The sequence below is a fragment of the Leptidea sinapis genome, chromosome 1 (assembly GCF_905404315.1).
Source record: "Leptidea sinapis chromosome 1, ilLepSina1.1, whole genome shotgun sequence".
Taxonomy (NCBI): Eukaryota; Metazoa; Arthropoda; class Insecta; order Lepidoptera; family Pieridae; genus Leptidea; species Leptidea sinapis.
This window is the reverse complement of record NC_066265.1, coordinates 21,589,959-21,734,137: the sequence shown is the minus strand read 5'-3', so window position 1 is coordinate 21,734,137 and position 144,179 is coordinate 21,589,959. Positions and strand designations below refer to the sequence as shown.

Here is a 144,179-nt window from a genome sequence, read left to right as displayed (position 1 = left end):
GGTTCCAGAGACAGCTGTCTTTTGCCAAGTATCCACCTCCAGTTATCTCTATATTTCTTCTCATGAACAATCTTTTTTTCTTTATGTAGCAGCCGCTTTCCATGCACTTATCAAAGCAGTGTCAGCCAGGTCCTAATAATAGCCTGGATGGCGTTATGAAACGATAAGAGTTGTAAAAGATTGACGCGGGCAGTGAAGCCCGAGTATATTTCGCAATCTGCAGCTTTATAACATATAAATCTTGTCAAATCTCTCTAGACTACGTTTTCAAGAAACTTTATTCCACGGTATCTAAATAGATTCATAATTCCCTTCTGTAGAACTGCTTCTTAAGTAGAAATTGTTACAGCATGTCATGACAGATTTACCTTTCAAGGTTTTTAAAAGAAGACTGCATCATAAATAAATAAAATAAATGATAATAATATATTATGTTAAATTTTAAATTATGTATTAAATTCTTTACATCTTATATTATAATATTTTTAAATTTTATTTTTAGCCGACTTCAAAAAAGGAGGAGGTTCTCAATTCGTCGGTGTTTTTTTTCATGTTTGTTACCTCAAAACTGTCGACTGGGTGAACCGATTTTGTTATTTTTTTTATTTGAAAGCTGGTGCTTCCCGTGTGGTCCCATTGTAATTTGGCCCAGATCTGACAGTGGCATTCACCAGAAAACCATAAAAGTGTTAAATTTGCTATACATACGTATAGCAAAGTAAATGATAAATTTACGAATAACTCAATACCACGCCAACCGATTTCGATGATTTTAGGATGATTTGAGGATAAACTTCAAAGATAGTTTGGTGAGAGTTTGGTTAGGTTCTGATTACGGAATCCATGGCAAAGTAACGGAACTCTTCAATTAAGCGCTTACGTTCATTGCTGCATTGAAAAATTTAGTATATCTACACATATTTAGACAAATTCTTAGTTAGTGTACTTCAAATTCATAACAAAAAAACAACTGACTTCAAAAACACAATTTCAAAACAATACTTATATAATATAATATGCACTAAAAAGTATTAAAATAATTGCGTATTTTTATACAATCTAATTAATAAATCTAATTCTAGTTAAGATTATTGTAATTTTTGGGTCGGCAACCTATCTAAAATAGGCTTGTAACTACATACATAGTTATAGATGAGATGTGCTTGAGTCATGAGGAGGCGAGAGCGGGTCGCGGCGGAAGGACACCGATTCCAAAAATAACAGTAATCGTAACTAGAATTAGATTTATTAATTAGATTGCATAAAAATACGCAATTATTATTAATATTAATAATAGCATTCTGAAATCTGACATGTTTCAGTACAGTGTGTTGGAACGTTGAGCAATATTCAATGTAACTCTACGAAATTAAAATCATAATAATAAAATTAATCAGCGAAATTTTACAAAAAAAAAAAGGAAGTAACGATCACGTAGACAACTCTATAACATAATATTTTGCATGTCAATTAACAAAACATATTGGAATATTAATAATATTATGTTAAAATCTTAAGTACAATGTTTCTTGCAAATAAAATAATTTAATTTCAATGACATTTACAAACTAACATAATGGAATGATCTTCCTTGTTATTGATTGTTAAACATTTCGCATCTACGCTATTCTAAAGGCCAACAACGCTCCTGTGAATCCTCTGGTGTTGCAGTAGAATACAAGATGTGGTGATTACTTAACTTCAGGTGACCTGTCTGCTCGTTTGTCTTCCTCTACCATAAAAAAAGACTGTAGGATTAAACGCAATCTCTGATCGACTTGAGTGTTGGCATATCGTTTCTCAGCATCTTTAAATGGAATTAACAAATATTTTTATATGAAATCTCTCGGTTTCGTTATTTTTTAGGTGTTAGCGATTTGGTGTCAAGACTTGGCAGTAGTGCCCAATTGGAGGAGTTGAATCTGTCGTGGTGCAGCTTGACAATTAGCACACCTTTGAGGAGGCTGCTTTCAGTACCAACACTGACCATGCTTGATCTGAGCAATAACAGGTATGTTGAGGCTGATGGCTCATAACCCATAGACACTTGATGACGAGGAGACTTTCAGATGCCACATTATCTAAGGGGTATATTACATCGGGACACCACGGTGGCGCAACCAGACGCCGCTACCAACAAAATGTATCCCTACAGCTCTATAGAGTTACTCACCTGGTGTCCGTTTGGTTGCAGAATCATTTTGGTGGCGCAACCCACCACTTTTACTTGTTTCTCTAAAACTTTCTTTTCCTACTTACAAATAGCAGTAGTGCTATCTCTTCGAGGTCTATTTTGATACTGTCTTAGTGTGATGTATTGGCTCTGGTGTCTAGTTTGGTAGCTTACGGACACCACCGCGTCGGTGGCGCGACTGGTTGCGCCGCTAAGTTGTCCCGGCGAACTATAGTTCTTAAGTAAATTGACAGTAGGCAGCAGCTGTAATTTACCATATGTTAGATTATTACCTGATGAAATGCGCTATGTTGTGACCAATGAGCATTCAGTACCTCGCGCCCGCTCTCCTCAGCTGATTGATGAATAGTTTGCATTACGATTATACACATTAAAAGGTCCATGGGGCTAAGTTACCACATATTCCAACTAGATGGCGCTAAATAATTATTTATCTGTTGATTTTAATCGGGACCCACATTATGTCAGACTCTGAAATCCATTACTGTCTACAAATCTCCCCTATTAATTGAAAGCTCAATAGATTTTCCAACGAAACGGGCGGGCCAACGTGGCTGATTCACCCGTTTATACAGAACTAACATGGAATTGTTTTAAATTGGGTTTAATTTTTTTTCTTCATTTCTTGATTAAAGACAACATTTTGAGCGGCCGCGGCATCGTAACTGCGCTCGTCACTTTGAGACGTGAGATGTTAATGTCAGTAGTTCAGTAGTTTCATTGGATAGGACGTTGCACGTCAGATCTTCACGGCAGAACAAGCCGGTGCTGTGGTATCCAGAACTACTGCTAGAACAACATCATTGCAAAGAAGTCTCGCGCTGGTGATCAATGACGTTCGATACACATATATTTCGAAGTCTGATAGCGGAACGGCAAAAGTGTGCTTAAAGACAATGAAAGTCTGAATCAAACCTGAAGTGAACAAATGACTTACATTGCTTCTTATTGACCGAGAATATTTCAATCAAGTGGAGTAAATGCGGTAATGTTCAGATACTGCAGTCGAATCTTATTATGGTGTAATAAGTGGCATGTTCCATATTTGTCTATATGTATAGAGCGTCATTTGTCATTGGATAAAATAGTTAATTAAATTAATGACCACAGTTCACACACAGTCAATTTGTTCACAGGCTTGTGCTGCAGTCAGCAATCTCGATAGCGGCAGGTCTTAACCGGGCGAAACAGCTGAACACCTTGAATATATCTTCGAATCCGATCCCACCTGAAGGCGCCATGAGACTTCTGAATACGTTGAAACGGAGGGATGTAAAACTAAAGAATCTGATGATGGAGAATATCGTAGTGAATAAGAATTTTGTTAAGGTATTACATTATTTGAACACGAGTCATATTTGTATTGTATGCAGCACCTTACAAACTAATATGTCATGTATATTACAACCATTGTAGAATACTCTATATTTTGATTGTAAAGAGTGGCCGTTGGGTTTCTTGTATGTTCTTCTCACGAGCTCTACTATTCCCGAACATATGGTAGATTCAGTAATTTAAAAGAAATATTTATAGTGACGATTCAAAAGCGCTTAGTTTAAGCCCAATTGAAAAAAGTTTATTTGACTTTGACTTTAGTCTCAACACTAATTAATATTCAAAGTGTCACGTATATATATTTTGTTTTAGTGGCTTATCTATACTAATATTATAAAGCTGCAGTGTTTGTTTGTTTGTTTGTTTGTTTGTTTGTTTGTTTGTTTGTTTGTTTGTTTGAACGCGCTAATCTCTGGTACTACTGGTCCGATTTGAATGATTCTTTCAGTGTTGGGTAGTCCATTTATCGAGGAAGGCTATAGGCTATGTTTTTTTTTCAAAATTAGGGATCCGTAATAAAATTGCTATTTTGTAACACAAGGTGTAAAATCGAAAACCTATTTTTGCGTGCGCTGCAAAAACTATTGACAATAGAACAAAATGATGTACAATATATATATAGGCAATATTTTATTACTTATAAAGCTATCGCGTGAATTATACTTTATATGGCAAAACAGCGTTTGCCGGGTCAGCTAGTTAAATATAATCCTACGAATTAGTTATATAAAAAAAACATAGAAGTAAGCGTTATTTTTTTTAATCGTATTGATATATAAAATGATGTAAATCTTTAGTGTAAATTATCATTAATAGCATTCTGAATAAATGATAAAGATGTTTAATTATGGTTCACAGCATTGTGACGAGATGTTGAAGTTAAGTTATCGTAAGGATACCATCATAAAATATGGCGAGGTGTTACGTAACTACACGTTACAAGTTACCGACATGAAGTACATCATTATGAAGAGGCTTGACTATCTCACCTCGAGGCAAAGCAGAAAGCATACAGTGGATATAGCGTGAGTATATATTTAGTTCTACGAAACAGGAGGACAGTCGAGCTTACAAACAGGTAACGTAAGGCTCACACTCTGTTTCACACCAGACATATGACAAGAGCATTGCTGACCTTATAACGGAGGCGAGGATTGACCCGGAGCCACCGTGGGAGTGGACGCTTTCGTAAATATCTTATAACAATTTGAAACAAGCATTCAGAACAATTCGTTATTTTTTAATATGACAACCCTGACTTCTGGGATTAATAACACACATTAAATCTAATAAAAAATTATCAACGATGCGGGACTCAAACCCGCGACCTCTCGCATTCCGTGCGAGCGCTCTTCCACTGAGCCAACCGTTCGAGTGACGTTAAGTTCATAAATATATTATGTATATGTTCAACTCTCAGGTTGTGGCTTCATCTGCAGGATCTACTTTACAGTTGATAACCTGCTCAACCCTAATATATTTTGTATATTAGGAAATTGACTTGAGATGCCGGTCGTGCTAATCTAAACAAGCATTCAGGAGTTACAAAATATTTTGATAGTAAAGAGTTACGACATATGATATAAAAAAGTAGTATATTAAGGAAAAAGAAATAATGATTCTTACGTAGTTTTCTTATTTGGAAACAAGTACAGAATAGATGTAGTGAGATAAGGACACAAGAATGTCTTCTTAAACAGTTTCACTGTACCTCTAATATTGAAATTACTAGCAAACAACCAGCAAACAATATTGAAGAACTTAATATTATACAAAATATCAAATAAATATGTTTATGATAAGATTTGTTTAATTCTGAATTTGTAAGTTTTGGAGGAACATGGCAACATCATATTTACATCATTAAATCTTGAGTTTTGGAGAGCGGCGCTGTATTCTGTACAGTGGCCTACGAAAACTAGTGTATTTGTGATAATGTTTGAGGTATGAAATAACTCTATGAAGCGTGTAGCACGGGCTGGTATATAAAAATCTAATAATTTAAGTAGTTCCGAGGATATAATTTCACTCAAACATATTTTTCTCAGCTGATGTGATTATTGACACTATTGCCAGAAACATTCTAGGTATATACAAATACTTTTATAAGGTTACTTAAATAAAAATACGTATTCATTTTGATGTCAACCTTTTTCGTTGTGGCATTTCATAATACATGTTAGTGGACCTCGACTCTTATTATCGTATGGTAGCGCTGGAACCCACAAGAACCCACAATACTTTAGTAGAACAGCTTCAAACTCAGGTCTGTTCCTGCAGTTGAGCTTGAAACTGTCACAGATTCAGTTGGATTTATACTTGGAATGGATAACATTTACTATAACTTAAATCAGTGTTTCTAAATTACACTTTAGGAATTTAGTCTTGGAGTGATCAGTAAATATATCATCAGGCGACCAGACGTGGGAAAGGCTTCCACGCTCATGTTGTTTACATATATTGTGTACGCACGAACCATTCTACTTGTAGATAACACTTGTTTATCTTTTTTACAAGAATAAAATAGGTTGTATATAAGACAAGAGGAAATACATCTGCTAAACTTATATATACTTAGGTAGTAATAATGTAATCTGAAAATATTACTTAATTTTAATTTTATTTAAATATTTTACTTGTAATAAACGATGTATCTGTATAAGTAATTCTAAAGATTAGCCGAAACAATCAAATAAACATAAAATTATAACAGCATAAATTAAATTTGTTGCCAAAATTTATGAACGATGCGGGACTCGAACCCGCGACTCGGGTTTCATCCCAGCGTTCTTCCGACTGAGCCAGCCGCTCGACTGACAACTGTTCGTAAAAGTACAAATTTTGTTTACAAATTAATTTAATTAATCCGAAAGTAAGGAATGTCACTTTTAAAACAATAAATTGTTTTTCTAGCATAATATATATCACAGTATCTATTTAATTGATTCATGTTGACAATGGTACATATACCCCATATTTGTACTACAATCAGACACATCATTTTATATACACGTTTTATTAATGGCGTCAAAATAGCCGACGCTGATGAATGATGAGAATGATAAATTTGTCAACAGGCTGTATTTCTTGGAGCTGCAAAAGAGTTCAGAATTTATACAACCCAGACAGTTTATGAAAGACATGAGGATCGCTGGTATCCTGATAGAAGAGGAGCTTGCAAATGGAATGGCTGACTTATTTCCAGGACCTCTGCTGGATAAGGGTGGAAAAACTATTGACATTATTAGTTAGTATATTATGGTATTCAGGCGCATCTTACTAGATTGACCCCACCACTAAGTTAGAACTTATTATATCAAATGTCACAAAGAGTATCATCATTGCTGAATTAGTTTAGTTTAGATTTTACAACTTGGTCCCAGAAAATATCTTAACAAAACAAAATTTTTAAGAATTGTTGAAAAACTTTTATCTTATTTACTATAACATAAATTGCTCTCTTAATACCACACCTTGGATCTTTAATTTTTCTTTGTAATTTACGAACGAAAATATAGGACTTATTAAATTTCTCCATTATACATTTTTTGATTTTGGTTATTATCGAATTTGGTGTATCTGGTAGGTAACAAGGACCGTCTTCTGACGATGTGAGTTTTAAACGCCAAATAGTAACAATAGCCAGTCTATTCTTACAACAAAGTATCACATTAGTATTAAATTCACCAAGTGGTAAATAATTATCTGAAAAGTAGAAATGGTCATTAAATATGTACAGGACTTGAAAACTTTTTCATTATACATACCTTTATTATTAAACACAAAAAGTACAAAGTAAATTCAATCTAGTTTTGGAATTTGGTAGTTTAAAAAGTACCTAATGTTTTATTTTGGGATACAGTATCCACGGACCCTTAACCACGGTCCGGTAACCAGAAACGGTTACATAGATCCATTAATGAAAAGTATTTTAATTTCATCTTAAGGTGTTATTGACAAAAAAATACACAAAGTTTTATTCAAACATCAGGTGTCATAAAATGCTTTTAATCAAATATTAATCTGACATCATAATTATATTTTTTTAATTTTATAAATATTTTCCCATATAGTCTTGACGTCATTTGGTCATCGTAAACAAATTAACTGTTATAATAAGGTAAAGTTAAAGGATAAAAGCAACTTCAGTTTGTAAGTAGACGTTTATTATTTAAAAGTAAGGTTAAAATATAATGTTATGAAATTGATAATAAAATTTATTTATTAATTCTCGAACTGTAACTAACTTTGTCCGTTTGCTTATTGCCTAAGTAATCTGAATTATATATCAATATTTCATTCTCATAGTGAGGTACACTACAACAACAAGTCTGAAATTCAGTAAGTTTGAGATAAATATGAGAACGTGTTCTATAAACGATGACCACAGAGAAACAAGTCTAAGAATAAGTGAATGCAGTTTCGTTGTTACTTCCAATATAATATTATCTTCATAAATCTAGTATATTTTCATTACATACAGTGACAACTCAATTGTTTTTAACCGACTTCAAAAAAGGAGGAGTTTCTCAATTCGTCGGTATGTTTTTTATGTTTGTTACCTCAAAACTTTCGACGGGGTGAACCGATTTTGATAATTTTTCTTTTTTTTATTTGAAAGCTGGTGCTTCCCGTGTGGTCCCATCGTAATTTGGTCCAGATCTGAAAATGGCATCCATGAGAAAACCATAAAAGTCTTAAATGTGCTATACGTATATCGACGACAAATTGACTAATAACTCAATATTGCGCCAACCAATTTCGATGATTCTTTTTTTATTGGAAAATATATACTTCAAAGGTAGTTTGGTGAGAGTTTGGTTGGATTCTAATTATGGAATCCATGATAATGTAACGGAACTCTTCAATTCTTAGGAGCAAATTGACGATACTCGGCTGATACTTTTTTTTGCTATTAGGATATTTAAGTCGTCTACCGTAACGTAGTTATGGTCAAGTAATTGTCGTAGTCGAATATAAAGATCGACGATATCAATATAACTCCTTAATGACTTACAGTAAGGGTGCGATCTGTGGCAGAATTTCTGTCTGGATTCAAATTGCAAAGCGCAAAATTTAGTATATCTACACATATTTAGTTGGTGTACTTCAAATTCACTATAAATCAAATAATAAAAAAAAACAACCGACTTCAAAAACACTATTCCAAAACAATAGATATGCACTAAAAAGTATAAAAATAATTGCGTATTTTTATACAATCTAATTAATTAATCTAAATCTAGTTATGATTATTGTAATTTTTGGAGTCGGTGTCATCCAAGATAGGTTTGTAACTACATACATAGTGAGATAGGTGCGATGTGCTTGAGTCGTGACGAGGCGAGAGCGGGTCGCGCCGGAAGGACACCGAATACAAAAATAACAATAATCGTTACTAGAATTAGATTTATAAATTAGATTGTATAAAAATACGCAATTATTTTTATACTTTTTAGTGCATATTATATCTATTGTTTTGGAATAGTGTATTTGTAGTCGGTTGTTTTTTTATTTAAATTTTTTTTATTTGAATTTTGTTTGAGAATCTTTTTCTGAATTGTTACTCTTTGAAACTGAAGTATCAATATACTTATAGAAAATTGGGGGATATTTTCTTCTTGCATCCGCACTCCTTAAGATGTTGATTGAACCTTCGATGTCACCCAGAGGATGATGATCTCGGGAAGAGTTATCCCAAGGTTGGGCTTCTGTCACTTGTCTGAATGGAGCCACCTCTGCCAAGTAATTATCATGTGGCGCCTTGGTGTTTTGCCTTCTTACTGATGGGTACTATCCAGACTATTAGTTCAGGTCCAATAGCTATCATCTCCAAGCCCCTTCTGCAAGTCAGCCTGGTTGGCTATCCGAAAGGATCCGCATGGTATGATCTATTTAGCTTTTGTGTCAAAGAAGCAGTGAACGCTGTTATGATGCCCACGTATTTCGTCTTGGAAGACAGTATTATGAGCTCCTAGTAATGTGGCTATGTTTATGTTTGGATCTTTCGAGAATGCTCAGTATCGTGTAATAGATCTTTTCTCTGTTCATTAAAAGGGACTTATACCTCATTATATAAAATTTAGTCGATCATACGTACATACACTTCAGCTCTAGTTTAAGTGTATATGATATTATATTACATTATTTTACTTCAGAAATAGTGGATATGATCACGAGGTTGTGGCCGTGGAAGAAGCTCCCACCGACACCACCTGAAGTTATACCCGAGCCAGACATAACAGCAAAACAAAAAGAAAAACCAAAAAAGGGAAAATAATAAGTAGCATAGGTACCTAAATTATTATGAATAGCAAACTTTTATATTAATATTTGAATAACATTACTCTTAGTGTTATCGAACTCTTGAGTAATCACTATCATTGAATAAGATCATTCAGACATCTGCGGCCTCTCATAATATTGAGAAAAAATTGTTGACGCTATATACTCGTATACATAAATGTAGTACCTATATAGTATAATGACTCTATTAACTACAGCATACAAATACTGTCTAATATTTTATATAGAGTTTATACTTTGAAATGTAATTATTTGTATAATTGGCGTTTTTCTGGTGAGAATGTGTAAGCGTTTCGGTTTGAAGGGCTCACAAAGTTTATGAGATTAGAGGGCTGATGAGACTTTTAACATCTTCTGTCTCATGATGACGAGCGCAATTACAATTCCACTCACTCAATTCACTCGAGAATCTTAAGCGGCATTACATTGTAATGGAGGAGGTGTACTCCTCGTGCCTTTTCGCATGTATACAGTCTCGGCCCGGTCGCCGTGCTGTGTTAAGTAGAAATGTATGAGGAACATGAGCTTTCACATGTCACTGCCATTGTGCCGTGACCCGTGATTATCCGCTATAAGCACGAGTTTGACGGCAACCGTCCCTGTACTAATGTATTGAGTTGTATAGCCTCATTCACATGAACACGGGCGCAGAACGGCAGCGGCGGGCGCGGGGTAGTATTCGACCGCTTGATTATACTAGTTAAAGTGTGGCGCTATGGAACAAGACAATCACGGCCTATAAATAATTGACAAAACAAGCGAAAACACCGAAAGAACAATGAAAGGTGTGAAAGAGCATGGCATGGACCCGTCCCACACTACAGTAATAGAACAGTACTTTAACTTGCCACCGACTGCCAACCTACTGTCCGAGTTATATAAGCTGCGTGGCGCCGGCAATCTCTTTATATGTACCAACCCTAGCGCTCCGCTCAGGTATTTTCAAAGAAATCGCTGAGGGTTCTGTTACGCAACTGTTGTATTACTTGTCATGTGGCCGTACCATTTAGAGGGCAACCGTATGCATGGGAAAAGGAACTTACCATCAGATGGGCGGTAGGCTCTAGTGTCTTCACTTTTTCCCATAAAAATTCAAAGCCCCTTCAGCGAATTCTAACGATATGTCGATAAATAAGTTGCGATCAAAATAGTTAATTTATTTTTGTGTTACTCCATTGAGAATTACGATTTTTTATTACCAACACGATGCAGGTAGTTGTTGTTTAGCTTTGAAATACCATTTTATTGATTAGTTTATTTGATAGATTACAATTATAAAACATTGATAACTTTATTACTTTAGGAGATACTGTGTTATATTTTTAAAGGTATTGTGTATATATTTTATTGAAATAAAAATTTAATAAAATATATTAATTGTAATAAAATTTATGATTGTGTACTTATTTAGAAAATAATTCTTACCAATAAGTCTAAATGTAGAATGTCACTAAGTGGACGACTGGCGTGCAAGGCAGACGTGATGCAAAACTTAGCTTAAACTAAATTATTACAGTTAATTGATTTTGATCTTTGTTTTGAGTGCAATAGTTGAGTGCAATAATCTAGTTTTGCGGAAGTGGATTGATATCACCATCTTATTCTGTATGAAAAAAGTGAGTAAATATAAACCGGTTCTAATAAACATCTGGCAATCAGAAAACATCATGAATGTAACACGCTCACCTACTGGAAGTGGCTTGATTCATGGGCGAAGTGGTTCGCAACCAAACTTAACTAATGAGACTCCTCGTTTTGAATCTCACTCTAACTTTCGAATTAAGCGTTAGCATTCCGACGATGAGATTAAAATAACTGTCAGATATACAACAGCAAATGACGCAAATGATTGCTTTACTTACAACACAAAATGAAAATTTCTCAATTATAAGGCAAGACATTTTAGGCATCCAAAATACTACTACCGAAATTAAGTCTGATATGCAGTTAACTAAAGACTAACTAGAAGGAATAGTAATGGATTAAAAGCAAAATGAAATAGAATACAAAAAAAAATCAAATTTGGTACAGAGTTCTGCAAAAAAGATAGTGTACCTGGAGAACGATCTTAAAAACCTAAAAAAGCAAATAAATCCAACTTCATCAACAATTGGTAATTATAATCAATCATATAATTCTATTTTAACGGAGTTTAATGAGCAAAATTTGAGACGAAAGAATATATTAATAGCTTGTATTTCAGAATTTGTTTCTATAGATCGAGATGAAAGACACACATTCGACAAAAATGAAGTTATGAGTACCATTAAAACAATAACAGCAGACTGTCCTAGCCCTATTAATATTTTCCGTGTTGGGAAATACAAACCAGACAAAATACGCCCTAACAAAGTATGTTTTATAACAGAGGAAATCGCTAAATGCCTACTCTAACGTAAGACTAACATAAAAACTATTAAAATAAAAATATTCTCGGATCAGACACCACACCAGCAGGCTCAATTTCAAAATCTGAAACTTTAGCGCCGTATTGAGAAAGGCGAAGAAAAGTTGCGCATTAGATATATCAAGAATGTACCCAAAATCATTACTATCCATTCAAAAACTCCATGAAATAGACTACAAACTAGAAGAAAATAACTCCACATATCAAGCTTTAACCAATCTCAATGAAATTACCTCAACCAAAAAATCACTAAAATCCTTCTATGCAAATCGTGATTATCGTGAAACTAGGTAAACTTGATGAACTACAATGCGTTATTCACTCTTTAGCAGCAATCATACATGTAATAGTATTGTCTGAAACGTGGATAAAAACCGAAGAAGAAGCTAAACGAATTCAATTACCTGGTTACACTCACTATTATCAGTACAGACAGAATGCTTATGGTGGTGGTGTTAAATTTTTTAAATAATAACTTAAAGCATCATGTTGTCGAAGAGCTGTACCAAGACGACAACCATTACTTATGGATACACTTGCAAACATTTTCTGTAGATATTAGCGCTGTATACAAACCCGGTAGAACTAATGTTAATCATTTTCTAGATAATATGTAATGTTTTTAAAGTGATAACCCTGACTTCTAGGATTAAAACACAAAAAAAATTTTGAAAAACAAAATTTTATGAACGATGCGGGATTCGAACACACGACCTCCGGCGTTCCGTGCCGGTGCTCAAACCAACTGAGCTAACCGTTCGAGTACCGCCTCGTTACGAAATTCTGTTTGCTTTGTTCAACTCTCAGGTTGTGGCTTCATCTACAGGATCTACTTTACAGTTGATAACCTGCTCAACAGCAATATTTGCATATTAGGAAATTGACTTGAGATGTCGCTCTTGTAAAATTATCATTATGTTATGTTTGTAAAGTGATAATCCTCACTTCTAGGATTATATTTTTAAAATTAAAAAAAAATTAAAATGAAATTTGAAAAACAAAATTTTATGAACGATGCGGGATGTGCTGACCGTTCAAGTACCGCCTCGTTTCAAAATTCTGTTTGCTTTGTTCAACTCTCAGGTTGTGGCTTCATCTACAGGATCTACTTTACAGTTGATAACCTGCCATTTTCTAGATGCTTTTTCTTCTCAGCTGAATCTAAGAAAAAGAGCTATAGTATTTGGTGATTTTGACTTATTAAACCCAGACTAGTCAGTTGAAGCTTATGAAGATTCCCTACAAGAAAATGGTATAAAAATAGCAAAGTTATCAACAAAATTGAATCTATCAACGTCTCTATCAACTTGAATGAAAATGGGTTTAAAAAGTGAGGACATATCGACCAGAAGCGAAAGAAATATACACTGTGAAGTGGTAGATTATAAAAAGCTCTATGAGGCAGTTAGCAATACAATAATATTCATCAATAACCATGATTACAACATTTTAGACGATAAAATATGGACATTAATTAAACAAAACAAAACAAAACGCACTAAAATTATTAATCCATCGAAGCAAGACTGGATAAATAAAAGTATATTAGATAAGTATATTAATCGTAAAAACACACTGTCGGTTAAAACTTAGCAGAAGATGTCCCTATAAAGTACCATAACAATAAGACCTACACAAATGCTTGTATGGACAAAAATATTACGTACCCAGGTCTCAGTACTATTGAATCAGCAACAGTAGATGAAGTAATTACTCTAATAAAAAACTTAGACTCTAATACAAGTGCAGGTTTCGATACTATAAATACTAAGTCAATTAAATGCATCTTTTATTTATATGCTTAGTTATTTACATAGTTTTAATTTACTACTTATTTAAAGTAAAATAAAATCATTTTTAAAGCGGTGTTTCAAAATTCATAAACTTTAATTTGTACCTAAACACCCAAGCGCTGGCTGCTCCTTCACTACTTCAGCGGAGCATGTCCAACGTGGAAATGCTGGCAGTATTCTTATTTGTGTTTCTATATTAAGTACTTCAATAATTTTATTAACTTTCATCAGTACTCCATATTAAATCAAATTATTCAGAGTATCATACTAATCTAAAACATTCGCTTGGTGATCACCGCTACTCGATCTACGCTGGTCTCTTGTAACAGCAGAGGGATCAGAGAAGCGTTGCCCACCTGTGAGATATATCTTCATAATATTATAATGTTTCTAAGTTGGTTGGATTTCACTAAAGACTAGCGTAAATAGTAGCGTAATGCGTTACAAATTCAGCCTCACATGGAAGACTGTTTTCACCCCAGTAGCGCGCTCCTCATTTGACCCCATACAATTAATAGCGACTAGGATCATCAACGATCAAGTCATCTCCAACTGGCTAATTCTTTGGCGTTGCGTAGAGATGTGGGTTTTCTCTGCATCTTCTACCGCATTCATCAGGGGGGAGTGCTCAGAGGAACTGTTCTGGTTGATAACAGCGGCCGAACCACCGGATATTACATCAAAATCCTAAATACCACCCGCATCTAATCCTCTGGCATTCCATGTATGGAAAACTATTTACACGTCTTTGCATATTATATTTAATTTTTGATCAAAAAAAAAATACTATGATTAAAGATTAAAAAGAAATTGAATTTATCAATTAGAATAATTCAAAAATACATAAACACGTCCATTGGTTTAATTATTATGGAACAGCCGAAAACGTAATAATATTGATTGGTAAAGTGCTCACAATACTGACACAATTATCGTTTTATCCTGTTACATCAATCAACGAATTCCATTGATTGATTGCAACTGCCTTTGAATCATACGATACGATCATAAGTCTTACTAAAACCGTAATAACTTAGTTAAATTTCTATCTAAAGTTCCGCAGTCCCATGGTTGAAACGAATCATAGACTAGAAGCCTATTCTATCGATACAAATCCAGGAAGTGGACCAAGACGTAAAACTCTGTATAACTCTAACAACCCTCCTATATTCGTTAGTCGGGCTACTAAAAGTAATTATCCTGGAAGGCGGCAAAAACTGCTTAATCTACAGCCAGCCGCTTCTATTAACAGCCTGACTTCAACTTATGCTTCCAAGGAAATTAAATCACTTTTTCTGACAGTTTCTTCAGTTCTACAGTTTCTTTATTTTGTATTGATTGTAGGACTTCGAATCTAAGTCTGAGATTGATAAAGCGTACTTAAACTTGTCTCACGTAAAACTTTGTTGAGTGTGAGTGATAGAACGTGACTTATGTATTGGGCTGTCTTAGCTCAAGCTCAACATAATTTCAGCTGTCAAATAACTATTAAAACGAATTCAAAGATAGTTCAAATAGAGTAATAAATTGCATTTCTTTATAATCATTTTTTTTTGTGAATTGGCGGCAAATCTAACACTCTTGTTACACGTGAAAAAAAACCAAACGCGAGAAAATTTTCGGTCAATGATTTATTATGACTTTCGTTGTGGGCTTACTCAACAACAAAGCTATTATCATAGCTGCGATCAGCATAACTTAATGAAGCCCCATCTCGTGCCACTATTTACAATTGGTTTAACGAGTTTAAGCGTGGACGTAGCAATCTCAATGATGATCCGCGTGAGAGACGTCCTTTAACTGCGACTACTGAAGATAACATCAGTGCTGTGCGACGCATGATAGAGGAAGATAAGAGAGTGACCTATTAGCAGATACGGGCAAGCCTAGGCATTGGTATGAGTCAAGTTCAAAAAATATTAGACAATAAGTATTGGGAACTTTCTACATTAAGCCATTTTTCATTTTCTAAACATTTTCAGTGTTACCTAGGTATGAGGTAATAGTGATTCGACTTATATATAGGTACATATAGTATGGTGAAGCGTTTCAGTACACAGTTCCCTTACAAGAGACGATTGAGTGCAGGGCCACGGCGTAACTGTATTTTCGTAATACTTTGATTGACTTATAGGGAGCCTAATATTTTTCTTTTAATTTTGCTCAGGACAACTCTTAAAATTAGATGTATATTACGTTGTAGAAGAATACGCAACTATTTTTCTACTTTTTAGTGCATATAATAAAGCTATGGAATAGTTTTTTTGAAGTCGGTTGTTCTCGCCACTTGCCTCGTCACGTCGCACGTGCCACACAATCGCATGTATCATCTACTATGTAGTTACAAACGTACTTTGGCTGAACCGGACGAAATTGAAATGGGATCACACGGGAAGCACCAGCACAAAAATAGTGCTTAGTGCTTGAAGACAGGAAGAGGCACTGGTAATCCTATATTATGTGACCTTCTAATACCATTTATTACAAAGTCACAAACCTATTAAATTTACGCCAAACCGGAATCATATTGTGCTAAGAAACCTACTAGTAACTGGCGTCACTCTATTTAAACCACCTGTTTTATTATTATTGCAGCTGGCTAGTACTATGTTCTCATGAATTTAAAATATTACGTAAGCAATCCCAAAATTGTAGAAAATGAAACCGTGTCTTTTATTCGATTTGTTTCAAGCGGTTTTTGTTTAAGCAATTTCCCAGTCTTTCTCTAGAAGACAGTACGCTCGTAGAGTTAGATGTCGTACACTTCAGAAGCCGCATGTTAGGGCTGTCATTACTAAGGAAAGAAAAACTAAACAGAAATGATTTTTGCAATTCAGTCGTTGTTCGGAGTGGGTATATTCCCGGCGATCACTCCGTGAGTACCGGCAGAACAGTTTGGCTTTATACTCATGAGTTAATAAATCGAAATAATTTTCGTTCTATCTGGTTATTAATTAATTATTTTCAAATAGATAAGTAAGTCAAAAGTCTACCTCTGGTCCTCTTATCTATGGATTACTTTGATGAAGTTGAAATTAAGTTTGATAGACTTGTTGACCTAAAATACCAAATCTGTAAAAGTAAAGATCTTCATGTTATCGATTAAAATTATCACAAATAAAAAAATCACAGCACTTAAATATTTAAGTACTTGATAATATATTGGATATGCCTTATATCATCTGTCGGAAGACATCCACTGCTAGACAAAGGCCTCCCCCAACATTCTCCACGAGGATCTCGGTCCTGAGCTGCCCTCACGTATTCCTGCAAAAAAGTGGGCTAAATTGGCGAGTTTGTACTTTATTGAATGCTGCGGAAATTAAAAATACATAAAATATATATTAATTGAAACAAATAATAATAAAACATGCGTGACAGCCCTAAGTCGATGCAGTACGTTGGGCAGAGTCACTCCACTCGTTTCTCAGTCCGTTGCACATAACAACCTCGCGGCCATCTAGAAACGGCATTAAACTTTTTACGTTCCATATAAACAGTTTTCACTATATTTCCTTAGCGCCCGTAAGGTAGCGTTCAAGATAGCCTGATATTCTACGGCGATATACAGGCTGCTATAAAAGTGTTTATTTTTTATGTTAGTAATTGAAATAAAAGCATGTTATAAAAACGTACAAAACATATGTTTTTACTGGCTTGTTTGTTTAAGTTTGAGTCTTTTATGCCAGCTATGAACGGGTGAGAATTGGCCTCGCTTGACTGTGCTCGAAGTTCAAATTGAATACAACTTGTAGGAAGAATTATAAGATAACTCTAAAACATAGAAACAATGGCATTCACTGACTAAATTCAATCGCCTGATTGTAGAGTAACCGCCAAGGTCGGTTTTTCCAATTTAATTTCATACATATAGATGTACATATAGATGTGGCTTTCTACTATCTCAAGAGTACCTATGATAAGTTTTCAATGATAATAATAAGACGCCGCTTCAATGTAATATATTCTATGTATGTTCTATATAATACCTGAGACTTGAAGGTCTGTTTGACTCTCTCTCGCCTAATTTCTGAGGCACACTCTTGCAGGTGCAAGCTCGTTACATAGATAAGACCATGTTTTATTTATGTAACGCCCTGCATCCTTCTTCGTCCAGTACCGTTTCCATGACCGGCCACACCATGAAATTTATTTTCTTCTTAATTTGATATGAATGTTATGCTTGACTTGCCTCTTTTTTGCCTCTCTTTGCCTGCTGGTTTTTCTTCTTTGATATTTTTGAAGTTATACTTTTGGCGCGTTAGGGAAAATTATCAGAGTGGATTTTCACGATTCACGATTCACGCGCACACCGTCACGGAAATTCGACACCCTGACGTTAACTGTTCAACTAGACCATTTCTATCATAATTCAGTCATATAAGATGGTCTATAATCTTTCCTCTGCGTATTCTACTAAGTTCATCATTTTGATTCTCCATTTATTCCTTGGAATACTTATTCGTTTGTCATCGTCTCAATCCGACCTATTTATTTGACAGCTACCGTCAAATTTTTGCTTTGCATTAAACGCACAATCGGAATTATCACCATCTGGATAGTATGATGTTCCACAGACCCTACAGTTCTTCAGGAACTGCTTCCGCGTATAATGAAACTGTAAAGTATGGTGTGGGATTAAGCTGCACTCGTTAAAGGGATAGTAATGCTCAAAGAACAGGTATCTCTTTAAACTGTTCTGTGTTAATACTCCTGAGATTTTTTGTTTGCTGTGTTAGTGCTAGGAGGTGGTGATCACTTAGATTCCGGAGAACCGTACGCTCTATGGACCAAAGTAGAATGGACAATTACTATCAAGTTATTTCGGCTAACACTTTACTTTTTTCCAATTTAGCACTTCATTGGTCGGTAAAAAAGATGTGCTTTGTATACTAAAAATTCCACTGAATTATATTTATTTCAGATATAAAACTCTTATCCGAGTTAATGTTTCTCTCGTATCCAATAGAAGTGTGTGATAGATATATACGGAGAGTGGCGTACTGAACTCCATTTTCATAATTCGAGTATGAAATTGAATAAAGTTTATATGGGATATTATGTTGTAAATTTGAACGTGGTGTGAACGCGGTCACTGCGAGGTGGATGTGAAGACTAACATGGACACGTCCCTACTTTAATTGAATATTAGTGAGCCTCTTTAGGTGGCTGTTGTTTATTGTCATGGTATGGCCATTAATGGTAGATGACACCCCAGGCTTATTATCTTCAAACACTGGAATACGCATCAGGGATTCAAATTCATCGTTACTCGATAGGCAACATACTCACTCTTATAAATAAACGTAGACTAGAGCAAGAGTTAGTTTACTCCAAGTATTAAGTGAAGTTATTAAGTCAGTAATCACCAAATTCAATATTAATAAACATGGAGTAAGAAATAATTATGCTGCATAGACTAGGGATGGAATATATATAAGTTTTTTATGGCGTAACAAGACAAAAGAGATTGATCGATCTGGACCAAATGCTGCCCAGGCATGCGACTACTTTTATTTTTTTTATTACACTAAGAGATATCAAAAAAATAACATCCACATGTTAATTTAGTACCTACCTTATTCTCTTACTCCCTAGTCCAGAACCGAACTCGCTAGTCTTGCTAGGAGCATTTTTTTAAATTGGCGGCTTTGTTGAACGCTGTCTCGATTGTCAATTCCAAGATAAAGATTAGATATTATAAGATGAAGACCGTGATGTGATTGACGATTGATTATTAAAATGTTGACATACAGGATCATTTATTATGTTGTAAACCTATATTGTAACGAACTAATAATTGATTGATTGAATGACTACAATATCCGTAACTAAATATTGTTATAATAATATAAGCCATTGCTTACAATATATTGTCTTTTATTCTAAAATTTTCTTCTATTTAGATTCTCTTTTGGTTAGAGTTATATTATTATTAGTCTAAGGAACATTATGCACTATGATTCAATGTCAATAACTTTTATCATTTTATGTTTTTGTATAAAATGTTAACGATTTTATTGGGTGATAGATTTATAGTAGCAAAGATAGTTTGAAAGAAACTTATTTCTGTCATTGTCGAATAACATCTAAGTTCTGACTTGGGCAGAAATTTATTTATTTTTTAATTTGACTGATTATTTCTATTAAGAAGCGCTGTACACTCGCATCCATATGCGACTGTGTCCATGACCACAATCAGGTAATCCGCCTGCAGTCCAATTTAACACAAATATTTGCTTCTGGATGTTTGTAATGTCAGTTTGACAGAATAATGAAAGTTTTGACTGTAGCTTCTAACTGTAGCTTGTAGCATACGTAATAAAGCCTTTCACTTCGCCCTCATGGGTTTATTATATTATATTATGTGCATGAGCGCATGTGATATCCCTACCTACATTTATCTACGCGATTTCACAATAATACGTCTATGACGTCAACACTTGTATTAACTATTGTACCACACTGAGGATTACGGTTAAGTTTGTATAGTATTACAATAAGTCTACAGTACGAAGTCATATCCACATAAGTCTTTCATTTATTGAACAAGATCAGCTTGCTTCCACCCCCAAATGGCTAACAGATATTATTTATGCCCCCGAGGCGCCCTAACGTGACATATTTTAAAGCGGCCGATTTAATAAGTCGCCCTGGACCTCATGACATATACAAATAGATAACAGAGAAATTCATAGTTATATACAGATGTGTTTAATTAAATGATTCGAATTGATTTTTTTATAGTTGATAATGTGTTCTTAACTTAGAAGTCCATGGGTAAGTCGGAGCAGGTGTGGAATACTGGAGGTCAATATACAATAATAAAATTATAAAATAAAATTATATAGATTTATAATTAATACGATCATAAGGCATCCTTCGTGGATCGTTTTTAACATAAAATACCTCACACACTCTAAATAACTTGAGCTGCCTGCCAGTGACGGTCCCAACAAATAGACTAAAAATATATTTTTTTATCACGAAAACAAAACAGTATATTATTATGTAACGAATATAACTATATTAATTGTATAATTTTTATTCATTTATTATGACATAACAAACATAGATGCAAATTAAATTTGTATCCAAAATTTATGAACTATGCGGGACTCGAACCCGCGTCTCTCGGGTTCCGTCCAAGCGCTCTTACCACTGAGTCCCAAAATGTGAGCGATATCTGTTTAAAAATAGGAAATTATTTAAACATACATATTAAACTTATAATAGACAAGACGCCGCTATTCATAACGTTATCAATAATATTCACATTATGAATAATGTTAGCCAAAGTAGGCCTTAATAATCAAGCAATTTTTATTCCCCGTGTGTAAGAACAATTTGTAGCAGATGTTAAATGTCAGTCGGTGAGGTTAATCGGGGTAAGTAATATGGAAGACACATTGTGAAGGAAGGACATGTTTCTAGATTAAAATAACGCTATTTTATATTTTGATAAGCTCGTTCACGACGTGAGTTAGAGGTTGGGTGTCCTCTGTTCGAGAGAGACGTTATTAAACGGCCCTTTTGAAATAACTCAACTTGTGATCGTATTTTAAGCTTTTCAAAGGATACATTACATGCACTTTCTATGGATCATCAGACATGTTTGTCTGTCCTTATTAGAACTAACACAATCTTTGTGATGATAAGATAATAAATACCGCGATAGTCTTCATTATTGGGATTTAATCAATAAGTTACGATAGCCCCGCGGTTAGTGTCTCGCCCTGAGCTAGAGGTACCAGGTTTTAATCGGTAGGTGCAAATATTTATATAATGAGATATAGATGTTTGTTTCCTAGTCTTGTATGTTTATAATATGTACGAGTGGTCGCCGAGAGGTCGACATTCGACCATAATTCATTTAATATTTAAGTTTGAACTTAATAAGGGTTTATTTGTCAAAGACTATAATGTATGTGTGTGTATGTTACGTGTAATTCAAGAAGTAGTGTGTGTAGTATTTATTTTAATTTATTGTATTTATAAGTCATATTATCAGAAAAAATAGCTTTATACACTTCTTCCCATATAAACCTTTAAAAAAGGGGTATAAAGTTTTCGCAAAAGGTTTTTGGAAATATATGGAATTAAATATATATTTATGTATGTCTAAGTATGTACTTATATAGTAATAAATATGTCGTCTTGCACGTATGCTACAGGCTAGTTTGGGGCCAGATAATTTGTGTAAATGTGTGTCAATATTAAAAAAATACGATACGGCGATATCATAATTATAATAAAGCTTTATTTATTCAGAAACAAGTGCTCACCCGGCTAACGTTGTTTTGGCAAATAAATTAAATAACCCGAACCCACCCATTGTATGAATTGTCATATATAATATCATTGATTGAATTATTGGTATTGCGAACATATTTGAATAAGTGATAAGTATTCACCAACATATCATATACTAAAACCTTCTCCGACACACGCTGCATCTTATGGTATAAGTATTATTCCGATTGTTTTCGCAGTAATACTTAACTGAACAGACCGGCTTGCCCTTTATTACTATAGATAATGGAAGGTTGCTTCTAGTTCTAATTGTTTTATCAAATTTAGGTTTTTATCATAAAAGAAAAAAATGTTTGATGTTAGTATGATTATGTAGTTGCTTATAATTCTACTTGCTCAAGCTATGGATCTCGTTACAGTAAGGGATTCCTCCAGTTTCTTCCATTTTGTTCTGCTGTTATTCATCCAGTCTGTTCCTGCTCTATTCTATCTCTATTATGTCACCAGAATACCGTTTACCTTCGTACGTTATGTTTCTCTTTCCAACTCTTCTTTTGACCGGTATAAGTCCATTCAAATTCGAATACTTTTATTCAAGATAGGATATAATATCAAAGACAACTAAATCAGCGGGCTTCTTTATTTTTTTATAAAAATATGGTTACAATTTAATATCGTACAATATTTAATGTTATTTTAATAGCCTGATGTCGGTCGCTCCATTTCCAATCTGTGGTATCATTAAGAATGTCATTAATGTTACACGTTTTTCAACAATTCTTTAGAATTTTGTGGTACATTTTTTTTTGAAAATTCTTTGGGATCTTATCGTATAACACGATAGACTTACTAACTCGACTTAGCCAAGTAATAAGTTTATGTTTGCCCCTAGTGATAACATTATGATTTTGACAGTTTCTAGCAAATCCATTATTATGCTAATGTACACACATAACGGTATCAAAAATATAATATTGAGAGGCAACAGAATGCTGTTCATTTCGTAAAATTTTGCTCTGAATAATTATTTAGGACCCAAATTATAAATAGTGCGAATGCCCTCTTCTGCAGCACAAAGATGGTATTAATATTGCACATTGCAGCATTGCCCCATAGCAGTTTATCATAATACGTAATACTATGATAATAACTAAAGTAAGTAGTCGCGCCTTCTGTTTCAATATCAGTTAATTGTTTTATCTTTTTAACCGCGTATGCTGCACATCTAACTACTAACTAACTAACCTTCAATATGGGGGCCCCATTGTAATAAGGAATCCAGATTCCATCTGGTGGAACGATATAGTTAAGAAACAGTAACTAGTTTTTATAAATCAATCATCCGATTACAGTCACTTTGCACGCGCGTCAGTTTGGTTTGGTTCCTTTTGAAAGACTCACACTCTCAATCGCTACTTTGTTTTGGGATTGGAGAAACATATCCATGTTTCATTACTACTATGTCTCACATCAAACTTAATACCCTTTTGACGAGTCTGGTAAGTATTCATTCACTTTTTGAGCCTGTGTAAATTGCATTGAGAGCACAGCTTTATCAAACACAAATGTTTGTGTATAAATGATTGTACATCACTCTACAATGACACTCTTGCTAGAGTTCTTGAATATCTCAGTGGGTGACATTCCTGTATATGATCATACGGCGCAAAACATTTCGTCTCAAAGTTCGCCCCTGAAGCTGACACAACTTGTCTAAATTCTAAGAAAGCAACTATAATTACTCGTAATGCATGATGCTTCAATGCTTAAAGCAGTTTGCAGCCGAGAGAGCTGTCAAATTACACTTAAACCATATCATACTACGAAAACTTTCACGAGTTACAACTATGTTGATCTACACATGCAATCTGTAAAATGACCCCGCAACTTTAACACAAATAACAGATAAAATATACTGTACAGCCAAAGAGTTGTATTTTCAAATGTTGTAATTACTTTCACAGACGAATAAAAAAAGAAGGACTCCGCGCCATGATATTAAGAAGTGAAGCAACATTACGCTAGTCTGTGTGCAGTTACGGAGGATACCAGATAACACAAATTTTTTCCCGTTATTAGTCATAGTATTATATAGCCACGTTACTTGTAACTCCGATTTTTTAATATCTGATAGTTAGATTGTTTTCTTAAATAAAAATAAATATCGTCATATTATAAGTAAATAAATAAATTACATAAACAGTTACACATTGAAAGTAAGGATCGCGAGTTTGATTCCTGTGCCCGTGTCTTGTTTGCAGTATCTTTGTTTTAACTGATATAAAAATGACGTACTTACGTTTCTTATTTTTAAGAATACCTACACAAAATTCATTCTTAAATTGTTTTTTTTGTCACTAAGGTGGTATCAAATAAGTAGATTTTTAGAGAACAAACAATACCTATGTTCTTTATAGTGATTTGGTTGCTAAGTAATTACACATCATATAGTAAAACTTAGATAGAGGGTAAAGGGTCTTAAGTTCAGTTCTCGATACAGCGTCATCTTATTTTATCGTAAAGACTAAAATAAATAACTGGGCAAATTAGACTTGACATCTTATTTCCCAAGGTGACGAGCGCAGTTGTAGTGCCGCTCAGAATTTTTGGGTATTTCAAGAATCAAGGCAGGGCGTATCAATTATCATCAGCTGAACGTCCTGCTCGTCTCGACCCTTATTTACATAAAAAAATGAATTATCTACTTAGAACACCATTTAAATATGGATTACCCAATTTTTCGGGTAATGTCCCTGTTTATTTTCGGTCACACTGGATGTTACTATCACGCGTTGTGGAGGTTTTGTGTTCCAAACATCGAATTAATTTGTATTATGAATAGTAAAAAAAGGGTGATTACTACTATTCTACCTGTGAAATGTAATTCCTTGACACTTTTTATGTTCCGTAGTATTGTTTTTACACGTTTCCACAACGCGCGACGGCATTTTAAAAATAATTTATTGAGACGCAAACTGTTCTGTCACAGACGATGACAATTCTCTTAATGGCCGCCTGTCGGCTTGTATTAGTGTGTGTGCGTGGGGCTATGTATTTACACGTTAATCGGCTTGTTTTGCTGCTACACTGTTATGTAAGGTGACACGGAGTCCTTATTTTTTTACTAGTCCGTGATTACTTCGTGTAGTTTATATAAGTGGCCAGTTCGAGAAACATACAGCGCGCCCTTTGTATTAACGCGCCCTCAACTCAAATGTTGTATAAAACAATGTAATATTGTTCCAATATTACACCAACACATCAACCCTCACTTGATCAAGTGTGTTTCATGTTCGTTCCTCGATAACTTTTTAATTTTAACTTTGCTCCGCCATTATTGCACTTTCGTTGCAGTTTTAAAAGATGGTACAACAATGTTATTAGAAACTTAGTTGTTTATAGGTACGCCTTTTCAACCGACTTTAAAAATGGAGGATGTTTTCAGTTTAAAAGAGTCTGATTATTTTTCCTATTTGTATTTTATTGCCTCTTTCTATATAAATATCGCTGTGCCCGTGACTAAAGACCTTGAAGCGCACGGCAATGTGTTACAAAATTCAAAAGAATCGTTAAAAAATGTTTATGTGTTAAAGACTGACTTTCTAAATGATACCACAGATTGGGAATCTTCCTCGGGATATTAAATAATAACTTTTATTGAACACCTTATTGTTGTATGTAAGAAACCCGCTGAGTTGCGCCTATTACTCTCAAGTCTGAGGCATACTTCTTGGAATGGGTGGTAGTGTTTGTCTTTGAATAAGTGATTTGACAAACACATTATATTTAAATTTGTAAATTAATATGTAACTAGCCTAAAGTAAAAGATGGAACAAATTACTCCACCTGATATGACCTACTAAGAAGCGTCTTATATGATTGATTATGAGTTATCTCCTACGGCGTAGGAGGCGTAGGCTGAGAAACTAATTTAACTCTACGGCTCTGAGACTACGCCGGATAGTCTCATCTATAATCCCTGCGCGCTACGGATGGGATAGGCCGCCATATTTGTGACGTCACTTTGACGTCAGGCCAGGCACACACTACAAAAATCTCCAATCAATAGTCACGTTTGCAAAAAAATGACAATCTATATCTCCTTGTTCCAATTCGTACAACTTAAAATTAAGATTATTTACCAATATGAATTTAAATTAGAGTTTTAAACTCAATTACAGATTAAGCTTATAGTGAAAATTAAAGTTACTTAGTGTATTAATTAATTGTTCGACTTATAGTATGTTACTCTTTTTTTTTTGTTTTGTGGGCCTAAATAATAAATTAATACAAAGTGAAAATGAGTATGGATTCATTAGATGTCTTTCTATTCATATATTGCTTGATGGATACGATGAAAAGATTTCATTTAAAATGAATAAAATACTTTTTAATAACATATATTGTAAAATAAAAGCCGACAAAATTTCAAAAATTTAAAAAAATGTTGTAAGTACACCTGCACATAGATTGTACAAAGTGTTCAAAACAGAAGTCGCAGTGAAATTACTTTACGCTCCTATGTTCCACACGGAGAATTAACTGAGGCTAACTCAAATAAAACTAATCACACTACACCCACGGATAGCTGATGTAATTTCTCGCACGAAAGCAATTAAAACACTTCAACTTTTTCAATTTCACAACTCCGTATATCCCTACAAGTAATTTACACTTCATTCTACATGCATCTTCTTCATTTCACATTCTGAAGATATTGTCACGGTATAAGAAACACATTCAACCGAATTATTAATAATTCATAAAGCTCTGTCAATTTTGGTTATTAAATTTACTATTGCTTTGGATAAATTGAGCTTTTATATTAGCTTGTTATGTAATAACTTAAGACAGAAGGAACCTCAAGTATGTACTAAATAAATTGACAGACTTTATATGGATGTCATAACTTTTACGGTACAGTAACTAAGTTGCGAGACTTGCTTTTTTTGCAAGTTATGTTTTTGAAAGCATCTCGTTTGTTTTTTATAGATAGTCAAACTTTATTATTATCCGGTACCTTCAGTAGTAAATACAAGAAGTATCTTGGATACCAACAAGATGATTGACCTCTTTCTCTTTTCCAGTACTACTTATTGAGCCTCACCTACATTATTTCTCCAAGCCTATCCTTGTATTTATGGGATTAGATGTTACAATATTTGACAAATCCGGAAGGTAAATACTTCTTAGTCAATTATATTCACAAATTGAGAATTCCTGCGCCTTTCAAAGTCGAGATTAGTTAGATGTGACTCTCGAAAGTGTCACGTAACCTTACAAGTTGCACCACAAACACCAACTGCATAAACAAGTATGGGATTACAAAGTTATTTATGCAGTTGGTTTATCTAGACTAGACCAAAATTGCTAAATATTTTAGTTTTTCCATGACTTATACACTTAACATAATTCTATTCTAAATTTGAAGTTTTTATGTCTAATTCTTAAGCTACTGGTCAAATTGACTGAAATTTTAAATATACCGGTTCAATATAATGTTTTTTTGCTTACTGAAAAGGCTTCAGTCTCCTAATTTTACCCACAACGAAGGCATTCATTTCTCATAATTGATTCCTTTAGAATTCTTTTTGATGTCATTTCTAATACACTAGACACTACTACGAAGATGTATGTGGCTTGAAAATGGCCTGAACTGCTTCGAGAAAAGGATTGTACGGCCGTGCCGCTTGTGTTTGCTCGACTTGGCAGGGGCACTGCCGTGGCCTCAGATTGTAATCTTAACAGTTTATATAAATCCAAATTATTAGGGTTCAAAATCATAAGCCTACATATAAGATAAGAGATAAGAATATTATTAACGGAGATACATCAAGATTCAAAAGATATGTGACACACTTGATATTAGCTCCTTAGTATTTTGATTATTAAAGCATTAACAAATATAATTTATCACTCCTTATCGGCCTGTCAAATCGTCTATACGCCAGTTAGGGTAGTAAAAGAAAATAAAAAATAAATTCTTTATCTGATAAATTACAGACAGGACAATGCTCTGCGTCCATACATTATTCGTACTGGAACCCAGAGATGCTCTGGTGTTTAATAATTGTTTGTCATCATAAGCTACTTCCTATGTGATATTATTTTTGAAGCGTACTAGCTTCTGAAGAAATATATTTAAAACAATCTTTATCACTCCAGATATAATGGTTCTTCATGCCTTTTGCAATTTCCAGTAGGTTTACTTACTTACTTAACTAATTAGTTCAAAAGCCCAAGTGTATCTAAGTTTAACGCTTAGATTATTTATACGTCTAGATAGACTGTGACAGGTGTGAAAACTTCTAAAAAAATTGAAGCTGAAAGTTTACATCTATTTTCAGCAAAGCCTGCACACTAACACAAAAGTTTTCACACAAATCGCGAATGTAAGACGTGGCTTGTCACGCACACTAAACTAATAAACCTGGCCTGTTTTCATCGGTTGTCTAGCAGCAAGAGGTGACGTATAAATTATCTAAGGTTTTACGCATATATCATCACCATCATCATCATCATGCGCTGCCCTCATCCAACGTATTCCGGCGATCTTGACCAGATTGTCAGTCCATCATATTATCTGATATTATAAAATAATTAATATACTTATCGGCATTGTTTTTGAATGACATAAAATGTTTATGTATTATGTTAAAAATGAAATGTGTGTATGTAGGTATATAATGGCTTAATTAAAAGTTATATTTAAAGATGTCGTTAAGTCAGTACACATGTGTCTGGCTATCTTTTGAGGGTTATAAAGTTCCCAAAAAATCTATCTAATTATTATGATAGCCTTGTATTTAGTTAAGGAACGCCTCTCGTATCCTATTTGCGAGATTTTATCTTAAATACTTTATAACTTAAAACATCGAACGACTTGTTCAAGTCAATAAACATCACTAAAATATTTAGTTTTTTTTTTAATTTTTCCAAAAGTCCGATCCGAATTTATAGATAATCCAAATTGGTTTTAGTTAATTATAATATTATTTTTGACTTCAAAACCATTTATTTAAACACAAATGTATCGCTCTGTTAATATATTATTGATGGAAGTGATGGTTATGGTCTAGCAAGGATTATTAAGTTGACTTCTGCCCGTATTATTTATTGATCCAAACCAAACATACTGATAGGGTGTAAAGAAAATGATAAAATAATATATTAATGACCAAGGTCTAACTGAACAGGTTGTTATGCGGTTCTATGTCCCGGCCCCGCCAAGGTCTGTTTTGCAGCCACAACATTAAGTTTTATCTTCTTGTACGAAGTATTATTGTTAATTTGGATTTCAATGAGCGATGTAAGGCATTTTCTGTTGATAACTTTGCTATTTCTGTCTTACAAATACATAAAATACTAAATACATATCGTAATAATCTAACCATATTTATGACCAACGCACTAAAATTATATAAAATAATTTAATAAAATGATACACATTAGAATATCCCTCAGAAAGACGAATTGAGCAACAAGTAAAGCGGGTATATTGTATGGGACAGTCCTGGATTGCAAGGGATTTCCCGGGATCCGTCCCCTTATGACTAGATCGGATGGGGTTTGCTCAAATAAGGCTCATGTATCCTTCAACATAATCCCTATGTAGGGATATAAGTTATGTTCTGTATAAATTGCGTTTCAGAGTATTTATTTAGCATGATGAATGTGGACGCTATTGAAACTTGTTATTGTGAATGATAAACGGTTCAATACTTACAAGATAATGTTTTAATGTATATATTATGCTGATATTCTTGTAGCTAGATAATTTTACATAAAAATGTATGAAAATGTAACTAGTCTTGGTATAAATATTGGTACAATTTAAAATCATAAACTACATAAATAATGACGTTCTATTCATATTATATGACATATTATCATTCGCAGTCTTAAAATAGAACGGCCAAAAGTGTGCTTAAGGACAATGTAACCACACTTTTCTCATCAGTCGTTTGTTAACTGCGTGTCAATCACCATGTTTTTTTTAATGAAAATAAGGGACGAGACAAGCAATTACTGTTGGTGGTAATTGATACGCCCTGCCCATTACAATGCAGTGCGGTCAGGATTCTTGAAAAACGCAAAAATTCTGAGCGCCAATACAATTGCGCTCGCCACCTTGAGACATAAGATGTAAAGTCTCATTTGCCCAGTAATTTCATTAGCTACGGCGCCCTTCAGACCGAAACACAGTAGTGCTTACACATTACTGCTTCACGGCAGAAATAGGCACCGTTGTGGTACCCATAAACTGGCCGGCATCCTGTGCAACGGAGCCTCCCACTGGTCTAACTAACTAAGGCTAACTGAGTCTTAAAAAAGTGCTCCAATAATACGTTAAAGATGCAAAAAAAAGATGGTGTGACTTATCACCGGTAAGTTTATTTTATTTATGTGAGATAGGTTGGCAAAAAGCGTAAATAATTTAGTAAGACGAATATTTTTTCATTAAATATGGTATAATTATTAACAAGTATTCACATTCCTTTCTCTCCTGCTTGTCAGAAAAAGACAGATGAAAAGGCGCAAGAAGCATACACTCAGAAATGAAAACTAGGGAGTCGCTCTTTTTTTAAATGCCCAGTGAACAATGATTAGCAATATTTGTGTACGGAAAGTCATTGCCGATAGAGTCGCTTTTTTTAAAGGCACTTTGAACAATATTGTATTTTGTTCACAGAAAGTCATTGCCAGTGAATATGAATGGCTTACAAGTGAACAAACTTGTGCTATTTATACGGTATTACATACGTATCGTAATCTAGTGATAATTGATACTTATTTACACCGCAAATCTGTAAAAGCTAATCTTTTTCAGCTTTTTCGTACACGAGATTGTGAAAGAGAATTGGCGCCAGCAAGCGAGAAATGTGAAGAATTTTACAAACCAAATAAGTCAAGTGGCAATTGTTCGAATCATTTCCTCGAGGTTGATTTGTATATCTCCACTAAAAGATTTAAGCGCTTAAAAATTTATGCTCATAAAGTATAATACAACTTTTTTGTCAATTAATTCAATCAAAAAAAGTCCAATTAGCCATATTTATATTTATATTTATATTTGACAAAAGCTGTTACACCAACATTTTGCTCTTGATCTTATAATGCCAAAAAGATACCCCGGAAGAAATGTCTATCTCAAAGACAAAATTTAACAAATTAAATATTTCAGGGAACTTAACATTTTAATAACCAGTTTCCCGAATAAATTTATGTAAATAGAAATATTATATTATGTAAGTATTTGTCTCTCTCATTATAGGCTCTCACCTTAACTTATTAGATCAAAATACATTTAGATCGTTAAGGAGTAACAAATATACAAACTAACCAATAAATAAACATACAAACTTCATAGATTGTTTAACTCTTCATTTCTTTAATATTATTATGTTTAATTGTTCAACTTTGTTATTCTTTTCTCACTATTGTAAATGTTGTTTACACCTGTAAAGACATGTCATTTTGTACTGTTTAATGATGTGTTGTTGGTGTAACTATCTAAATAAATAAATAAACTTTCACCTTTATAATATGAGTGTGATTCAAAAATCATAATAATCAAAATTAAAAAGGTAAAAAACCTCCGACTGAACAGATCTTGATCAGGGACAGACTGACAAATGTAAAACTTATAGCAACCCTCTTTTTCGTCTGGGCTTAAAAAAATACTAAACTGCTAGTCCTCTGATGTCACTGTCCGAATTGGTTTCTAAATTCAAAATACGCAGCTTAAGGACGCGTTTACGAATCCGACAAAAATAAGATATTTTTCGGTAGAGTTTGTGATGAAATTAAACTAAGTATAACAAAACTAAAAATTGCTACTAATAGATTACTTCTATATCTCTAATTAGCGGGAAATGTTTGCTTTGAAATTTTGATATTTTATGTCGTAAAAACGATTATCCGTTACCTCTTCACACAAAATTGACGAAATGGGGCTTCATTCAGGATCAGTTTTCTGCTACCACTTACACAATTTTGGCTCTTAAAAATTATGTAAGGAAAGCAGATATAATATTTTCAAAAACACGGGAAATAAATTAATCAATATCTAATAAATAATCTCAGAAAAAAATAAAAATGAATCGTCTAAAATTCATATATATTTCTGATAAGCATGAGCTTTAAAGTGTGGTATTAAGGGTTATTTTATTTTGTCACTCCGTACGCATTGCACAGAAAGATCTATCGAAATAACCTCAGTCCGCGCTCGGCCGCCGTCGTGGGTAGGCATTGTGTCGGTTGTAAGCAGCAGCTCGTACTCGGAAAGATCGCTGTACGAACATGAATATTTTTTATAAGCTATACAATACTGTCTTTGATACTTTACATATTTTGTATGCAGTCAGATTTTCAATAAATTATGTGTATTTTTTTGAAGAATTAGTGATTTATAAGTTCATCACTAAATATAAGGTCTAATCGAAATCCAAGATGGCGCTCATAAAATTGGCAACTTTTCTTCATGGGTGTCATTTTCATGGTTTTCGGGGTCAACAATAACAAATATCGGGTCAAAATCGAAATCCAAGATGGCGCCTATGAATTTTATCAACTTTTCTTCATGGGTGTCATTTTCATGGTTATCGGGGTTAACAATAACGAATATCAGGTCAAAATCGAAATCCAAGATGGCGCCTATGAAATTTACCAACTTCTCTTCATGGGTGTCATTTTCATGGTTTTCGGGGTCAATAATAACGAATATCGAGTCAAAATCGAAATCCAAGATGGCGCCGATGAAATTTACCAACTTCTCTTCATGGGTGTCATTTTCATGGTTTTCGGGGTCAACAATAACGAATATCGGGTCAAAATCGAAATCCAAGATGGCGCCGATGAAATTTACCAACTTCTCTTCATGGGTGTCATTTTCATGGTTTTCGGGGTCAACAATAACGAATATCGGGTCAAAATCGAAATCTAACATGGCGCCGATGAAATTTACCAACATCTCTTCATGGGTATCATTTTCATGGTTTTCGGGGTCAACAATAACGAATATCGGGTCAAAATCGAAATCCAAGATGGCGCCTGTGAAATTTACCAACTTCTCTTCATGTTTTTTTAATAATATTAAATAATAATTAAAACTTTATTTCTCTAGACACCGAGACACAGACTCTGAGAATTAAATATTTATATATTTATAATCCCAAGTGTACTGCTACCATAAACATTGGCAATAAATTTATATAAGTATATATATATATATATATATACAAAAATTATAAATAAAATTAAATCGTTAACAATAACGAATATCGGGTCAAAATCGAAATCCAAGATGGCGCCTATGAAATTTACCAACTTCTCTTCATGGGTGTCATTTTCATGGTTTTCGGGGTCAATAATAACGAATATCGGGTCAAAATCGAAATCCAAGATGGCGCCTATGCAAATTACCAAGTTCTCTTCATGGGTGTCATTTTCATGGTTTTCGGGGTCAACAATAACGAATATCGGGTCAAAATCGAAATCCAAGATGGCGCCGATGAAATTTACCAACTTCTCTTCATGGGTGTCATTTTCATGGTTTTCGGGGTCAACAATAACGAATATCGGGTCAAAATCGAAATCTAACATGGCGCCGATGAAATTTACCAACATCTCTTCATGGGTATCATTTTCATGGTTTTCGGGGTCAACAATAACGAATATCGGGTCAAAATCGAAATCCAAGATGGCGCCTGTGAAATTTACCAACTTCTCTTCATGTTTTTTTAATAATATTAAATAATAATTAAAACTTTATTTCTCTAGACACCGAGACACAGACTCTGAGAATTAAATATTTATATATTTATAATCCCAAGTGTACTGCTACCATAAGCATTGGCAATAAATTTATATAAGTATATATATATACAGAAAATTATAAATAAAATTAAATCGTTAACAATAACGAATATCGGGTCAAAATCGAAATCCAAGATGGCGCCTATGAAATTTACCAACTTCTCTTCATGGGTGTCATTTTCATGGTTTTCGGGGTTAATAATAACGAATATCGGGTCAAAATCGAAATCCAAGATGGCGCCTATGCAAATTACCAAGTTCTCTTCATGGGTGTCATTTTCATGGTTTTCGGGGTCAACAATATCGAATATCGGGTCAAAATCGATATCCAACATGGCGCCGATGAAATTTACCAACATCTCTTCATGGGTGTCATTTTCATGGTTTTCGGGGTCAACAATAACGAATATCGGGTCAAAATCGAAATCCAAGATGGCGCCTGTGAAATTTACCAACTTCTCTTCATGTTTTTTTAATAATATTAATTAATAATTAAAAACTTTATTTGGTTCAAAAATACAGAAATCTTATTACTAATAACAATATTATGGACATTACAGAACCAAAATGGTGTCTAGTCAGCATTATGTTTGGAATTTTACTTCTCAACGGTGGTATTCTCTAGACACCGAGACACAGACTTTGAGAATTAAATATTTATATATTTATAATCCCAAGTCTACTGCTACCATAAACATTGGCAATAAATTTATATGAGTATAAATTTATATATATATATATATATACATATACAAAAAATAATAAATAAAATTAAATCTGTTAGTAACTAATACACTTCTCAAGTTAAGGAAAATATTAATAACATAACATTAAATCATAATATCATAACATTGGTAAGTAATCGGCAAAATTTTTCTTATAAGTAAAATAACAATAGGTTTGAATAAATATTAATAACTATATAAGTAAAGATGTCATAATTTTGACCGTTTAAACAAAATAAAATATATCCATAAGACATCAATACATCAGCTATAAAACCCAATGATGTTCTATACACATGTACATAAATAAATTTAAATGTTTTATAAAAAAATGGCTCTGTTGTAAATCCTATTACTCCACTGCTGAATATCTAAATGATCGGACAGCCTGGGACTAGATTGTGATTATTTTATAGCGATAGAAATGACTGTACAATATTGTATATTTTTATTGAAAAGAGCGCAAAAAAAGAATGCTGGGAGAGTTTCTTGCGCCGCTTCTTCTCTCTCAGAGCGCCATTTGTTTCCGAAGCGGTAGTAGTATCTAGTAGTTATTAGAAATGATATCAAAAAGAATTCTAAAGGAAAATAATTAATGCCTTTTACATAAAAGCCTATGAAACTTACCAACTTCTTTACATGGGTTTCATGGTTTTTGGGGTCAAAAATATCGAATATCGGGTCAAAATCGAAATTCAAGATGGCGACTATAAAATTTACCAACTTCTTATCATGGGTGTCATTTTCATGGATTTTGGGGTCAACAATAACGAATAGCGGGCCTAAATCGAAATCCATGATGGCGCCTATGAAATCTACAAAATTTTCTTCATGGGTGTCATTTATATCGTCAAAATTAGAATTCATTCATAAACTTAAATTATCTTATAAAAGGCCTGTCTAACAATATTCCATATGCTAAATTAATTCTTCATTCCCTAAATATAAAAATATAAATAATAAGAAATATTTACGTTTCGACTTTTCACTCACAATATGTACAAAACACATTCCGTTACCAATCTAATTAAAAAATCTCAAAATTTGATTTTGAAAGACCTATCTTATTGTTCTCTGCACCCTCGATAACCTCGGATACGATACCCATATTGTTGAAATCATAATTTTTCGCGGCGGCCATCTTGGATTAAAAAAAAACTGCGTTTACTGCACACGACGTTATGCGACAGAATTGCCATCTAAAATTCTAATATTTAACTACTAAACGAATACATCAACCAATTATCAAAAATACAAAGGTATTAAAAAAATAAAATTCAAACTTGCTAAAGTATCAAATTCATTTGATTCCCGCAATTAACTTTAAATACGTGTATGTGTTTGAGCGGTGTCAGTGTAGTAGTGCGATTCGATACCTCTCTGTTTTGAGAACGCGTCCTTAAAGTAAAAAAGCTTTACATTGCTGCCTATTGACCAATTATATTTTAAACAACTGGAGTAAACGCAGAAATGTATAAACATAGCAGTCGAAGCTTACATGGTGTCATTTGTGACATGTGCCATATTTCGGTTTTGTTTTTGTATGACGTGCATCGTCTATATGTATAGAACGTCATTGTACATGCTATGTGCTAGCTTTGATCTCTGTGACATAATACGTCACACTGACATTCCTAGGTTATGTGTTGCGATGTCAAAGTCAATATTATATTGTCAATATTTATGGCCATATATAAATACATACGTTTAAAAAGAGTAAAGTAAGGTTTGTAAGGATAGAAGAAATTATTGGCATTCTGTTGTCCCCACCTACCCTCTGATGGGATATATGCGTGAGTGTATGTGTGTGTGTGATACAAATACTATCTAGTGAGATTTAGTCACTAGATGGTACAGACCTTCCCAAATGAATCAATGTGAATATGGCCAGCCCAGAATGGTTTTAAGCGGGAAAGTTTAAAAGATTTATATATTTATTTATTTAAGGACATCCAGTTACAGTTACACTAAAAGTAATCTTAAAATAAGTAAATGTCTAAATAAAATTGTAAGTGCACTGAATATAGGTGCCACAACATGCAAACCAAGTAACAAAATATATCAAGTACATTAGGTTCAAAACTATTATAGCTTAAGAATTATAAAGTATCTTAAATACTATTTAACATTATTCAAAAATTTCCGACCAGCAGTCTTTAATGGGTTTCGTGTTAAATATATCTACAGATACATCGAGAGAATTATATGTTTGGCATAGTCTAGATATAGGTGAGTGCATTTTCAGATTAGTAGGAGCTAACGGCAAACGCAAAAGACCCAGGGGTTTATATGGTAATCGGCGAGGAACTCTAAAATTGAAAGATTCAAGCAACACAGGGCAATCGACAAAACTTCGCAGTACTTTGAACAAGAACACCATATCTGATAATTGACGACGAACTGATAGGCTTTCCACTTTAAAATAATTCAGTCTTTCGACATATGATTTATGGAGTGTGTGTATATCAACCGAATATGACAGGTGTCTAAAAAAATCTTTTTTGAATACGCTCAATGCGTAATTGATGAACCTTATAGACTGGTGACCACACAACACTGCAGTATTCTAAGGTACTTCTCACAAAGGCGTTATAAATAATAATCTTAGTGAGCAGGTTTTTAAAATGCTTACAATTTCTTAATATGAAACCAAGAGTTCTAGAAGACTTAGCAACGATTTTGTCAATATGTGGGAGAAATGTGAGTTTATTATAGAAGACTTCTCCTAAATCACGAATGCAATTTACCTCTTGCAATGCTGGTCCACAAAAGTGGTACCGGGGTTCAATGATGTTATGTTTGCGTGTGAATTTTATATGGTGAAATTTCGAGGTATTTAATAACATTCCATTCTCCGAACACCGAGTCGACAAACTTGAAAGATCTTTGTGTAGCAGTTCTGTATCCTGAGAGGTTTTAATCACTCGGCAAAGCTTGAGGTCGTCAGCAAGGAGAAAAACTTTGCAATTACTGAAGATAGATACTATGTCATTAATGAACACGTTAAATAGCCAAGGACCCTGTGGAACACCTGAGATTGCTGTGAATGTATTCGATTTATAGCCTTTCACTACTACGTGTTGCTGTCTAGTCGATAAGTAAGAGGCAAACCAATTTAGGGCTGCTCCAAAGATACCATAGTTTTCTAGTTTTTTTTTTTATGGAATAGGAGGACAAACGATCGTAAGGGTCACGTGTTGTTAAGTGATCACCGCCACCCACAATCTCTTGCAACACTAGAGGAATCACAGGAGCGTTTAAGGTTTTAAATTAGTAGTACGTGGGGCACGGTGTCGAACGCCTTTGAGAAGTCAGGAATCAACTGCGTCGACGAGATACTGAAGGTAGCTGACGAGGTTCGTGTTGGAAGATCTTGCTTTAACAAAACCATGCTGTTCTAAACTAAGCGATTGTTTGAAATGTTTTTCTAAGCATGGACAATATTAAAGCCTCGAAAATCTTAGCAAACACGGGTAAAATGGAGATGGGTTTATAATTCGATACCTCCACAAGATTTCCATTCTTGTGTATTGGGACAACTTTAGCAGTTTTCCAAAGTGATGGGAAGATACCTGTTGCATGGGATTTGTTAAATATGAGATAAAGTGGAAAGCTTAAGACAGAACAGCAGTTTTTCACAAAATAAGATGGGATACCATCCGGCCCGGGGCCATTGTAAGGGTCAAGTCTTTTTAAGTATAGAAATAATTTTGATCTAGATATATGCAGATTACCCAAATTGTTATTATAGTTTTTACCAAAAGTTTCGTTACACGTTGTTAAATTATACCCGGTTAAAGAACTGTAAACTGAGGAAAAATGTGATGCAAAGAGACTACAAATTTGAGTTCCATCTGAAGCAGTAACATCTTTGTATATCATTTTATGAGGGTATTGGTTTAGACGTGCCACGTTTCTTATTCAATTAAGAACAGAAATATTTTGGGTTGCTACCGATACTCTCTTCAATACAAGAGATGGTATATGTTTTGCATCTCTTGTTTAAAATGTTTAATGCTATTTCGTCCAGAGTGTTATGATATTTTCGGAAACGTGTACAGCTTTTATCTTTTCTTTAGTCACTTTTATCGAAGCTTTGGAAAACCAATGCGGATAGGTACTACTCCGAAGTTTTGTCTTTGGTACAAATTCATTTATTACTATATTTAATATACAATAGAAGCGACCAACCATTTCATTTACATCTCCACTATTCGAAAATTCACTCAACCAATTTACTTTATCAAGTTCAACATTAACAAAAAATGTGGAGGTTGGAATTTTGTCAGAGCCGTAACGAGCGTTTATGACTTCTTATTTTGTTTCCTGTGCTTTCTATAGCTTCTATAATAGCCTCATAGAAAGTAGTGTGGTGAATATTTTTAATGACTATGCGGTGACATTTTGTATCTTTCTTGAGAAAGTGTGCCCGATTAAACCTTTAGATCTGACGAGGTCAATAACTTTTTGATAATTTTCTATGGAATCGACCATTATCCGAAGTAGGTTATTGACAATTTTGTATTTAAATTCCTGAGCTTGGACAACGGAGTGCAGGAGTTTTGTCAGTTCGCTTACATTTTCTATTCCATATAAAATTATCGGTGGAGGCTTACTTGGTGCTCGCTGTTTAGCAGGAGTCTCTTCTGCTAGATCGGTCGAGAGCCTAGAAAAGCTGGGGGAGCCATCATGAGATGAGTTCATTGCATAATTTACGTTTCTTCGTTATAGGAACACGTTGCCAGGGAGGTGGATTCTTTTGAGTTAGCAAGGGGGTGTTTTTTAACGAATTTGTTTGTTCTTCGTTTGTTGGTAGTATAATAATTTCTTTGCCCGAAGACAAAGAAGAGAGAGACCAAGACCTTGTTCTGCCTTCAAGGAAGTCCCTTAGAAGAGCTTGATTGTTAACAGTTCGGTTTGTTTTTTGATGTTTGTTGAGGTTGTTAGGAGATTGAATTTGTTTTGAATTAGTTATTTTAATTCCCACGAGAAGGGTAGATTGTGGATATTATACTTATTTTATTGAACGTGCTTCAATGTAGGAATTGTAACTGTCACCACCTGTAGGAAGTACCACGATGATCACCTAGTGATTTATGAAGAAGATTATGAATTCTTGAAAAAGGGGAAGTGTATTGTTCCATTTACTTCCATTATATCAGAGGCAAAACATCTTTGACGTCGCGTTTTTACATAAAGTAGCCCAAAATACTACTGATAGTCCGGAGCTTCTTAGCAAAATTAAACTTATTGTTCCTACTCGTAGTCTTAGGAAACTGGCTTTGTCCATCATAGAGTCCAGCCGGTGCCAGTCCACTACCGGAAAATAGGGTTTTTTTTCGTTACATGCGGCAGTTCAACAAGCTTAACCATGTGACCATTTTGACCTCTTTACTTGTAGTCCTCGTGTAACTAAGAATGTACTTATCAAAGACAGTGTCGATGTAAGTCTAACATAAAAACCTCTTTTGTATTTCATTACTGTTTGTGTTACATAAATTAGTCTGAGCATAACCAATTTAAAAACAAGCTTGTTATAAGCATTTATTAATCTATTTGTGAAAATTTTGTAATAATAGCTGTAAGATTATCAAATAAAATAAAATAAACATATTTGTTTGTAGTGCCTTATACTTCACCTTATCTTCTTTTCTTTTTCGAGCGTGCTTCTTACCATAACAGATTGGCAATTTTGACTCTTATTCGCACCGAAATAAATATATTTCCATTTATTTTATGGTCATGGAAATAGTATTGTATGCCACTGCAAGGTATTAGCCATGCTAACATGAGTGCTAGTTTGTGTTATAAGGTGAAGCTGAATGTCACAATAGACAGCAAGAATATTACTTATTACTTGGAAGTGGCATACATATTTATGGTCGCACATTCTTGAGACGATGACAAGTGTTTTTATGTAGGTATATTGTTTACAAGTTTAGTGTGAGCCACGCAAATATTAATCTACCTTCAATATTGAAACAATTTTTAGTTTGTTTATTTTATCCCTAAGATTGGTTTATTTAAGTATAATTTATGTTTTTGTTAAATGTGTAAGCATTCTTATCTGTTGGAAAGAGCGGTCTTCCCTAGGTTCTGCGAACTTAAAAGGGAAGTCCTTCAAATACTATTTACTAAATATTTCTGGATGAACAATATAAAGCGGTGATCGAGAGTTACACCAGAACAGTATTCTGTAAGTTAGTTTTAGCTCCAGTCCTCGTCGTTTCTATTTTGATCGTTGCTGGTCACTCATAAAGCATGTTTATAGTCTTTCAAATTGAGAGCCGTGTCCGAACTGACCCTTACACACATAACGAGCTCCGTTACGGCGCACCCGCTCGCCTTGTTAACATAATTGGTTTTACATTTCACGAGTTAGAGCAATATCAAATTTATGTGATGTTCAAACTCTTACAGTGCTGGTTTGTCAGTTTCTTTTTCTCTATTTAACCAATGGCAATCCATTTCCTACATTTTATTCCTACTTTTCATTCAATTTGTTGAATAACACGATCTATTGAATAACGTGTGTGTATCGCAAGTTCCGTGTTTGGAACAGATTAACATTCCTTTTTTAACTTGTGAACATACATGCCAAAACCACGTGTTAAATAAACATTACATTTACATTTTTAGTGATAATTGTTTAAATTTGAAATAGCGCCATCTCAAGTCAAGTCTTCAACTATAAAGGAGATCCTGTAGATGGAGCCACAACCTGAGAGTTGAACAAGACATACCAAGATTTATGATCGATGCGTTACTCGGACGGTTGACTCAGATGGTAAGAGCACTCGCATTGTTCATAAATTTTGGTATATATTATTTTTTTAACAATTAAATTAAATAAATAACTTTTATCAAACACCTGATGTAATAAATCAGTTTAATATAATAAAAAGAAGCATTTGTTTGAAGTAGAACTAGTAGTAGACTGGAATTACATTTTAAAGAGGTTCGGAAATCTTCAGATGAAATCTTTCAACGACTTTTTCGTTAACGTAAGTGTGTAATTTAATAACTTTTCCTTAATTAATGTATTTTTAGCCACTTCCTAATCTTATAAATATATCATGTCTTGTTAGGGCAGTTGACTAAAAAGCTGCCTCAGAAAAGAAGCGGCTTTGCATCGCTTTTAAACTATACTGTCCATATGAGCTCTTATTTAAATATAGGTTAATATAATATAGATGAAACACGGTTAAATAAATATTCTCCATAGAACAAAATTGAATCATCGCAATATTTGAAATAAATATAAGTTTGATGGATTTGTACTCTTTACGAAAAGCTTAGAACACAATAAATATGATATTATAATAAATTAAGAAAAAAAATGTGTATGTGTCGCGGACGGCGGAACACTCGGTAAGAACGAAGTTCCGTTCGTAGTACACTCTTTTAAAACAGGACGGGCATCTAGATAACCTGTTTCACTGGCATCTTCAGATTATTTTATAATTCTATATAGCTTGTTTCATCAAAATACTTTAAACAAATAAGCAAAATGTAGTTTCTGTTAATATCGTCAATACATTTCGATGGAATTAATGAAAAATCCCACAGGCTAAATAGCTAGTTGCGTATCTTTTACTTTTGTAAAAAAGCATGCTAAAATTTAAGTTGTTTTTAATATAAAAATAAAAAGTATAAGTTTAAAATCGAGTGTGTCCTCCCCTCTTCTAAAATGACTGTCCGGGTTAAATTTCCGGGTATGCTATTGATGCTATTCTTAAGTGATTCTTGAGGAATACGCTCCCACTACGCAGCAATTAAATTCCTTAGCTCCCGTTTTGTGGAGTGGGCTGCACCGATATTACTCTTCATTTTAGAAAATCCCAAATGTGCTCTATGGGATTGAGGTCGGGACTTCGAGCTGGACAATCCAAACGACGATTCCCTACCTCTTGAATAAACGCTTTCACATCGCCAGAACGGTGAGCGCGAGTGTTATCGTCCATAAAAATCAAATTTTCTCCAAGAACTGTTAATGCGGCTTATAGGTTAGGAATTAGGACTTCTGATATGTACCGGTGTGCATTCAAAGTGCCGTTTTCTATAAAGACTAACTCCGTACGGCCCAAAACATAACTGAGCCTAAACCATAAGGGGTTATTTCTTCATAGCAAGCTTCTGCGAAACGTTCCCCATGCTTTTGCGTCCTCAACACATAGCTTATATTCTATTCAGAATAATAATACTCTACCCCAGTCCTCTTCAGTCCCCATCGCACAATTTCAAGTCTAGCAACTCTGTGCTCGCGGAGTACATACGGCGTACGAGTAAATAAGGCGACTACATATTATAATGGCAGTGAGAAGCCTCCTCCTGACAGTCCAAAAGCTGGTTTGGACACCTCTCACTTCCTCTAGAATCGTTTTGAGGTCGACATAAGTAGATTTGCAATTTCTCAATGCCTGTATCACCAGGAAGCGGTCATCTCGAGCCTTTCTGCATGGTTTTCTTCCAGACCAGGGCCTTTTACTGACGGAATCAGTCTCTTGATATTGCCAAGTCCTCTGTACAGTCGAACCACTCACATTTACCCTTTGGGACACAACATTGACTACACCCTTCATCAAGTAGCGCTATAAATTTGTTCGCTATTATCGTTTTATCAACCATATTAGAGACCGCTATATAAAGGTAGCAAGACCTAAAAATATCAAGGAAATAGGACAATCTGATTTCATTTATCTAAAAATGATTTAGAGTTAATACGAACTATCAACGATTCCGGCACGATACGCTATTAATAACTGTAATTTTTGTTACAGTTTACAACACTTCATAAATGTGCCAGTAATATTCTCAAATTATCAAACCACCACCATTCAACACCAACAGTTTGTACATTTCTTGACTTCCTAAAAATAAAAAAGGTACCTTTTTAAAATAGATCCACAATCTAAAAGAATATATTTTTTTCATGAAAATAAGGGACGAGAAGAGTAGGACGTTCAGCTGATGGTAATTGATACGCCCTGATTATTATATTGCAGTGCCGCTCAGGATTATTGTAAAACCCAAAAATTCTGAGCGGCACTACAACTGCGCTCGTCACCTTGAGACAGAAGAGAGAGAAGTTGTCAAGTCTTATTTTCCCAGTCATTTCTCTAGCTACGGCGCCCTTCAGACCGAAACACAATAAGGCTTACACATTGCTGGCGGCAGAAAAAGACACCGTTGTGGTACCCATAATCTAGCTGGCATCCGGTGCAAAGGAGCCTCCCATTGGTAAATATTAGGTAGTAAAAAGGAAACTAAGCATAAATACCAAATAGTTAAGAATAATATGTATGTACAGCTTGATATTTTAAAGTGATATATATACCTGACTTCTGGACGAAACACGGACCACAGAAACACGTTAGCTCGGGAAAAATAAATAGTTTTGTTAAAACCAATTGCTACCAATTAATGTGAAAAAATAATAATAGTGTCCCTCGAAATATATTAACGCGAGTATTATACATTTAAAATGTAAAATACTCGCGTTAATATATTGATAAGTATTTAAATTAACATATGTTCAAAGAGAACAACATTATAATCAAAGCGAAATATTGTAACAAAATATATTCAATAAAGTTGATATGATCCCATTCATTGGTGCGTGTTACTTTAGGTTTCAATCAGAAAATGGATCCAAGAGTTCCGATTGCCTCGTGTAACCCATCATATTGATATCACTTGAAAACTTTTTCAATATTCCACATTCGTCAATTTAATAAATTGAATATCTGAATAAATATGGTTTCAAATATTTGCAATTAAATTTAGATATAAAAGTGACTGTACATTTATATATTTATTGGAGTAAAACAGTAATGTTAAACATAAATAACTTGTAATGTATGTACATATGACGACCCATATAGCCGAATGGTTAGTGACCCTGAATACTAAGCTAGAGGTCCCGGGTTCGAATCCCGGTAGGTAAATAAATATATGATAAATATTAATGTTTGTTTCCGAGTCATGGATGTTTATATGTATTTATGTATGTTTAAGTAAGTATATTGTATTAAATATATCGTTGTCTTATACCCATAGTACAGGCTATGCCTAGTTTGGGGCAAGATAATTTGTGTAAATGTGTGTCAATATTACATTAAAAAATATTACATTACATATTTAATGTGAGATATTATAAACATTATTTGTGTGAAATGGCTTGTTGGAGTTGGTACCCACTAGTTTCACCATTCGAAAGTGTTTCATGAGCGTGAGTGTATGATGATGTTCCGTCTCAATCTACAGATTAGTGTCAGCAGTGCGCGGCTTGCCATGGCGGCTCAATAGACTCACCCTTTATTAACAATAAAAACACAGAACATCTACAATTTACAATATTAATTACAATCTTAAATAAAATACTAAATTAAATGATATAACTAAAAAAAATATCTAAATATATAAACAAAATAAAGAGAACTGTGCGGCGTGTGATTCCCTGTTAGAAGGAGCTGACACCAACACAACACTGGTTGGCTGAAGCCCCTCGTGACATTTGGAGTGGACAGTTGCTGGAGTCTATCCATAATTATTAATTTATTGTTATCAAACTGAATGAATGACATCATATGATTTTTGTCTTATAATGTTTAAATGAGTTATTCAGATAATTATTATAAATAAATAATTGTAATAACTATTAAAACTCATAATAATTTATAAGTTGTGTACATAATACTTATATAGATAATGAGATATAATCAATATATTGGTAAGCATTGTATATACATAAAAACTAACAGTAAAACAATTTATAACAATATACTTTTAGTATTACGAAGGATACCAATAACGGAAAAAACTTATGTGAAAACTAGAAGATACAATATTACAAAAACTATCAAAATTTTAGGTTTATGAAAAAGTTAAATTGATGCTCGAGAAGAACAAAGCAGTTCGGTAGTGAGAATTTACAAAAAATATTTTAACACCATGATTGTAATTTTAAAAATGTTGATTAGCGTATTCAAATCAAATCAAAAAAATATTTTACACTACTATAATTTTCATTTATTTATAAGGTTTTCAAACACCTCATTCGGAAGACGGATTTCCTTAGAGAAGAACGAGCAAGAAACTATTACGTTAATCTTTTCAAAACAGAATGGTATTAGAAGTTCTTATTTTCAATAACATTTTACAATTCATTACAATTACAATACATGCAAAGTGATGCAACAAAATACTCAAACGTCAAATATTTAATGCCTTACACGAGTTAGTCCAAAAAATGTAAATTAATAAGTAAAAACACAAGAGTTGTTGAGTACATACATATAGTAGTACATATTATAGTACAATACAGTAGATGTATCAATCCACACATACCGTAAATAAAATAAAGGCATTATGCGAACATTTTAGAGAAGGGAACGACCCGCTCCACGTCGCCGCCACAAGCAAGCGAGCATGACGATGCCTGTCACGAGAACACTACCAAATAACAAAAGATAATGTTCATCTTCATATATTATGCAGTACTCATTAATTGCCTTTACTTACAATTTGACCACTTTCATAGTACCCTTTTGTATACAACTTTTTCTTCAGATCTGATTTATATTCGTTTAAAGGTAAGTTCTGTATGTACAAATAGTCAAAAGGGACCTTATTGTAAAAACGCATACCTCTGAATGAATTTGTGACTTTATGAGGTCGACCTACATGACCAGCAAACTTATTCCTATTTCTAGTATTTACATTATGAGTGTCACTATCTATATTTTAAAACGATATTTATATTTTTTTACATACACAAGGTTTTCATAATTAATCTCTTGGTCCTAGTTTATAGATGGCACTAATAGCTCGTTTCTGCAGTGTGAATGTAAATCATCAGCAGCTGTCCCCAAAGTAAAATGCCATATTATGTCATTGTTATATTTATAAAACAAATATCTGTCAAGTCTATCGGTCTGAACTCGATATACCCAAAAATTACCGAAAAAATTTTCGCACTATATCCACGAATACACATATTTCCGAAAAAGGTTATATTTCCACCTTTCACAAGACCCCGAATGACGAAAAATTGCTAATTATAAGTGGGTTTATTTGTTTGGTAATTTAAGAGATAGTTTTGTTACCACATGTTTTCATAACAACAATAGTGATGTCCTTTTGGCGCATTTTATAATTGTTGTTGATTAGTCAGTTAATTTGCTATTAGATGACTCGTTAAAAGGGCAAAATTTGAGAACAGCTGTATCTAAACAAACTTCATTAATAGTATAGTTAGATTACCTCTATTAAATATGTACGAAACCTTTGTTTTATTTAGGCGACATCCGCAAAGGGCTGTTAAATAACGGCTTTCAACCCACAAGTTGCTCGGCTGAAAACACTTAAGGGCTCAATTCCCCAATTAATTATGAGACGGATTGAAATTATTACGAACAAGACGTTTGGGAATGTGGGAGATACACCTGAATATAATAAGTTTAATATATAACAACATTTAAATAAATCACTTTTAAAGAATTAAAACGCGTGTAATTGTAACTGTTTTGAGATTTTTGCGTAAAAGTTACATTTTTACGACGTTTCAAGACCTTTCCAGATCTCGTTTTCAGGGGGAGTCCCCTGTTATATTTAAATAGGTAGCACTCGCGTTAATAACTCGCGTAACTGTGACATTGTTCTTCTTTATAAAGAGAAAAAAACTCTAATAAAAAAATGGATGGAAATGTGTTACAGTGACCGAGAAAGCGCGCACTATTTGAATTGACCAAGAGCGCGTGCGGTGGCGGAGAGATTGTGCCAAGCCATCTTGCGTGAAGTTGGTACCACGACGTACTATCGGACAAAATAGTGCATGTTTGTGACGTGAAAGATGTAAGTTATTAACAAAAGTGGTGTTTGCGAGTGTAGTCACCTCTAGCCAAGCTCCTCACGCCATATCTACTGTAACAGAACGACTCACCCTACGACCTCACCACAAGTGAACGTGAATGACATTTAACTGGTATGTGAAATATTTATCTTGAATAACAATATCTAACATATAAAAATATCTCGTGTAAATTACATGAAATTTTGTGTGAAAAAATTGAAATTTCATATCCATCGCATCCTTGCCTTGAATCGGCCAACATGTATTTTTTATAGTTTTTTTTAAATTAATTTCTGTGACAATATAACCTTTTCTTGGTCTAAGCTGGTCTTAATATATATAAATAAATCCATTGCCCTAATGTTTGTTTCCAGTGAACTCCTAAATTAATGAAAGGATTTTAATGGGGATTACTTTATTGAGTGCAGTTTATTCCAACTTGAGGATAGTTTTTATTTCGATATTTGGAACCCATAATTATTATTATTTCCAATATTTGTTATGTATGGACATATTTTCTGTGAGAGAATTTATTGACGCACGATTTGACAGTTCCGCTGTGAAACAATTTAATTATAATAGCATAATATTTTAACAAATAATTCTTAGGGCCTGTTTCAGGATGTCCAAGTAAAGTTCCTGATAGGCTACTTACTACTTACCTATCAAATAAAGACATCGCGTCTTGCGTTTCACAATGTACAGATTGTGTTATCTAGCAGAAATGGCCATTTAAAATATAGGATGGATGTTTGTTATGAAATATTATTGACAAATTTATAAAAAAAAAATTAACAAAAAAACAACCGCCTTCAAAAACACTATTCCAAAAGAATACATATAATATGCACTAAAAATATAAAAATAATTGCGTATTTTTATACAATTTTTTTTTTGGAATCGGTGTCATTCCGCTGCAACCCGCTCTCGCCTCTCGCCTCTCGCCTCCTCACGACTCAAGCACATCTCACCTATAACTATGTATGTAGTAACAAACCTATCTTGCATGACACCGACTCTAAAAATTACAATACTCGTAACTAGAATAATATTAATTAATTCGATTGTATAAAAATACGCAATTATTTTTAACCTTTTTTTTGCACATTATATCTATTGTTTTAGAAATCGGTTGTTTTTTTGTTAATTTTTTTTTATTTTATGATTTTTAGTGAATTTGAAGTACACCTACTAACAATTTGTCTAAATATGTGTAAATATACGAAATTTTTCAATGCAGCAATGAACGTTATTACTTTGCAATTTGATTACAGACAGTGTTCCGTTACTTTGTCATGGATTACGTAATCAGAACCTAACCAAACTCTCACCAAACTATCTTTGAAGTATATGCTTTCCAATAAAAATAGGAATTATCGAAATCAGTTGGCGCTATATAGAGTTATTCGTAAATTTATCATCCACTTTGCTATACGTATGTGTAGCAATATTTAAGACTTTTATGGTTTTCTCATGGATTCCACTGTCAGATCTGGACCAAATTACAATGGGACTACTTGTGTAGCACCAGCTTTCAAATAAAAAATAACTATCGAAATCGGTTCACCCAGTCGAAAGTATTAAGGTAATAAACCTCCATTTCAAAGGTAAAGAACCTCCTCCTTTTTTGAAGTTGGTTAGAAAACAGTACTTTGTTATTATGTCCAGAACAACGTCTGTCGGTCAGATAGTATAATATAATAACAGATGTATAGCTATATGAAAATCTCCATTATTTTTTACATTGGTAATTAATTTATATTCATTGATTGTATGTTTATTGTTCAAGCTCTAGACGCTGTTTGACGTGGTGTCGATGATACCATAAAACACCGTTTACCAAATATAATATAAGAGTAGTGAATTGCGAATGCCTTGTTCCAGCATTCTTCCATTTCAGCTTGTTATTTTCCACGCGTTATAAATGATTCGATTCACGATGCTTCATCACCCACCAGTCATGACGCAGTTCAATCTGTGGCATATCTTTCTACCACTTACAATAAAATTTACAGTCGCTTTCCGATGTATTTTGGATACAACATTCAATATAGTTTGACTTAATTTTAACATAAGTTGAGGCCTGCAAGCGCTTAAAGATTTCTTGACTAATAAAAGTCCTTCTCAGATAGATGTACACGTCATATATTTTAAAGTACCTCTTATCTTACTTATCATCAGGTTTGTTAATCCTAATATTTACACAAAACAAGTGGATTTTAATTATCCACATCACGTGTAATAAATGTACAGTATACAATTATTAAACGTAAGAGATTACTTCCACATTAACATAAAAATAAATTATCTTTGATCAATTCTACTCTTACTTAATACCAAACTCATGAAACTTATTTCATACAAATGACAAGTAATTTATCTTCTTGAAAAAGTCTGTTATATTCATTAACCGTACATGGCTGGGAAATGTATTTATAGATAATGTATAAGTGTAATATAAAAGTTAGATCACGTGCTGATCATTTAGAAGGGCACAGAAACTTCTATACGACCATAGACAAAGAAAAAATAGAAAGGGCATTAGGATACTGGTATCTTTCAAAATAATAGTCATCAGTGTGTATAGCAAACATTTTAAATTATACCCGCCCCGATATTGATGAGAATTAATTTATATCTGATGCTATTCAAAGAAAAAATAATTATGGTGCCCCCAGCATCAGCTTCATTTAAATATCCTTGTGAATGGTAGAGTTTCTCGAACGTAATGAGGTAGAGAATACAACTTTCCAGATAAATATTCTTTATTTCAGTTCAATTCATCCCACATCACGTTTATTGTAATTAAAAATAATCTAGCAATCAACATTGGAAGGGGATATGGTGTAAAAGTATAAATAGTAACAATATTAAGTGCAACACGTGCATGTTATTTTTTGTTGTTATCCGTCGTTTATGCGTGAGGTTTTTGATGTCATTACATACAGCCACGAGAATGTTATTATTGGAGCTGCTAACTTTGTCAAACTTGTCATTTACAATACTGGTTCTTGTTACTAGAAATTTCGAAGAAATCTGTGACCCCACCCTAAAAGGATATAACTGATGCGCAGTAGTATCTCGGTAGTCCCATACGCGCCCTGTATGTACCATTGTACTTGATCTTTATCCTGTTAAATGCTTTTTACGTTAATGTTAACCGCAGCTGGCAATCCTAGCAGTAAGCTTTGAAAAGTTTGGTCTTTACATCCCAACTGCACTTAGCAAATTGTTTACTCTGACAGCGAGGCCCTTTACTTTCGCTCAATGTTTTTGGTGCTGAGTATTTGAACTCTTTAACAACACTAATGACAGTACCATTCAGATTTATCTCATGTAACCCTATCCGGAACTCTACCCGAAGCGAACGCCATCATTTCGGTTTTGGAATCAATATCTTATTTTAGTAGTAGTTATAAGCATAATGCTGACAGATCGAGAGATAGTTACCTCAACCCCCGAACGAACGGCTGAGAAGTATTAAATCATTAGTGACAGCCAACCTTGGTGTCTCTGAGCTATTCGATCAGAAATGTCATGTCATCATCATGTTTTGGTGGAAGGTGTAAAGTGTGTCTCTATTAAAAAGGTAATGGAAGACGCATAATCCACAAGGTATCCAGTAGATTTTTAGAATCCCTTTATGCCATGGATTGCCAGCTCACAAGAAAACCCTCAAAACTTTGCAATAGTACCAGGTAAAAAGTAATTAATTACTTTATATTACAATTTCGTTTTCACACGATCTGCTTTATATGGCTATGTCGCGCGTGAGTGATCTCAGAAACCTTTATACGACGATAATATATATTTTTTTATACTTTTTATTTTATTTTATTTGGGCAGCAAACAGTCAAGTACAAAAAAAAATCTTAATCTGATTCTTAATAGATAATGACCTTCAGTGCCCACAAATTATAATGAATAATGTAAATATTCAGGAAGTATTAGGAAATTTACAATAACACAACGCAAATATAATAAGAAAACAATAAAGAGAAAAAAAAATCATTAATTGCTTTTTGTAAACAAATCCTTAATTAATGTTTTTTGAAGGTTCTTATATTAGTTTTAAAGGGATCCAAGTGAGACATTTGATTATTGTATTGTTTCAAATATCCGTGAAAAAATATCGTGTACAGAGAAGCATTGTTGTAATTCTTATACATATTATGTATTCACATCGACATCCGTATTCACACCCACAACCAAGCGAACGAAATCACGGGCACGGGTAGTCGAAAATAAAAAAAGTAATTCGCATAAATATGTTTATGTAACTAATAATAATGACTTTTAAATTTAAAATGAGAAATTTAAAATGACAAGAATATCTGACACCGGCGATGCTCCTGTGATTCGTGCGTATTGCAAGAATGCATGGGCGGCGTTGACTAAATACTGTGAGATCAATGTTCAGTATGCTCCTTTGTCATTCTATTATTATTCATACAAAAATTTTATTTCTGTCTGGCACTTTCGAAGCTCCAAAATAGATAATGCACTAAAAATATTGTGAAAGTGTAATTTTATAATTTGTTTCAAGAAGATATAGAAGTTTAAAACAGACTGCTGTAACATTTTTCACACCCTAGAAAACTAATTACGAAGGTCATAGAAATGTTATAAGAGCTTATTACTTTCGGGACGACTGTCGCTCATAAATGCTTTACATTGCTGCGTTTGCAACGCTCTAGATTTTGAGGAACTTGTGCAGCAATGGTATACAAAATGAAGGTCATGCGACTAATTCTTAATTTATTACGAAAAGAATCTATACTAAACATTATTAATTTATAAGCAGCAGTTTAGTTAAATAAAGGAGCTCCGGGTCATTCAAAAATTCCATAATTCTTTAATTCTAAATTTCTTTAATAGCTAAGCAAATGTGGTAAGACGCCTCGTAACAATTAGTCAACTTACCAATGTCTTCAGTATAAGTTTTAAAGATTTACTATGACATATCTGAATAAAGACTTATTATTTATTATCTGAAACCAATCTATTTTGCTTCGTATATCTATGGTCATTGCGACGACTCAAAACATATTAAGCAATATATAGAGTACGGACGGAAGGACAGTGTATTTTTAATGTTTCTTTAGTTTATACGTGATAGGATAAACTATTTAATTGATTTATGCTACCTTGTTGTAAAATCCTTTTGTATTCATCTGACAACTGGGCTGAAAGAGCGTGAAGCCATAGCTACAAATATGCGGGCAGAAAATATGAATGTTATTCCATTTCTAAAGCGTTTATTCCTTTGTTTTTTATAGCTATTGAATATTTTGAAACCGAGCAAGCTGCAATTTTTGTACAAGCAACTTAACAGCCGTTCAAATATTATTTTTATAGGCAGCCAAAATACTCAAATCATCTTTCTGAGTTGAACTTATAAATAATTTATTTACTTTTGTATTAATTTACTAATATTATAATAATTATTTATCAATATCTACTCGGGTGTGAAGCAGAAATTGGACTACTCGTAGAAATCACAGACCTTCTCCCTTGCCTAACAACATACTTTTATTACATTACGTTCGAATCCCGATAGGTGCAAGTATTTATATGATGAATATGGATGTTTGTTTCCGAGTCATGGATGTTTAAATGTATTTATGTATGTTTATAAAAAATATGTATGTTTAAGTAAGTATATTGTATTAAATATATCATTATCTTGTAACCCATAACACAGGCTATATATGCTTAACTTGGGGCAAGATAATTTGTGTAAAAAGTGTGTCAATATTATATTATATTATTACATATCGTTAAAGGCACTATCCATGGAGATTAATCATTGAAAGTTCTTAAACTTTTCAATATAAATCAAATCAAATGAAATCAAAATCACTTTATTCATGTAGATACGGAAATGACACTTAAGAATGTCAAAAAAAATTCTTATTGAATCTACCGCTACTTCGTAATGAGAGTTTGAGCAAATGAGTAGAAGTAAGCAAGAAACTCATTGTGTCATCAATATATGAAGCGAAACGCAGCAGTAATAAACGGCGAGTTTATTGCGCCCGTTCTTCTCAGGTCTGAGGTGTACTATATCGATTGGGTGCTTTTAACATTCAATAAGTAATTGTAAATCCTATTTTGAATCAAAATATTTGAATTTGGCCTTATTTTGGATCCGTTGGTTGAGTGGTGTACGAGAGTGTCAGAGGGCCTGCCTATTGATCGACGGGTAGCTGGATGGTATTGAGGAACAGATGGTTTTTGTTATATGCGTACGTATTTGTATTGTGGTCCGTATATTTTCCTGATGATGGGTACTAAATGAATTGCGATGGTGGACGCAAGACCAGCGACACATGTTTGTATATCTGTCCAATGTTAAATACACTCGGTTCACTTATAATATAGTGCCTATAAAGTTTTAGATTAGATTGATACCCGCGACTTCGTCCGCCTACACACATGACTGAGTAGGTACCTAGTACTTCTCAAAATCGTTGTTTCTTTCTTTCGAATTCGATAAAAGTCGTGTTAAATGTTGATGTGACTATGAAATGTTTACATTTATTACTTACCTTTATACCTACACTGGCCTGCAAAAGTAAGTATCACACTTTTCAAATTAATTTTTTTTCTTAACTATAGAAGGTAGAGATTTAAGATTTAAAACGTTTTGTTGCAAATTTTATAGGCTTTAATTCTTAGAAACTAAAATTATACATTAGTAATATTTTTAACTTAAAAAAGATAAAACAATGAAAATAGACATTTTCAGTTTAGTGTAAAAAAAATCAACTAAAATGTATTACATGTTATTTAATTTTTAATAACTGCCTCCTCGAGCTCTGATTACAGCTTCGAGCCGGTTTGGCATACTGAAAACTAGGTTTCGGAGCCGATGTTGGGGAATATTCTCCCATTCTTCTACCAGGGCCTGCTTTAATGCCCTGAGCGTAGTAGGTAGTCTGCGATTTCTGACTAGCCTCCCAAGCTCATCCCAGGCGTGTTCAATCGGGTTGAGATCAGGACTTCTTGATGGCCAAGCCATCACGCTGATACCGACCTCCTGAATATACTCTTGTACGATATGAGCCGTGTGTGGCCGGGCATTATCATGCATCAGCATCGATCCATCACCCATATTTGCTAAATACGGCCCTGTGCCCTCAATGAGTATCATTGAGAATCTCTTGAGCATATTTTGGCCAGTGAGGGTGCCATTTTCTATGGCTACTAGCTCTGTGCGACCTTCTGAAGATATGCCAGCCCATACATGTACACTGCCTCCACCGTATTGGACTCTTTCTGAGATGCAGGCTTGAAGTTATCGCTCACCAGGTCGCCTGTAAACACTTCGCCTTCCATCAGAAGTGTAAAGGGAGAATCGAGACTCATCTGCAAACAAAATTCTTGACCATTCTTCTTCATCGCACTGCATGTGTTCACGGGCGTATCGCAGTCTCGCTACTCGATGCTGTCTCTCGAGTTTTGGGCCACTCGCTGGTCTTTGGGGTTTCAAATTTGCTTCAGCAAGTCTTCTTCTCACTGTACTGTCACTAATGTAGTCCCTCCGGGTCTGAAGTAGCTGTTGCTGGACTTCAACTGCATTTTGGTGGCGATTTCTTAACACAGTGGAAATAATATAACGATCTTCTCGGGCACTGGTACACCTGGGTCTGCTATTACAAGGTCTCCTCAGATGGTGTCCAGTCTCTTCGTATCTTCGCTTTACCTTCTGGACCGTTCGTACCGTCACACCCACTATTCTTGCAGTGCGACGCATACTGATGCCTATTTCCAGAAAAGACATGATCCTAGCACATTCTTCAACTGAAAGAGGCATGATAAATAAATGTTATGTGCTTTTTAGCATAAATTTTTAAATCAAGACCCATCGATCTTGAAAAAAATTTAAAACAGAAAGAAAAATGTGAATGGTAAAATTGTAATTCGGAACGTCCACTTTGAAAAGGAATGGTTTTGTTATTGAAGTTTTTTTTCAGTCAATTCTTAAAAGAAGGTTACCGACTATAAAGCTTTTATGTACAAAATTAAATTCTCTTTGGAGTCCTTTTTATTTCGAAAGTATATCTTGTGAACTTAAAACGTTATCCCAATTTTCAAAGTGTGATACTTACTTTTGAAGGCCAGTGTATATAAAGTAATAATGCGAAAGATAGGCAATATTATTGACTCATTAATTATTTATTTTTGTATTTTACTTGGTACCTTCTGACTTCAAACTTGTATTAAACAAGTTGGTATTGCTGGATAATGTTTTATATTTTTAAGGTTTGAGTAACTTAGTTTGTCGTAATTGTTCTATATTATTTGTTACGGACCATATTACTATTACAATCATGTATATTAAAACTGTCTCTCATGGCTATTCTAATAACTCAAACTCAAAATTTGTAGTCTTATTCTTTAGTTCTATTGCATCCAGAGACTATTTTTATTTTGTTCTAAGCAAAAACTTATTTTTGTTGTTTAAAATCCTATTTTTCTTATAAGATTTGGAGTACTTTAATGGATTCCACAACCAGACCAGATTCTTCTTGTCAAACCAAACGGAAAACTTTTTGAATTTAATTAAAATTCCAAATCAGTTTCAATAAAAATATTTAACAAAACGCGCTAAAGGCATAATAACAATTTGACAATATCTTTTAGTCGGGCTCGGGAAAAGCTCCTTGACGAAACATAAGAACAGTAAGAATATCCAGAAGACCGAAGACAGGATTGGGCAAGTTTTCATCCTGCAAGGCAACAGCGAGAAATTCCCTCAATTTTAACATTAAAAAAGTCCTTCACATTATAGTTGAATAGGTACTATTCACGATTGTTAAAATCAAAATTAATCCCCTTTTTTAAATGAAAACGTTTATTTCGTTCAGTAGAACAAACATGTTGAAAATATTATGTAAACATTGCGTCCAATAGTCATATATTCAAACAAAAATAATGTTAAATATGAAATTGTTCTCGTAACGTGAATACATTCACTCATGCACAGTGTATCGCAATAAAAACGGACATTTACATAAAAACAAAAGCGCCCTCTATGATTTTTATTCGATGTTAATGGTGTTATAAATCAGAGAGATAAAAGTTTAAATCAGATGTTTCGTGTTACCCCTGTGCGGGAATCATACCCGTGATGTATTGAGGCACTTTTGGGACATTACTCAACGAACGTTTATGGTTGTTGCAAAGGTAATTTTTTTATTCAGATCCCTAGAAATTGTTGAACTTCGTTTCAAATTTATGTTCAGATTTTATATGTCCACGGGAAACAAGGCAATTATTACGACAAGACGTATTATATATTAACAGAAAACATTACCAGCTATTTTTCCACATGAACGTTCTGTCTTTGATTTTAAACCCAAGATTTTCTTTTCAAATAAGTTCAATATCATCATTACCGGTGTCCATCTGTTTTTTGTTTGTTTTTGTAAGTGCTAACTAATTACTATGGATATTATAGAGGCCACAAATAGAAGTTTTTTTTGTTATGGTAAGCCAAAGAAGGATTAGTTACCTTAGCATAGGGGATCGTCTCAGGAAAACTGCGAATGTAGCCTTACAAGAATTTTCTCAGCCTCACAGGTTAGCAAAGATCACTAGATAAAACACTTAAAGGATTAAAACGCGTGTAATTGTAACGGTTTTACATTAGATGTTTGCGTAAAAGTTACATTTTTATTTTAGTTATCCCGACGTTTCAAAACCTTTCCAGTTCTCGTTTTCAGGGGGACTGCAGATGAAGTGAGTCAAAGATAGTATTTGTCATAGTTGTCATTATGAAGTTTAGCTCCACTTATTTCCTCGGAGGTGGTATTTTCAAAGAAAATACTAAATATCACTAGCAAATTCATCGATCCGGGCTTTAAGAATAATGTGATCGTTAAAATCCGACATACCGTAACAACAAGACATAGAGGAATCAAATTCAATTATTTTTATTCAAAATTGGACATGAAATCAATTGTAAAAAGATTGAGATAAATAAGAGTTAATGGTATCTGTATTTTAACCGGCATTGGAACGGCACCATCAGTATACTCAACTGAATATTATGAAATATAAATAAATAAGCTAATTTTGTAACAACATTGTTTACGTGCATGAACAATAAATAAATGTGAGATAGTTTAGTTCTGCAAGTTCAAGAGCTTTGGCAAAACAGTAAGATAATAGTTTCTGAAGGAGTTGGGAAAGGAAACCATCTATATTGAGAAATGTTTCCGCAGTGCCCCTTTATTACTCTATCTGAGACTGAATTAATTCGAGATGCTTAGACGAAATAGATTCTGGGCCCGAGGAGATTTAATGTTATTTATCATTGTTTAGGTTTAATAGGTCGATGTGTGGGAAGAAGATAGATCACTATTAAGGTTTCCTAGTAGCTCCCTGGACCTATAACTTACAATTACGACTTTATGTATGATAATTATGTAGTTAATGCAAAATATATATCAGTCAAAGTCAAATAAACTTTATTCAAATAGGCTTAAGCTAAGCGCTTCTGAATTTCTTTTAAATAACTTAATTTACCATATGTTCGTAAAAAGATGAGTTCGCGAGAAGAATATAGGTAATATAAGAAACTCAACGGCCACTCTTTTTAATCAAATAGATTATTTTACAATAAATATTACAGATACATAATAATGACACGAGAGTGGGTCAGGGCTTGGAATAATAACTCCGCTTAAAGGAACGAGTCTTTATTTGCGTTCACTTTTCGAGCTTGCACTTCGCCGGTCTGCCGCTGTTCCTCTTGTCGATGGCGGTGCCTTCAGCAGATCACACCGCACCGAAGATTGTGGTGGTTTACATTTTCGGGTCTGAACTAGAACTGCCGTAGGCCACGGCTTATATACCCCGGATCTGTTCTATTTACAAAATGATTCTCCCATTCCATCTTTAAATTTAAATTGTACTAGAAATTTCTTTTAACTATTTTTATCCTGCTTACACATTTTCCATCCTTTTTTCTCTGTTCGATTTGATCCTGAACTTACTAGAAATTTCCATTAACTTCAGAATACAAATAAAATCCATACACTGATAGGTGTATCGAACCCGGGTCTCCAGCTTAATAATAACATATCAATGCACTACATGAAGTTTGACAACTCTCGTCATGTATGTCAAGAATATTATATAATAATATTCATGTTACATTCTTTAGATTATATTATAATCTTAATATTATGAAGAATTATTAGGTGGACCAGGAGAACCTATCTTCTATACTCCTTTATCCTCTACACTTATATTCTATAGTCGTACTTAATTAAAGAACTGCACACTGAGACAAACAAATGAATTTTGTATTTTACTGAGACTCGTTTTTGGAATAGCGATTTTATTATTATTGCTTGTATTGATGGTGCTCTTTATTTTGAATGTATTAATTTTTACTATTATAAAGTATAAAAATATTATTATAAATGAATTGGGAAGCTATTGATAGAATACCTAAGTGATTTCTAAGGAATTCTCCAGAATTCAGATTATAGATGGCCTTAATCGCCCTTTTTATCAAAACAAATATTGTTTCGATATCAGCTGCTTTCTTCCAGAGCAAAATTTCATATTACATAATGCTATGGAAATAACTGAAATAAAACAATCTTGTTATGTTAGTATCAGTAAAATTTTTAATTCTTTTGATAGCAAAAGTTTGCAAAAAAGCAGCATTGAGTTTATTTGAGATTGCCTCAATATGAGCGCCCATTGAAGTTTTTCTTCTAATACTATTCCAAGAAACGAAGTTGAATCTACAAGTTTTAAAGGTTCCCTATTTAATATTATACTTCTTGATTTTTTTTACATTAGGGAGGGAGAATTCAATACATTTTGTTTCTCTGTTCTGTGAATGTCCATCAATATTATAAACTACTGAAGTATCGTCTGCGAAAAGAACAATTTCACATTTCTTCGAGGCTACAAATGGCAAATCGTTAATGTTGATGTGGAATAAGAAAGTTCGGTTGTCCGATTTTCATAAGAACTAACTAGAATCAGTCGCGTACCTATATTGTCACCAACGTTAACATATACTTTTACTTCACATGTTATATACTTTTTGTATGCAAGCACTTGATTTATCATTATCGTTATATTTTTATCAAATTTTATATAAATACCTATATACAATTTGCACAGTTCTCCAATGTAAGCGTTTATACAATAATTTAGAATTTTTTATCTCTTAACAAACATTTGCATATTATAATATTATAAGAAGCATGACGAAGCAGTTATTGTAACGCGCTATATAAATCATATACCCATCAGCAGTTGATTGACCTGCTCATTATGGTTCGTGTTCTTCTTCAGTTCAAGTGGCCTGCATTTATTTTATATTATCCATTTATAGAGGATGAATATATTGTATTGAATATATTATTTTATCATACATCTATCATATTGTTTTTCTGAAATCCTCTCGAAATGTTTTGAGTAATATAACAGGTACTGTAAATAATAAAATTTAAAAATACGTTACAAAAGAAAGGTCTTGAAATACGAAGTACGAACATTTAATTTAAATTCAATTTTTGTAATACTACATGCAACAACATACTACAAACAACTGCAATCAAGTTAGTCCTAAATTGAAGCATTACCAATCATTGAAATCAAATTCGGGGAACATTCGTAACGGATAAGTGGGGAGACCATTTGTCACGGAAGGGATTTCAACTTACAAATCCTCAATCTCTGTCTCTATGAGGGATTTAGGAGTTAGACAGTCCGTGAATGGGATTTTGAACACTGGAGTGACATAATTATTGAGATTCTAATGTTGTAGTAACGTTGCAGTCTAAAGCATGAAATATTTTATTTTTACTTTAACCCCAAACTAGACATATCCTGTACTATTGGTATCAAACTAACTGTAAAACTAAAAGAAAAATTCATATTTATCATAAGTGTTTGCACCTACCGGGATTCGTACTAAGAACCCTTACCTTAGTGGTCAGGGTCACTAATCTCTGTTCCTATAAAATATATTAGGAGAAAAAATGAGTAGGTTACCAAAAGTAGGTAAGTGGTTTAGTGGTATGCGAATTGATATATTATAAACCCAAGACAGAGAATTCCATACAAAAATGACTATTAAAACTGTTTTACTTGAACAGTATGAAGTTTTTAATGAATTTTTTTCGAAGCATTTTATCGAAGAAGGAAATAACCAAATTAAATCATAAATAACAAGATTGTTTGGCCTACTAGATATTACAATACTCACAGAACAGTTTAATACTTCATAATTTTAGGTGGCCTGTGCAGAGCCAGAGAAGAACCATTATTATCTTTTATTCTATTTACAATACTATATTAAGCCTTTTTTGTCAAAGAAACTTAAATATATTTTTTAATTTGGGCTCTGTGAGTCCTTGTGTACAATCTGCTATCTTATTATAAAATTGAAAACCACTTAAAAGATCTATGAAGGAGCCCTTAAAACTAGCTAAATTCTTTCTTCTTGAATTTGATGAATTCATATCACACTTTTTCTTGAACCCAGGATTACTTAACGTACATTTTATTGACATGTTTGTATTGTGAGGGAACGGTAAGGATGCTTATCAACGTGAATTTTTCCCGAAACGAGTATCATGGTCGCATATTACGAATTGCTCTAAAAGTCCTCATTTGGAGCACAAAAATACTATGAACATACGGAGCATTTCCCGAAGTCACGCTTCTCATTACGAATTAATGTAAAATTATTATATCATAGCTTTTTGATTAAATATTTAGAAAATAAAATAAATAAATTGATCCAGAACTAAAAAGAGTATCAATACCAGTGATTAATCAGGATCATAAACATATAAATGAAAATGTTATGTTACGAGAAGAGTTGAATTATTCATGCCAATATTTGTTAGGCGAAAACGGAATGGTTGGCCATGCGTAATATATACCTACTGTTTTACTATAATAGCAGGCATTGGACTAATGGGATAAATGGCAGCCCGGAGCAAGGTTGTGACGATATTAAACCACAGTCCCGCGGGCACTGTCGCTCGGCTAACACTATATCAGCAAATTGGTAAATGGCACCACTCGAACGTATCCGTTCAATCAACTTAAGACAAGAAGATTTAGTCGTGAACTCGCTTTCCGGTGTGTTTGGACACTCTTAGATGTGCTCCAGTGTTCCTTTAGCAAAATGGATGTGTACAGAGTCAGTTAATGGGAATCAAAATGGATATCATAACAGGATCCTTAATCGTCAATATTGACGCGTAAATAACCTGATCAGTGTATATAACCCGTAAAAATGAACGGTATTAGCGTTGAGAAGCCCATCGCTAATGTAGAAAAGGAACAGACGCCAAAATCTTGCAGCGTAAAGGAAAAACTACTCCAAATACGCTCAAACATAACAGTGGAACCAATAATTGCGTGCTATATAATGTCCAATGTTTTTTCGGGTCTTGCTGTACAGAATTTGAACCTAGAGAAGGCCTGTCGGGTCAACTTGGGATACAGTGACGAAGTGTGCTCAGCATTAAATAAGAGACAGACTGAAAACTATACTTTCGAAGAATCAGAAGTGCAGAAATTAACAGCATCTGTCCAAGCTTGGAAGAATATCGTCCAAACGGCGTTTCCATGTATTTTGGTCTTATTTGTTGGATCTTGGAGCGATAAAACTGGTAAAAGGAAAGCGTGCATCTTGTTACCAATTATTGGGGAGATTTTGTGCTGTACATGCTTTATACTGAATACATATTTCTTCTACGAATTACCATTGGAGTTGACCGCCCTATCCGACTTATTCCCTTCACTAACTGGTGGTTGGATAACTGTTTGTGTTGGTGTATTTAGTTATATCGGTGATGTGACCACAAAGGAAATGAGGACATTTAGAGTAGGAGTGGCAAATCTGTGCATGTCACTTGGTATACCGATTGGGATGTCCTTAAGTGGGATCCTGTTGCAGAAAATCGGATATTATGGCATATTCCTGATATCTAATTGCCTGTATCTTACAAGTTTCATATATGGATATATAAGGCTTAAGGATCCTGAGTTTTCACATGGTCGAGAGCGCGTAAGTATTTTAAGGCGCTTAATGTACATGTGGGAAATTAAAAACTTGAACCAAGTCACGCATTTGTCTTTGAACTGATTATTAACATTCATTTGCATTTGATACAAGCTTTCATATTCTTGGTTGTAGACATTCTTAGTTAATCACTGATTTCATCATGGAATATACACTTTCATCCACATACTCCAAAAACAATCAATCAAAATACTTCTGCGCTACCAAACCACCTCAAAATTATCTTTTTAACTTTAATCAATAATAATAATAATTTCATGTTTTAAGTACAGCATTGTTTGAATTCAGGGTTATTTAAATTATAAAAGCTACAAATGTAGTAATAATATATAAATAGAAATTGTTTGAACAATTATATTTATCTATTTAGCTCTGCGTTACTTTATCTGTCTTAAAAAAAATGTTTTCTTAAAACAAGGATTACTAACTTAGATTGGCCTCCGCTGCACTCCAACTAGATACCACACGCGTCATCGAAAAGTGCAGCAAAAAATACTACGCCAAAGTATTCGAGCCAGTAAAATGCCGGGTTGCGTAGTAATAAGTAAATAAGTACGTAATATTACAAGAAATAAGAAAGACACTGGGGCCAAATATCATAAGTAAGTATTTTGTATTATATAAGTTTAGTGTAAAAGAACACGAAGCGATATAGGTATAAGTTACAAAATTTTAAAGATGCCATTGAGTGTCAAGATGCCACGCACACAAGCATCTTTACAAACAGCTAATACACACTATAATATAAAGTTGCCGTAGTAAAAAAGCTATTGTTTTCAGGTAGTATGGTATCTACTCGTAGTTGGAGTACAGTGGAGACCAATCCTTAATCTAGGGATTACAAAGTAAAAGAACGAATTATTATGACGTAAGTGGTTAAAGCGTTATAATGATTTTCAATGTTTATTTTACACAAGTGTTTATAAAATAATAATACTGATAACTCCTATTATGTGAGAGATAAAAAAATACAATGAACTAAATGCAAATATACATATAAAACAAAGCAAAAATAATATCCCCTTACAAAAACTCTTCAAGATCTATCCTGCCGCGTAGGAGTTAAAGAATTACATTCAAATACACAAGGCAATTGAATATTAGATCGTTAGAGCTAAATGGATATAGTCAAATATATACACGGTCTGTCGTGTAACAGAGAATCAATCGACAATCTTAATAGAAAGCTTAGGGCTCCGGTAGCCAAGGTATTGCGGTTTGAGGTCGTTCATCATTCGATCCTACGCCTAAGTGATAAATTGCGGTGCGCACACTACGCAAACTTGTAGGAAGGGGTACAAGCTGGTTCACACGAGGCTCAGATAGGTGTCTGAATTGTAATGTCTTCACTAACAAGCAGCTTTATCAATACTGACATCTAACTACCAGGTTTATAACGCTGCGGAGAATATTGTGGCGTGGATTGAGTCAAGTTAAACAAATAAAATATGATAATGACTACTTTATTCATATATATATGAATCAATTAACTAAAAATAAAAACAAAATACTTAGAACTTATTACAATAATATGGTGTTACAATGATAATGTGCTCGATAATTACTGATTTGGTGCAACACTGTGCCACAGTCACAAAATCCATTTATTCTTGTAAATTAGGCTGCACACACGTCATGTCTGTATCTGATCCGAGTTTAGAAATAACTTCCTAACAATATGACTCAACACAGAATAAAATAATCCGAAGATCGAAGTATTAAGTTATCTAACTCAAAATATCTCTATCACCCCATAAAAAACTTAAGTTAGGACTTTCATAATAATAATAATTATTGATGCCCCTTCACAGAAAATTTAACCTATCCTCAGAATAGGCAAGGCCAAAGAAAGATATATTTAATACATAATATTCACTATACAAACGTTTGAACCTACCTGGATTCGAACCGTGCTCAAAAAATGGCTTTATTGTTCTTTTTTTCAACTAGGGAAGTCTCCCCTAGTATAGAAGATGAATAAAGTCAAGAATTCAAGTTTCAAGCAAGATTAAAATCTGAATTTAGTAAGAAAATTTTATTTACAAAAATAACGGACTAGTAGTAAAAAAGAAGGACTCCGCGCCGTGATATTAGCAAGTGAAGCATCTTTATGCTAGTGTGTGTGCGGTTACGGGGTATACCAGTTACACAATTTTTTCTCCCTTAAATAATCATATATCCACATTTATTTTTATATTATTGATTTTATACTTATTCACAACGCACGACGGCATTTTTAAAATATTTTTTTGCGACGCAAACTGATTTGTCACAGACGATGGCAAATCTCATAATGGCGGCCGATCGGCTTGTATTAGTGTAAGTGTATGCGTGGGGCTATGTATTTACACGTTTACCGGCTTGTTTTGGCGCCTCACTATTATGTAAGGTGACACGGAGTCCTTACTTTTTTACTCGTACGTGACAAAAATATGATTTACTATTTCAATCTAAAAGTACTGCATCTTATGATTGCACACTGTATTGTAACCAAAACACTCATTAGTTAGAAAACGACTCATTATTATTTTTTAAGTTACCGAATGAAGTTGACAGGAGTCAGGTGTTAAATGTTGTTTTTACCTTTCAGAGGTGGCTATTATAACATCCTTTTCTCTTTTAGTACCTAATATTGTTTGTAAATCTTATTTTATCGCAGGTAGTATTTTCAATGGTTTTCCGTCTTTTTATTTTTTCTTCACATACATTCATGGAAAAATTATATATCATAATTGCTGAATTTACACACCAGAATAAAGAGTGAGTCATTATAAAGATGGTTAGCTATTTGTTCCGAATTTATCACTATATTCTTGGAAATATCATAACTGTTTGCTTTTGCCAGAATTATTTGGTTAGCCGAAGCGGTAAGTGTGTACTTGTTTGGACAGTCCAATGTGTGTTAACATACCGCTTGTGTGTGATGACCGTAGTTTGTCGGATTATGCTTCATTTAGTTTGGCCAATGTGTAACAGATCACATTCAAAAGCCAGCTTGTATATCCTTCTTTTTTGACATCTTGAGCTATATTCATGACAATTTACTAGACTCAGTTAGTGTGATGTGATTTTGTTTTGTTCAATATTAAAATTGAGTCATTTAATGCGATCTTATACTTTATAAAGTATTTTCTTCCAATGTGTGATTCTAGTATTAATAAAAACTACTTAATATATAAATAAATATAGCTATTCACAGCAAGCAGATACTTAAATGGGCGGAAACGCTCCTGTGATTCCTCGGATGTTGCTGGAGTGTGGGTGGCGGTGATCAATTACCATCATGTGACCAAAACGCTCATCATCCTCCTTTTCATAGCTAAGAAACTATCTGGTTGAAAAGGTTTTCCAGCACAAAAACAATCTTATTAGCGGCAATTCTAGCCCTATCCATATAGCTCGGCTCTGACAATATAACAAAAGACCGTGGTCGCGAAATATCTTAACCACTTCGGCTTTGCCCTTTCGATTTGTCTCCATTTATAAAATAAAGACAATAGGATTACTTAACATAACAATATTTGAATAACACATCATCATAGCAGTGAAAAGCCCTACATATTATGTTATTCATTCAATTGTTTATGTTGTATTTTAAGTTACTTATCTGTCTTATAAACAATCCCGAGGTATAGCTCTCTGCTTCCCGAAATAGTTCATCAAATGTAAGCCACGAACGCAAGTAAATCAAAGTCAATCCCGTTGGAAAACAAATGCTAAATGGTATCTTGCTTCTCCATAGTTTCGACAATCAATGATAAATACCACTAGTCAAAGTTGAATAAACTTTATTCAATTCGCCTTAAACTAAGCGCCTTTGAATCTTCAAATATTTCTTTTGAATTACTAATTTTACCATATTATATTCGTAAAAATTTGAGCTCGTCAGAAGAACATACAAAAAGCTCAACGGCCACTCTTTTCAATCGAATAGAGTATTTTACAATGAGTGTAAAATACATAAAACATTAGTTTGTAAGGTGCTGCATCCAATATAATATAAGTCGTGTTAAATAATATAAATAATTTGATAAAGAATTAAATGTATAAATATTAATTATCGTATATTGGAAGCATCGACCTTTAGAGCTTGAACTCATTGTTTGTGTAAGGATACTTCGTGAACATGATGGTCGTGATTACTGTCACAATTAGTAATTGCCGCAGGGAATGCCATTCAGTGAGCATGACAAACCATTGTATAGCATACCTACGTATGATAACTAAAAATTGCAAAATTAATGTTCACCATGCAACAGTTATACAAACCAAAAGAATATATTATACTAGCTGACTCGACAGACGTTGTTCTGTGCATAATAAATAAAATACTGTTTTTTATGAATTTGTCAGTAATATTTCATAACACCAATAATTATTTTGTAAAATATGCTCCCTGTCAATGACATTCTATATTATGTATAGAACCTACAATGAAATTGTTTCACAGCAGAACTGTCAGACCGTGCGTCAATAAATTCTCTCATAGAAAATATGTCCATACAAAAGAAATATTGAAAATAAAAATAATTATGGGTCCCAAATTGAAATAAAAACTATCCTATCTCTTAAGTTGGATCAAACTGCACTCCATAAAGAAATCCCCATTAAAATCCGATCATTAGTCCATTGAGGACAAACATTGTGACACGAGATTTATATATATTAAGATTCATTTTACATTCGATTATACAATCTTAATATAAAGAATTATTATTAGGTGGACCAGGAGCATCTATATTCCATACTACTATTCCATTGAATAGGGCGATTCTTTATAACTTTTTTAAATTAAGATTGTGTTAGAAATTTTGTTATTTTCTTTGGAATTTTATTATAGAACTGCACACCGTAGTGTTTGTCGTAATAAAAAAACGAATTTTATATTTTACTGCGTCTCGTTTTTGGAACAGCGATTTTATTTTTATTTCTCGTATTTTTAAAGTGATTTCTATTATAGATGAATGAATTCAGATTATAGATGGCCCTAATCGCCTTTGCAAAACAAATCCCCACAGTGAAATTTCATATGACATAATGCTATGGAAATAACTGAAATATCAGTTTTGTTGTGTTAGTATCAGTAAATTTTTTAATTTTTCTGATAGCAAAAGTGACAGCATTGAGTTTATTTGAGATTGCCTCAATATGAGCGGCCCATTGTAGTTTTTCATCTAATACTACCAAGAAACGAAGTTGAATCTACAAGTTTTAAAGGTTCCCCATTTAATGTTATACTTCTTGATACTTTTTTAACATTAGGTAGGGAGAATTCAATATATTGTGTTTTGCTCGCGTTACTTGAAAAATTATTCACCCTGAACCATTTAGATAATATGTTTTTCCAAGGACAGGTTTGTTTTATCTAAATTCTGTGAGTGTTTATCAATATTATAAGCCACTGGAGAGTTTTTTGCGAAAAGAACTATCTAACATTCATTAGAGGGTACAAATGGCAAATTATTAAAGTAGACTAGAAATAAGAAAGGTCCTAGGATTGAACCCCGAGGCACGCCCACCCACATAACAGCTCCTGATGAATGTTCATTATTATTTACTACTTTCTGGGCTCTATTAGCTAAGTATGAAGTAAAAAGATCAGTGATTTGCTTTTTATTTCATAATAATTGAGCTATCGGATAAAGGTAGAATAGAATCACAGAATATTTCTACGGTGTTATCTGATTTCTCCCAAGCATTAAATATGTGTCGAAGCGACGTATTAAGTAATTTGATACAAGTATTTTGTAGTTGAATTTAAAACTTACTACGTTTTTGAACATTAAATTGGCTATCTGTCGCTTAAATCTAGGTGTCAGATACAAAGTATCCTTAGTAGTATTTTTATTTAAGCATTTTCTTAGTAAATAATTAGGACTAATTGATACAATAATGATAAATTTGAATGCAAGATTACAAATAGTGTAATATATATTCATAGTATATATCAATTTGTTACAAATAATAGATCTTGCATTCAGATTGCACAGAACAGATAGAAGTTGAAACACAGAAATTTCTAACCTGAAAGGAAAAAGTTCCTGATTTGTATTAGAACACGTGTCGTCACTTTTACCTGTTTTGTGTATATTTGTTATTATGAGTACGTTTCTGAAAAAACGTTTGTATTTTAAACTTTTATAAACTGAATAAATAACAATTTATTATAAACTGAATATTATGTTAATAACCTCAACCTATTTTCCTCTGAAACAATGGAATTAATTATTGAATTCACTTTGGTAAATAACATTCAATAATACATAATATTTTGAATGAGATTGCTATAAAATATTCGGCATGTCAAGAGCTGATAATGAGTTATGGACAGTCGAAAATCACACGAAATTAAATCAGGCTTGTTATTTCGTTAAAATCAACATTCCTGTTGATAGTATAATTCTATATTAATTCGCAAATATGCATTTAAATATTTCTTATTTCTTTGCATAACAAATTATTAAATAAATATTTGTACTTTTTGAGTGCCTCACCTCTAAGAATAAAATGGAATCAGAACTTAAACATTACTTTCATAAATTTTCATCCAAACTTACAGCAATTCTTATACGTGGGTAACACTAAAAAAGTTTAGAACTGGCCAGTTAGAAACATTGCTAGTGAAAACTTTTATTGAATTCCAATTTTAGAATTCTTTGGTAACCTAATGTATTATATTGCATTCATTTGTCATTTGTTTTTGTTAATTGGCGACAAATCTAAAGCCCTTATTACACGTGAAAATGAACCTAACGCGAGAAACTTTTCGGTCAATGATTTATAATATGACTGCGATTAACATTTCTTAATGAAACACCATCTCGTGCCTCTATTTACAATTGCTTTAACGAGTTTAACCGTGGAGGTAGCAATCTCAATGATGTGGGTCGTCCTTTAACAGCGACTACTGAAAATAACATCAGTGCTGTGCGACGCATGATAGAGGAAGATAAGAGAGTGACCTATCAGCAGATACTAGGAGGAAGTTTAATGCCCTTTCTTACCTCGGTGGTATTTGCTGTAGACAGATTATTTTTGGCAAAATTTACAGACAGTGTCCCCTTATTTGGTATGTGTAGTTGTAGGATTTAATTTAGAAATAATTGGACCCCAGCTGTTAGATGTTAGAAGACGGGATAAAATTATCTAACACCTCTATAATAATCTTTATGCTAACACCCTACACCTATGTGTATAAAAAACAAAACTGGAATATTAAAAAAAATACGTAGATTTATAAAACATATGAACATACTAAAGAACTAATCCTTTTTTATATGTCAAGTAAGCAAGCTCAAAAGTAAAGTTTAGGATTAATTTAATCGAATTATAACTGCTCATATGAATCGAGCAATTAATATAATCTATACACGCACGGAATGCACCCAGGGGTATAATTTTTTGACAATTTCACGAAGTAATGATGTTACAAGCACCTGGCAGACAAATGACAGTGATATATCACTTATGTAATTCCCAGCGTAGTAATAATTCCATTGTGGCTTTTGTTGGGTTTGATTGGACTCTGATAGTGCAATAAATTAAGTAGCAAAACAAAAATAGTTCTATTATTTAATACAAATTGTAAATTATACACAAACGTTAGAACTAATTTCTTACTTCAGTGTTCTTTACATTGTTTTTAAGTCAATTCTTTGGGTTTTGCAAGTGAACATGAAAAGGGCTTCCACCATTGCCAATTTAATACTGAAGTATTTAATTTATTTAAACTTTAAATAAGATATATTATATGAGCGTTGATTTTCTATTATTATTTCTATAAAATTTTTTGTTTGTCAAATTTTGTTTTTATATAATTATATATGTTAATACTCCATGTTGATGACAATATATTCATTAGTTAGTCAATCAATGGTATATCTTTAATTCACCGCCAATTTCATTTCGAATTTTGAAGTTTATTTCATTTACATCCATTTTTTGGCAGCTAAAGCAGCACGTTGTATTAATTAAGTTTGTTAGTTTAAGCGACGTTTGGGAACACCTTTTGAATGAGCTCGGGTGGTGTTCAAATTTATTGCAGCTAGCCGAATCCTCAACAGGGATGTTGCAATTACCAAGGTCAATGGGTTGTTTCAAAATATTACTCCAGATTTATTATTTTGCAATTCGACATGCATAGTCTTGCATAAATTTAGTATCTTGACGAATTTCATCCGCTGTCGTTGACCGTGGAATCACTGGTCATTCTTTGCGGATATCTCCAGCTGATAAAATCATCGCTCCTCTTAATCTGATTTTGATTGTTTTGCAGATAATTCATATTTCTGTCTAATGCTTCCAAATACTTCTTATGTGTCATCGTGCATTCATCCCATCCTAGCAACTCACATTGCTGCAAAACCTTTGCCATTGCTGAGTTCTTCGATCTGTTGCAGGTCGAAGTTCATAGCGTTGAATATTCAATATATAATAATTACACAATTTATGCCACCGTTTTAAACATCTTTGTAAAGAACAGTTAAAATAATTAACTTTTTTCAACGCACTTTCATTTTATTTTTTTTTTATTAAATACCACCAAGTACCTTAAGGATCTTCAAAAAAATAAATTAGCCGAATTGGTCGAGCCGTTTTCGAGTTTTGCGCTTAGCAACATTCATTTTTATTTTTATAGATAGATATTGTAATCGTAAAACTAACAAAAAAGTTCATTGAAATCTTTCTATTCGCGAGATGTCATGAAAATGTCAATCCATACAAAATTATGGGAAAATTAATATTGTTTACAATAAGATTTTTTTGTTATTTTGACGCATAATAGAGGAAGATAAGAGAGTTACCTATCAGCAGATACGGGCAAGCCTAGGCATTGGTATGAGTCAAGTTCAAAAATATTACAAGAACATTTAGGCGTCAGGAAGTTTTGTACCAGATGAATTTCCCATACTTTAACCGACGACCAGAAACACCTTCGCATGAACTGGTGTCGGCAAATGTTAGATAAGTTCAACGGCAGTGACTCAAATGCTGTATTTAACATCGTCACAGGTGATGAAAGCTGGGTATATTGCTACGAATCCGAAACCAAAAGATAATCAGCTCAGTGGGTGTTTCCTTTCGAGGATCGGCCAACTAAGGTAAAGAAAGGAAGAAGTCATGGAAAAAAGATGATTGCCTCATTCTTTGGTCGGAAAGGTCATTTCGCGACAGTTGTGCTAGAAGATGGAAGGACAGTTACTGCATGTCAATCGCTGTTTGCCTGTTGTCTTGGAAAAAAACCGATAGCAGCGCCCTCGAAGCAGGATCCTCCTTCATCACGACAAGGCCTCAGCGCACTCCGCAAAACGGACTGTTGAATATTTGAAGCCCTGTGGTGAAAGCGTACGAAAATGCCATAGAAGAGACCCCTAAGGAAGAATGGGCCCACTCCTTTTCTCAGTGGTTCCATCGAATGCGACGATGTGTAGAGAGGAACGGAGATTACTTCGAAAAACAATAAAAGTATTTGCATCTTTCCACATTAAGCCGTTTTTCATTTTCTAAACATTTTCAGTGTTACCTGGGTACTCTCTAATCTTTCAAACGGCATATGCCGCAGAGCTGAGTCTATCTGCTAGTTGGGCAATATGGGGACCCCAATGAAGCTTTTTATCTAACGTGATACCCAAGAAGACTGTAGTGTCCACAAGTTCCAATCTCAATCTATATAAAATGCAAAGTAAAGTAGCCCGTTACTTGAGTATTGTCAAGAAACGGTGCACTTTCATATGTTTGAACGAGTCATTCACTAGAGAGTTTCAAGGTATTTGCTGTCTTCATTAAAAGTAATATGAACTAATTGCATCAACAGTAAGTAGAACATCTTTACTACTAGCGTTGATCCACGCAAGCTTAGCGCGAGACCCGTGTAGGGAATACGGCATTACGTCGTCTAGGAAGAAATCTTCGATCGTACTTTTTTGTTCGTGTCATCAAAACTAAGACACACTTAAAGTTCTGTAACTTTTTAGTATCTTTTTACAAAAAAATTCACTGAGATAACGCTTTGAATAATGTGGCTTAACAAAAAATGAAAGATGGTTTCGTAAAGGGTAATTGTTATTTATTTCTTTTGGAAACAAATGGTACCAAAAATATAGAATAGAGATTCATTAATAAAACCTAACCTATAATAGTTCCCAATCTTAACAAAATACATATAACAGAGTTTAGAGAGAAGACGCAACACTAATTTTCTTACAAGCACTTTTGAATTAATAATATTAAATAAGGTAACTAAGGAATTAAAAAATAAAGAGATTGACAAAGGAGATTGACATTATCAAATAATAAATTTTGAGCAACTGCTCAAAATGCTTTCCGTCGACTCCAATGCATAAGTTTATACGTCTCTTTAATGACCTTATTGCATTTGATACAATGACAGGATTTATCCTCGATAGAATATCAACAAAAAAAAGTAAGATTTCTAACGAAAACTTTAAATAGGAGGTGAGATTTCTTAAAGAAAGTAAATGTGGTATTTCTTTATTATTATTATTTAACTTATTTACTGAGTAGCAAACCTTTATTGGACAAAACACTGTATCCTTTATAAGGTTTTTAGATTAGATTAATATAATAATATTAATCTAGATTTAGTGTTACATTAGTTTTTTTATTATTGATATATGATTTATAAGGCATATAAATTACATTCACATTAAGATAAATTTTGCAAATTTTGTTCAAACTATTTGTTGTTACATTTTGTATGTGTTTCACTGTCTTTGTAGTGTTTGTTCCAAATAAAGATATACTTTACTTAACCTTTCTTTTGTCGTGTTTAATTTTTTTTTCCCTTATATACTTTTTAAATTTTTAAGTTAAAAGCGGACAGTGTCAAGTCAGGCTACTTTAATTTATATTTTACATTAAAATCTCATTAACGTTTCCTTTTTCAGGAACAGCCAGTTGGTTTTCAGGGATGGGTGTGTTCATTTTTCGACGCGCGTCATGTTCGCGAGACTCTCACTGTAGCCTTTAGAAGTGGACCCCGACGGAGAAGACTTCGAGTGTCCCTGCTGATTGTGGTCGTATGTGTTATATTTGGGCCGTTACATGGTGAGTTAGCTCTGACGTCACTGTGTAATCAATACACAAGTTTTGCGAAAGTGGTCTTTCGTACTGAAGTGCGAATTGCACCACACACTATAAAGTATGTTTGACCGTATGTATACGCCAGTCGGTGTGATATGAGTTTAAAGAGATGCGCGCAACTTCAATTATGAGCACGGAAGACTTGTAATGGCCGAGGCGAAAATAAACAAGAATAATTTCTGAAAAAAGGAAATTTTTCGAATGAAGCAATCATAGCATAGGAAGGTAGACCGGCGGATAATACTTTATATTGGAGACAAGAGAACAACCGACAAGATACCGGAACTATATTTTTAGGAGGTACTCCATTCTCGTTCTAGATATATATTAACACATTATGTATTAAAATTTTATCACAGTGGATATATCACCGTGCCCACAGGTCCATGTGCCTACCGCTTCTTACTTCCGCAACCCAAGGAATATCTATTATATTCAAATTCAATTTTTTTCAAGTTTACCAAATAGTCAATTATAATTTATTTTAAATGATTTTTTATTCATATATTATCGCAAAATATTATTCACGATGAAATATGTCATATTATGATTATGTTATTTACATATATGATTAAAATATCTCACTCCCGAGTATTGTTATACTCTCACCAGGGCTGTGAGAAGATATTTTTTCAACAATTAATTCAAATCTACCTTGAACTGAATTTTAATGTATACAATATTCTTAGAAACACAAAAAAGTTTTCAAGACGTGACGTCACGTCTCCTTGCAGCCGACAGACCGCTATATAAGCGGTAGCAGAACAGTCGGTGACGATTACTTCGTTTGTCGTCGTACTGTGATCTTTTGTTGTCGAACGTTGTGTTGACTAGTTAGGACGTTACTCTGCCCGATTTCTATTCGAATCTTTGTGTAGTCTAGTGTCTAGTCTTTGTGTAGTCTAGTATCTAGTCTTTGTGTTGTTTGAAATTTATTCTTAGTAGCTTAAAAACCCTTCTTGATCTTATGTCCTAATTATATAATATACAGCGTAGAGCTACAATGGCGACATTAAATAAACGCAAGGATACAGTTACTAAGCCGTAATTATAAAAGAAAATCATACTTCACCTAAAGGAACAAATTTTCATTGATTAATTGATTAAAAAAATGTTTTATTAAAATGATTAACACGAGTGACACATTTTAATAAAACACTTTTTAACACTCACTAACTTTACGCAAAATCTAATGTAAAAACACAGCTAAAATGACACGCATTTAAAACACTTAAAAAGTGTTTTATTTAGATCTATTTTTCATAACATCATTTCGGGAGAGCAAATATGAATAACAGAAGAGGATTAAAATTTTGGTTTTTTAAATATATTATTTTTTTGTTTGAACATATGAAAATTTCAATTATTTACTTTAATTTTTAGATTTTTTTTTTATTGAAAAGGCAGACAAACGAGCGTACGGGTCCCTAAGTGGTGCTAAGTGATCACCACCGCCTATATTCTGTTGCAACTCCAGAGGAATCACAGGAGCGTTGCCGGCCTTTGAGGTAGGTGCTTCTTTTGAAGATACCCATGTCGTATCATCCCGGAAACACCGCACTAGGAAGCTCATTCCACAGTTTTTAGTACGTGGAAGAAAGCTCCTTGAAAACCGCAATGTGGAGGACTGACACACATCCAGCTCTTGGGGATGATATCCTTATTTGGGGCGTGTCGTGCGAAGGTGGAATTCAGCGGCAGGAATCAGGTGAAACAGCTCTTCGAAAGACTTCCCGTGATAAATAAGATAAAAAGAATAGGGGAGGCCCAGGCGGAAGGGTGTCTTAAGAGCACCAACACCAGGCGACCCGTGGCCTCCGATCCCCAACACTAACCTATGTGAATTATAGTGACACTAGGCCGCTAATCCACGCCGGTATTCTATGCGAGTGTGGTAATTAACCCGGACGAGTCTAGCCCGATTGTGCTGACGTTATAAGACGGCAGCGTGACTCTCCCACGTCTAAAAAGCCCTTAGTCGCCTCTTACGACACCCTTGGGCCTGGGACTCCCCTGTTCTTTTTACGCCCCGGGGAAGTCCTGTACTGCAACAACCTTCTCAAGAATGGTATCTTGATACAATTGTGGCGATGTTTTGATACCTTTTTGCACGAAAAGTAATGGCTCACAGCTAATAACCCACCAAACCATCACTGAAGTCGGATGTTGCCCACGTTGCACTCTGTCGACTACTTAAGGAGCTTCCTTAGAGCTTTGAGCATAAATGTGGTCAATTTGTTGGTTAAAAATGAAAATGTTGCTCAATTGTAAAAAAAAAAATCTCATCCGTAAACAAAATTATTCTTTGATCTCCCTTTGCGTACCGCTTCAGTAGTTGTTTCTATTTTACCACCCTATTCTTATTTAAATTATAATTTAAGAAATGACCAGTACGTCTCTTATAGGCTGCAAGTCCTAAGTCATCGTTTAAAATATGCGACATGATTCTAGGTATCTTCACCTCCCGATATAAAATCTTTTACTTTGCTGCTTTGCCCACCTTTTTCGTACGAACACTACGTGGACGACCAGATCTTATTCTGTCACAAACACAGTAGGTCCCGATTAATAACCCGGTATACAAACATTTTACTTATACTAAGCGTATGTATATAACTACCCGAGTTTTAAAATTTACATTTGGGTCCATACATACTTTGTGTAATGCAATCACAGCGGTTCGGTTTTCTTTATCACCCCACTCCATTTTAATATCGCAAAATATTGTACAATGTATTGGCGCCAAACTGATAAAACTCAATGAACAATAATATAATAACGACAGATTCCAAATACAAACATAGTATTTTGTTTATTTTTAATTGTAACAGTATTTATGGCCAGACTATGTATATAAGACAAAACAACATTATTATTTTTGGTCTTATTTAACCGAGGGAATACACGGATTTATGAACAAAATGAAATTAATAAACGAAATGTTAGATCTGAGCATTTGATGTCAATGTGTGTTTTGTATTTTAAGATAGTTTTTTATGTTCACTTATATTGGTTTAAAATGTTTTAGTTTTTTGATAAAACACAATATTTTTATGTTCGGGACAAATCCGCGGAAGTAAGCTATTAAAGCCAAATAGGTTCTGTATCCGATATACAAAGGATTGAAGTGTGAGATTGGAGCGTTACGTCTTTTATATTCAACTTACTATATTTAATAAAAATAAATTGAATACTTCTTAATTTTGTTACATGTCTTAAGTCTTAACCTCATCTCTTAAAGCTATATACTGTAAATTACAATGTCACGTTGTACTTCATCTGTTTTCAACAACACGCTGCGGTTGCAGAACACTGCGGTGTTAAAATGGACTGAAATAAATAACTCTCGTAGCTCGGTTCGATTTTTCATTTAAAATTTATTAATCTTCTAAAAGCGGTCGGTGTGGAGAATCCAATTTATATTTTCTATATTCGCTTGAGAAGTAAAAACTAAGATCTAATTTAATGTGCCTCCTATCTTTAATACTCATAAGTCATTCATATAGCTTAGAAGGATTTTGATTGTTTCTTATAATGATCCGATATTTGAATAAACTTAGCAAAATAGCCATCAAATCAAATCAACGACTCAACCAATCGGGACAGACCACACGCCAATGCAAAATTTTGCACAGATAGCCCTGCGTAGTCTGTGGTACGTGATCCAAGCCTTTCGGCATTGTGCCCGTTGAAATCACCCAAGACTACGGCTACTATTTCAGCGGAAGGAATCTGTACAAGCACGTGGTCAATTGCCGCTTGAACGCAGCCCATAAGATGATCGCTTTCTGCGTATCACTATGCGACCTGTAGACACACGCATAGATGCGGACACTGACCTCAAAATCTACACGCAGCCAGAGAGTAGACCCTGGTCCCTACCCACAAAATTGCCGACATGGCCACAGCAGATATCCTCGCGAATGTACACATTTACCCTGGCCTGAGGCAAATAATTATGCTCAATTTTGAACCCGGGGTATGTTAAAATATTGACGTATCGCTAGATCGAGATATCTCTGTGGGAGACGGAAAGTAAGGAAACGCCGGCTTCGCCGTCTCAAGGTGGTGGTGGATGGCTTTAAAATTGGAGTCGATTCCCCTAATGTCGCAAAAGACCACATGAACTTTGGAGTAGGGTGCTGTGGTGTTACTACCTCGTTTGTCCTCGGACATGTGCGGTTCGGTGCCTTCCCCAATATACCACTGGCTGCCCGAGCGAGAATGCTCGGGGAGAATTCTCCGACTCTAGTAGAGGCGGTACCGGTACCGGTATTTTCCTGGGGTAAAATCTGTATATTCAATGGTCATATTCAGGGGGGGGGGATTCTCTGGTTCCTCTACAGTCTACACTAACTATATACTCGTATATCTTCATCTAACCGTCCATTCATCGTATGTCGCCATCGTAGCTCCAAGCTGTATCAATACGCAGGCAACAGTTAAAAATCCTAAAACTAGATCTATAAAAAAATTAAATTTTATCATAATTATCACCTTATATAACCGTAGGGGACGACGGTCGGGTAATAAGATTAAAAATAAAAAACGCAACAAGCGCTTCACAGCCTTGTTAATTAGGTGTCAAATAGCCAAGGATAATTTAGCTCTTTTTGCGGAACTAGCCACTTGTTGCTTCTTAGCTTAATTTATAATGCAAATAGCGCTTCCTTTCGAAGATTTATTGCTTGAATTCAATTGTCCTAATGTGTTTTGCAACAGTGGGCACTGTTCCAGTACATTCAAACACACATTGAAAATAATCACATATCTGGTACTGCAGTTCATGGGTAAAAGGGATGTGATGGGAAGTCCTGAGGCAACCACATATGAACATCCGCAACACCGGAGATTAAGAGTTGCGTTGCCGGCCTTTAAGTCACGAGTATGTTCTAAAGTTGAAATTGCCAATGTTGCACCGGTTTGGAAAAACACAAGTCGGTAGTTGATTGTACAATTGGCTGAACCAGGCAAAGGATTTCTTGAAAAACTCGCGGTATTAGAATACCAGACGTCAACATGGTGCGAGTATAATATCACATTTGGACGCTATGTCCAGTTATTCCAAATAATAGAAAAAAAGACAAATATTTAATAAAAAAAAAAACAAAATAAATCAGCACATACACATGTCCAAGAAAACACTTCAAACGTCCCCAATCATAACGTAACGCTGACATAATGACGACTGTCTGCAGTCTCATATAATGCAAATATTAATAAGAAAAGTTTCCTTCCATATTACAACGCGCGGGGATTTTAATATGTAATTACTGTAAATTGTTGTTTTGATTTTTAATAATGTTAAACAGGACACTTAGATTTAAATTTTAATTAAGGGCCAATAAATCAAAATATGTCACATGTCATTGGAATGTTATGATACAGTGTTCCCCATACACTTACAATATACTAAGGTACGGACCACCTGTCGGATAATGTACGTAGTGGTTTAATATTAAATATACTACAGTAGTATAGACCTAATTCAAAGCGGAGCTGACTGTTATCGACATGTCAATCAAGTAGGTTACAATCGTAATAGATTCAAATTACCTTCTCTATGTTGTTGTATCTCCATTAGAGTTGTTCTTCTCTCTCGCACGCTTTGTTCGTCTATATCTTAGTATATTGGAAGTCAATGGTACCACGGTGTTTACCAGTGGCTAGATTATGGGTACCATAACGGCAGCTTTTTCTACCGTGAAGCAGTAAGCTGAAGCGAATGAGACTTAACATCTTATGTCTCAAGGTGACGAACGCTACTGAAGTGCTGCTCAGAATTTTTGGGTTTTTTCAAGAATCCTGAGCGGCACTACATTTTAATGGGCAGGGCTTATCAACAGCTGAACATCCTGCTCGTCTTGTTCCTTACTGTCATAAAAAAGCGGAACTCCACAACATTCGTTTTGCGAAACTGATTCCTATATCGATAGCTAATATTCAAGGACCATCCTCATGTGAGCCATTCGCTCGTAACAATAATAGATACGAGATCGTCACAGTTTTCTCATCAATATATAATCACTTCTCACCAGTAAACCAAAAATATTCTTTGTATTTAACTGGCGTGGTATCGTGGCGAGCTACTCGTGTTCTACCCAGGAGCTGCACAATTTAATACCTCTTTCGCCATTTACCCATCGGATGCTCGGCTTTTAGGGTTTCAATTGGCAACGGCTTCAAGTATTATATAAACAACTAAGATTTGAAATAAATTTCTCATGTTTGCCTTTTCATAACAATGTAATCTAGATGATTTCAACGATCACGTATTCGTTAGAAAACTATAGTTTGAAACAACTTTAGTGATCCAAAATTTTACTACCATTAAATCTCAAGCATATAACAGGAAGAAAAACTAATTTTTTGCAGGTGAAATGAATGTGTTATATCTATTCATGAGATACAGATTCAACTGGGATGAGGTACAATTTAGTATGTTCTGCACCTACAGTATCATCACTAATTTAGTTGGTAAGTAATTCTATTGAAAACATTTATTTCTATATATTTATTTTAACAAATAATTACGAAACATGATCTTATCGGAGAATTAAAATGTTACCAATATCATTATTTGTGATAATTATCAATTTCATAAACATTCAGTTTGGATTACAATGCATGGCTACATAAATGACGGAATTCTTGATTCAAATTGGCTGCTAAACTGAACTCAATAAATATTTTTGTGTCAGATCATTTATACCTCTTGCTGCTAGACGACCGATGAAAAAAGGACAGGTTTATTGCATTTGTGTACGTGACAAGCTACGTCTTACACTCGAGTTTTTTATGTTCACATTGTGTTAGTCTGCGTGCACTGCTCAAAATAGAGGTTAACAGTCAACTTTAATTTTTGTACAGTTGTCACAGTCTATCTAGACGTATAAATGATCTAAGATTTTATAAACTCCTATTACACTTGCCTCAAACGTATAATATACACTCTGTATGTTAAGAAAAATAAAAATATTTAAATAATATTAAAGTTTATATAAATATTCAAACAAACGCCAAACAGGGGACCAAAAATTATTCGATGAAATGAATAGAGCGACGGCACCTGGGATATAATATAATGAAAAAAATAACATTCTCACATCTGAGGTATAATTTTTCAAAAGGGTAGATTTTAGTGATCTTTAAGTGATTTTAAAATATAAATTTGAATGAAAATCGATCTTAAGCCATTGGTGGTGTGTATCAACTAATAATGGCATAGTTAATGTGATCACCTACAACAAAGTGAGCCCGAGTCTGGTCCGTTGATGAGTGACATAAAATAAACTTTCACATGTAACAGTTATCAAATGATCCTTCGAGGGTTGAATGGCGAGGATTGAATAAAACACCAGAGAAGAAGACAATAAAAATAAATCCAACGTTGCAGGTACCTTGTTCTCAATCAGCATATTCAGTGATTTTATGAAACTGGACGATTCGGTGGTGGGAATTATTTCATGCACCAGCAAAATACTCGCTTCTTTTATATTCGCCTTTGCGACAACTACTACAGAAATATATTTAGGTGAGTCTAATATCAGGCGTCTCTTGAAGGCAATCTTTTATAGCATTGAGTGGGAGTATGTACCCTATTTAGATGAAATCTAGAGCTAAATACAGAAAAAAATAGATGAAAAAGATAAGGCGATTGTGAGGTCATTTATAGTTAGTTCGTTGTTAAAACTATATCGTAAAGATGGCCAATAGTCGTGCCACGTGTATGCGCGTAATATTTTTGATCATAAAGAGTTTATCCTTCTGACATTGAGATTATTATTTCTGTGCGTAAAGTGTTATATTTAAACTTTAAGGTCTTTAGATAAACTAGTATAAGCTACTACTACTAATATTGATTATTAATTAAGCTATTACTACTATTTTTGAAGAAAAAAACAACATTAAATAATTAAACATAAATACGGTTAAAGTAATACAGTGTAATTAAATTAATGCAAGATTATTTTCCATATCAGCGCTAATTAACCCGTCGTAAGTCCATCTCTCTAAGATTAAGGATGATTTCAGTAAATGTATCTGAAGGCTATCAAAACAAGCTATAAGACCATGCAACCACAAAATTATTTATATAGTGTTTCATTTAATATTACACAGACGACACAAAGTTGAAAAACCATATTGTTTTATAACAAATTAAGTAGTATGGAAATACTAATATATTAGTTAATGAAAACAGTTGGTTTTATTGATTTCTAAAACAAAACTAAAATATATATGCTTTCTTAGTAATATAAACAAAATGACTCCATTTGTAGTTACACCGCTCTTCAGCAACACTTCCCTTAAAGCCTCGCCTAGTATCGGAATACTGGGTCTCGAAATCTCGAGCGATTGCCAATTCCGCGGCCATCTGGAGGGCAAAGACAATTGGCTTTGCAGAAGCTGGGCGTCATTAATAGAGTACGGCAATACTTCAAGCCAGCCCACATTCTAGCGCTCTACAAAGCGCAGGTCCGGCCACACATGGAGTATTGCACCCCAGTATTAGCTCGATCCATCGGCGTGCAACGCAGAGAAGCTAGAATTGTCGGGGACCCAGTGCTCTGTGAATCTCTTGGCGTTGCGTAGAGATATCGCTTCATTGTGTGTCTTCTACCGCATTTATCACGGCGACTGTTCCGAAGAGCTTTTTAACCTGATTCCTGTCGCCGAATTTCACCTTCGCACCACACGCCACAAATTAGGATATCATCCCCACCATCTGGATGTGTGGCGGTCCTCCACAGTGCGGTTTTCAAGGAGCTTTCTTCCTCGTACTACAAAGTTGTAAAATGAGCTTCCTTGTGCGGTGTTTCCGGGACGATACGACATGGGTACCTTCAAAAAAAAGCGTGTACACCTTCGTTCAAGGCCGGCAACGCTCTTGTGATTCCTCTGGTGTTGCAAGAGCAAGACCCGTACGCTCGTTTTTCCTCCTATTCCATAAAAAAAAAATAGTATATCAAAAATACTTTATTATATTATCATACTTATGCATATTTCATTAGCATTTTAGAATTATGCTAGTGTCTTGGAAATAAAGTATAGAATATGTATTATAAAAATAGCAATTTATCAAAAATTGGGTAAAACTTCAAAAAAAAAAATCTGCGCTCTCCTTTAAAAAACGTTTTATATATATTTATATTGAAAAACCCGCGTAGATCTTTTAGTGTAAATTCATGTTAACTTCCCGCTAAGAAAATTGAAAATTTTCAAAAACTCGGGAAGTTATTGGTTTTACCCCGGTTTTCGACAATAGAGTTTTATCAGATCTCGACGTATTATGGTCCTAGGAAGCTTTCCTGACTATTCCCCCGTTACATACTTTTGTATGTATGTATGTGTGTGTGTGTGTATGTATGGATGTATGGATGTATGTATACCTATTATAACTTTTGAAAAGCTCAATATATTACATCGCGGTTGGCACCATTTGAAAGGGCTGTACCTTACTTAGATTCTGAATACAATTATGACCGAAAACAAAAAAACTACGAAAAATAGTGTTTTATTAAACTTTTATCAGACATGATTTACCAAATGTTTTTTTCAAATTTCGGAGTTTTAAAGTTCTGAGTTCGTTCATAATGCTATATTTATAATAATAATATAAGCTCAAAAACATAAAACAGCTAACTGTTTGAGTTCGAAGAGGTCAAAATAACACATAATATATATTAAACAAATTGTATATTATTTTATATTATTGACACAAATTAAAATAGTCGTAAGTACTATTTAAAGCGTTTAGGTTGGAATTAGCGGGAAGTATCAGAGATGGCCTCTTCCTATTTTTTTTCTAATTGATTGAATGAGTTTTACATTCTTTTATTATGCTTTCAGCCCCCCTTGTGGAAATTTTTAATGGGACTTCCTTCATAGCAATGAGATCCATAGCCTCCAAACTGGTCACGAGTGAAGAATTGGGTATGTAACTATAAGTATTTTGTCAATTCCTATGATTCCAGTCGGTTTGTGAATCTCATACTTGTCTCAGAAGTTGGTAAAGTATGTATGTATATATAGTAGTATGTATTCAATACATACAATTTGTTTAATTGAGAAGGATGCCATCTTTCTTAATACTGTATTTGACTACACTAAAATAATCTTTGTTTATAAATACTATTATATCTTATAGCTAACAAAACATATAAAGTAAATCGCATGAGCTAAACATTTCCTTTATATTAAAAAAAACAATTTGTCGTATCACCGCTCTTCGACAACACTTCCCTTACTGCCTCGCCTAGTATCGGAATACTAGAAACCTCGAGTGATTTCCAATTCCGCGGTCATCTGGTGGGCAAAGCCAAATTGGCTTCGAAGAAGCTGGGCGTCATTATTAGAGCACGGCAATGCACGGCCTACATTCTAGCGTTCTACAAAGCGCAGGTCCGGCCACATATGGAATATTGCTGTCACTATGGTCTGGCGCACCCCAGTATCAGTTCGATCCATTTGACCGCGTGCAACGCAGAGCAGCTAGAATTGTCGGGGACCCAGTGCTCTGTGAACGGCTGGATCACTTGGTGTTGCGTAGAGACGCCGTTTCATTGTGTGTCTTCTACCGCAATCATCACGGGGAGTGTTACGAAGAGCTGTTTCACCTTATTCCCGCAGTCGAATTACACCTTTACATGACACGCCATATTAGGATATCATCCCCACCATATGTATGTGTGACGGTCCTCCACAGTGCGGTTTCCAAGGAGCTTTTGTCGACGTACTACAAAGCTGTGGTATGAACTTTCTTGTACGGTGTTTCCGGGATGATACGACATGGGTACACCTTCCTTAAAGGCCGGCAACGCTCCTGTGATTCCCCCGGTGTTGCAAGACAATGTGGGCGGCGGGGATCACTTAACACCAGGCGACCCGTACGCTCCTTTGTCGTCCTTTTCGATAAAAATATATATGAATTTCTACACTAGAGATCAACTTAACGATATAATAACATAATATTTGAATGATGACAATAGACGTTCATGTCTGGTGAGTCCAAGTTCATGGTTCAGCTAAGTGGACCTGAATGATATAAGATGTCACCAATAGAGGGAGATAGCATCTATCGGCAGACTTGTTTTTTGTTAGACACAGTCCTGTCTGACATTATTCACAATCAGACGCTCTCCTGCAACCATCATCATCATCATTTCAGCCGGAAGTCGACCACTGCTGGACAAAGGCCTCCTCCAAAGATCGCCATGACGATCAATCATGCCCTCATCCAACGTATTCTAACCCATAATTTATTTAAAAATATTTGACGAATACAAAAATCTTTTTTTGAAATATGAAGAAGTATAACTGTATTTTCAACTCCTCTGGGAGCGAGTAGTCATATAATAATAAACATTTTGACTGTTGCTAATCAATAAATTCTTGATAATGTTCTATATTTTTATAAGCTGAGAAAGGTTATTAAAGCATCAACGAATTTCTTAATGATACCATCGACTGGGAATGAAGCGAACACCCTCAGGCTCTTTAATTACATATGTTTATTATACCATATTACATTGTAATCCATATTTTTATAAAAAAGCCCGCTGAGTTTCTTGCGCCCGTTCTTCTCAGGTCTGAGGTAGTTTATTTTGAATGGATGGTAGTTTTTGACGTTTAATAAGTGATTTTGAATCCTATTTTGTATAAAAATATTGGTATTTGAATTTAAAAGTAATAAGGTGAGATACACGTGGTGTTTGGTCGTCTTTCGCGAACTTTTTTTAACAATCTGGGTAAACAAATGGTAGAATACCACTCGGCATTAATACTCATATTATACATACTCATATTCATGTGGAATTGTGCAGATGGGACCCGTAGCTGAGAAAAAATGTGATATTTTTTTTTGTTTCTCACTTTTGTTGGCCTGATCCCATTTTCAAACCATTCACAAGATAACTGTTTTATTTCCGGTTCAAAACAATAAATCCACGTTTCGTGAAAATGTCATAAACAGCATTAGAATCAGTTCATCCAACGACAACAAAGTTTCCGATACGATACGATATTTTATTTCCGTTGACGGCAGTTGAAGGCCGCCCTTCACGAAAGTCGTCATGTTAAGAAACCCGACATCTCTCAAATTCAGCAAGCCATCGCCCCACGGTGCTTAAGCAAGGTGCTTCTCTCGCAAAAGTATTTTGAAGACGAGCGGCACAGTCCTGCGGAGAGAGAGAATCATAAAAATCTTTTCGACTTAATTAAATTTTCGTTGCGTACGTAGAACTTTGATGTGTGATAAAGAAACAATTGACTAATGATTTCCCGCCAATTGTTTTTTTATTACTAAGAAAGTTGCAACGTTTCAAGAAATATAACACTCGAAATTGAAATAGTTCCGATTAGCTAGAAGTTGCAAAACTTTTAGTGTGCGCCATGTATAATGTGTTTAATTTCAGTTTGCTTCACGTGAAAGGCCTCTTCCTTCCAGTGAGTCCTGTCTACTGTTACTGTATTTGGTCTTCCCATATATACAGGTTGTCTACTCCTATATCTAGTTGAGATTATAGGATACCAGTTTGTTACCATTTTGCTCCATTTTTGATCCTTAGTTCTCATCGTATGACAGGTCTATTTCTATTTTAATTGATGTATTATTTTCAGTATATCAAAAACATAGTTCGTTCCCTACTTCAGTTTCTAACCTCATCCCTTTTTCTAATACCGAGGACTCGAATTCTTCCCACTCCGCGTTGACATGCTTTTAATTTTGAACTTTGTACAGCTGAAATGGGTCTCACAGCTATAGTCGAGCAAGGAATTCCTAATACATACTTAATTACATCTTTAATTTACTTAAATTGACATCCATCAACACATTTTCCTTCAGGGAAAAGCAAGGGTACACCTATACAGCCAACGCGAGAAAGTTGAAAATTATAAAATACCTATACAAATTATATTAACAAGTTTTTACTTTAGTTGACATTAAAATGTTTAGTCTAATGATTTCAACATGAAAATATTATATACATATATAAAATAGTACGTACTACGTATTACCAAATATTTCTATGAACCAACCATACCTTACCTAGATTTAGTTTTCTGTGGCACTTAAACAACTGAGCTTTTTGACGCCATTATAGTACGGTAAACAATGCTTTTTTAGACTATAGAGTATAGAATTTTTTAAAAATTAAATGTCAAAATATCAGCAATAATAAACTTATTTTAAAAGGAATCGGTGTTATGTCCTGATATTAATGTGAGTGAGGGTTCACTTCTCATGCGAGCGCTCGCATTAAACGCGAGAGGTCGCGGGTTTCGTTCATAAATTTTGTTTTTTAATTTTATTTGTGTAATTAGTAGATATAATTGCGAATATTTTAAAACGATAATAAAAAATCGGAAAGTTGGAATCTATTACAGATGGTCACCATAGTGCGAGCTAGTTTATTGCGAAAATCAAAGAACTTAGAACAATGTGAATGCTGATTGGCTTAGACTAGAGTTGATTAATGGCATCTTCATTTCAATTGGTGAGATATATGATCTAATCCAAAGTTAAATTTAAGTTTACCCAATCAACGCTAATCATTAGAATGATTGTTCGATGTAACAATCTTTCCGTTAGCTCTCTAACAATATATCTCTCGGATATTTGAAAAAAGTATATCAATTCACATTTATAACGTGTCAAAGGAATTATATTATGTGTAATGTTTTTTAATACTGTCTTATAACATAATTATGATTTATAAGAATATGTTTTTGTCTAGGCAAGGTTAATTCACTCTTCGGACTGGCTGAAGCTATGATGCCGTTGGTGTATGGACCCCTGTACTCCAGGGTGTACATGGCAACCCTGAACGTACTTCCAGGCGCTGTGTTCCTTCTGGGTGCTGCTATGACTGTTCCAGCTGTTGCTATATTCGGGTATGTACAGTCACTTACAACTTGAAGATACATTAATTTAGGACTATATACATTTAACAAAGTACTATGAACAATCTTTTTATCTCTAGTATAGGGTTATAGATAGTTTTATTCCAATTTCGTCTTAGAAAGAGTAGTATTAAATATTAAATAATAATAATAAAAAATATTATACATTAAATTAATTTTAATTAATCCTATCTTAATTTCTTAGTGTCACAGATCCGCATCGAAGATGATTGTCAAATGAGTGTAAATTAGTATATAATTATGAAATACTAAATCTATACTAATATATAAAGCTGCAGTGTTTGTTTGTTTGTTTGTTTGTTTGAACGCGCTAATCTCTGGTACTACTGGTCCGATTTGAATGATTCTTTCAGTGTCATTTATCGAGGAAGGCTATAGGTTTTTTTTCTTTCAAAATTAGGGATCCGTAATAAAATTGCTATTTTGTAACACAAGGTGTAAAATCGAAAACCTATTTTTGCGTGCGCTGCAAAAACTATTGACAATAGAACAAAATGATGTACAGGCTATAATATAGGCAATATTTTATTACTTATAAAACTATCGCGTGAATTATACTTTATATGGCAAAACAACGTTTGCCGGGTCAGCTAGTATCCTATAAAAAAGCAAAACTCCTTGATCAAAAAGCAAAATCAACTTAAATTATTTATTAATGTACATCATTTTGTAATGGGTAGGGCGTATCAATTACCATCAGCTGAACGTCCTGCTAAAATAAAAAATAAAAATATTATTATATATTATTTTAATCACTCTTGCTTATTCCTACACGATAATAAAATTGCACAGCTTATTATTCAATGTTTCCGACCAGACACTCGATCAGAATGTCGCTACTTTAAAAAAAAACTAATATATACCTTCCGTTAAATTTAAATCGAACTGTACGGCCTCAACGTGTTATATCTAGTATACACATCTCAATGAACTCACGCTCTTCATTGCAAATTAATACAAGAAAATTCTTGACTCAATATTAACAGTTACTATGTAGTGATATCTACTGAAAATATATAATTCTGACCCTTTTGTGTCCTTGAAGAATTTTTTACTATATTATGTAAAGGAACGTTTGCATTAACCAAACGATGTTGCCATAAGTCAAAGCCTAATCAAATCAAATCTCTCGTGACATTTTAAGGCCGTTTCTTTTATTGTCGTACATATTGTTTGATTGAAGAATATTTGCCATTATTATTACATTTTGATCATATCCTGCCGGGAAAAATAGTTTATCAATGCATTAAATATTATAATCTTTTTTGTAAGATAAGGAATTATTTATTTCAAAAATATAGTTACTAAAAATATTATACGTTATACTAAGAAAATAACGTTAGATAATTTAAAGTTCTAGATAGAGTCCCTTGCTGTTAGACAACCGACGAAAACAGGCCAGGTTTAATACTTCAGTGTGCGCGACAAGCTACGTCTTACACTCGCGATTTGTATGTCACTATATATTAGTGTGTGTGCATTGCTCAAAAAGGAGGTAAACTCTAAACTCAACTTTTAACCGACTTCAAAAAAAGGAGGAGGTTCTCAATTCGTCGGTATATTTTTTATGTTTGTTACCTCTAAGCTTTCGACTGGGTGAACGATTTTAATGATTCTCTTTTTATTTGGTACATCCCATGTTGTCCCATTGTAATTTGGTCCAGATCTGACACTGGCTTCCATGAGAAAACCATAAGTCTTAAATTTGCTATACGTATGTGGATGATAAATTTACGAATAACTCAATATTGCGTCTACCGATTTCGATGATTCTTTTTTTATTGGAAAGGATATACTTCAATGGTAGTTTGGTGAGAGTAAAGTTAAGTTTTGATTAAGGAATCCATTACAAAGTAACGGAACTGTTCAATTCTTAGGAGTTAATTTGTAACGCTACTCGGCCGAATCTTTTTTATGCTATTCGGATATGTAAGTCATTTACCATAACATAGTTATAGTCAAATAATTGTCGTAGTCGAATATGATGAACAATGGGATTCCTGAACGACTTACAGTAGTTGCGATCTGTGGCAGAATTTCTAACCCTCTGTAATCAAATTGCAAAGCGCTTACATGAATTGCTGCATTGAAAAATTTAGTATATCTACACATATTTAGACAAATTGTAAGTTAGTGTACTTCAAATTAACTAAAAATCAATCAACTTCGTAATAAACACTATTCCAAAACGATAGATATAATATGCACTAAAAAGTATAAAAATAATTGCGAATTTTTATACAACCTAACTAATTAATGTAATTCTAATTACGATTATAATAAGTCATAATATTTTAAAATGCAGGAATGCAATGCATGTATCCGTCACATCGAATGTTGTTTATGTTTTTTGATGTGTAACCACAGCATCTGCCAAAAGAAGGTTTTAGCGCTTATTTAGATACCTATGTTAAATGATGCCGGTGCGTGGAAAATTCCATACGTTTCCATTATCGACGCGGCAAAGTGTACACCAATATGAGCCTAAGCTATCTAATACATGAAACACCTTGAATTAATAACTGAACGTGACAACCCTGACATGGATGTCCTGCAGGTTTTGTTATTCAAACATACGACGGACTGTTAAATAACCACAGATGTTAAAAGTATACTCGATCTTTAAGCGATGAAAACAAAAAAATTGGCTATACATAAAAAGTATAACTGATAGTACGTTATAACGGCCGTATTCTTGGAAAAAATTAGGAATTACAGTAAGATTTGACAATGTATATTAAGGTGAGTGTAAGCGTTTTTAAAATTCAAATTCAAATATTTTTATTCAAAAGAGGCAATGACGTTCCATATGTATAGAATGTCATTGAAAAAGGATAAAACTCCGAAAAGCTGGTTATGTATTCAGAATGACAGAGGCTTTTTTATAACACTCACCGCCAGTTGAAGAAAGGATAATTTTTAATGTTAATGTTTCATTATATCACACGCTATCTTTGAATGTCAAAATGAAAAACAAGGTGACGATGTTATATTTAATGAAACATTTACTTTAAGGATGCTTTTTGCAACTGGCGGTAAAAGACTCTTTAATAATACGTCCTTGGGGTTCGAAGAGTCTGTGTCTATATCATCCACAACATCGTGATTGCGAAGTTTTCACTAAATCTTCACACCATATACATGAGCCACAGATAAACTCTCTATGTGGCGGAGGTCCGGTTCCACCAACAGTTATTTACTGTTTTAAAAGCTTGATCTTGGTTGTACGTGGATAAAAGTTCCTTGAAAACCGCACTGTGAACGAATGCCACACATCCAGGTGGTGGGGATGATATTCTAAGTTGTGGCGCGTCATACGAAGGTGGAATTTTACTATACCTTAAAGAATGGCAACGCATCTCTTGTTCCCTGGTGTGATATTATTGGACGGTTGCCTCACCACCCCCCATCCCGAGAGCTTCTTGCCCGTTTGCCCCCTCTTATATAAAAAAGTAAGATATTAAGTCCCATTAGACCATTGTAAATTAGCCATTCTACCCTTCAAACCGAACCACAGTAACTCTTGCACACAACTGGTTAAAAGTAGAAAGAAGTCACTGTTATACCCACCTGGTCGGCATCCTATGCCAAGAAAAATACTGATAAATCAACAAAGTCACTTCATTCGTGTAGATCGAAAAAGTGACACTTATGATTGTCAAAATTTTTCTTTTCTTTCTACATTTACCTCCACTCCGAAAATGGTTGAATTTTGATGGGAAGAAGTAGCAAGAATCTCATTGCACCTCTTTTAAATAATCATTTTAATCTTCATCGTTTTACAAATCATTTTAATTACAATATTATGTAAAGTGATGCAACAAAAATACTCATATATCAAAAACAAAATATACACGAGAAAGTCAATAAAATTAAATGTAAAATAATAAGTAAAACACAAAAGTTATTGAATACAGTAGATGTATCAATCGCCACACATCGTAATTAAATAATGGCATTATGCGAGCATTTTGTTAGAGATTACAAGAAATATAATAAATTTAATTATTTTAAAAATACGAGATAACTTCTTATAATTATGGAGTTTCTAGGACAATGTTATTACATGAGCAGCAAGAGTACCTCATAGACCGGAAGTACTAACAAAATATACAATAACTTATTATTACTTGGATTTTTTATGTAAAAGTGAATGTACAGCAAGTACAAATCGATTCTTGACATAGATTGCTCAAGTTATATAACTTTAATTACTTAGAATAAATCAAGATACATTTTATGTAATTTGATACCTCGGATTTGACCTCGTTATCAATTGGTTAACTTAACGGTTTTATAAGCTAAGTACAAGACTTCGTTAAGTTTTTAAAATATTTCACGATAAAAAACCGAATTGAAACATACTTGAAAAAAAAAAAATTATGACAAGTTAAACAAAAAATTACGACATTCGATTGGTAATATCTTATTCATAGTGCAAATAGTCCCAGATAGTTTATTTTTTATATAAGTGGAGGCAAAGGGTCAAAGAGTTTGACGTGATAGGTAATTGTGATGTGTAAAGGTGAGGGAATTGCTCGTCAACATCTACAACACCATGGGTCAAAAGATGCGTTGACGTCCTTTTAGAGAGGAGTATGGTCTATTCTTGAAAGTCCTTAAGTCGTATCGGTTCGGTAAAACAACAGCCGGTAATTAGCACCAATTTTCAAATGGGTAAATAAAAAAGATATGAGCACAGACAAACCATCAAGATGGTTTCGTGAGACCATTTATTTAGTTATTGGTATGTGAAAGCTGTATTAAATAATTGATTAGTAAAAAAATTAAGTTACCAAAATAAAATATCAACAAGTTTTCCTTTTTTAAAAGCGGTTTATCTGTAAGTTCCATTCATGTATTTATTTGCCTGCAGCCGCTATCGAAATACTTCACTGTCAGGATGTGTGACATTCAACGATGGTGCCAACTACCGAACAAGTGTAACATGTTTCCTTCTACGGTGGTCAGGTTGTTATAGCATGGGTACCTTGAAAATATCTGGTGCACCCTTAAGGGCATGCATTCAAGATAGATTGTAACAGTATGGTTGTGGTAGTCCCTTCCACTTAAGTAAAAGGTTAAAGAGATAGCAAGTGTGTAAAACTATCCAAAGGCAAATCACGCAAGCGACATGATCTATTATATTTTATTTGAGTTAATATCAATTAAGAATATGATAATATTGCAAAACACAGTACAAATAAAGCAAGTGAAAAATCGCAAAAGTTGAACATCTGTTTTTCTTAGTAAAAACAATAATAATTTACGAATAGTACAGCTCGCTGCTTGCTTTATAATATTTTTTTAAACAATAATGTCGTAAGCGAACATTTTAAGCCAGGCACAATTAAAACTGAAGCCTCACTGAAAATAATAAAAAAAATAAAAGATATACCAATGTTTTAAGACTTGATTAACTTGACTTTAATTTTGTACCCGGAGCTCAACAGGCTTACACAATTTTCAGTTTGATTCAGTAACCTTTCACGCCAGCTTCTCAACCTAGTATTATGAAATATTAATACTAATATAGGCCCGGATATAACTGAATACCATCCGAAATAAGTTATAATATAGTAAAGATACTAATTTAATAAAGCTGTGTGTTTGTACCAGAGCTTCACAATATACTTACGATATAGAATTGTAGACAAACAAAGCGTGCGGGAAAGAAGATACAAAAGAGGTACAGCAAGATAGAAAAAGTAATCGATTCTATTGGCAAGTCGTAAACAATCAGCCACATTTGGCATTGGCTCCTTAGCATTGGAATATTACACTAGCTAACCCACACATTGACAAAATTAGTCCCGTATCATCGGGCTGTCATTTTGTCTATACGCTATTATTTTTAAGTCAATGTCTTGCACGATGGTCCCTTGTATAATAATATTTTGTTCCATTGTTGTGAATGTCGTATCCAAACATTTTGGTTATTTATTTGTTGTTGTTTAAGCAGCAATATTAATTAATACTCTGTCATAATATCAGCTATCTAGCATTTGCATATTATGAGATACAGACAGACGGAAGAACGGGAATGGAAGAGATTGCTTTAGCTAAGGAAACACTTGACGATTTGATTGGAGCGGCTTTCTTAGATTTACGTAAGTACAACGGGCGTCACCTTATGTAAAGTGATCACCACCGACCACATTCTCCTGCAACAGCAGAGGAAACACAGGAGCGTCGCCGCCCTTTTAGAAAGGTGTACGCGCTTTTTTATGGTACCCATGTCGTATCATCCTGGAAACACCGCACAAAGAAGCTCATTCCACAGCTTTATTGTACATGAAAGAAAGTTCCTTAAACCTGCACTGTGGAGGAATGCCACACATCCAGATGGTGGGGATGATAATTATCGTAAAAGTATTTTATTTAAACATTTACTTTTTAAATAATTAAAAGTGGAGCAACTGTTTTTCATATTAGCTTTTTGCGTAAAAGTTACAATTTTATTATTATTTATTTAGCCCGATTTTTTGTGACACTTGCAGTCTCACATTTTTAGGCAGACTTTTACGCAAAAACCTAATGTAAAAACACAGTTACAATTACACGCGTTTTAATTCTTTGGTAAGTGTTTTATAAAACACTATCAAATAATTGAGTACGACGATCAAGAAAGCGTTTATGAAATGGTTGATAAGACTCTAAAAAGACGGGTAGTGTACCAAAGATGTTGCCAGTCCTTCTGGGAAGCAGAAATAATTAACTCAAAATACATGATCCCTGATATCGTTAGAATTGAAAACAACATGTAGTAAAAATCAATTTTTAAAATTCTTGCTTATCTATCTTTCTGTCTGTTACTTCCAGAATATTCTGAAACAAATGCACCGATTTTGACGGGGCGTGCACTAGCATTTTATAAGGCGTACCCTTATCAAGTTTTAATTAAAAAAATTACGACTGAATCCAAGATAATTAAAATTATATATTACCAGCTGACCCGACAGACGTTGTTCTGTATATAATAATTAAAATAACGTTTTTATATGAATTTATCAATAATATATCATAACATCAAAAATGACTTCGTAAAATATGCACCCTGTTGTCGTAGTGAAATTGTTTCACAGTCAAACTGTCAAACCGTGCGTCAATAAATTCTCTCATAGAAATTATGTATGGGCACATCAAAGGAAAACCAAATTTGTTGTTTTTATTTAATTCCGCGCATTTTCCTATTTATTCACCTTTTAAACCTTCTCTGGACTTAATATAATAATTGAAGACCTAAATTTTCCAAATTGGTCCAACCGTTCTTGAGTTTTAGCGAGACTAACGAACAGTATTTCATTTTAATATATATTATGCTAGCTGACCCAGCAAACGTTGTATTACCGATATTAAAATCGCGATACAAAAGTAACTGTTGATCGTAGATGGGTGAAAATTTGAAGTTGTATGTATTTTTTAATGCTGACTCATAATCAAACAAATTTAAAAAAAATTAAAAAAAAAATTCGTGTGGACCACCCTTAACATTTAGGGGGATGAAAAATAGATGTTGTCCGATTCTCAGACCTACCCAACACGCACTCAAAATTTCATGGGAATCGGTCAAGCCGTTTCGGAGGAGTTCAATGTTTAACACCATGACACGAGAATTTTATATATTAGATATAGATATATAGATACATTAAACCCGTTAAACTGTGAGTAAGACTGTCACATTGGGCGATAGCTCGTTCATTACACAATTGATTTGAAGCGTGTTTATAATCAGACTTCAAGACGTAAACATTTCAAAGATCTAATAATATGTTTTTTTTACAGATGGATGTACTTTCAACAAAAGGAAGACGGCAAAGAAGACACAGACACTAGTAATACAGATATATAAACAGTTTTATTCATTTATGTAATATAATACAAATAAATAATTTTATAAGTTATATTTCGTTTAACTTTTATATAGTAGATTTATTCTATTAATTATATTTATTTCTGATGTAGACATATCTCGGTTGTGAATCAACTATAACTATATAAGTAGATCGAAACATATAATACTTAACTTAAAGATTTTTTTCTAATTTTAGACTAACTGTGCACGCAACTTCGTGCGCATGCTTGTGGGTGTGAATAATCTGTATAAATATTACAACAATGTTTCTCTGAACACGATATTATATGTATTGCCATCGGGGATCAAAGCTTATAGGTTTCTTGGATCACTCACGCGTAAAGTAGCCACATACAGCTGACCGTGCGAAAACCAAATTGTATGCAAATTAATTACTTTTTACCTGGTACTATTGCAAAGTTTTGGGGGAATGCAAAATTTCTAAACACCATTATATATCCCACTTCTAAATATATCTTGTGAGCTGGCAATCAAGGGGCATAAAGGCATTCTAGAATTGTACCGGATACTTTCAAGATTCTGCGTCTTCTATTATCCTTTTAATGGTAACATGACTCAAAATTTAAGCATTTGTTGCTGTCACACTTGTAGCCCTTTGTCCAGCAGTAGACGTCTTTCGGCTGAGATAATGATAATGCCACTTGGACGTAAAGTGGAGTTAAAATAGCTCTTTTGCTTAACCAGGAGTTTTGGTTACTGGATATTTGCGTTGCGTTTACATATTCAGATGATATTGATCCTGCGGATACAATCAGTTACCAATCTCAAGCAGCACATCAAAACTAGCTGGCATTATTATTGTCATATATGTAGTAATGTGCAGTCAAGGACTTACAGGCAGAAACTGACGAAGGTCACCGCAAAAAAGTACAAAAACATCACCTATAGGTAGGTTAATAACACGTAATGTTCGGTTGGCCATTGTGCTTTCATTCCATATAATAAGACTACAACAACGTAAAACCTTAGCTTTATCACTGTTTCTAGAAATATTACAAACGGGGCTCTCTGTAGGATAAGTCGATCGGAATTTTAAACATAGAATGGCCAGTTTTTCCTCCTTCAACAAAATGGCTGCTTTGCCCGATGAAGCGACAGCGAGTTTTATTTTACTTTGGCTTCGAATCTTCGCCAAAATCACTTTGGGAAGAAAAGGACATCCCATGTGGGTACATGAAAATTTTAATATTATTTCTTTAGTAGGTAAGGCGTGAAAGCGGAACTACCACAGTCTATAGCCACGTCGCGCTTGGTGATTATCAATTATTCTGGAAACAGAGTAATTGATAATCACCAAGTTAGTCAGTTATAACTGAGCCACTTGAAATATATTCTGTGCCAACTGTGGTTACCCATCAATGTGTTCATCACCTTGCGTTACCGCTACGACCTTTCAGCGATCGACCTTCTTATTCATTCCTCGTTGTAATAAATACTTTAATGATGATTGATTACGTAATATCTTCATATTATTATAGTTTCAGACAATTCAACTGATCGATTATTTTATTTACATTACCATTGTGTGTTGCCAGTGGGCAACTTATGGGCCTGATGAGAAGGCTCTTACGTGTTTTACCCGTTTTGAGGTTAGAATGGTTGTTCGTTCTTTTCCTGCAAACTGTGCATTACTTTGTAATAAGATTAGTAGCACTATAATCGTGGACCAAAGCTCTATCAACTACAATATTTTTTAACTCCTCAGTCGTACTACGGGATACTAAGTCCAACCCAGACGAATTCTTCTTATTTCTTTGGACTATATAATCTTGTATATTGTCAGCACGTGCGCGTAGTGTTTTTGAACACGTTGGAGCGGTGTTATGTAAGCCTGGCTGAAAAGCTGGCGACTCTCGGCAAATGTCAGGAAAACCCAGGCCATCTGCCTATACAGGCAGTCCATAAGCCTGCAAAAGCTGAAGTTCTGCGGAGAGGACATCCCGTGGTCTTCGATGGTCAAGTACCTCGGAGTCACGATAGATCGTCGCCTCAACATGACGCAGCACGTCGAAGACACTGTGACGAAGGCCAACGTCGCCGCAGCGCTCCTCCGTCCGGTGCTCTCCTCCAGCCTCCCTCTAAAGAACATGGTGGGGGTCTACAAGACTAAGGGGGTCTACATCCGATCCCGCCTCACGTACGCAGCACCAGCATGGTACGCGCTCGTGACAGGCGGCTCAAAAAAGCGATTACAAATTACACAAAATAAGATTCTCCGCCGTGTCGCGGGCGCCCATGGTACGTTTCCTCACACCACGATCCAGAGGGACTTGGGAGTTGAGAGCCTGGACGCCTTCATTAGGCGCCTCGCCGTCGCAATGTTCTCGCGAGCAGACGCGTTGGACTTCGCACATTTGCGGGACCTGGCGCCCTTGCACGCGAAGCCACCCGACGGCCGCCGCTTCCCGCGAGATCTTCTGTCGCGGGTCGAAGAAGAGGAGGAGTGATGCCGTGCTCGTCCCACGGCTCGGCTGATCGCTTCATAGGGGCTTGATCGCTGGGCCACCCGGGGCGACGATCGCCACACTACCGGATATGACGCCGAGCCCAATTATCCTTACATTGGGCGCAAAAACCAAAAGATGACCGCATGGGGAGCATCCGCTCCCCCAACATCTCAAGAAGAGGATGGCCTCAAAGGGGTGCACCCGCACCCCCACCCGACGACCTGGGCATATTCATGCCCAGCGCCTGAATCCTGATTCAGGGGGCAAATTAGCCCCGAAAATCATTCCCCACGCGCCCTTCGGGCGCGCGTGAGATGACATCACGTGTGTTGGAGCGGTTTCCTTCTTACATTACTTTTACAACCTACACGTTATCCGTGGCACTAAACTCGAGTGTAAGCCATAATTTATCAATGGAGCGGGTTTTGAAACTATAAAAGACTATTTACGGCAACGAAACAGATTAAATATATCCGCTGAGCGTCGATATTTCAAGCCACACATACAAAATCATCACATCATGGTAAATTATTATTATGTTTTAATTATTATTAGTATAATAAATTTTGTTATTATTGCAAATTCTAAGCAAAATTTTCACTATGATAATCAGTTTATTGGGTTGATTTTATTTATAAATAAAAAGGCTTGTGCCCGCGACTTCGTCCTTATTAAATACGTGTGAACGTATTCCCCCGGCGACTGATAAATTTTTCAGGATTAAATAACCCTGTTACTGTTTTCTGTTCCTTATTACGCCTGACAACGTTTGTAAAACTTCTTAAGGTTCGCGTGGGTTGAGTAGTGAAACATTTACATTTAACAAAAAGTATCAGTTATGATAACATAGTATCATCACCCTTGTCTTATTTTTGACGGCTACGTTTTTATCACTAACTAGCTGATACGAGCTGCGACTATCGTCCGCATAAACACATGACTAAACACGTAGTACTTATAAAGTTCTTCTTTTCTTAAACCTTTATTAACTTTATATTTAGTCAAGATATCACCATATTTTATAAATATATATTAAAATAATCAGATAGATAGTTAACAACTGTAAGTAATCTAGCAAATATAGTAAGCTAAAATTAAGTTTCTTTTTTACCTCCTGAGAATGTTGGAAAGTTATAAAAATTCTAATTAGTTATTCATTTTAAACTATTTGATTACTGAACGACCGGGGATACATCAAAGGAATAATATTTTTTTTTGTTTTTATTTCATTCCGCAGCATTATTTACCTTTTAAACCTTCTCTGGACTTCTACAAATAATTCAAGACCAAAATTAGCCAAATCGGTCCAGCCGTTCTCGAGTTTTAGCGAGACTAACGAACAGCAATTCATTTTTATATATATACTAGCTGACCCGACAGACGTTGTTCTGTATATATTAATTAAAATAATATTTCTATATGAATTTGTCAATAATATATCATAACATCAAAAATTATTTCGTAAAATATGCACCCTGCTGTCGTAATGAAATTGTTTCACAGCAGAACTGTCAAACCGTGTGTCAATAAATTCTCTCGTAGAAATTATGTATGGACACATCAAAGGAAAAACAAATTTGTTGTTTTTATTCAATTTAGCAGCATTTTCATATTTATTTACCTTTTAAACCTTCTCTGGACTTCTACAAATAATTCAAGACCAAAATTAGCCAAATCGGTCCAGCCGTTCTCGAGTTTTAGCGAGACTAACAAACAGCAATTCATTTTTAAATATATTAAAATTATTGAATAATGTTGGATGTATTGTCCGATGCAAACTGTTGATGGATGTTTTAAAATATTTCCAATGGGGCACAAAACATTGTTCACAAGTGAACTCATTATAATAAGTACAAGTTGTACGTCAGCTTTTCTTGTTTATCTTCCAATATTTTAATTTCAAATTAACTCGATCAACCTATGTGTGTAGTGAATTTAACTTTTAAATAATTAAGCTATAGTGATATATCTTTATATACTTTTATTCAAGGAGCTTCCTTCCACGTACTACAAAGCTGTGGAATGAGCTTCTTTGTGCGGTGTTTCCGGGACGATACGACATGGGTACCTTCAAAAAAGCGCGTACACCTTCCTTAAAGGCCGGCAACGCTCCTGTGATTCCTCTGGTGTTGCAAGAGATTGTGGGCGGCGATGATCACTTAACAACAGGTGACCCGTACGCTCGTTTGTCCTCCTATTCCATAAAAAAAAAATAGTAAAATATTCTGTCACGTTGTTTGTCCGCGATGAACTCCTTAACTACTGAAGAGATTTAAATAAAATGAACCAACTTGAGAGAAAGGATAGTTTTTATTTTGATTCGTGACACTTTCTGTGACGCTTTTTATTTCAAATTGTATTCCTGTATGCTTACATAATTTATACTCTTACATAGAGTCTATTGCTGTTAGACAACTGATCAAAACAGGCCAGGAATATTAGTTTAGTGTAGACAAGCTACGTCTTGCAATCGCGATTGTTATGACATTTTGTGTTAGTGTGCGTGAATTGCTTAAAATAGAGGCTAGCTCTAGCTACTGTCATAGTCTACCTAAACGCATAAATGATCCAAGTCTGTATTAAATTCTATGAGATAAATTTTTGACGCACAGTTTGTCAGTTATGACATTATTTCATTTAAAGAACAAGGAAAAACTAAATATCTATTGTAATGATTGAACTTCTACAAATTCAACAAAAATTTAATTTTAAACTTTGATATAAATTATATGATACTTATTCAGGTGAAGCGAAGCGCACCGGTCATCACCTATATTATATATACATTTATATATATTTTGAATTAAAAAATATTTTAAATTAAATTAGACTCATACAACTGCAGATTTATTTATTATTGTCGATATTCTTAAACTACGAGACATTATATACGTGACGTATTTTGAACGTTAACTAATCAACAAGTTGTATTTTATCTGAGCCAATGGAGTCCTCAACCTCTTAATCCGGATGTCCATTAACCAATTACAGTATAAGTCCCATATCACAGCTGTTATTCTACATCCAAATCGCACACTGACCCGTTTGCCTTCAGTACGTGCTGAGTTTACCGAAGTGCAATCGATGTTTGAATGCATTAGAGGTGATAATATGACAACATAAGAGACTTTCCGTACACAAAGTCGAACAATTGACCGCGCGCTTCCAATCCGTACTGACGTTCAATGGCATTGCGATTTGATATTACAAGCTTGCTTTAAAAGTGATTACAAACAAGATGACTACCGCGAAAGACGATACGAAAACCGATATAGAAGAGCTACCCTTGAAAACGGGTGTGAACAATGTGACTAATAATAATATGACGTTTTGGGAGAAAGTGAAGTTGTGTAAGAAGAACATAACAGTGGAACCAGTACTAGGAATGTTCGTGATGCCCAGTGTTCTAGCTATGTTAGCAACGCAGAACTTGAACCTAGATAAAGCTTGCAGAGTCAATCTGGGATTCAATGATACAGTGTGTAACGATTTAAGATTACGAAGAAAAGACCACTACATATTGGAAGAGATTGCGGTGCAGAAACTTATAGCATCCGTTCAGGGATGGAAGAGTGTGGTGAACACGGCAGTACCCACATTGCTCATGTTGTTTGTCGGAGCGTGGAGTGATAAGACGGGAAGAAGGAAGATCTGTATGCTGATGCCAATCTTTGGGGAGTTCATGACTTGCATCCTTAACATGATCAACACGTATTTCTTCTATCAAGTCCCTGTGGAGTGGACTGTGTTTATGGAGGTCATATTCCCATCTTTAACCGGCGGCTGGTACACGATACTGCTCGGTACTTATAGCTACCTAGGAGACATTACCTCAAGGGAAACGAGGACATTTCGCATGGGAATACTGAGTCTATGTATGACTGTAGGGTTTCCAATAGGAATGGGTTTGAGTGGAATCCTATTAAAGTATGCCGGCTATTATGGAGTATTTTTGACGTCTGCCTTTTTCCAGATAATTAATTTTGCATATGTTAATATCGCGATTAAAGATCATACGTGGTTGGAAAAGGAGGGAACGGTAAAATTTTGTGACTTAAAAGCCGAAATTGTATAACAATTTGAATTCCCGAGTAAAAATTTATTTTATTTTAAGGAAAAACGCTCTGGATGCTTTGGATTTTTGAGAGAGTTCTTTGATATGAACAGTTTAAAGGAAACGTTGCAGATTGCATTCAAAAAAGGAGAGAACAATAGAAGGCTACGGATATGTCTTGTGTTGTTCGCGGTTTGTTTGAGCTTCGGACCGCTGTGGGGTAAGTATTTAATTGTTTTAATGTATTCAATAAAATTGTATGTAATGTCTATCCAAATTTAAAAAAGGTTTAACTTATGAATTACTAAGTGAACAGTGATAAAAATTTAATAACTTAAAATAGTTTAATTTATTTAATAGTTATGTTTTTAAGAGTAATAGAATTTTCATCAGCTTCATATTGCGTAGAAAAAATTATAGTTTATTTTTATGTAAAACTATAAATAAAATGTTTGTGTTACCAAAACCAAAAAATGTTAACTTACACTTTTTTTTATTATTTATCATTTAGGATTAATTAATACGCGTGTAATTGTTGTTGTAAATTTTAATCCTTTAAAATGTATTTTAGTTAAATGTGTAACGCGTTAATCAAACAAAATATTATTGATCACTAGCAAACGTTTTATTGCCATATAAAGTAATAGGAAAAAATCAATAAGTAATTAATATTAAAGTTTGTTTTTACCTCCTGAGAAAGTTAGAAAGATATAAGGATTCTAATTCATTTTAAACTATTCTTTCAATTTGAATTCTGAACGACGGGGGACACATCAAAGTAAATACAAAATTGTTGTTTTTATTTAATTCCGTGATTTTCATATTTATTCACCTCTTAAACCTTCTCTGGACTTCCACAAATAATTCATGACCAAAATTTGCAAAATCGGTCCAGCCGTTCTAGAGTTTTAGCGAGACTAACGAACAGCAATTCATTGTTATATATATAGATTACTCATTGAAAATAGAGACCACTGAAATGAGGTTGTCTATAACGAAGTAAGTTTCAGAAGATATATAAAATTAGTATGCAAATATACGTTCATAGAAGTTTGCATGATTATTGATCAAAAAATCTCACAAATAAATCAAAGACTGAACAGTTAATACTATAAATTTTAAATGATGTAAATAATCTAATAACATTGTTCGGTACAATTTTGAATTATTTATCTATCTCGGCTTTCTAGTACAACTTGTCACTACTGAATTTTAAGTGCTTCAATACCTAACCAAGTCAATCAAACGTCACGATGTATGTATATATGTAACGGAATAAAACGTGGTTTTCATCCACTCTTCATCAGCCAATACCATACTGACTAAAACAATGATTTCCAATCTATATGAAAAAGAAAGTCGAAAGAAAGAGGATCAAACAAGCCCGCTGTATTTTTTGCGCAAGTTCTTCTTCTTCTCAGGCCTAAGACATACTCTTTCTAATGGCTGGTAGTTTTTGACTTTCAATAAGTGATATCCTATTTTGAAAAAAAATATTTGAATTTAAATATGCGTTGCATGATATACGTCACTGAGGTACACCATAACTCCAGGAAACGGCCAAGGTTTCAATATTGCTCAGGGATAACAAAATCTGCAGCACAACCAAATCAACCGTATATTGGTTTAATGATCTGAATTATTGTAAAGGTTAAGTGGCAGTAGGTAGGGCAGGTTCTACGAGCTATGTAGACCACGTCTAGGTAGAAAATAGGGCCTCAGTTCTCAGAACCGTGAACCCTCACCAATGGCGGGTGAGGTCCCCCGGTTCAAACCTCGCCGGCCATGTTTGTTTTCAGTTATTGAGTTCATATAGTTTGTCGTTATATAATATGTACGGCGGTGATCACCTACCATCAGATGACATCTATTCTGCTTGTTTTTCCTCCAATTCCATAAAAAGTTCTTTTAAAACTTCAAAAAATTCGTTTAATTTGATAATTTAAATTAGCAGGACAATTTAAAAACATCCACACACATTATCGATAATTTTAATCAGAAGTACTTTTGATGCTGTTTTAAATTCTAAAAAAATTAATTATAGTTGTAACAACTGACTTAAAAAGTGGATAATAATTTTTAAGAATGACGAGTACGTTGTATTATGAGATAATAAATACTCCACCAGTTTAAAATTGAAAAATGTCTCAATGTTCATTGTATAATAGTTACAGAGTGAACTCTGTAAGTAAACTCGCCATGCTTTAAAAATAATTTTCAATTTAGTTTTATAAATTACTGGCTGACCCGACAGACGTTGTTCTGTATATAATAAATAAAATAATGTTTTTATTTGAATTTGTCATTAATAATAACATCAAAAATTACTTCGCAAAATATGCACCCTATTGTTATAATGAAATTGTTTCACAGCAGAACTGTCAAACCGTGCATCAAAAATCTCTCTCATAGAAATTATGTATGGACACATCAAAGGAAAAACAAATTTGTTGTTTTTATTTAATTTAGCAGCCTTTTTCCTATTTGTTCACCTTTTAAAACTTCCCTGGACTTCCACAAATAATTCAAGACTAAAATTAGCCAAATCGGTCCAGCCGTTCTTGAGTTTTATCGAGACTAACGAACAGCAATTCATTTTATACATATAGATTATAGCTCATACAAAAACAACGTAGCTATTTACATGGTATTATTTTTCCCATATGTTACTTCAGTAATTTTTAGTGTATGTACTTCTGTGGTATTCTTGGTTGTGGTTCAAGGCTAGCAAACAGTTCAAGAAAAAATATATCCGTGTCGTCAAAAAAGGATTTAAAGTAAACTCAATCTCAATTATTTATATTGTTGTCGTAAGTGCTCGACGTATTTGTTGAAGTAAGGCCTCCAAGCAGTGATATCTTAAACACTTCCGTACTACGGGGTCAAGAACCTACTGGTAATGTGCTCATACGTCATACCTCTAATATTATATTTGAAACCAAACACTTACAATATATCTACTAGACAAACAAACCGTGCGAGAAATAAGAATATTTCTAATCAGCAAAATAGAAAATGTATCTGTTACCAATATTGATTTGACAAGTCGTAAACAGTCAGCCACATTGATATTATTGAGCTCCTTATGATTTTGGATATTGAATCACTAGCTAACGTTAATATTGACAAACTTTATACGTTAATTTAAAGTTAGAAGCTAATATATATAAGTCTACTAGCCGACCCAGCAAACGGTGTATTGCCGATATTAAAATCTCGATACAAAAGTAACCGTTGGTCTTAGATGGGTGAAAATTTAAAATTTAAAAAAAAAACGTCAAAATAATTAAAAAATTAAATTTCGTGTGGACCACCCTTAACATTTAGGAGGATGAAAAATCGATGTTGTCCGATTCTCAGACCTACCCAATGTGCACTCAAAATTTCATGAGAATCGGTCAAGCCGTTTCGGAGGAGTTCAATGTTTAACACCATGGCACGAGAATTTTATATATTAGATGTTGATGTATATATTAGTTTATATGACAAAGCTTTTCTTATAGATCCTAATACATACGTTATTTTTTATTATAAGTATAAATATATTTTATGCCTTTCTTAAATTGATTTTCTGGCTAAAACAAATATATTATACTGTTAAAAGAAAACACCATCCCCAAGAAATGATTTACTGACTTTACTTAGATTGGTAACATTTTTATTACTACCACTACTAGTAGTAGTCACTTACCGTTTTGGACCTGAGTTATATTAACATATACATATACACAGCCACTACATTTAATAAATATCATTATATAAATAGCGATCCGACCTTGACTTAAATTGAATGTCTATAAAGTATTTTTTTGTTGATTTTAACAAAGAGGCTATATTTATAAAGTGCAATTTGCTCATATTTTTTGTTAATGGTAGTTGAATACACTTTTTAGAACCGATTCAACTTAAATAAGCTCTTAGGATACTTGTTAACATAATAAATATTATTTATCTTTCTATTCTCCATTATCCACTTGATAATATCAGTTAAAAACATATTATTATGTGAAACATAACAATATAATTAGATACTGCATTCAGTAGTTTTCATTTATCATTATAAATCTTGAAAATCATTTCTGGTCGTACTTTTGGATGTATGGGGCTGGGAAATTATCAAATTATCGTACTGGAATATTTAATTATACTTCAATTAACTCTCGCTCGATTTTAAAAAACCTAAAATATGACTGAATATTTTTTTGTATATCTATCTATAAATTTTATTATAGATTTTTGCTGCAGAAGAGTGCTATTCGCGCTATTTATAACCTAGGTCCTAAAGAGCAAAATTCAAAGAAATTAACATCTTGACTCTTGTTTCTCAATATATTCTTGATAATATGTTCATGATTCATTAAGAGATTTTTTTTAAGAAATAAACATTTTGACTGTTGCTTCTCAATACATTTTTGATAATGTTCTGTATGTTCATAAACACATTGAGGAATTTTCTAGAAACTGTGACATTCATAATGTTAACACGAGAAACAAACATAAACTTGTTATGCCTACTACTCGGATGGGTCGAGTTAGTAAGTCTTGTTGTTGGGCGATGTATATGCTTCTACAATATGATCCCAGAAAATGTACAAAACAAATGTGTTACGAAATTTAAAACAAATTGTCAAAAAACGAAAGGTTACTATAGCATAAACGATTTAATGATACCACGGACTGGAAATAAAGCGACCACCCTCAGGCTCTTGAATTATAAATGTTTATTCTACGATATCACATTGTAATCCAAATGAATGAAAAAAAAAAAGCCCGCCGAGTTTCTTGCGCCCATTCTTCTCAGGTATGAGGCAGTCTCTTTTGAATGGTTGATAGTTTTTGACGTTCAATAAGTGATTTTGAATCCTATTTTGAATAAAACTATTTGAATTTGAATTAATATAGGTATAACAGACAGCTATATGACAGTAATCAGGACCATCATGTTAACGAACCATCCTTACACAAACAATGAATTTAAGCTCTAAACGTTGATGCATCTAATATACGATAATCTATATTTAAATAGCATATTCCCTTTGAATTTTTATGAAATATTTAATATTATTTAAACACGATTCATATATTGGATGCAGCACCAAACTAATTTTTTATGTCTATTACAGCAATTGTATCATACACTATTTTATTGAAAAGAGTGGCCGTTGAGTTACTTGTAGGTTCTTCTCACGAGCTCAACTTAATAATATGGTAGATGCAGTAATTTAAAAGAAATATTAATAGTGACGATTCAAAATATGCTCTTAGCTTAAGACTAATTGAATAAAGTTTATTTAACTTAGACTTTGACTTTGACAGTTGACTTTGACAGTTGACTATATTATTGGACTTGTCCGTTAATATCTTCGGTTCTGGAAGCTCCGGTCTAATTATGAACTTCTAGTTATGTAGTGGTCTTGTACGTGCTATAGTACAAATGTCATAGAAATATAAATAAGAAGTTAATAGAAATGTTATAAGTGATTATTCATTGAGGATGACTGTCGCCCATAATAATATACATACATTACATTGCCGCGTACGCTTGCAATGCTCTGGATATTGAGGGACTAGTGCAGCAATGGTGTGGAAAGTGACGGCAATGCGAATAAATTTTGATTCTAATAGTAAAAAATGATTGCATATACATATAACAGCAGTTTAGTTAAAAAGGACTTACAACACGTAAGTAAGGAACTTGCGCAAGAAACTCAGCGGGCCGCACTTGCTTATAAATTCTTTGTTTATAAAGCCAGAGGTCGGTTGCTCCATTCCCGATCTGTGGTATCATTAAGAAAGTCGTTTATGTTATACATAGTTACCTCCACATAAATATTTGTAAACGATTTTTTTTTAATTTCGTAAATTTTTTTTGTACCTTTTTCTGGGACCATGTTGTAAAAGTACAAGTACATTGTAAAAGTCTTTAAACACTAGTAAGCATGACAAGTAATGTTTGTTCCTGGTGTTAACATTATGATCATCACGCTTTCTAACAAATTTGCTATTGTGCTTATGTAGTTACATCAAGAATATATTGAGATGCAACTGTTAAAAATGTTTAATTCTGTAAATTTCTCCTTATTGAGTCTTCTCTCAAAGATTCCACAGCGGCACCTTTGTATGCCTCCAACCACTTCTGCCAGTTATATGTATGGTTCAGTCTAAAGATCGCGTTGGCAAGTAAAATACTGGCCTACTTGTTAAACTTAAAATTTGACATCATTCATTCATTTACATTCAAACGTAACAAAAGCTTACGTGATCAATTGGCTAAAGTTTACATAACATCAACAATAACTCACAATTATATTATATCGATTACAATATAACTATTTTATGAGATAGTTGTCATACAATTGCTATTTACATTGTCTAGGCTCTAGACCATGCAGTACATTTATCATCACGGTTACAGCTTGTACTTTAGGCATGCTGAGAACTTTATTTTGTTGGTATTTAATGTGACTGAACTGTCACGGTTTTTTAATATCGTTCGGGTAAAGTCTGCTTTAGTCTACCAAGGGAGATTCGCATGGTGAGCATGGTGACAGGGTCGTAGTTCATATTGTTAATAATATCACCTTAATGAAGTTCTCATTACTAGTCAAACTCTATGGAATGAATAGATACTGATATCTGTAACAATTTATTCTATTTAGTCGTCTGCAACAAAAATTTTCTATGGGGGGCTGAAACTCGTGTGCACCAAACAAACTTGGAAAAATATATGTTATCCAAAATTCGTTGGTGGCGAGAAGCCAGTATATGACGACACCAGCAAGTGACTTTGTCTGGATGGACTACACCCGTCTACACAGTGATGTCGAATTACCTAAACTAACTGAAATTTAATAAAACCTCCATGTAATACATCAGCGGAAATAATATTTAAATCAGGCAGAATTTTAAAATCAGCGAAAGCTTAGACTCAAATGAATATTTAACAAATAGATGTTCATAAATCATGACTGATTGTTTTCTAAATGTGTACATATAAATGAAGGATAAAATTAAATAACTATGAAGTGAAACCCATTTTCGCATCACGTTGAAACCATAAAATAATCCATCACTTAAACCGCCGATAGAAATCATTATAACTGTACATTGCGTAAACCGGCAAATGACCGAGGTCGTTTGAAAGTATAGCCATTTAGCATAGTGATGTATTGCAAAATATTCGTTAAAGGTTTACTGTTGAGTACAACCATGGTTACGAGGTTACCATTATATTTACATAACAAAAGCCAGATATTGATATGTCAGCCGCCATATACTATATAATATACCAACTCCAAAACTCGCAAAACGAACGGGCTTGCGCCTTCTACTGTATGTTTTTAGGTCCTCAGTCCAATTGGGTTTTGATTACATTACCACTACTTATTGTTATTTATGAGTTTTGCCGCGAGATTAAATATATATGATAAGATGCGCAGCAAAACCCAACATGTAACATATCTGCACGGGTTGTAAATTTCAAGTGGAAGTATCATATTATAACACCCGAAATCTTGAAAACAATACTAGTTAAAATTGTTGAAATAAAAAGTTAAATAATGCACTTTCAATATTATTTGCTCTTTACGCTTAACCAAAAATGTAAACATTGTAAGTTGAAGGTGAAAAAAACATACACAGCCTGCCCATATTGAGCCCAGAGGTCAAAACAATCCAATTTAATTCCTATAAGCACAACGTATCGTTACTCTGTATGGAAATAAAACTCGTTTAATATGTCAGTAAGAGATGCACATAGGGTACTCAATGAATTTTACATTTCCGTCCGTTTCACTGCGACATTGCTAGGATAATACTAATATCTAAGTTAGTCACACCGAAAAACAATTTTCTCGACTGTTTTATGGTGTGTTGTGTTGTTAGATATTATGTTTCTCAAAATTATTCGAAATAATCTGTTTGCGAAATATAAAAAAAATATAAAAATTCTAAAGTGAAAATTTTTCTTAGTCTCAAGTGCGAACAATGTAAGAGGTTTAAAAGAGTTTGTCGCAGGTAAGGTAACCTACCTTACCTGCGACAAACTCTTTTATCCTATACAAAAATCTTGGAGAAGTATATAAGGAAAGTTTGGTACACATTTTATCACACTAACTTGAACAGTGCATAAGTGTTTAGTACCCATGGAGTATTACGTTACGATTCCAAAGATAAAGGTCAGATTTTTAATCGGTACTTTACGGTTTACACCCTGTAAGTCACCCTGTCAGTGCGAAAAAATAATTCAAGTTGACATTGATCCCCTTTTTTGGAGGATACTCGAACAACAGTCAGGATTTGCAATGAAGAAAAAAATTTAATGAAACATGCAACACACTATCAACACACGAGACGCTATACAGGATGTCCCAAAGTTATGGGACATGAAGTGAAAGTACCTTAAATATCGAAAATAGTCTATTTTCCTGAAAGAAGACTTTATGTTATTTTTAAAAGTTAGTAATTCTGCATTCAAAGATTTTCTAATAATTACTTGCCTCGTCTGGGAATCGAACCGACTTAAATGTAAAAAAAACCACCCCTACTTTTATGATGCCAATCGAAAGAATGGCCAAAAACTAAATACTCTTCTTAAGTAACATAGTATTTTAAAAGAAAGGATCAACGTAAATTACTATGTTACTTAAGAAGAGTTATTAGTTTTTGGCCATTCTTTTGATTGGCATCATAAAAGTAGGGGTGGTTTTTTTAGTAAAGTCTTCTTTCAGTAAAATAGCCTATCTTCGATATTTAAGGTACTTTCCCTACATGTCCCATAACTTTAGGACACCCTGTATACTAAGTTGTATAATGTTAAGTGTGTCAAACACACAATATGAGAAGATTTAATGATATGAGAAAACGGAATATTATTATTGATTGTAACACACCCGCTAGCGTCCACCCACGGTACTAATACTACTATAGATGATAATGTGTCTGTCTGTTGTTTAGTTATAGTTAAGGTTAGTAGCGTATATTAAATCCAAACGTATATAAACTAAATAAATGGCATTAAATAGCAAATAAAATAAACGTCAAAGATTCACAATAATAATATCGGGTAAGTAAGCCTCGAGCGCGCCTGTAGTAAATAAAATGTGTAGGTATGTTCAGATTTGGTTTAAATAAATTTGTTAATGATACAGGGTTACAGTTGAATTGATTGAGGAAACATCAAATCATCAAATCACAGAAAGTAATGCTTTAGCCAAAATTTCGTTACGTACTATTTAGTTTTGATTACGTCAGCCTGACCTAGATTTTCAATATGATGTCAATTTGTTTTATTGTGATGGTGTGCTTCAAAAGTAAATCACTTTTTGTTATTATCCACCGGCCAGTATTATCTTGATCAATTTTAGAATTAAACGAACAGGAACTTGGTGTTTATTTTCTTTCCTTTCGAATGAAAGATCTAGAATAAAGGCTTAGTAAAAACTTAACATTATTTCGTCGTATGAATGGTAAAACCGACTAAGTATCGATTTTTGGAGAACTGAGTTAAAAAATACACTTTTTCTTAAAAAAATGAGAACTATCTAATGTAAAACCCACTTTGCAGTATTATGCAGCGTTATAAAGATAGTGAATGGTAATAATACTAAAATATAATTTTTCATAAAAGTTGAGGCTTAAAAACAATTATTACAACATATCATCGTTTTAAACGTTTTTTCTACGAAAAAAACAAATTTTCCAAATAAATCTCTTTTTCAAGCAGAAAGTTTCTTTGATACCCATTTTGTTGATCCACACGCAACAAATACGATCAGGAGTTAACTGTTTTTCACTTTATTGAAACTTTCTTAGCAGAACTCGATTATAGAATTAAATCCTACCTAACCGAAATCGCACTTTCTACTCGACACTAATTAAGATAATGCTATATATAATATTAGAATGAACTTAGTGACGGACTTCAAACTGATGCAATAGTTTTTAGCTAGTGGGATTCAGTTGAATTACAAAAAAACTGGCAAAAATTGTATGACCTACATGCGCAGCGACAGGTATATACGAGAAAAAATAAACAATAGTTCTAACGTATGGTATGGTAACGGGGTCTGCTTCTTACACCGGCCGTGCCAAGATGTCCCGCGATAGCGTCGACGAGAACCGGAACAAACTTGTGTCTGAAATCGAGGCAATCCTTTGCAAAGTCTTGGAATGCAGCCGACAAAAATTTAGTCTAATTCAACCCCAAAACGACTGAAGTTTGTGCGTTAAGAGCTAAAAAGTCTCCCCTCGATTCGAGATCACTCCTCTAACTGCCACAGCCTGTATCGGCATACTTGGCGTCGATATATCGAGCGACGTTCAGTTCCATGGTCACTTGGAAGAGAAGACCAAACTGGCCTCTTAAAAGCTTGGTGTATGTACTCATTTGGTTCTCAGACGTTGCCTAAGGATGTGGGTTCTCTCTCCATCTTATATCGCATTTATCACGTGGAGTGCTCTAAGGAGCTGTTCGGGTTGATTCCAGCGGCCGAATTCCACCACCGGACATTACGTAAAAATGTAAAATACCACCACGCATTACGTTGACGGCTGGCATTCCAAAACCGAGCGTTTTGCAAGAAATTTCTAGACTATCGGAGAGCCACTTTGTGGAATCAATTACTTTTACTTATACTTAAAAACCTTCATTATAATTTATTTTATCAGAGATTTTGTTTATTCAACTTTCAAAATGTATTATCTCGTTTTGACAACTTGGGAAATTAGTCGGTTTTACCATTAACACGACGATTTTTAATATACTTTAAAGTCATTATTTGTTTACGAGATGTAATTGGTTCCATCGAATATACTTGGAGATCATAGATTATTATTATTACCTATTAATACTTGCTTTTCTCAAAATACCTTTAAAAATACTCTTGTATCTATTTTTATTGTACGCAATTTATTAAATTTTTTTCACTTTGGTCTATAACTACATCCAGCTATGAAGCTGTTCATTTTCTTTTCGCTGAAGTGTACTGAACAAAACATTTTGATATAGTCTCGGATGTTGTCCAACAACAATCTATCTAATTCAAATTTTCTTTGTATTTTTAGTTTCAATAAATCTTTTTGACACTTTTACAATGTTATATTTTTCCTCCAATTGTCCTAACTTTTTGTTTCATCAATCTATAATTTCTCATGAAATCCAATCTAAACATGATTTCTTTCATTTTCTTTTACTGCTACTTTTGATTTTATAAAATAATAATACTTTATTTAATTTTTTTCCAATCACTGCAAATAATTTAAATTACGAAATTTACAATGTTTATTATATAATACTAATTATTTATATGTTTTTATTTTTAATTGTAATAAATTTCAAAAACGGTTTTGCAGTGATATAATAGTTAAAAATGGAATTCGGGTTAAGGGATTCTTCGATAAATGAAACATAACGCGTGTGCGTGTGTGTGTATATATAAATCAACTAAATTTAAATAAGCATTAGGTACTTGGTAACCTCAAAATATTTTACACTGATTATTTAGTTCAGTCTCATTTGCCCAGTAATTTCACTAGCTACGGCGCCCTTCAGACCGAAACACAGTAATGTTTACACATTACTGCTTCACGGCAGAAATAGGCGCCGTTGTGGTACACATAATCTAGCCGGCATCCTGTGCAAAGGAACCTCCCACTGGTTAATGTTTGTCACTGCACGCCATTTGATAACTGTAATAATGAGTGACAAATCTGTTAACTCATTTCCTGAGTGATTTAACAATTACTATCACAATGTTTTCTAGCGTGAATAAACACATTGCTATGTTTAGGTTTACTGATACGAATGTTGTTCTAAAATAGTACTTCGTTTAAATGTATTTATAATATAATTTTGCTTGTCACGTGAATAAGGTCCTCGATTATTGTTTAACTGAAACCTTGTAAACGTGTACTGTACGGAGTTAGTTTTAAAATTATTTTTATTTGGGCACTAAGATTAACAGATCTGTTTCTCTCACATTAACTCCACGCACACTTGTAAATTTAAATTCAATATTTATATTATCAAATTACAATATTTTAAATTAAAAAAAAATATTTTAACAAAAAAACAACCGCCTTCAATAACACTATTCCAAAACAATAGATATAATGTGCACTAAAAAGTATAAAAATAATTGCGTATTTTTATACCATATAAATTATTAATCTTATTCTAGTTACGATTATTGTAATTTTTGGGATCGGTGTCCTTCGGCCGCAACCCGCTCTTGCCTCTCGCCTCTCGCCTCCTCACGACTCAAGCACATCTCACCTATAACTATGTATGTAGTAACAAACCTATCTTGGATGACACCGACTCCAAAAATTACAATAATCGTAACTAGAATAAAATATATAATTTAGATTGTATAAAAATACGCAATTATTTTTATACTCTTTAGTGCACATTATATCTATTGTTTTGGAATAGTGTTTTTGAAGGCGGTTGTATTTTGTTAAAAAAAATTATTTTATGATTTTTAGTGAATTTGAATTACACTAACTAACAATTTGTCTAAATATGTGTAAATGTACAAAATTTATCAATGCGGCAATGAACGTAAGTACTTTGCATTTTGATTAAAGACAGTGTTCCGTTACTTTGTCATGGATTCCGTTATCAGAACCTAACCAAAATCTCACCATACTATCTTTGAAGTATATGCTTTCCAATAAAAATAAGAATCATCGAAATCGGTTGGCGCGGTATTGAGTTATTCGTAAATTTATTATCCACTTTGCTATACGTATGTATAGAAAAATTTAAGACTTTTATGGTTTTCTCATGGATTCCACTGTCAGATCTGGACCAAATTACAATGGGACCATTCGGGAAGCACCAGCTTTCAAATAAAAAAAGAATTATCAAAATCGGTTCTCACAGTCTTGAGGTAACAAACATAAAAAAAATACCGACGAATTGAAAACCTCCTCCTTTTTTGAAGTCGGTTAAAAATGGGATTATCAATCGCTTATCAAATGTCAAAACTACCAAGTATTCGAAAATTGATGTCTCACCTCTGTCGTTGACCTCATTACTGTCGCGATTAACATAGATCAACTTTAAAACAAATACATATGCCATGATATTAATATAATTTTTTTCGGAAACAAATTATTACGACTTATTACGACATTAATGCCATTTGATACTGATGTGTTTTTTTATTATTATTATTTCCTTTAAAGTTAAAGTTATTATATATTTTATTTTAAGAAATGCTCACATAATGCCTCTATTTATTTACGGTATGTGTGGATTGATGCATCTACTATACTCAATAACTCTTATGTTTATAAGTATTAATTTACTTTTTTTTTTCTTTTTTTGACTTACTTACTTAGCCTTTCAGTTTTGACTTTTGAGTATTTTTGTTGCGTCACTTTGCATATATTGTAATTGAAATGATGTGTAAAACAACTAAAATGTAAATCTTGACTTAAAAGAGTGGCAATGAGTTTCTTGCTACTTCTTCTCATTAGCTCAACCCTTTACGAAGTAGCGGTAAATTCAATAAGAAACAATATTTATATATTTTTTTTTGACATTCATAAGTGTCATTTTTGTGACCTACATGAATAAAGTGTTTTTGAATTTGAATTTGAATTTACTCACCCTGTGAACGGAGCCTTACTCGTGATTATTTGATGCAAGAAAGTTTCCAAGAGGCCATTTTTGGATGTTCTTGAGGCGAAACTCCTGCCTAGTAGCTGATTCTGGATGTGACACAAAAAGTATATAATTGGCAGAAAAGTGATCCTTACGTTGAACTTGGTGTAAATTTAATTTGAGTGTGGCTAAAAAACAGTGAAATTAGACAGTGGAGTTAGGGAAGATGTTAGTTAAGGTTAGAAGTGTCAGCATAATAATAAACGTGGTTGTAATGAAAATATTGTCCGTGTGCAATGAAGTCGATTACCTATGTCTACCCACCGCTATGAGAGACAGACATAATATTGACACACTTTTTACACAAATTATCTTGTCCCAAGATAAGCATATATAGCCTGTGTTATGGGTTACAAGACAACGATATATTTAATACAATATACTTACTTAAACATACATAAATTCATGTAAACATACATAAATACATTTAAACATCCGTGACTCGGAAACAAACATCCATATTCATCATATAAATGCTTGCACCTACCGGGATTCTAACCACTCGGCTATACAGGTCGTCATAGACATAGTCATATGTTCTGTACATCAGTTTTTGACTGAAAACTGTACCTCTAGGAATATTATCAATAGCAAATGAGTTTCAAATAATCAATGAAAATGAGTTTCAGATTAAAATGCAGGTTTAATACAATCAGCACTCACTTCTTCTATACAATTTTTGAATTGTTAGATTTTTAAGTGAGTACGGCATAACCTTCAAAGTTATTCATTCAATTTCTAAATTTATTTTAATATTCATTATAGAGATGTTGGTTAGATTGTCTTGTGACGTAATTCCCCCTGGCATCGTACCCTTACGTGGTTTAAGAGTTAATAAATGTCCATTATTAAGGTAGTAGGTATTAGTAACCATCTCTGTGATCATCGTTATTAAAGTTCAAAACATTCTAATAATATATTTCTTAAAATTAATGTATGAAATTCACACGGGCAAAGTCATCCGAGCTCTAGTTTAAAATGAAAACATTATATATCAACTATTTGTTATTTATTAAAGTGATCACCCTCAATTATGTGATCAATTACACAAATTAAATTAATTAACGATACGGGACTCGAACCGAGCGAGCGCTCTTCCACTGAGCCAACCATTCGAGTGACGTAACGTTCATAAATCTTGATATGTCTTTTTCAACTCTATTTGTAAAATTGATCCCAGATGTGTTAAAAATAAGAAATTGTTTAGATTTCAAATAGCGATAACTCAAGTCAATTTCCTAATATTGCAATTATTATTGGGGTTGAGCAGGTTATCAACTGTAAAGTAGATCCTGTAGATGAAGCCACAACCTGAGAGTTGAACAAAACATATTATCAAGATTTATGAATGTTACGTCACTCGAAGAGTTGGCTCAGTGGAAGAGCGCTCGCACGGAATGCGAGAGGTCGCGTGTTCGTATCCCGCATCGTTCATAAATTTTGTTATCAAATTTAATTTGTATAATATATGAAATCAATTAAATAGAGCGTGCTACGTCCAAATGTGGTTAGTTTAGCAATGTTGCGGTGATTTATGTGGCTGTGGTATTGTTAACTTTGGACCATTATTATTGTTGCATGGATGTGTTCAGAGCCGTGACGATTGGATGATATTTTGTTCATCCTACAAATTCAAAACTTAACATTCAAGATATTATTTTGCAACAAATTACTTCATTTTTTCCTTTTTTTAGTATTTTTAACTTATTCTATAAAAAAATGTCAGATTAAAGTTAAACTAGTTTAATATTAAGCGGCACGTTTCAAAAAATGTATTTTTATTTTAGTTTAACTTTTGATAAAATATGTAAGTCAATCTTACATTAACATTTATGTATAAAAATCTGTTGTTGTTCATGGAAGCATTTCTATGTTGTCATGCTTGTTATAACATTTTTAACATTTATTTATTGATTTGCACACAGAGAAATCTTAATCAAATTTTTTACTTTAAATTATTTAAATTACCATCGTTAAAACACTGTCTCTAATGACATGCCACATACATATATACCTTTTATATCAACCCCACCATCTGGATGTGTTCATCGTTCATCCACAGTGCGATTTTCAAGGGAATTCTTCCACTTACAGCCAAAATATGGAATTAGCTTCCTTGTGCATTGTTGGCAGGGCGATGGCTCATCAAACTTAGCCCCCCAAAAAAAATTTTTTTCTATTTTTGAATTTTCAATATCGCATATCGTTAGTTCGTAGTTTGTTCTTAATTGTTCGCTATAAGTAATAGTTTGTTCTTTTGTTGTTTATTTAAAAACAATTAATTAAAAACCCTTTAGTTAGCCCCCGCCCCCTGTTAATGGGGGGAAACGCCTACTATTTGGTTCTGGCACTCGCCGGCCGCTGCCGCGGCACGCTTCGCTCGGCTCGTGCTTTGTTTTAACTGTTCTAACATAAACATAAACACTCACATTCACTCACACCACTCACATTCACTCACACTGCTCACATTCACTCACACTACTCACACCACACAACCTACTCACCGTTTCAGTTACTCAATATGGATACGATTTCTTCTTTTCTTTCTATTTAATTTTTTCTTGTAAGTTTTTCTAGTATTTTTCGTTTTTGTCTTAAACTACTTTGTCACATACTTATTGTACTGTTAATAGTATTCGTTTTAATTGGCGTATCTATTCTGTATAATTTTTAATATACTCTTGTCATTTTGTTAGCTGTAAGGAATCATAAATAAATAAAGTAAATAAATAAATAAATAACCTAACCTAACCAATTTTAATGACATGCAATTTTTTTTTAAATAAATAAATCGAGAACAAACAAATGTTTATAGAGAACAATCAAGAACAAATGGCGAACTAACGATGTAATAAAAAAAAATTAAAAAAAAAAATCTGGGGCACTATTTTTCTTGAGCTCATGGCGATACGACATGTGTACCTTTAAGTAAGCGCATTCCTTTAAGTTACCTTCTTAAATGTAGCCGGCACAGATCACTTAACATCAAGTTACCTGACTGTGTGTTTGTTCTTCTCTTACATTAAAAATATTCCACTGTTAAAGTTAAACAAGCAAAGATATATTATCTAGTCTATTTTTATTTTTTGATTTTATTTTGTAACTCTTGATAATCTAGTTAGGCTGTAAGTAAATTTGTAAGGTAATCAACCCAGAATATGTCTAAGTGAATAAATACTAACGGCCTTACAAATAAACTTGCTATAAAGTTATAACTGATGATAAACAAAGAAAATGCAAAATGTTTATAATATTCTTGACAACACTGTCAATACAATGATAATTCTGAAGTTTTCCGAATGACAACTGCCTTGCCAAATAAACGCGGGAAACGTTATACGTCCGAACAAAACATTCGTAAGCAAAATGTCTATTTGTAAACATTTTACATATTCTTGGTTTATGCTTAGTTATAACTTTATGTCAATTTTATTTGTAACGCCGTAAATGGCTGTCTTTAGCTGCGAGTTCTATTTGTATTTTCTCCATGTCCAACGGCGCAGTTGCCTCACTTTTCATCACAAGAGTCTCTTGCCTTTTTGTAAAAAGTGTATCTTATATGTACGTGCATGATTCGTACTTATGTATTTTATTTATTTATTATGCGTGTTTACTGTTTTGTAAACTTACAATAATAGAAGCAGTGAAAATGTTTTCATCACCAATAAATTGTTTGTAAGTTGCTCCGATACTATCTACTAGTACTGACTCGAAACAATATTAACTTCGCTGTAAGTATCGCACATAATATCTCGGTAATCAATCATACTTACTGAACATAATATTTATGAATGGTACAGATTATTTGTCTTTGAATATTTTATTACAATTATTGCAAATTTCTATGTATCGTTTAATAATACCGATACATTTATGGATATTTTTTATGTTCCATGTTTTTGCTATTATATTTTAATTTGGTGAATGCTATCATACAATGGTATAGAGTTGACTTTGATATTATTTATGCAAAAATTTTGTGATTATTTTATTTTTACACATTATATGTATTTTATTAGGCTATAAAACTAAAACTTGAACCCAAGGCCGTCTGAAATTAAAATGTTAATATCCAAGTATTTACAATATCATCAGCGATGATATCGTCTTGTTTGCTGAAATAAGTGACTGTCTTGAAAAAATGATAGATTCCTTACATATAGAGAGAGAAAAGGTCGGTCTTAAAATGAATCCTGATAAAACCAAGGCAATGACAAAAAAAGCGCGTACACCTTCCTTAAAGGCCGGCAACGCTCCTATGATTCCTCTGGTGTTGCAAGAGATTATGGGCGGCAGTGATCACTTAACAACAGGTGACCCGTACACTCGTTTCTCCTCTTATTCTATAAAAAAAAATACAAACAGCAAAACCAATAAAATCAGTTTCCTCGGAAAACCTTTGGGATACGAAAATATACATTTATATAGGAAACTTATTGTCATTTAGAGATAACAGCGAGGAGTAAGAAGTTGAACGAAGGGTGAATATAAGCTGGAAAAAATTCTGGAGCCTTAAATAAATTTTAAAAGGGTCATTCCCTCTGCACCTCAAAAAGATTGTTATGGACACCTGCATTCTTCCGACTCTCACATACGGCTGTCAAACGTGGACATACCATACAAAAATAGAAAACTAGCGACCTGACAGAAAGCGATAGAAGGGAGTATGTTGAAAATCAGAAAAATTCAAAAGATTAGAAGTGACAGCATTAGGAAAAGGACAAATTTGATAGATGCTCTTGAGTACGCGGTAACACAAAAGTGGCGCTGGGCAGGTCATTTGGCGAGATTCATGGACAAAAGATGGACAGTAGAAACGACAATTTGGGAAGGACCATCTGGCAAAAGGAAAAGAGGCCGCCAAGAAACAGATGGGTAGATGACATGATAAAATTAGCAGGAAAAGAATGGAGAGGAAAAGCACAGAGGAGGACACTTACTCAGAGCTGTTAGGAATATATGATTATGAAAAATACATAGCCTGTACTGTCAAATCAGAGTATTATATTGATTGTTAACCCAAATAAATAAATAAATCTCCCTATTTTGTACTTAACTAAACTTCATATTAATTATTTTAATAAAAAAATTATAGTTTGCTCATTTATTATATAAATATCATGTACCAGATGCAATTGTAATATTGTTGAATTACTGTTCCATTACCTGCTTTATTTTTCCGTTAGCCTTATTAGGACGTAGTATTGGAAAGTCATTGATTGTTTACCTACAGGCACCTTCATTTAGACTCTTAAGTCAATATTGTTCGTAGGTATTAAATTTGTTATTCTTATTTGTTTTCAGGTGAGCTCAGTATAATGTATATCTTTACAAGATATCGCTTCAATTGGGATGAGGTTAAGTATAGTATATACTCGACTTACAGCCTGGTAACGCATTCTGTTGGTGAGTTCAACTTTATTATTTGATTAAACACTAGAAGTCTTGTTTAGTCAAGTCTTTTCCGAATAACATAATTACTTATTTTTGGTTTAAAATACTGCCTTATAACTGAAACAGCAGATGTCTTCTGCAATGACAAAATACGAACCTATTGAGCCAAAAGTTATTACCCGTCGCGATGGCAATCGTTCTGATGGAATGACTCTGGTGGCTTGGACACGGCGCTGGTGTGAGACGTGACTTGTGTCGACACTCTGTCTCCTCCTCATGCTAAAGTTCCGTCAGTTGGTGCTCGGGCTGCTGCTTCGACTGCCGAAGACAGCAAACGTCGCAAATATGTCGGTCTCAGTGAGTCTATCATCTTTGTACCGTTTGGTGTAGAGACACTTGGCCTCATGGGCCGTGAGAAACTTGTGACTTGTATCGAGTCCTGTCTTGAGAAGATCGCGGAATGAGGAAAATTGAACCTTGTACAATTTAACCCCTAGAAAACTGAAGTTTTCGCGTTTACCACAAAAAACCCATTTGTGGTATCACCGCTCTTCGAGAACACTTCCCTTCAAGCCTAGCATAGTATCGGAATACCTGGTCTCGAATTCAACCAATTCCATGGTGACCTGGAGGGCTAGGCCAAATTGGCATCGAAGAAGCTGGGCGTCATAAATAGAGCTTGGCAATATTTCAAGTCGGCCACATATGGAGTATTGCTGTTATCTCTGGCCTGGCATACCCCAGTATCAGCTCGATTCATTTGACCGCGTGAACGCAGAGCAGCTCGAAGTGTCGGGGACTCAGTGCTCTAAAAAAGCGCGTACACGCTCCTTAAAGGTCGGTAACGCGTCTGTGATTCCTCTGGTGTTGCATGAGAATGTGGGCGGCGGGCGACTTAACACGAGGTGACCCGTATGCTCGTTTGTCTTCCTTTTCCATAAAAAAAAGTTAAAATTTTTTTTTGGAATCGGTGTCCTCCCGCCACTGCCTGCCTCGCCTCTCGCCTCCTCACGTCGCGGGTGCAGCTCAAGTACATTTTACACATGTAGTTACAAACCTACCTTGGTTGACAGCGACATGTAATTGGGTTCACATGGAAAGCAACACCGTTAAATAAAAAAAGGTTAATCAAAATCGGTTCACCCAGTCGAAAGTTCAAAATTACCAAACATTAAAAAAATATCGACGAACTAAGAACCTTCTCCTTTTTTGAAGTCGGTTAAAAAGAAGAGAAACAATTACGCCTAATTTTAAATAGTGATATGTCATTGATTCTACATATCGATAAAATTGGAACAATGTTATGTTGCATACACATTGTACTCACTAGTTTAACCACACCTCCATACCTTATATTACCATAAATATTTCATAGAAATATGGGGTTGTACTTCAAAGTCGAAATTTGTTGAACTACAGACAACACAAAATAAACTAAAGCTATTGATTTTATTATCCCTACTGGCCTACAACTGAAAACATCTAAACAGCAACAAAAAATATGCAAACACACCCCTCTTTAAAAACAGGATAGACCAGAATTGTGAGTCAAAGAGCCAGTCATATTGAGGAGTAATTATGGAAAACAGGCAACAACCTTTGAGGGAGGTCATTTATATATCAACCTAACCTCAGAAATAAGAAATGCCAATAGAGAGAGTTGCCACTTCTTATAAGGCTTCAAAGGCATATAAGTGGGTTGTTTTATTTGCTTAACATTATATTGCATTGTATACATACCAAAATTGTTGAATTGTAATTTCTCATGTAAGTGACAATAGATCTAAATGAGAATACCTTCCTTCCTAAAAGGCCGGCAAAGCTCCTGTTTTTCCTTCCTCTGGTTTTGCAAGAGAATGTGGGCGGCGTTGATCACTTAACACTAGGCGACCCGTACAGTGTCGGTGACGTACGCTCGTTTGTCCTCCTTTTATGTTCAAAAAAGGATAAAGTTTATTTTTACCTTAATACTTCTTATTTTTAATATAAAAGCACAAATTAAAAACTAAAATCGTGTTAAATTTCAGGAACAATGTTTTGCATCAGCGTATTTAGTAAAAAACTACGAGCAGATGACGCTATACTTGGAATAATCTCAACTAGTAGTAAAATTGCCGGATCAACACTTTTGGCCTTCGCTAGAAATAACACCGAAGTATATTTAGGTAAGTATTTAATTATAACTATTTAAATTTATCTACTTTCTGTAGAAGCAAGAAGAATTTTGAAATAGCTCATGAGCTAAGTGCAAAGCAAGCAGCAAAGAAAAACTACAGCTAGCGTTGAAATAAAACATGAACACAGAACAGAGATATCAAAATGTTTTGTTTAATAATTTTAACATTATCTTCATTTTTCTTTGGAGCTGTCCTTTTTTTGAAGGAATGCTGGAAATTACAAGGACCTATACATAATTGGGCCCATATTTTAAAGAAATTTGCTTAATAGTAGGAAACTCTATATTATACTTTTTAATTGTTACCCAGACATATTAACCAGCCATGTAAAAGGCTTATTACCGTATCTTTTTAAAACATAGGGGCCTGCCATAAAAATACTATAGGTGATTTATGTCGTCAAATTTCACTTTCACTTCATCCTCCCAAGTCGAATTCTTACGATCTTAAAATAATATAATATATTATGAGCTAAATAAAACAGTCCTAATAAGGACACTTTCAAGCCACGTGCTTTTAAAGTCTAGAATAAAGTTCCTTCAGAAGTACCCCTCCTGTCAAATTCCCTTAAAAATCTAATAGCTATTCGGTTTAACAAGTAGGCCGTTGAAAAAACAGTTGATATAAATATAGTGGTAAATTATTTGATGTTTGTTATATAAAATCGATTAAAACGGCTACAATTGAAAACTTCTTCAACTCCACATTAAAATATTTCATTTTTATTCCCGTCCCTTTTAATAAAATAAAGAATTCCCCTTCGGAGAAGTATACCCATTGATCTTAGTAAAGTAGTAACAAAGTTCGGCTGTAATTAAAATTATCTGTTAACTTTCCGACATAAATTCTTATTATTTTGTTTGCCAGTGCCGCTTGTCGAGATATTAAATGGGACGACAACTATTGCTCTCAGATCAATCGCTTCCAAGTTGGTGTCTCATCAGGAGTTGGGTAAGATTTGATTAAGATAATTTTAATTAAGAACAGTGTCTGCTCTGCAAAATTGTTTATCATTTAATATAACGATACAGATTTTGATAAATTATGTGTGTTGTAAGCAACGTTATTATTACAATTATCTCAAAGATATAATAATTGTTTCGAAATAAATAAAAACATAACGTTATCTATCGTAACAGGACAACTGTGTTGACATTCTCTGTGTAAATTTTATATTAACTAGTGATCTTTAATATTAATATATATTTTTTATTAAACTAGACACCACACAACCACCAGAGTCATGAAGCGTCCAAGGTGGTTGCGCCACCAAATTGGTTGCGCAACCAAACAGACACTAGGCGAGTATAGCTGTTTATTTTATTTTTTGGTAGCGGCGGCTGGTTACGCTACCGTGGTACCCGGCCAAAATAAAGCCCTTAGTGTTGACGAAAAAAATCATGAATTAATGTCAGGCTTGTGCGATACTCGTCCATTGACAAGTCCGCTTCATTACAATCGGTCTACAGTAGAAACAGTAAAAACTGTGGGTTTTCCCAATGACGTTCTATACATATAGACAATGCACCTCATACAAAATCAAAGCCGAAATATGGCACATGCCACAAATGACACCATAATAACCTTCGACACATATGTCTATACATTTCTGCGTTTACTCCAGTTGTTTAAAGTATTATTGGTCAATAGGCAGCAATGTAAACCTTATTTCAGTTTCAGCTGCGTATTTTGAATTTAGAACCAGATTTAGACAGTGACATCAGTGGAGTAGCAGTTAGGTATTTTTTTAAATCCAGACAAAAACGTGGGTTGCTATAAGTTTTACGTTCGTCAGTCTGTCCCATTTTCCGATCTAGATCTGTTCAGTCGGACATTTTTAATCAATAATAACACTCATTTTATAAAGGGGAAAGTTTGTATGTTTATTTATTGCCCTGAGTTTATATTTGTTACTTCTTTACGTTCTGAAGGGATTTCTATTTAATAAGTTAAGGCAAGGTTTAATGAGAGAAAGTAATACTCAAATATAATATCTTGATTTACATAAAATAAAAGTTAAACTGGTTATTTAAATGTTGAGTTCCTAGAATTAAATTAAATTTGTTTTTTAGACTTAGATATCTTTTTCAGGGTATCTTTTTGGTATATGTAGCGTAAGCGGACTTCAACATTTGTTTGTATGACAGCTTTTGTCAAATTTTAAATGTAGTTTAATCCAAAAAGACTTAAAGCCTTTAGTGGTGATATATAAATATGCTTATTTAGTTTGTAAATTTCTTCACATCTCTCTCTTGCTACCAACTGGCGCCCATTTTCTTTCATTATCTCCTGTACGGGAAAGCTGAAAAATATTAGCTTTTACATATTTGCGATGTAAATAAGTATCAATTATCACTAGGTAACGATACTTCCGTGATTACGTGTAAATAGCACTAGTATGTAAGCGTTCACCTTCTTGTAAGCCGTTCACATTACACATAATATAATATTGCTAATCATTGTTCACTAGGCCTTTAAAATTTTTTTACAAATAAACAACCGACTTCAAAAACACTATTCCTAACCAATACATTATCAAAATCGGTTCACCCAGACGAAAGTCACAAACATAAAAACAACATACCGACGAAATAAGAACCTTCACCTTTTTTGAAGTCGGTTAAAAAGAGCAACTCTATTGTTTTCATTTCTGACATATGTCATTTCATCTGTCTCATTCTGACAAGTGGGTCTTGTCTGGGGACTTGTCAAATTGCTTATTGCATATCAATCTTATATAAATGAAATAACCCTACCGATGATAAGTCACACCATCTTTTTTGAGTCGTTAATGTATTATTTGAGCACTTTTCATAGCACACTTAGGCTTGTTGACTGACACACAGTTGACACACGACTAAATAGAAAAGTGTGCTTACATTGTCTTTAACCACACTTTTGCCGTTCCACTTTCAGACTGCGAATGATATGTCCATGTGTATAGTAACGTCATTGGGTTTTTCCGTTTTAGCCTTCTTGTTATGGTGACACTCAGGAGGTGCCTTGCAAGTACATTTGGATGGTGCGAAATTCTTGTATTTTATTTGGCTTTCATTTTGTCCTTTATTTCTTGCTTAACTGTTTTCATGTTAAGGTCATGATGCAATCTGTGGTTGGTGATATACAATTGTGCGTTTACTAGCATTCTTAACATCATTGACTAAAACCTGTGCAGGATCTCAATGTTTGAGTTTGCCGCCGTGCCCCACAGCTGCAGTCGGTAAGACCATATTATGGGTTTGATTCAGCTTATTTGCTAGTGATAACTGTGACCTTTTGTTTAATATCCAGCACATTTTCCGAACCTTTTGTACCATTGCCAGTCGTTTGTTGAAGATATGCTTTCTCCATATTGTGAGTCTCTTGTCAAGGTACATTCCTAAGTATTTTGCCTCAAGATCTTTAATGGTGTTATGCTAAGACTGTTTTGGAGCATTTAGGTGGCTTTTTCCGGAAGTTCATGCGATGACAGTACTGCCGTATCGTCGACAAAGATGCCGTTATAGTTCCCTCAGAAGTAGGAAGGTTAGCAGTATAGAAAAGATATAGTGTGGTTCCCATTACACTGCCCTGCATGAATTTCGTAAATCGTAATGGCGTAACATGGAGATGGTGGAGACCTTGCTTCACAAAAAGTGTCTTATTTTTAAGTACGATCTTATGAACTGATAGAATTTTATTGGAATAGATTTTTTTAATTTTGAAAAATAGACCATTATGCCACACTCGGTCAAAGACCTGAGATATATCCAAAAATGCAGATGTACAGTATTGCTTGCGTTCAAAGGCAATATTGATATGGTTAACAAGTCCAAAATGTGTTTAATTGAATAATATTTATTTCTTTGATGATTGGCAGTAGTCTACTTAGGAATAGAATTTCTATTACCGTTGACAATATTGACAGTAAGCTGATAGGTCTGTAAAATTATAACATCTTCTGGAGTTTTACCAGGCTTAAGGACCATTATTATTTGGGCTACATTCCAATGCCTCGGCACCGCTGATGTCAAAACCGATTTTTGAAAGTCGGGTTGTTTATTATGCGTGGCACATCACTATACTCATGTACCCATCCATGAATATAACATTACCGGTATGACAGTTTAAATAAAAAAAAACGAAACTTAATAGGCGTGAGCTGTCGAAAGTAGGCGTGTGTAGGCCAATTATCTATGTGTTGAACAAATACAGGGCTGAATTAGTGGTTACGTATGTGTGCTAATGCATGTGTTCTTTTGACTAGGGCGTGTAGTATAACATCGAGTGGCAACAGTTGTTCCCATACAAATTGCGCCTGATGGCCATTCTAATCTCTTGAAACTATTCTGTGGGCGAGGACGTGTAAGATAGGACTCTAAGGTGCGCGTCTGATAGCCTAACTTTGCACACTTAACGTAGCGTACGCTATCGGCTCTATCCCGGTATCCCGGTATTTTATAAAAACAAACCTACTAGCATAAGTATGTACCACCGAGGGCATCACATAATAACATTGCCATAAATACAGAAACAAAAAAAAATTATATTGCATATAACATTTTATTACTTTTACAGTGTATTAGTTTAATACATAAATATAAAACAATTTAAAATATAAAAAGCTTATTCGAAGTGGTTTTCATTGGTTGCAATACAGTCCTTTAAGCGTTGAAGCCAGTTATCAATAGAAGCACGCACTCTTTTCATGGGAAAATTCTTCACTGCTAATCGTACGGATTGTTTTAGTGACTCCAAATTATCATGGCGTTTACAGCAAGCCGTAGTCTCTAAACTTGACCATAAATCATAATCCAGCGGACTAAGATTTGAAGTAGACGACGGCTAGTCTTCAGTTCTGATGAAGTACGAAACGTTCGTTTCCAACCAAGACCGACTTTTATGACCCGGCACCGAGTCTTGCTGGAAGGACCATTCTTAGTTATTGAACATGGTGTTGTTAAGGGGCTTCACGACCTTCTCAAGAATGGTATCTTGATACACTTGTGCCGATGTTTTGATACCTTTTTCACAAAAGTATGGTTCAGTTGCTCCTTCATAGCTAATACCCCACCAAACCATCACTGAAGTCGGATAGTGCCCACTTTGCACTCTGTCGACTAATAGGGAAGTGTTCTTCCTTAGAGTTTTGAGCATAAATACGGTGATATTATTTGTTAAAATGTTCCTCAACTTTTAAAAATTTTCTCATCCGTAATCAAAATTTTTCTGTGACCTCCCTTTGCGTAGCGGTTCAGTAGTTGTTTCTATTTTACCACCCTATTCTTTTTTAAAATTATCAGTTAAGAAATGAGCAGTACGTCTCTTATAGGCTGCAAGTAGTAAATCATCTTTTAAAATACGCGACATGGTTCTAGGTGCTATCTTCATCTCCCGAGATAAAATATTTTGCTTCTGACAGGATTTCTTCGAATTCTTTTCCCTACTGCTTTGACCACCTTCTTCGTACGAACACTATGTGGACGGCCAGTTCTTCTATTTTCTTTCTGACACAAACAGAGGAAGTCTCATTGTACCTATTAATAGCCCGGTACACAAACATTTTATAAATTTTTGTTTAAAGCTTTTTTTTAAAGCTTGGTATTTGTAAAATGTTTTTGTACCATGGAGAGTTTGAGAAAATTGCATTTGGCTCGATACCTACTTTGTGCAATGCAATCACAGAGTTTCACTTCACCCCACATATTTTACAATCTATTGGCGCTAAAATGAGAACTCAATGAACAATCATATAAAATTACAGATTGCAAATTCAAATGTACTATTTTGTTTATTTTTAAATGTAACAGTATTTATGGCCAGACTAAGTTAAGATTTTATTTAAAAAATAAATGATACCTTCGATATTCCACTTACAACATAACGTGTTTTCACTGTCAGATGATTGTACTCGTATTACACTGACATATAATTCCACTTTTACCATTAGTATTCAATTTAATATTAATCAATATTCAAATAGGATTATTCTAAGTGCTTTTGAACCTGGAAACAGGCTGTCAGGTTATGTATTGCTTGTATATCTTAGTGTATGGTCTCATCAATCAATAATTGCGATTATAATAAATTATTGAAGCATTCGGACCACGAGGTTCTTCATCAGGGTGAGTGTAGTGGGTTCGCGATAACGTCCCGTCTCTTACTGCGGACTTGTGTTCGTAGTGCGCGGCTGGACAGGGCACCGTGAGTAAAGCCGTATTAATGAATAACATAGTAATGTCTCACAAAACTTTTAATAATTTAATTGTATTGTGCATTATTTAAAGCCACATAAAAAGAAATTAATTGAACATAACATGGTTGAACTAATATGTTTGCTTAAAATAATAATCAGACGAGATACTGTTCATTACCAGTTAATTACTTAAGTTGTACAAACTTGAAGTTAGTTTAGTTTGTTCAAGATGTTGATTGCATATTCAACATGCTCAATATTCGAATGGCTTTTGCAATCAAAGGCTGGTTGGTCCTTAGAAATGTTCTAGCAGATGCAATTACAAGTTCTCGAATACAGGACATACTATCCGATAGGTAAGCAGATCGGTACGTTGTAGCCTTTGACAATGCTCAAACTAATTTTATTTGGAACTCAGAACATTGATTGTTACAAGCTTAAAGCGTATGATTTCTATGATACAGACAAATAAAAAGTATATTATAATGTCAAGTGAAAAATTTTATCGATTGTTATGAGGGTATAATGTACTCATATATTATTCTCGCACGTAAAATGTAGGGCTTACTGCACCTTCGCGGAATATAAATTAATAGTGCTTAAGCCCACACGACAGAAGTAAAATATTACGTTACGTAGCCGACTGTGACGGCTCAAACTATAAAATAAATGCTCAGTTCGCCTATTGATGATTTCACTCAACGAAAATACTATATAATATGATTAGAAATTTTGCACTTAAGAAATACCCAAGACAATTTAATAATGTAAACAGTACAAGTCAATATCCGATTGCCAATAGTGTGTTTGCTCAAGATCGAGGCGCGTGCTAATATAAGAGCAGACGAAATTATCATCATTTTAAGATTAAAAAGGAGAAAAAAATATAATTGAAAACAACCAAAAACTCGCCTTAATAGAGAACCAAGCTTAAAAGTATAATTATAAATTTTGTACTAAGATTAAATTGTGAATAGTGTGATGAATAAAAAATATATTTATTGTAAAGTAACATATTTTATACCTCTTAAGTAGTTTGTTTCGAACGCCCAAGTATAATGATGCATCTTTTTCATTATTTTTAAGATGCACAAGCTGAAGACAAAATGTCCAATCCGTTGACGATATACGACCCGGGAAGGCTCTATTAAGAACACACCTTTGAATTTCAGTATGCATGATTTTGAATCAAAACTACTTACGGAAGAAAGATCGTTTTTTTGAGATCACAAATTGATGATACTTATTTCACCCAACTGCGCCCGTCATCCTAAAATTATGATGAAAATGGAATGTCTTATGCACCTGTTATTACTGGTGTACTCATAATATCTCTCTCGTGTTCACTCGATCAAGAGGAAATTGTAAGCGATTGTTTTTCAGGAATAAGATGAATTTTTCATTCCATTTCAGGAAAAGTTTTCTCACTGTTCGGAATGGCTGAAACAATGATGCCATTAATCTTTGCACCGCTGTACGCGCGGGTGTACATCCTCACACTACACGTCCTCCCAGGCGCTGTGTTCCTCGTGAGTGTCCTCGCGACTGTACCGGCCTTGATAATATTTGGGTAAGATGCTCTCCATACAACTTACGTAATAATAATATTATCACTCAATGTGTATGAGCTGATGCTCGGGATCTCTTTTTAAGTGGTTAGTGGTTAGTGAACCTGCCTACTGAACTAGAGGTCCTGGGTTCGAATCCCGGAAGGTGCAATATGATGAATATGGATATTTGTATCCGAGTCATGGATTAAGTATACATAAATACAAATAGTATTTATGTGTGCTTAATAAGTTTATCGTAATAAATATATCATTGATTTGTAACTTGAAGCACAGACTATCCTATATATTTTGAATTAATAATAATATATGAATTATAGTAACTCACAAAGTGGCTGGTACAATCGCGATATCACACAAAGTGTTGGGTTTCACCAGAACCCTCTGTGTTAATGTATTTTGTTGGTCAGGATGTATCACTTACCATCACAGGATGTACACTAAAAGTTTTGCACCTCTAGATAATCGGAACTATTTGAATTCCGAATGTTATATTTTTTGAAACGTTGCAACCTTCTTAGTAATAAAAAAAAACAATTGGCGGGAAAGCATTAGAGCGATGATTTTTTATGATTTTAAAAGTTGTCTCTCTCCGCAAGACTGCTGCTCGTCTTCAGAATGCCTTTGGGAGAGAAGCACCTTGCTTGAGCACCATGAGGCGGGCGATGGTTTGCTGAATTTGACAGAGGTCGGGTTTCTTTACATGACGAATGTCGTGAAGGGCGGTCTTCAACTGCCGTCAGCGAAAATAATGTGGCTACTGTTTAGCGGCTAATTGAAGAAAACCCGCGAATCATCTATGAGACAATTCGAAGACTATTGGGGATTGGTACGAGCCAAATTCAGATAATTTTACACGAAGAATTGAAAGTTCAGAAACTTTGTTGTCGTTGGATCCATCATGAATTGACAGCGGAGTTGAAGCGGGCTCGCGTGGAATGGTGTTTACAGATGCTAATGAAGTACGACCACGGGCATTCTAATGCTGCTTATGACATTGTTGGAGACGAAACGTGTATTTATTGTTTTAAGCCCGAAAAATAATGCAATCTTGTGAATGGGTATTTGAAAATGTGGACAAGCCAACAAAAGTGAGACATGCGAGAAACGTTGGTAAAAAAATAATCGCATTTTTTTACAGTTACGGGTCCCAATAGCACAATCCCACTTGAAGATCAAAAGAGGGTTAATGATAATAATTAATGACGAGTGGTATTCTACCATTTGGTTACCCAGGCTGTTAAAAAAAGTTCGCGAAAGACGACCAAAAACCCGCGTTCTCCTACAGAATGACAACGAATCTTCACACAACAAAACTAAGTCATTTTTAGCTTCGAAAAAGTACAACTCGTCATCCATCCTGCACATATCCCCGACCTGTGATTTTCCCCAAAATCAAAGATTTGATGAGAGGTTTCACTTTTACCAATTCCGAAGAGGCAGTGATAGTGTTCAATCAGTACGTAGAAAACATGCCTTCAGATCTTCAGATCCTCCTGTTGTAAAAAATGGTTTGATCGCATGCAAAAATGTTTAAAATGTATAGGAGAGTATTTTGAAAAGCAATAAACATAATATTTTGGTTGTAACATATTGTTTTTTTTAAGTTACACCAAACTTTTAGTGTGACCTACTCATCACTTACCATCATATGTGGTTGTTGCTGGACTCGTCACTTTTTCTTAAAAAGAACAACAATGACGTCACTTCTTTCTATTTAAACTCAACACAGAGGTGGTTAATGGTGAATTGTACATATAATTTGTAATTTCTTAATATCAATTGATAATCTAGATCCATAAAAACAAAGTGGTGCTGAGATTTTCAAATCAGTTCTTCTCCGCATTTCAAAGATCCTTTACGAACTGATGTAGCTTAATGATCTTTACCAATTAGTGTTTGCAATATGTATATCACTCCCAATGGTAAATTATTATTACGTTTCTATTTCATATATTAATTATGACTTTGGCTTTCTTAATATATGGTATTAAATATTTTTTTCTTTTCTTTATGAAAATAAAGAATGAGACGAGCAGGACGTTTAGCTGCCCTGCCCATTACAATGCAGTATCGCTCAGGATTATTGAAAAACTCAAAAATTCTGAGCGGCACTACAACTGCGCTCGTCACCTTGAGACATAGATGTCAAGTCTCATTTGATTAATTAAATCTAGTAGTAACGGTGAGTTTCTGTTACAGATGGTTCTACCACCAGCACAAAAAAGACTCAAAAGAAAAAAGACTTGAAGTTCCTGAAACTTCCTCTCCATCAACTATCATGGAATCTAAACCAGTAAAGTCTTAGAGCCGGAGTTAAACTTATGAAGCATATCTTACTCAGATCTTTGGCAGCAGTTTCTTGGCAGGATTTGCGGCGCTACATACACACGACGTTGTTTATTTAGTTATAAAAATAATTATAATATTATGTTGCTATAGCAATAAAAATAATAATATTATGTTACGGCTCTGATTTTTAAAATGACTTTTATTATTCTGATAACACTATCACCATTGACTTACAATACACCAGCGTAAAGGCGATCTGACAGCCCGATAATGTATGATCAATTTTGATTTGTCAATGTGTGCGTTAGCTAGTAGTGCTTTCAAATTCAAAACACAAACGGCCTTACAAATAAAATTGGTATAAAATTATAACTAAGCATAAACCAAGAATATGTAAAATGTTTACAAATAGACATTTTGCTTACGAATGGTCTGTTTGGACGTATAACGTTTCCCGCGTTTATTTGCAAGGCAGCTTGTCATTCGGAAAACTTCAGAATTATCATTGTATTGACAGTGTTGTCAACGATATTGTAAGCGTTTTGAATTTTTTTTGTTATCATCTATCTATATATATAAAAATTAATTGCTGTTCGTTAGTCTCGCTAAAACTCGAGAACGGCTAGACCGATTTGGCTAATTTTGATCTTGAATTATTTGTGAAGGTGAATAAATAGGAAAATGCTTTTAAATTAAATAAAAACAACAAATTTGTTTTTCCTTTGATGTGTCCATACATAATTTCTATGAGAGAATTTATTGACGCACGGTTTGACAGTTCTGCTGTGAAACAATTTCATAATAACAACAGGGTGCAAATTTTACGAAGTAATTCTTGATGTTTTGACATATTATTGACAAATTCATAAAAAATATTATTTTATCAGTCAGCTAGTTAGTTATAACTTTATACCAAGTGTATTTGTAAGGTCGTTAGTCGCTAATGTCAAGCGTGGCTTACTGTTTATGACTTAACAGTCAAAATGGAAATATACTATAACAATAGATTCGCTTACATTTTCTAACCATTATACATATATAATATTATCGTTAGAGATGTTGTTCTCTCTCGCACACTTCGTTTGTCTATACACTAGTATATTGTAAGTCTGTGGCTATAACAGATAATGTAATCTAATAGCCGTACCGTGCCACTTCATCCCTCTGCAGGAGTCAGGTAGGGCTGCATTTTGTCGCCTCTTCTGTTCATTATTTATACGGAGCACATTATGAGGATAGCTCTAGAAGATTGGACAGATGGCATACCAATTGGCGGCAAAAACATATCCAATCTCCGATATGCCGACGACACCACGTTAATAGCGACAAGTAAGGAAAACATTGCTGAATTATTACATCGTATCGAGCATACCAGCCTCCAGTATGGCCTTAAAATAAACCGGCAGAAAACAAAAATGATGATTGTCGATCGAAGTCAAAACAATGCACCAGATATAGTCGAGATTGCTAATTGCGAGGTTGTACAGTCAAACATATACTTAGGATCACTGGTCGCTAATACTGGTGGCTCGGAAGACGAAATTAGAAGGCGAATGGCTATTACCAGAGCTGCAATGCAGAAGTTGACGAGGATATGGCGGGACAGGAATATCACCAAAGCTACTAAAGTTTAGTTAGTAAGATCTCTAGTGTTTCCCATACTACTATATGGTGCCGAAACATGGACAATCAAAGAACGAGAGAGACAAAGGATTGACGCACTAGAAATGTGGTGTTGGAGACGAATGCTACGAGTATCTTGGACACAACGCCGCACAAACGTCTCGATACTTGAAGAGCTCAAGGTGAAAGAAAGGCTTTCATCTATAGTCAGAGCCCGTATCCTCAGATACTTCGGATATATCACGCGACGTGGAGAGCATGCCATAGAGAGACTTGTTGTTCAGGGAAGGGTCAACGGCAGTAGGTCAAGAGGACGCTCCCCTATGCGCTGGACAGACCAGATCAAAGCCCTAACCAATACTCCCCTCAACACATGTGCCAGAGAAGCAACAGCCAGGGATAACTGGCGTAGAATCGTTCGTCGTTCGACGTGACCACGACTGCTCTGTCAAGAGTAATCCGACGAAGAAGAATAGCCGTACCACGTGTTGGGATTACATTTGGCCGGACCGGTGCGTGTGTGTGTGCACCAATATGTCTGCCGTCATGCTCGTTATAAGTCCGTCAACTTAACTCGGGACCTGTCTCGAGTGACAGTTGTAGGAAGTACGGTCAGCAAAAAAACTTAACAAAAGCGTTTCATATCACGGCAAAAAACGGCCAGTAAAAATAGAATTTAAACTCGCACTTAATTTCCGATTAAATTTTTTTGAGGAAGTCTCTCACTTACTGAGCATAATATTACAAAATGCTGCCAGATTCAGGTGGAGTTCTTAAAAAAATGGTTTTGGTCGACATGCACTTTAGGACAAAAGTTATTCAGACTATTATTTTAGAAAATAAAATTTCACATCTTTTATTTAGAATTGACTTTTTTGTAAAACTTACTGTTCATGATTTATGGCCCATTCAATGAATCGGTTTTTCTATCTCGGCTGATTACTCTATTAAATTAATCAAGAAGATTCATCCATCCATTTTTATAGAGCAGTTTATTCTCTAAAAATTTGGGTTATAAAAATCAAAGCAAATATCATTTTTGTGTTTGCCGCAAACTGTTTTTTTCCATTTGGCGCAATTCATCTCCGACATTCTTTTTTTACTCGTGTAAAAGGTGCAGTATCGTATTTTCTTGACTGGAGCTTCATCTTCTTCATCCATGAGTTTTGGAAGAATATTTGTGATACTGTCTAAATATAAATGGGTAATATTATGGACAGAGGGTGTATGCGTATTATTTTTATAGCTGATATCCATCTGCGACTTTTTCCTTTTATTGTTGACTAACAATGATGGTTCTTACCCCTAATCATACGGCGATCAGTACCAATTATACAGTGGTCGCGAAGTGATATTGTCTCCAATCTAACAGTGGGCTCCGAAAATACAGGCGGATTTATATCGGGTCTTTATTTTGGGTATTCTGCATTCAATTCATATGGTATCTCATCATCAATAAACTCGTCTACGAAGTCACTCTGTATAATATAATATTCACTGAGATGATCTTCTGTCTCACTGTCACTTTCTTGATGTCCGTCATGCGCGTTCTCTTCTTTTTCAGTCAACAATCTAAATTTTGCATCATGAGATAGATATTTCGTGCTGAAGAATAAAAAAAGTATTTCAAATAAACATTTTATGTAAGAATAAGCTACTCGTATAAACAAATATTTACATATACTAATAGTCACCGAAAACATTGGTTATGTTTCTTTGGAGCTGTTTCACTGCAAAAATATGGTATCTTACCGCGTAGAAACGGGTTTCCCCACGACTGACCTAACAAAAGAGGACATCAAGATACGCGCGCATATTAGAAAAATACAGCGTTTTCATTCTGACGTGGGCGCCTCTGAGACGTAGGTTATCTTTCTAGGGTTAACACTTAACAGTACAATACTGAATAATAATTTACGGGTGTTCAGTAAGTTGTTAACACTACTAGTAGGACGATGGCGGGGTGCGGAGCGCGGAGAGGGGAAATGATCGCCTCAGGTCCCCAGTTAGCTTGACCGGCTTGTAGGTGCGGTCTGGACGGATAATAATAATATTTTTTTACCATGAATCGTCCGGTACTAGACCGCGTCCGATGGTTCGGCCCTACCAGATACGACTATGTGTTAAAAGTATAACCTTATAAAATTGTAACCGAAAGAGTGTTTTTAGTGTGATGGACGTAATATAAATGTAATGTGATGTTAAAAAAAACTAAAAAGCACGCGTTATATAAAATTCAACTAAAAATACAAAATAAATTTAAATTGAAAATAGTGTAAAAAAATATATTTTATTGTAAAAAAAAAGGGTGGGGTAGAAGAATTATTATTTTAACAATATCTATTATTTTAATAATATCTCAATATATTTTTTTACACTTTTTTCAATTTAAATTTATTTTCTATTTTTAGTTGAATTTTATACAACGCGTGCTTTTTAGATTTTTTAACTTTTATTTATTTTTCATTTTTTTCAGTATAAAAGCGTATTTTTAAAACTATTAAGTACTTTAACATCAATTCCTGCCTTATCGACAATAGATGAAAATTATATAAATTAACAAAAATCATATTTTGCAAATTGGAAAATTTAATAATTTTATCAAATTAGTGTAATGTCATCGGTCCTCTATAAATCTACAAAGTTTGAACGAAATCTAGCCGTTTAAAGTGGGTCAAAATCGCGCCCAAAGAAGTCGGTTACAAACATACAGGTGAAGCTAATATAAAGCGTATAAAAAGAGACGTATAGCAACGTTAAAAATAGTTGAGATTGGAATTCTTATATTTCTCAACACTTGATTAAAAGTGAATATATCAGATGTAGATGAAAAAGATATTTTTATAGAAAACTACGAGATATTCTTTGATTTTATTTGATTTAGTAATTATTATTTCTGATGTGATATTGAATATATTGACTTTATTACAAAGAGTCAGCATGTCTTTTGAACTGTATTACCTATTATATTATTAAGTGTATCAATTAAATTCCTGTATAATATAATATTAATGAAATCTTGCATGCATCATAGAAAAGCAGGTAGTCAAGTTCACTGAATAGTGGATATGCTTGTTAAAATTGAAAACTTCTAATATTATTTCTTCAAAAACCTAGTTTCACTAAAGGCAGTAGTAGACTATATTTATAACGTGACAACTCTTATTGTTATTTCTACTTGGAAGTCTAATTCTCATTAACATAGATACTTACATTGCAATCAGAATATTATGTAAAAGTTTGAACTGCAAAACTTTAACACCAGACATAAACATACATATGCCATACCCAGTTTTAGATCCACTGAGGCAAGTGTGTCATTTCAATAATTCAGAGCTCGTACCAAGCTATTGAAGTTTGTTCATATTATCTATCAGATGATTCCAGGTCTGCTATATGCAAAGCAATGACTGTAATGCAATTTTTATTACACAATCTATTCTATATTGTATTTAAATAATTTTCAACATAATGAACACATTCCAAGTGACTATAGCCTAGTAGACCCTCGTAGTAAAACAGTTTTTCAACGTTTTGTGGTCAACTTTGGGTTAATAAGTAGACGTTAAAGAATAAACAATCTACCAAGGAGTATCCCACTCATTATACAATTCTTCAAAAGTATTGAAATTACAACAGTTCGATATAAAACAGAGACTTTCTTTATTTTATTATGATATCATTTAAAATGAAGGAATCCCAATATTAAGGCTCTCGTAAGAGGCGACTAAGGACATTTAAAAGTGGGAGACTTACGTGTACAAGATGCCGGCTAGATTATGGGTACTAGAATGGCGCCTTTTTCTGCCGTGAGGCAGTAATGTGTGAGCTTCAGACCGAAACACAATATGTTTCGGTCTGAAGCTCACCGTAGCTATTGAAATTATTGGGTAAATTAGACTTCTTACGTCTCAAGGTGACGAGAGCAATCGTAGTGCCGTTAGGAATTTTAATGGTTTTTCAAGAATTCTGAGTGAACCTTCAGTGTAATGGGCAGGGCGTATCAATTAACATAACCTCGTCCCTTATATTCGAAAAAATAAGAACGCTGAGGAGTCTTGCTCAAAATGTCATTGATCCATTGCTTCTAGTGAACACTTGGTGCTGATTATTTCATGTGGTATCACAATGATCTTGTGAGTGTTATACCGCATTTATGACGGGGGGTCGTTCTGAGGAGCGGTTCGTTTTGATTTCTGCCGCTGACTTCCACTTTCGTATAACACGTATACCACTTCTATATCACCTTCTGGATGTGTGGTACTGTCGGCCCCGTGACGCGACACGACAAAACACAAATTCCTTCTCAAGCGGATATAGAAAATATAAAATGGATTCTCCACACCGACCGCTTTTAGAAGATTAATAAATTTTAAATGAAAAATCGAACCGAGCTACGAGAGTTATTTATTTCAGTCCACTTTAGCACCGCAGTTCTGCAGCCGCAACGTGTCGTTGAAGTACAACGTGAGATTGTTATTTACGGTATATAGCTATTAGAGATGCGGTCAAGACAAGTAACAAATTAAGAAGTATTCAATGTATTTTTAATAAATATAGTCAGTTGAATATAAAAGACGTAACTCTAGGATCATAAACTTCAATCTTTTGTATGTCGGGTACAGAACCTATTTTGGCTTCAATAGCTTACTGCCGCGGATTTGTCCGATAGACAGACATATTTCATAGCAATATAAGTGAATATAAAAAAAAAGACGTGTGGCACTCGGAGACTGCCGCGGTAAAGCTATTACATAGCATTTTTTATCAACTTATGCAATTATAATTAACTATTTATTTATTTTATTTATGCAGTATTTTTTTTGATAAAATTAATTAAAAAAAAGCAAATGGGAAGTGAATAAAATTTAACTTGCAAGATTTGATTACAGACAGACAACGGGACAGGTGAAATTAAATAAAAGTGCTTGTCGTAATAATAAAAATTAAAAAACGTGATAAGAAAATAAAGAAATTCAAAAAAAATCAAGTACGTACCCCAGGCTCGACCCTGAGACCTTCTGCCCAAAAAGACATAGAAATATCTATATAGATCTAGAAAGTAAGTGTTAGGTTATTTTCGTTACGGAATTTCTGGATTCGGTCTCCACGCTCAAGGCCCGCGATAGAAGCTATGCAATAGCTTAGAACTATCTTAAAATACAAAACGCACATTGACATCAAATATTAAGAACGAGCAATTATTTTTATTAATTTTATTTTTGTTCATAAGTCTTTGTATTAGCTTGATTAAATAACAAGTTGTGTTTGTGTTATAAAATATTACATAGTCTGGCCTATAAATAATGTTTTAATAAAAAATAAACAAAATATTACATTTGAATTTGGAATCTGTCACTTTTATATGATTGTTCATTGAGTTTTCTCATTTTGGCGCCAAACTTTGTACAATATTTTGGGATATTAAAATAAAGTGGGGTGATAAAGAGTACCGAATCACTGTAGTTGCATTACACAAATTAGATTATTATTCGTAAAATGTTTTTGTACCGGTCTATTAATAGGTACCTCCTCAGAAAAAGATTTGGCCGTCCAAGTAGGGTTCGTAAGAATAAAGCAAAATATTTTATCTCAGGAGATGAAGATAGCTCGTAGAACCATGGCGCGTATTTTAAAAGACGATTTAGAAATTGCAACCTATAAGAGACGTATTGGTCATTTCTTTACTGATAATTTAAAAAAGAGTATATTGGTAAAATAGAATTAACTATTGAAGTGGTACGCAATAGGAGGTCACAGAAAAATTTTGTTTACGGATGAGATTTTTTTTACAATTGAGCAACATTTTAACAAACAAAATGATGGTATTTATGTTGAAACCTCTCAGGAAGCTTCCCAATTAGTCGACAGAGTGCTACGTGGGCACTATCTGACTTCAATGATGGTTTGGTGGGGTATTAGCTATGAAGGAGTGGCTGAGCAATACTATTATGAAAAAGGTATCAAAACATCAGCACAAGTATATCAAGATACCATTCTTGAAAAGGTAGTGAAGGCCCTTAACAACGCCATGTTCAGTAACTAAGAATGGTCCTTCTTACGCAGTCTTGGTTGAAAATGAACATTTCGGACTTCATCTAAGCTGAAGACTGGCCGTCGTCTAGTCCCGATCTTAATCCGCTGGATTATGATTTATGGTCAGTTTTAGAGAGTACGGCTTGCTCTAAACGCCATGATAATTTGTTAATGAGTTATTAGGAGTGAAGAATTTTCCCATGGAAAGAGTGCGTGCTTCTATTGATAACTGGCCTCAATGTTTAAAGGACTGTATTGCAGCTAATGGAGGAACTTCGAATAATCGTTTTATATTTGAAATTGTTCTATATTTATGTATTAAACTAAACCACTGTATATAATAAATGTTGTTTGCAATAGAAAAATATTTTATTCATTATTTTAGTTTTTTTTTTCAATTATTTCAGGCATTTTATGGCAAACTCATTACAGTAAATTGAATAAAATAGAATAAGATGTACTTAAGAATAATATTTTATGCATGACAGTACTTAATTAAATAACGTAAAACTAAAATTTCACGAAAGGGGATTCTTACAAAAAGTAATGTACTGATAATAATAATTCCGGTTAATGTCACGATGCACCGAAAGCCAGTAATGTAGTATAGGATTCTCTGGGTGCTCAGAGCATAGAGAGCACTGAGAATTTCGTTTTCGGATTCACGAATGCGAGACCAAAAAGCAGCAATTCGTGATCTTAACACTGCGAAATAATCGGGGACTCTGGCGTCGGCAAACATGCCTGACGCACTGCAATATTTGGGCAGTGTCATCAGAATACGGTATGCATACTACATACATATGCATACATATACTACACTCTGATGCTGTTTCGTGCAGCCTTAGTGCCCCAAAGATGCCACGTGTAGAAGCATTTACAATATGCTCTAAACAGTGTCACTGCACCGTGCAAACCGGCGTGCGAGCATATTGCATCGAACAGCCAGAGCCCTCCACTCGCGTTCTATATCTTCGCTATCACACAAATTCTCGGTTAGAATATGCCCCAAGTACCTGAATTGGTCCACTCTATCTATGGATACACCACCTAAAAAGACCATCGGAATTCTCTCCGGACCTTTCTTAGCCGGAAAAACCATCATTTGTGTTTTTTTAACATTATATTTGAGGCCATGCTGCCGTGCATATTTTTCACAGATATCCAGCAGTTTTCTGAGGCCTCTAATTACTCTTAATCTACTTAGAAGTACCATATCGTCAGCGTAGCTGAAGTTATTCACGCACGTTTTCCCTATGTGACAGCCAACTCCGGCATTTGTAAGTTCCACAATCAGATCATTGACATAAAGGCTAAAGAGGTTCAGAGAGGTTAGCCCTCCTTGACGCACGCCACACTCTAATCTAAAGTCATTGGAGATGGTGTCGCCTCATTTTACATAATTTGTTTGGTTTTCGTACCAGTATCTCAACAGATCTACAGTTTTTTGTGGTACATTCGACTAGGTGAGTTTTTGCCATAGTAATTGATAGTTTACCAGATCAAAAGCTCGGCTCAGATCTAAGGAAGCATGCGTATACAGCGGTGCCCCTACGTGTGTAGTAGCTAATTTTCGATTTGAGAGCAAATATAGCAGAATCCGTTGAGAGACCGGGACGAAAACCAAACTGCGCATCAACAATCTTTAAATTACGGTTTACATCCGGGTAAATTAATCTCTCCAGTATTTTTCCTATTATTGTACCTAACGAAATTAGCCTATAGTTTTTGAGACTGGAGAGATCGCCAGTTTTATTTTTAGTGATAGGAACCACCACAGTTGTCATGAGGTTTTTTGGCAAGTAGCCTGTATTTATGCAAACGGTAAAGAGCTCCGCCAATTTACTATAAATTTTATCACCTGCATAAAGAATATGTTCCAGGCTTAATGCATCGAGACCTGGAGCTTTTCCCCTTTTCATTTTAGTGGTAACACTGGCTATATGGTCCGATGAATAACAAAGACTCTTGCATTTAGTACTATTATCATTACCAGGCGATGAGGCATATTCTGCTTTACGAGTAGACAATGGGTCCACTTTAAAGTGGTGCGAAAATAAGTCGGTAATGAGTTTTGGTTCATGCTCTTTATCAACGCTCGCAGGTAAATTTGATCTATAGTTCAGACGTTTCGTGACCTTACAGAATTATGGTAAGACTAGTTATGTAAATTTAATAATAAAAAATACACTGGCCTTCAAAAGTAAGTATCACACTTTTAAAATTGGGATAACGTTTTAAGTTCACAAGATATGCTTTCGAAATCAAAAGGACTCCAAAGAAAATTTAATTTTGTACATAAAAACTTTATAGTCGGTAACCTTCTTTTAAGAATTGGCTGAAAAAAAACTTCAAAAACAAAACCATTCCTTTTTCAAAGTGGACGCTTCCGAATTACAATTTTACCATTCACATTTTTCTTTCTGTTTTAAATTTGTTTCAAGATTGACGGGTCTTGTTTTGAAAATTTATGCTAAAAAGCACATAACATTTATTTATCATGCCTCTTTCAGTTGAAGAATGTGCTAGGATCATGGCTTTGCCGGAACTAGGCATCAGTATGCGTCGCACTGCAAGAATTGTGGGTGTGACGGTAAGAACGGTCCAAAAGGTAAAGCGAAGGTACGAAGAGACTGGACACCATCTGAGGAGACCTTGTAATGGCAGACCCAGGTGTACCAGTGCCCGAGAAGATCGTTATATTATTTCCACTGTGTTAAGAAATCGCCACCAAAATGCAGCTGAAGTCCAGCAACAGCTACTTCAGACCCGGAGGGACTACATTAGTGACAGTACAGTGAGAAGAAGACTTGCTGAAGCAAATTTGAAACCCCGAAGACCAGCGAGTGGCCCAAAACTCGAGAGACAGCATCGAGTAGCGAGACTGCGATACGCCCGTGAACACATGCAGTGGGATGAAGAAGAATGGTCAAGAATTTTGTTTGCAGATGAGTCTCGATTCTCCCTTTACACTTCTGATGGAAGGCGACCTGGTGAGCGATACCTTCAAGCCTGCATCTCAGAAAGAGTCCAATACGGTGGAGGCAGTGTACATGTTTGGGCTGGCATATCTG

The 144,179-nt window shown here is 34.2% G+C and overlaps 3 protein-coding genes across 4 annotated transcripts in view; all 3 read left to right on the top strand.

Moving 5' to 3' along the window:
- LOC126974541 (leucine-rich repeat-containing protein 74A-like) overlaps positions 1-11,131 on the top strand; it is a 23,692-nt gene extending 12,561 nt beyond the window's left edge. The window contains exons 6-10 of one of the 2 annotated variants that reach the window (XM_050822102.1): positions 1,867-2,011; positions 3,331-3,523; positions 4,388-4,554; positions 6,607-6,776; positions 9,688-11,131. In XM_050822102.1, coding sequence (XP_050678059.1) covers positions 1,867-2,011; positions 3,331-3,523; positions 4,388-4,554; positions 6,607-6,776; positions 9,688-9,809 — 797 coding nt within the window. In that variant the 3' untranslated portion in view covers positions 9,810-11,131. The remainder of the gene's footprint in view (positions 1-1,866; positions 2,012-3,330; positions 3,524-4,387; positions 4,555-6,606; positions 6,777-9,687) is intronic. The other variant, XM_050822155.1, reaches the window with a different exon arrangement.
- Positions 11,132-61,705: 50,574 nt separating this feature from the next.
- Positions 61,706-95,695, top strand: LOC126976132 (proton-coupled folate transporter-like). The gene is made up of 7 exons (XM_050824374.1): positions 61,706-62,747; positions 73,670-73,829; positions 80,241-80,342; positions 81,262-81,399; positions 83,718-83,801; positions 87,605-87,761; positions 95,577-95,695. The coding sequence occupies exons 1-7, from the start codon at positions 61,971-61,973 to the stop codon at positions 95,641-95,643; spliced, it is 1,485 nt and encodes a 494-aa protein (XP_050680331.1). The 5' UTR covers positions 61,706-61,970; the 3' UTR covers positions 95,644-95,695.
- A 5,453-nt stretch (positions 95,696-101,148) lies between these two features.
- LOC126975314 (proton-coupled folate transporter-like) lies at positions 101,149-133,616 on the top strand. The gene is made up of 7 exons (XM_050823179.1): positions 101,149-102,153; positions 102,229-102,388; positions 121,145-121,246; positions 123,262-123,399; positions 124,279-124,362; positions 131,000-131,156; positions 133,357-133,616. Exons 1-7 carry the CDS (start codon positions 101,353-101,355, stop codon positions 133,460-133,462), a joined length of 1,548 nt encoding a protein of 515 aa, XP_050679136.1. The 5' UTR covers positions 101,149-101,352; the 3' UTR covers positions 133,463-133,616.
- The last annotated feature ends 10,563 nt before the right edge of the window (positions 133,617-144,179 follow it).

Coding starts and splice junctions, on each gene's coding strand:
- LOC126976132 (XM_050824374.1), top strand. CDS start 61,971: ATGAACGGTATTAGCGTTGAGAAGCCCATCGCTAATGTAGAAAAGGAA. Junction 73,830..80,240: donor TATATTTGGGCCGTTACATG/GTGAGTTAGCTC, acceptor AATTTTTTGCAG/GTGAAATGAATGTGTTATAT. Junction 87,762..95,576: donor CCAGCTGTTGCTATATTCGG/GTATGTACAGTC, acceptor TTTTTTTTACAG/ATGGATGTACTTTCAACAAA.
- LOC126975314 (XM_050823179.1), top strand. CDS start 101,353: ATGACTACCGCGAAAGACGATACGAAAACCGATATAGAAGAGCTACCC. Junction 102,389..121,144: donor GAGCTTCGGACCGCTGTGGG/GTAAGTATTTAA, acceptor ATTTGTTTTCAG/GTGAGCTCAGTATAATGTAT. Junction 124,363..130,999: donor GGTGTCTCATCAGGAGTTGG/GTAAGATTTGAT, acceptor ATTCCATTTCAG/GAAAAGTTTTCTCACTGTTC.